Below are 144179 nucleotides of genomic sequence, written 5' to 3' on the forward strand. Positions count from 1 at the left end.
TGCAGAATTTAGTCGTATCATCCAAAAACTATTGTGGTTTGTTTTAGGCAGGGTTTAATTGATTTTTAAAAACTATCCAACACCATCTGTAAATGGTAGTCTTAGTTCAATAAAAACAAATTTGTATGACTAACCAAGTTTAATGTGCACTATTTATGGCGGATCTTAACAACCTACCTCCACCCTTTGCTACTGGTATAAATACAGAAATGGCTTGGAGTGGCGGTGTCTCTAAATTGTTCACCTAATTAGTGGACACAGATAAAGAAAATCAGATGTCCGTTTATCCCAAATACAACTGGTTTTAATTAATCCGGGTGATTGGCGATCTACTGTATTTACAATAAATTAAATTAATTAAAAAATCAATTCTTTGTCTAAATTTTACAATACTAACTACAATCTAAGTGTTATTATCAAAATTGTCATCTCCCGACAGATCGTCAGAATTAGGCAAACTTACGTCTGAAGTAATTTCATTACAATTATTTTTCTCTCCTAATTTTAAATCATTAGTATTATCATCAACAATTACCCGATTACTTTCATCGGTAATTTCTAAATCACTATTACAAACCCCTCCTCTACCCTCGAAAGATGTTTTTGCGACTGCCGTGAGCGTTGCGGCCATACTTTTCCCCGTTTCGTGCACCATGCTGTAAAAGTGCGAATCGGGATTCTGGAGTAGCAAGTACGGCTCATTGTATTCCATCACCGATCCTTTGTCCATTACGAGGACGTGGTGCGAGTCCATGATCGTGTTGAGGCGATGGGCTACCGTCAGCACGGTGCAGTGGAAGAATTTCTCGCGGATCGTTTTCTGAATGAAGAAATCAGTTCTGAAAAAGAGCAAAGGTTTTTAGTGAAACTGTAAAACATCATCTTGTCCGAATTCCGTGGACAATAGACCTGACTTCTGCCACCTGTCACATGTGTTTCTCAATTTATCAATATGGTGTAGCCCAGGGGTAGACAACCTTTTTATACCTACCGCCCACTTTTGCATCTCTGTTAGTAGTAAATTTTTCTAACCGCCCACCGGTTCCACAGTAATGGTGATTTATAAAGTAGGGAAGTAACTTTACTTTATATAATTTATAAATCAGAGTTACAGCAAGTTAAAGCATATAACAATAATTACTTACCACTTTTTGCAATTGATTGTGAAATGCGATAAGAGGAAATTAGTCCATCTTCGATCACTGCATGATTTTGAATTTTTTTATATATGTCCTGAAAATCTGGGACGAGGCTCTTTTGTTTGCGGTCGCACTATAGTGCCATTTAGTTTCACTTACGTAACATGAACTAAACTTATACGAGGCTGATACAAATAGTATATTTTCTGAAATTTAAATTGTCACAGGGAATTTTATGAAAACACAATGAAAATATTTTTAAAACCCTTGCCGCTCACCATGAAAGCTGGAACGCCCACTAATGGTCGGTAGGGACCAAGTTGACTACCCCTGGTGTTGCCAGTCACTAAACGGCAGATTTCTATTATCTAACGTCAAACAAGGCTCAACCTCTTCATTACTTAACTATAGTTAATTCAAATGCTTTCCACTTACTGAGGGTCCACATTAGCCGTGGCTTCATCCAGAACGAGGATCCGGTTGTTCCTGAGGATGGCTCTTGCCAAGCAGATGAGCTGCCGCTGGCCCAAGCTGAAGTTTGACCCGCCTTCTGTTACCTTGTGCTCCAGGGTTGATATTGAGTCTTTTAACTCCACCTGATAATAAAAAGATAACAACTAGGTCACGTGGGCTTGCTCATGGTTAATTCTTACCCTTTTTAATCTCAATCATATAACTGAATGTAAGTACAATAGGACCTTGATATAATGGACTAAAACAGGTGAGAGGGTGTCCGTTAAAGGCGAAAGTCCGTTATATAAAAACACAAACAAAATTCTGTTTATTCGTCTTCGGATGATATATCTAGACTCACCCGTTGTAAAGCGACATTAATGTTCAATGAAGACGCGCTTGCTCTCGGTAATCCTCCTTTGAAAAGAGAATCAAGTTTTGTTTTTACTTTTGAAGTCTGCTGTTTTTTATAATCAACTCTAAAATTACGAAAATGCGTGTAATATAATTAAATTTCATTATCCGACGAATAGTCAATAAATGTTATTAGATCGCCGAGATGCGATCTTATCACTGATAACTTTAACTGTTTTTGGACGTGTTGTTTCTTCTTTCTCGCTATCTTCACTTCCATCCTGATTTTCACTTTCTGTCATAATATGATACCCAGAATCACACCCTGAAGCGAGCCCCCAGGTCAGCATCTTTCGTTGGCCCCTCTACCTATCACTAAGATTAAAGGCAGTATGGTGCTCTATAGTAACTTTTTCCAAATGCTGTTTGAGGTATTTAGTATATTTTTTAGCAATTTTTAATATTTTTTCATACATACACTTGAATCATTGAATTGTCAAGTATCAACACACATCAAAAATTGTATCGCATAACTACATGTTTTAAAACCATAATCAACATTAATTAACATTTAAAGTAAATTAGCGCCTTTTTTACTATTACGGTCAATTTGTGATGTGTGCTTATCTCACTTATCTGGTTGACCCACCACGCTGGGCCGTTCTGAGCCTGGGCACCCAGGCCAGGATCATCTTCATTTACTTCTAACCATTGTAAAGTTATTGAATAGATTAATAAATTCATCTACTCACTTAGAATAAACAAATTCAACTGCTGTGCAGCTATGTGAATTAGCGGCCTTCATTGCAAACGTCAGTGCTATGTTCATTCTACGAGTAAGACGGCATTATAACTCGAATTCGAGTGCGAGAGGTATGACAAGATTATCATTCACAGAACATTGTTTACAAGCGGTGACACTTGGATTTAAACATGTATAACATTAACAGGATGGTTTTAACAATTTCACCAGAATTATATCCGAAGTCCGTTATATCGAGGTTCTAATAACTGTACACTCTTTTTACATGTTTACAACTCAATTCCTGTGAGCCAATGGTGCGATTGATCAAAATCCATTCCTCATTGGACATGCTTGATCTAATTCTAAGCTATGACATGTATATTAACATTATGACAGATTAATATATTATATCGCACCCCCGCAACTAAACTGCCACAATCCAAAAAACGTCAAACAGAGAAAATCAGCTTTGAAGTTTTTACCTTTTGCATTTTTTACAATGTTTTTATTAGGTCGTATTCTAATTTGTCCGCTGGTTGTTGATCCAGTACAAATCTTGCAATCGATTTTTAATTAACTACCCGACTAGCTAGACATTTTAAACTTTTATCAGAACCAGATGCCAATGCATTTTTTTAATACTTTTAGCCATCTTTAAGCAGAATTGAATTCATTTTCAGTTAATTCTGTTTTGTATGAAAAGTTATTTCGGAAGAAATCCGTAATCCAATCCACTATTATTGGTTGCTAGGGGTCTGGGGCCTAGCAACTAAATTATTAATATATATGTGCATTACTATGGAAATCAATATGAAATGTCAAAATGACATTTCAGTATTATTTCTATCAAGTAAAAATTTTTTTAATCGTTAAAGCTAGTCAAGTCAAGTTTATATGATTCAACAGAAAATTTAAAAACGTTGTATATAAAAAGTTCTTTTTATCTTGTAACTATGTACTCTGTTTTTTAAATATATTTAGATATTGAATGAATTTTTGACTTGAATTTGATGACTTAGAGATATGAAATTTTCGGTACAATATACTATGAACGATAGACAATGAAACATAGTAATTAACTCAAAACACGTAATTTTGGACTTGTGGCGGTTTAGTTGCGGATGTACGATATATCAAAATCCATTCTTTGAATCGCTAATTCATAATTCTTAATTAATAGGTATTGGTTGAGCTTTTCAAGTGGACTGTAATTATTTTAAGGGAAGATGAGGAGGTCGGATCTAGGGGTGGGGGCGATGGAATAGAGTGCCAGACACTGACTTTTGTGATGATGTATGGTGGCTCTGTGATCTGGTTTCAACTTTCGCTCGCGCGGTATTGTTGTTTTGGGTCACCCGGTTCGTATACTCCCGCACTTTGTGACACAGTTTTATGGATTATATGTGAGGGTGTATGAATGATGATGATAGATTCTGAATGAGTCTGTATCTATTGAGTCAATCACTTAAGCAACGGAAAGTTATTAGAAGCCCGCTATCGAGATGCAACTGAATGTCCTTTGTAACACCGTCTCTCATTACCCGTAATTCCTTATTGATTGTCTGGTGACAATAACACCGGGTATAAGGAGGTGGGTGAGGAGATAAGGAGTGGAATGGGAACATAAATGGCCCAACCAGGTATTATCAGTAAACCAAAAATCTTTTTGTCATCATGATGATTGGAGCATTACCCTTGTTCAGTTAATTAATACTCCAGTAGTTACTAACTACTTATTTTTTATCACCTAAGAGCTTCTAAATAGCACGGCAGTGAAGGTATCTTCAAATGTGATAAATTAACTTACAGCTTCCAGAGCATTCCACAAAGCGGAGTCTTCGTATTTCCCCAACGGGTCCAAATTGTACCTCATGCTGGCCGAGAACAGGACCGGGTCTTGCGGAATGATCGAAATGTTCGATCGTACGTCCTGTAAACATTATGGAAACAACCAAAAAGATATTATTTCAATTGTATATAATATTATCAAATTAATACTATCGACTGAGGGTACTTAATGGAATTTTAATATAAATTGATTTAAGTTTTATACTACTTATTTCATTTGAAGCAGTAAAGAAGTCAGTATAAAAAATATAATACAGTCGAGCTCGGTTATTACGATCACGGATATAGTAAGATCTCGGATGTAACGAGTAAACATTCCGTGGCATTTTAGTTTATGATTTTCTCCATACATTTATTCACTTTTATAACAAGCTCCTTATCGGATATACCGAGCTAAAATACCGTCAAAAATTTTCTTAAAACTGTTAATGTGACGATTGTTTAAAAACAATTTGACCCTGCAATAAAATCCGACCGGACATGATGCCGCCGGGTTCGGATTACGTTTATGACACTAGTTAAGTATCAAAGTACCTACCTAATTGGTGTTTTTGTCGAGAAGATTGATAAAGCATCCACGCATTTGGTTGAAAAAAAAATCCAAGGTTTGTGAAGTAAGTAGGTACTGATACTGCTTAAACCATGGCATCCTCAGTGGATCCAAGGCCATGAGGCCTGAATCATCGTTGGGCGGATTCATGCAGACATGATCAGATCGACTACGATACAGAAGTTTCTAGCCCGTAAGCAATATCGTTATTTGTAAAAATATGTCAAATCATGCATCGAATCAATATGGCGTCACCTGCGCAGTCGAATCTAATTTTGGGGTGCGCAGTGACAGATGGTTCAGCCAGCACGCGCCGACGCATGCGCAAGAGACAGCCCGGTCGCTTCGAGCGAGATTGCGAGGGAGATTGGTTCGTTGATTTTCTCTCGCCTCGCGTCGGCCGCTCAGAACCGACGCACCACCGTGAATTATTTAATTTTTTTAAATATCATGCTTTAGACGCTGTATTGGTTACTGTAAATATATTCCGAAAATAAAAAAGCCCTGTTTCCGCCGTAAATCCGCGTTGTCTAAACTAAATCTAAAAAATTAAGTAGGTACACCGTGACATCTGTTTGAATAATTATGAAATACTAAGCTAATAAACTATTTCTTTTATTTAACTAATAAGACACAAGATTTGAGTATGTAACATTCTATACCTATATTGAATATACATAATTCTACAAAATGATTTTTTCTAGTGTATATGCATGAGATTTTTTTTAAATTATGTGTATACACACACACACACACACAGGGTGACCGTACCTGTAATGCTACATCCTTGGTCTCAACTCCATCGATAGTCAGCGATCCATCTACTTTGGTTAGTCTGAAGAGTGCTGAGATGAGAGAAGATTTACCAGCGCCCGTTCGTCCCACAATACCAATCTGAGAACACATCAAAAAACATTATCGTATCTACTTAATAACACAGTAACATGTTTACGTTATTTTTATTGCTCCAAAATAATACAAATATAACTCGGAGCAATTCCATAAACAAATCGGTTATCTACAATACTTTTGATACACCCCTGTTACAGGCGGGCTTCTCCCGGTGTAAAATAATCATTTAGTAGTCATAAGTCGAAACGTAACCCTGACCTCTAGAAACGGCTTCATAAAACATCTAATCTGATTCCTTGCTCAACTACGTAATTTTTCTTATTCATAAGTAAAGGCCTTCGTCCGATGTGTGAAAATCACATATTGGGCGGAGGTGTAATTAAGATAAATTTAATTTAATTTAAAAAGTATAAATGATGATGGATGAAAGAGATAATTTTAAGATTAAATATAAGTACTTATTCAAATATAATAAATTTTGCCGCGCTTGCCGGCAACGTTCAAATTTCCACGCGCCTGCGCCGGGGTGGTCCTCGTGATTCGTGATTCGAGCATCACGCGATAAAATTTGGCCAATCACGAGAGTCCTTTTTGCTGGAGGCGTGGGTATGCGAAATTTGAAAAAGAGAAAAGAGTTAGTGAGCGTCTCTTTTCCAACATGTACGGACCTGCGAAACTTATTGTTAAAACAAAATATGTAAACGTGTAAAGAAAATGTAAAATATAAGAAGATTACCAAGTTACGCACGAGACAGACGTGGTTTCATTTAATTTCTCCTTAATTTAAAAAATATCTTTTTTTTGTGAATCCGGGGTTCGATGGACACCTGAGCTAGCCGCTGGAACCCCGGGTATCTCACTTTCCACAGTGTGTACTTTTTTCTTCTTTCATTGACGTTTGAGGCTAGTTGCAGAGGCCGTTATCAAGAGATATGCATTATGATGAAGTGTAGTGTAGGTGGATGAATACAAACGTTGCTTTAGGAATGCCAACATGAATCCGATTAGCTAGAGCAAACATTGCTCAGAGTAATGTGTCAATCGTTACGACCAGAGATACTATGGTGAGAGATACGGTGTCGAGTTTACCAACTGAAGCATACATCATGCGCTTGAAAAAGCATTTAAAATGTCATAACAGAAATAACGTATATCGCTGCGATTACATTATGATCACGTCACAGTGACAAATTTAGTCTATGGTTTTGTCATTCCAGAGAATCTTTTGAATGATCGCTATCTCTATAAATTCAATAATGGAAAGTGCCAACTCTAATTTATTAGTATTTTGAATTATTATTCATTATTCATGGAAATTTCAATTAAAATTGCTCGCGATACTGCATCCATAGATAATATTTTGAACAGAACCTAACCAGCAGACCATAGATAATAGACGTAAGCACAAGGCATAGATAATAATTTTATAGAAAATTTGAAGTGAAAACCACTATAAACAAAGAACGCGCAATTTTGATGTGAGTAGTGTGTAGGCCTGCAGAATGTAGAAAGAAACATTCACCGACTAATGCGATTCATGATGTAGCGCGATACGCGTGAGAAGACCTCATTGGAGTTCTGGCGATTTCTGTCAATGTTCGTTTAAAGGTTCAGAATGCGCTACGAGATGGGAGCATCAGTTTGATAACATTTTAAATACTCAGATAAACACATCTTTTTCTCGTAGCGGTAGCTTACTGTGACAGCGTGTGACAGCATATAACGTGATGATAATGTATTCGAGCCTTAAGCCTCTTTCTACTTATAGACCAAATTCTTTGGTTGAAATACTTTTTCAAGTTTTTGAACCTCATGCGCATCACTGGTTAGTTATTTGTATTCAATATTCTATTACAAATTGTATAGCTCACCTTCCATCCACTTTTGACACTGAAGCAGAGATCCTTGAGCACAGGAGGTTCGTCCGGCGAATATGAGAGGCTGACATTTGTGAATTGTACGGAGCCTTTCGATGGCCATTGTGAAGGCGTGGCAATTGCTAGAAACAACAATAATTACATTAGGCAATTTAATTCGATGTAATTGGAAAGTATTAAAGGAAAAGAAACTGGAAAATAGTTTGTAAGCAGTGGTGGGCGAACTAACATCATACAAGTGTAGTGCGCTGCTTGAATTTCCTTAAAACATCACTCAATATTATCACTCACTTATATTTTTGATTACAAGATTGGTCAGTAGATCACAGTGCAGGCACGTCACTTGCATGCCTTTACCATGACATTTATAATTGACCAGCCAATATCCGAGGAAGCTACTCACTTCTTTTATGCAGACGACTTAGTAATTGAAGCTCTTTTGATAAAATCGAGAAAAGATTAAGCTGTGCATTAGGAACACTGGATGAATATAATACTTTCAATGCACTGCGGCCCAACCCTCACCCAAAACTGTAGTTAGTAGTTCCTTTCAACTTAACAACAGACTTGTGAGAAAGGAAATGAATGTTGCAGTAGCGAAGGGTGGAGGTAGGCTGTTAAGACCCGCCATAAATAGTGCACATTAAACTTTGTTAGTCATACGTTTTTGTTTTTATTGAACTTAAGACTACATTTTACAGATGGTATTGGTTAGTTTTTAAAAATTAATTAAAACCTGCCTTAACCAAACCATAATAGTTTTTGTATATTTTGGGCGATACGAAAAAATTGTGCACACTTTTTCATTCATACTTATTAGTTTTCGTTGTATTAAGAATCCATCGTCGCGTAAATTTTTCATTGCATCTTTCTGTTTATTCGTTGAGTATTTTTTTTTCTGAAAAGGATGCAATGAACCAAATAAGTTTAGGAATCTCTGCTCTAATGCAAGCTTTTTAAGGTTTTTGATGTGGACATTGTATGGTCAAGATAGTAATAAGAATTTCTTCCAGCCTACCTCCTTTCTCTAGTCCTTCTTCTTTGGGCAAGGTGGTATACTGTAGGACTCTCTCCACGTTTGTCATCTGCGAGATAACCTCAGCGACCTGGCGCACTCCAAACTGAAGCATTCCCATTAGTATGAGCGTTTGAGACACGGCCAGGCCTACGTCGCCTGAATATACTGTGCCTATAAAACAATAAAATTTATTTATTTACACGAATCGAACATTACACATAATTATTTAGATTTATTAGGAAAAACATTAGATTCATTTAGGTACTTTAAATGTTTTTCTTAAAGTTTAAATATTGAAATATTGTAAAATATAATATTTATAACAATGTGTCGTAAGACCCTATGTATATTGTTAGTCATAAAGAAAAATTGTTGTCTTGTGGTGGCAGACAGACCATATACCTCGTTTACCCGTGCATGGATTTACTGCTGACGGTATCTATTATCGTGTCCATAACAAGAAAATGCACGTGTAAACACATAGTATCGTGCAAGTTGCAAGATTGCATGCATAGATCAAAAAAATTCAGAAACTTCTGAATTTTCACGTTACAGTTGGACTTTTAGTAAAGTTACGGCGCCTTAGGCACTGGATCATGAGAGCAGCGATAACGTGTAGTCTTTTACTGTGATAGCTATTTACCTTCTTTAGCGCAGATAAATGAAAAGCAGACGCAGGCCAGGAACAGAATGCAGACCATGTCCAGCCAGAATCCAAGGGTACCACTGTTGGCTAAGTATTGATACCATGCCACCGTGTGAGTGTCCTGTTGTAAAAACAAATATTTATCAATGAACAAGTTATGAATGACAGTTAAAAAAATGTATACCTATTGATACCAGATGAAAATCTCCCACAGGAGACTACCTCAAAGGGCGGACCGAACCATCATATTTCCCAAAATACCACAGCCTACGTCCAGTCTTCGCGGTGATCGCAACCCTCGGCCGAGCGGAACCCGTCTCCTTGAAATTCAAATTCGTCAAACTCCCGCCAAAACAGACGCGGTCTATCAAAAACGGCCGCTCGCGCCGCCACTAGTCAATCCGTCGCAGTGCTGCCAACCGTACTATAATTATAGTATTTGTACTATAATTTTGGTCCGCGTACTATGTACGATATAAAATAGGTATAGTACGCCCAAAATACTATAATTTTGAAAATCGTACTATAATTTTATATAAAAGTACTATAATTCTGCATTTGCCATTTCGCAATCGAGTGGTCTTCGAAAATTTGGAAATCTGCGGCCCGCGGCGAAATATTTTTCCCAAAAAAAAACAAGCCGACCACGAAAAATCGGGAACCTGCGGCCCGCGACGAAATATTTTTCCTAAAAAAAACAAGCCGACTATGAAAAATCGGGAAAATTTTCATTTTCAACAGATGACAACGCGTACTATATTTTATCTCCAAATACTATAATTTTGGAGGCTCTGTACTATAATTCCTCTTTCAAAATATGGCAACACTGACGCCGCCTGTCAGTTGAACGCGCGCAAAAAGCTCTCTCTTACATCAACCGCCGAACCAACAGCATCGACCGCAAAATCTCTTCTCGCCTTCGCTCGCCTCGGACGCGAAGCCAAGCCAGCATTCCGGACAGCCCGCCAAAAAGACCACATCTGACATCGGCAGATCGCCACGCCGCAAGCACTGACTCGCCTCGGATGCCAAGCATCAATCAGCAGCCCAGCCGCGACACCACGTTGCAGCCCGCCAATTACCAACCGACCGCCATGACAATAACATGTAACGACCAATAAACCAGCCTTGTCAAAATACCCCGTGCGTTTCTGTCCCCCACCCCCGCTTTGAACTTGACGTTATCACGGCCTGCTATCTCTGCTTCACACGCGGAAGGCCGGTGATAAGTGATCGCCCCTCAACGTGGGGCTTGTGGGCAGAATTGTGTCCACCGGAGCCAGCATCGACCCTGAGATACGCCAGCAGAGTGAGTACAACTGTGAACTTCCTCAAACAGTGACATTTGCGAGTACTCACTCTACCGGGGGAGAAACACACGGCCGGTATTTAAAACGTCAAATTGACCTTGTTTCGCGCGTGCAATCGCGACATCGAGACACGCGGCGATGCGTTTCTCGCAGCGGAAATGACGCACGAGATCGCGCGGAACGTACTCCCGCGAGTTCATTCGATGTAGAAAGCATAGCCAGACAATGCTGGGGGCCGCGCAAAAGCCGCGTGGTCTCGAACCCTGGACATCAGCACCCCAGTGACGCCTGACAGCCAGCATAGCAAGACAATGCTGGGGGCCGCGCAAAAGCCGCGTGGTCCCTAACACTGGACATCAGCGCCCGACAACAGCATCATCGACATCGGCTCCATCCCAAGACGTGACGCCGCCATCGATCAACAGCACAGCAATGTTCCTCCGACCAGCTGCATCAACCGTCGACCCTGGCCTCCGGAAGGATACATCCGATGCCGCGACCACCGGCGTCTCGACATCACACCTCAACCATCAACAGCACAGCAACGTTCCTCCGACCAGCTGCATCAACCGTCGACCCTGGCCTCCGGAAGGATACATCCGATGCTGCGACCACCGGCGTCTCGACATCACACCTCAAACATCAACAGCACAGCAACGTTCCTCCGACCAGCTGCATCAACCGTCGACCCTGGCCTCCGGTAGGATACATCCGATGCCGCGACCACCGGCGTCTCGACATCACACCTCAAACATCAACAGCACAGCGATGTTCCTCCGACCAGCTGCATCAACCGTCGACCCTGGCCTCCGGTAGGATACATCCGATGCCGCGACCACCTGCGTCTCGACATCACACCTCACACATCAACAGCACAGCAATGTTCCTCCGACCAGCTGCATCATCCGTCGACCCTGGCCCACGGAAGGATACATCACACTCGCCTGACTAACACGAAGCAAACCACGACACCTATGGCCAAACTGCTTCGACTCCTTGGACGTGCGAGAAGATGACACTCAGAACTCAAGGTCCCACTTCCAACGCCAAACCCCATCACCAGACGTCCATTCTTGGAGCCGGCGCCATCACGGAGTGTCCCGGCACGACGCCTGGCGCATCCGTGAAAACCTCACGAGGAAGCTGAGATTGGTGCCCTGGTCTCTAGTCACACAACCGCGGTGACTAGTAGGCGCAACAGGTCCCACCTCACTCTTCGACGGCCCAAGGATGCGACGAGCTGGCCGATCCGAGGGAACCACCATGTGGAAGTGGAGCCGCACAGAGGTGAACTGGCCCCCAAGGACAAGCGACGGTAGGCTGATGGAAAAGACGACGGTTCGGTCGTTTCCCGGAGAGGTCGTTTGATACCAGATGAAAGTCTCCCACAGGAGACTACCTCAAAGGGCGGACCGAACCATCATATTTCCCAAAATACCACAGCTTCACACGCGGAAGGCCGGTGATACTATTATCTAAACTTTGCAATTGGTATTAAGAGCCGAAACGAATTATCTCTCATACAAGTATACGCACCCACAGAAATAGCGAAAGAAGAAGAAATTGGTATTTTTTATACAAATGTAAACAAAGCTATTAACCAAGTATATAAAACTTTTATAATAATGGGCAACCTAAATGCAAAAATAGGCCAACCCAGACAAGACAAATACTTAGCTACGAAATCCAACGGGTATGGAGAAAGAAACCAGAGAGGCCAGAGATTAACACTTTGGAGGAGGCCTTCACCCGAAGAGGGGTTCTTACAAACCAAACAAACTAATTACATACCATTGTTCAATTTATAAACATTATCTAACAGTATTATATACAAAAATATAAAAAAAAATAATAATAATTAATATCATATAGACTAGAAAATAAGTAGATAATACAACCATAGATAGATATATATACATAATAGATATATTCATAGGTTATATATATATATTCATTAGATATAGTCATTTAACTGTCATTTACTTTTGTTTGTAAGAAATAAAAAGACTTTTTTATTTTATTTTTATTTATTAAGAGCCGACATTACCTGTCAAGGTAAAAAATTAAGAATTTGAAGTATCTTAGATGGTTAGTCCGAATGATCTATTGACAGGATGCATAGTATGTCAGATTAATAAGATAGAAATGTAAAAATCATCCCTTTGGACCAGGATTTTGAAGCAGGGTACTATTGGGGGTGTAGTTGTTCTGTCGAGACAACAACCCCGCTAATATAATATTATGTCCAGACTGGTTGCGTTTAATTGTGGAAATATGATATTTCAACAATTATTCAACGAATAAGACACAAGATTTGAGAATGTAATTCTATATCGACTGTGTATAGGAAAAAGGGTGTAACCCACACAGATCAAATTTTACAGGAGAAGCAAAAAACGTTTTTTGAGTGATTTTGGTTCAATATTAATAAAAAAAAAAATAGGGACAGACATTGGGTACATGATGATTGATGATTTGATGTAAAATCTTTTCGATCTACTAATAATTAAAAGAAGTTATTACAGAAAAAAACATTAAAATTGAGGGTAAATGCTCTTTTCCTTAAAGTAAAACTTAATTAAAGCTCAATTAAAACCTGAATTTAGATAATAAATCGGCATTTGTGGCTTACTTCCTTTTTACAGAACGTGTATTTAGTTGTATACATTGTTAATATCTAATAAAAGCACTATTAGAAAAATCGAGGGTTACGCCCTTTTTCCTAAACACAGTCGATATATTGAATATACATAATTTGATAACATCTCATTCATATACACATTAGAAAGTTGATAGCTAACATAACGCAATTCGATAAACATTTCATGTGTAACAACTAGGGATTGCAATACCGAATGAAAATGTCAATACCGGTTTTTCGATATTTCTTATTGAATACCGGTATTTCTTAAACATTGAAAAAAACAGAAGTAGTATAGTAGGATAGAATCAATAAATATAGCTATTAAAATCTTTTAAAAATATTATTTTATAGCAAAAACCTACATACCTACATTTATTATGTTGACATTTAAAAATATGTATTGATCATAATTGTAGAACTAGTGATTTTTTACAAATAATTTGAATATATTGATAATTTTAACTAAAGCCCTCAAAAGTTCATCAAGTGCAAATAAGTCCCCGCCGCAGACTTTACTCCCTACTTTAATTATAGTTTGTCAATTTATGGCTACGGCCGTATGTTGTAGCTTAACCACTGGGGAATGACAAAAGAAATGGCGTATTTCAAAAAAATACTACCTTATTCTTAGGTCAATAATTATTATAAAGCAATCATTATTCATAAGATGTTTATCACACTTGAATGGTCAAAGACATAGCTTATAATAAATATCTTTAGAATCATCTTCAAATGTGTTAATCTTGCCGATTTTTTGAATAATAAAATGCCTAATTCTTGTCAAATTTGGGATCACAGAGATTATCAATATAATTTGTTATCGTGAATATTTTACAAAAATTATCTCGTAATAAATTATACTAATGGTTTTATAAATGCGTTTAAAAATTAATAAATGTAAAAAATCTTAACACCACTGCACAGTTTTGTACCGAAATATGACTATATTCTAAAACATTAGAGCGAGAGGTTTAAAAGAATACTATTTTATGTAACAAAAATACTTTATGCAGTCATCAAATGTTTAAAATAACTATAAAGGATAATAAGGCTTCAAAATTATATAAATAGATTATCTACAACGCTTAAGGAGTGTCCAGGATCATGGTTTGAAAATACAATAAAAACTCAATTTTGACCTACGACGAGCACGTGGGCCGATAACTTCAATAATTCATTTTCAAAAACGTAAACGAGTGTGCTTTCTTAATACCGAAAATTCCGGTATTTTGGATTTTTAAAACCGGTATTTCAGTATTGATAAATCCTGGAATACCAGTTTTGAAATACCGGTACTGCAATCCCTAGTAACAACTACTAGTTTAAATCGTCGTAGTTAAGTAAGATGCTCGTAGCTTCATTGGAAAAGCATACTGGCGCGAATCCAGCACATACCGGTTCAAGTCCCTTCGGGTGTCATACTTTTTTCTACAAAATGATCTTTTCTAGTGTGTATATTGATACCAGATGAAGGTCTCCCACCTTAAAGAGAATGAAGAGAATGACCGAACAATCGACTGTCCCAGAACCCACAGCCGGCATGTTTGATGGTTTATATTTTGTATAATTCACAATTACATTTCTGGTGAATATTACACAGCAGTAGCAAAGGGTGGAGGTTGGCTGTTAAGATCCGCCATAAAAAGTGCACATTATACTTTGTTAGTCATAATATCTATTTGTTTTTATTGAACTAAGACTACGATTTATGGATGGTATTGATTAGTTTTTAAAAATCAATTTAACCCTGCCTAACCAAACCATAATAGTTTTGGTATACTTTAGTTAGACGATATGACAAAATTGTGCATACTTTTTCATTCATACTTATTTGTTTTCGTTGGATTAGGAATACATATTACACATATTGTTGTTCATTTTTTTAAATTCATTAAGGTGATACATCAGTGAAATGGAAAATAATTTTCAACTGTAGGCGCGACGAAATTTTGGACTCGCTGCCATTCGGAGAGAGAACGTCGAGCTGGAAACACGTCAATTTGTTTCGTGATGGCGACGGGTGTATTAATTCTTAAATCGTGTAAAGATAACTAAAAACGTTACCCATTTACTTTAAAAAGAAAATATGTCAATGAATATATTATTATTGTTACTGATAGAACAATAAACAGAACATTAAATGGACACATGTTGGATTTATATGACGAATTATATTTCGTTTGACATGCGTCATTTGCACCCGCGACCCGCAATCAGCGCATCGAATAGCCACGATCTTTTTAGACCGTGCCTCAACTGAGGTATAGCCTTAAGCCCTGCCTAACCATACCATAAAACCATATTCTAAAAATACAGTCCAAATTTTTAATATTAGAGAATTATGGAAAATATGATAAGTCAGGTAATAAATTATGTTATCAATATATTTACCTGTCGAGAATCAAACTCTTTGATGAGGCGAGTCTGCGAATGCGTTGCTCGGATTGTAGTGATGCCACTCAACGCAGCTGTCACATGAGAGAATACCGGACTTCGATCTGAATAAAACAATCATGTTTAAATATTGACATGTTTCTTAACACCAAGGACTAATATCATAACTAGGCTTACCAAACGTCTATAAATTCGGATCGTTAATTTTTACGTAACATATTGTGTTGTGCATATCTTAGCCCAGTCGCACATTGAAAATCGTCTTGATTGAGATATGGTCATAAATCAAAACTGGGTGCAACATGGAACATTCTAATGTGCGCATAGGCGATGGAATGTCAGGACAGTGACATCGTCGGAGTGCGTCATTGCAGGATTATACACGTCAATGGCGAAGGATGTTAAGATCCAACATAAATAGAGCACACTAAACTTTATCAGTGAAACGTATTTGTTTTCACTAAACTAAGACTACAATGTGTGTATAGTGTTTGTTAGTGTTTAAAATTCAATTAAACCCTGCCTAATCCAAGCCATAGTAGATAATAGTCAAAAAATATTCATTTATCTATAAAATATCTAAAATTATGCCATTAAACCATTCATAATTTTGAAATTTAAAAAAAGGATGTCAAGTTATACACATTTATATTTTTATAAAAATCGATGTTTGTTAAAATGAATATATAAAATAATAAAACCATGAATGAAGTCAAAAATCTCTTAAGGTCAGCATAGAAAACTTAAACTAAATTTAAATAATAAATATGACTATAAAATATATGTAATTATAAGATGGGATCCTGTGACAAATTCACATTTTATAACAGTTTTTACAATTTAAGTTTATCTTTGACTTAAAATAAAAAATATTTGTCTTTTTAATGTTTTCACATACATATTTATTAATTAATACAGTTTAAATTACAAATTATCAACAAATGTCTCAAATTGCAAGCTTCGTATTTTTCCGCTAGGTGCCTCTGGTAGGTAAAGACATCACCTTAAAACCTAAGAATTTATTTATGTTACAAATTTTAATATTGTATGCCAAATAAGATGTTTAGTGTGCACTATTCGTGACGAATCTTAACAGCCTACCTCCACTTTATTTTACAATTTTTAATATTGTATGCCAAATAAGATGTTTAGTGTGCACTATTTATGTCTACCTATCAGCCTACCTCCACCCCTCGCCACTGATACCGTGCGCTGCATGTTGAGTGAAATTTGTTGCATGCAAAATCAGCTGTTATTTTTAAACTACAAGGTTACAATCATGGCCCCCACAAAGGGGGGGCTGACAGGGCTCTAGCCTGGAGTCCCGGGATCTTTGACGGGTTCCCTACCTATCGCTATAGATAGAGGCAGTGTGACACTCTACAGTAGCGTTTTCCAAATAGTGTACATACACTGATACCCTGCGCTGCATGTTGGGTGAAATTTGTTGAATGCAAAATCAACTGTTATTTTTAAACTACAAGGTTACAATCATGGCCCCTACTAAGGGGGAGCTGACAGGGCTCTAGCCTGGCGTGGCGAATCGACCAGATAAATGATTTAAACACTCATCACAAATTCTCACGAATAGTGATATATTCAATAATGTTATTGTTTAAAATTATGTGGTTGTACGATAGAATTTTAATTGTGTATCGATACTCGACAACTCCATAATTCAAATAGATGTATTATAATATAAAAAAAACACTAAAAATATATACATTAATTTTACCGGGTACACTATTTGGAAAACGCTACTGTAGAGTGTCACACTGCCTCTATCTATAGCGATAGGTAGGGACCCGTCAAAGATCCCGGGACCCCAGGCTAGAGTCCTGTCAGCCCCCCCTTTTTGGGGGCCATGACTGGACCTCGTGAAAGATAGGGGCCGTTGGTAAAGATTTTTGTTGCCGAAAACATAACATAACAACGCCAACAAAATCACATTGACCTATTCGACGTTTTGCAATTGAGATGAGTTTAGATGTGCGAGCTGGCTTAGTGTCAGCGGCAAGTTGTGAATATAAGGATTATTTGCTAATAGCAAAGATGACTTACACACACTCTCCAATCGTTTGACGTCTTGAGCAGTGTTTAGATAGAATGAGAGCGCGAAGTAAAAGATAACCATAATGACAGCGATGGGCACGAGAAGCATCGGATTGCTGACAGCCACCAGACCGATGATACTGAAGAATACCAGCCATATCTGCAGCACCTCGATCCACGCCTTTGGAAGCATTTCGTCGACAGTTCCCATGTCTTTCGAGAAGCGGTTCAGGATCCTACCTGATAAACAAAACAAATGTGATTTACAAAAGGTTTTTGTGATTTAAAAATGTAATTGTTTGTACCAATAAATTTTTTCTCATGAATGCTTCATGGATGTAAAAAAAATGGTCTGTGGCACAATTTACCTTCATGTTGTGGGTGTCTTACAGATCTCCAGGCAGAGTGTAAAGCTTAAGCTACCATCTAAGTTTGTTTTAATACCCTAAAACTAGGTTACTTTGTAAAAACTAGTATTAAGTATGTCTATCAAATCAATCTCAAACCAATTGCTATCGGCATATTCTGTGGTCAGTGAACTCGGTTGAGCAAACCGCCTCAACTATGACATGCACCCACAGGTCATTCGTCCCAAACCAACTTGGTGTTTCCTTTGTCTCAGATCACTATAAAAGCCAAGGGGAGGAAAGATCAAATAACAAGTATTAACGCCGTTCTAACTTACAGTCGCATCCACGATCTCAGGATTGGTTATTTTCTCGCAACACATCTACGTAATTATTAATTGTAAAATTCATTAATCTCATTGTACGAGCCTGTATTAACGATTGTATCTTTTTGTGGTTAAGGGAATAAAACTGGGTCTACTTTATCATGCACAAATCCTCATTGGAACCTACCTACCCCATCTCACACATCCCTTACCTCAATGTTATTAACCACTTCCCAGTTATATTTTGGTGAGAAATAGTGTCTAAAAATTGTCAGATATTAAACAATTTATTAAAAATTTTATTTTTACGTTTGTTTTACTTTTTTTCACATTAAATTAACACTTTTTTACAATATTTAAAATTTTATGAAAAATGTCAAATTTTTTGAATGTTTTTCTACATTTTATCACAACAGGTAGGTTTATGTTTTAAATTTTACGGAAATACTTACTTTTTGGTATGGTAAATTTTTAAAAATTCAATACACAACCCTACATCACAATCTCGTCTCCTTCCGTATTCGTTTGTCGTTTTCATTCATATGTGAGCAGCATACTCTGCACGTCTAGTAGGTCTTTCTTTATTCGCCGTAGATGGTATTGGTTGGTAACTAAAATGAAGCTAATAAGTATAAATAATATATACTTATTTTTTACTAACTTACTTCTAAAATGTGCTCAAAAATAACAAAAGTAACTAAATCCAAATTATAATAACATGCGACATACTGATACACCCCTGTTACAGGCGGGCTTCTCCCGGTGTAAAATAATCATTTAGTAGCTCAAGTCGAAACGTAACCCTGACCTCTAGAAACGGCTTCATAAAACATCTAATCTGATTCCTTGCTCAACCACGTAAGTATTTTTTATTTATAAGTAAGGGCCTTCGTCCGGTGTGTGAAAATGACATATTGGGCGGAGGTGTAATTAAGATAAATTTAATTTAATTTAAAAAGTATAAATGATGATGGATGAAAGAGATAATTTTAAGACTAAATATAAGTATTTAAATATAATAAATTTTGCCGCGCTTGTCGGCAACGTCCAAATTTCGACGCGCCTGCGCCAGGGTCAGGCTCGTGATTCGCCGAATCAAAGATCACGCGATAAAATTTGGCCAATCACGAGAGTCCTTTTTGCTGGAATGGCGTGGGTACGCGAAGTTTGAAAAAGAAAAAAGTAATTAGGAAGCGTCCCCTTTCCGATAGGATAGGACCTGCGAAATTTATTGTTAAAACAAAATATGTAAACGTTTAAAGAAAATGTAAAATATAAGAAGACCACGTTACGAGCACGAAAGACCGTGTTTTATTTACACTCCAACCGTTTGAATTTCTTTTTTTTTGTGAATCCGGGGTTCGATGGACACCTGAGCTAGCCGCTGGAACCCCGGGGATCTCAATACCTAACACAAAAATAACCATGAATGAACAATGAAGTCATTGACTAATCAGGCCCGCTCTGCCCGGCAGTAAATAAAGCTTTTATGATGTCATATGGCTCATATATCACTCAAAACCAGTCAAAACAAATAATAAACTGTGTGACAAGTTGAAATACGATCTTCCCTCGTGATAAACATTCCTGTCAAGTTGATAAAAAAAACGCCCGACTGAGACTCGGGCTAGTCAGTGTGCGAACTAAACGCGTGCCCGAGTCACACTCGGGATAAACAGTGAAGTGGTTTTAAAAGAAAATAAATAATTGTTGTTGTATGTAGTATTGTGTCTGGAAATTTGTACGTATGCAGTTTGCCGTATCACACTTCACCGTGAAATGTTGCATTGGAAATATATCGTCGAATATTAAAGACCGTCCAACCTCTTTGGGTCGTATAGTACTGAGATAAAATTCATGTCTAAATAAAACATAGTTCTTGTCGGTTTACAGGAAGCCAGCGGCAAACAAATTTTGAAAATAGCCGATGATTATTTGTTAGGTTAGGTTAGGTTTTCATTCTTGAATTCATGAATTTTGCCAAAATCAGCTATGAAAATTGAATTAATGTTCATATTGAATCTAATAAAATTGGAAACCATATTGTATACGGTTATCTCTTTCAACCGTGCCACGGTGAAATGCTTTTGTGAAAGCAGCAATTATTAGGGTTAAAATATTTTTTTTATTGTTTTGTAATCCTTTTTAGGCATACTTGTGCAATTTCAAGTTTATTGTTCGATTAAATCGCTTCCAATATTCAAAAGAACAAATGAAAGTCTATGATAATTTTATAAATGTCAAATATTGAACTCTGTGCAGTAATTAAATTCCTCACAAAACAGGAAAAAATTGTGAAAACCATCCAAAATGAAATGAAATTGGTTTATGGCACTATAAACCATGATTTACAATTGGTCATGATTATTTAAAAAAGGTAGAGAGTCATTAGAAGTTGATGACCATTGTCGAAGGAAATGGTATTAAAAATCAAAGATGCCCTTATGGAAAATGGTTGGCTAAAACTTATCGAAATCGCAGAAAGGTTCAATCTATTCAAAACAATTTCCAGAACTATACATGAAAATATTGGGATGTCAAAGGTAAGCGCAAGAGTATTATGTCTGGAAATTTGTACGTATGCAGTTTGCCGTATCACACTTCACCGTGAAATGTTGCATTGGAAATATATCGTCGAATATTAAAGACCGTCCAACCTCTTTGGGTCGTATAGTACTGAGATAAAATTCATGTCTAAATAAAACACAGTTCTTGTCGGTTTACAGGAAGCCAGCGGCAAACAAATTTTGAAAATAGCTGATATACTGGATTATTTGTTAGGTTAGGTTAGGATCTAATAAAATTGGAACATTATTGTCGGCAATGCTGCACGAACAATGCGTAATTTTTTCATGGTCGTATACTATACGGCCATCTATTTCCGATAAGAAAGCTAACGGCGAACTGTGCTACGGTGCAATGTAATACGTGCAATTGACATGTAACCACGTAATATAAGTATTTTGATGGAAATAAAACAATTTTGGTTTGACATAAACATTGTTAGATCATCTCGAAGCAGTACAAATGCGATTTCGTAAGCACGTCAATTTTAAAGCTTACCGTTATGATTTATCTAATTCTATTTCGACCATTGCAACTTTTATGGTACCATCTTTGGAAAGTCGACGTTCTATATCTGATCAATATTTTCTTTTTAAAATTATCAATGGTTTTGATGACTTGCCAAACCTACTCGAAAGGGTGGGTTTCCATTGTCCATCAAGATTTATGCGAAACCAAACTTTGTACCATGTCAGTCGTAGCGGTTCTAATTATGCACAAAACTCTTTTATTCGGGGCTCTTGTTGAAATTATAATATGTATTTCTCCACCGTTGATCCTTTTAATAATTATTCACCTGTTTCATTTAAACATGTAATCAATATGTAACTGTTTGTTTCCTTAATCGCTTAATCAATAAAATAAAAAAATAAAATAAAATAAAGTCCTACCAGAAGCGTTGACATCAAAGAATCTCATCGGAGTCCTCAAAAGATTATGAAACATGTTGTCGTGGAGACCCTTTGATGATTTGATGCAGACGATAACGAAAATGAACGCCCTCGCCGTGATGAAGACGACGCAACATATTATCACTAAGGTGTAGATATACAGATACTCCGCAGTGGTCAGTGCGCCGATATTATCCCAAATGCTGAACTCGTGAGTCGAGTTTAAAGTGAGGTTATGTTGACTCATGGGCTGGATGTTTTCGATTGAGTTTGACGTGTTAAGGTTGACCATCGTGGACTGGCTCATCTGGAGTTGTTCTTCTGGTTGGTAGCCCTGTAGAGAGATCGCTTGGTTGTCTTGCCGGCTCTGTTGGTTCGACCTGAAATGTAATTAATGTTTACAATATTAAAAGATAGATTTAAGTGTCTCGGTGATTTTGTATAGTATTTTTGCCTTTTGTTATTAACCTTTTGACTTATATGATACCTAATCCATAGATTGAAACCGCATGTGGTTTTGATCCGTATGCCATACTAAACTTCTTTCTGGTCATGGAAATATATTAAATATACACCCGATCCTCTTTTTGCACGGGGGATATGTTCCAAAGACTACCGTGCAAAACAAAACCGTGTAAAAAAAGATGAGGTGCCCATACAAAAATGGTAGATAGGTTCCATCACTTAAAATCAACTCAAAATACGAAATTCTTGAACTCAAAAATATATCGAATTTATTTATTATGTATACATAAAAATATTCATACATAAAAATACATAGTTTTCGATTTAAATTAAATTTAGCGTAGAGAAATATATTCATTCAGTGTCGTTACTTGACAATAAACGTGCCAGTTTACTGCTGTTTTTTGCTGGCGAAAAATCACTCATCGCTGGAAATATTTAATGACGCTTACGCCGAAGCACACGGCGCGTCTCTCGTATCAAACCCGAAGTGACTGACTAGTAACGCCATGTATGTACGTATGTATGTCTAGGCGGTATCCGGTAACAACATATGTATGCACCAGTGGCGTGCGGTCCATTGAAACACAATTTTTTGATAAAATATGTACATTCATACGTATTTTTACTCTTTTTCAGTGCTCGAAATGTAAAAATTTACGAACCGGAGCGCTCGATAATTTTACGAAAATAATACCTAACATTATTATCTAATTGTATTCTATTTAAAAAAAATAAGTGTGCTAGATTTTTTATTATATGGCATACATTGCTCAGACGGTCAAATTAATATTTTCACGAGACGGAGCGATAATATTGGGGACGTTACGAACCGGAACAGCGCTCCGGTGCGTTCCGATCCATTTCAAGCCCTGCTCTTTTTAGATTTTTTTAAACCGTGTTAAAGCAAAAAAATCAGTATAAATAAAAAATAATCGGTACTTATTTAAACCGTGCTATTTCGGAACTGTGCAAAAAGAGGATCGGGTGTAATATTTAACCATTTAATACACAAATGATATTAATGAAATTACCAATAAGTGACCCAGTAGTCGGAGCCAGTAGCTGTGAGCTGTCCGAAGATCATAGCGACGATCATGAGAGCAAAGAGCCAGTTGTTTCTAGCGGCCGCCCAGTAGCGCCAGTAGTCAATCGCTGCCACGCGGCCAGTGCCAGACTCCTCGAGTTCTTCCACCTGGCATCCTCTGGCGTTGATGTCCAGATGCTCATGTTTTGACTCCTTGCCTCCAATGGTGCCGGGCGAGTTGGACTGAAATCGAGGTGTATTTAGATATTTGTATAAAGCACCCAGTAAATACAAGTCATGTCAGGTGTCATAATTTTTTTCTCATATATCTGAGGTGTTTTCAAATCTATCTTATCTTCCTTTATCTACTGCTCGTAAGCAGTGTATTAGCGCCTGTACACTTGCATGGATGTACTGCCACTGATAGTGTGTATTTTAAACTATCACGATAATAATCTTTTATTTGTAAAAGTCCTGACTATCTCCACAATCTCATTCTTCAAGCGTAAGAGAAACGCAATGTCATTGTATGGTGCTGTTTGACAGGTAGTGAAAATTGGTAAATGTCAAAAATATTCACCACTATCGCTCTACTGTGCAGGCGCAGAAGTTTTACAAGCCCAATTCGGGCTTAGGATCATAGGGGCCTATCTACAATAACACGGTTTTGAGATAAACGCAAATAAAGATTTTACTACTATGAGATTCATTAAATAAATTACACTTTATTCAACTATATCTTATAAACGGATATAATATAAAAGACATAGACCTATGTGTCACAAATAAATGGGGCTAATAAAAGGGGCTAACTCAAAATATGCATTTTTGTAGTTAGCCCCCTGTGATCCTAAAGCATAGTTACTGTCGTGTGAAAATTCAGAAGCTTCTGAATTTTTTTGATACATGCCATGCATGCAATCTTGCAACTTGCACGATATTATGTTTTTCCTAATAATATTTTTATTATTTCCCGAGACGGAGCGGTAGTCTAAAGAATTTTATGAATTGCAGCTGTGTTCCAGTCCGTGTCCGGAAAACTTGTACATATGCAGTTCGCCGTATCATACTTCACTGTGAAATATATGGCCGTATATTAAAGACCGTCCAACCTCTTTGGGTCGTAGAGCACTGACATAAAATTCATTTCTAATTAAAACACGGTTCTTGTCGGTTTACACTTTCCAGGAAGCCAGCAGCGAACAAATTTTTAAAATAGTCGATATACTGGAATATTAAATTTCTTAGTTTAGGTTAGGTTTTCATTCTTCAATTCATGAATTTTGCTAAAATCAGCTATAAAAATTGAATCAACGTTCATATTGAATCTAATATAATTGGAGACCGCATAGTAAACGGTCATCTCTTTTCGATAAGAAAGCTCACGGCGAACTGTGCTACGTTGAAATGCTTTACGTACAATGTACATGTAACTAAATACAATACGTCATATCATGCGACGGTGATGGTAATGGGTCTACGCCTCTGTTTAAAGCGCGGGATTCACATCTTCGCTTTTCCTCACCCCTGTGGAAGACTGTGAACCAAGTGATACAACGAGGTCACGTAGGTTTAAACTTTACAGGAAGCTAGCAGCAAACAAATTTTGAAAATAGCTGATATACTGGATTATTTCTAAGGTTAGGTTAGGTTTTCATTCTTGAATTCATGAATTTTGTCAAAATCAGCTATGATATTTGAATTAATGTTCATAATATTGAATCTAATAAAATTGGAGACTGTATAGTATACGGTTATCTCTTTCCGATAAGAAAATTCACGGTTAACTGTGCCTCAGTGAAATGTTTGTGTGAAAGTAGCAAGTATTGAGGTTTTTTTTATTTTATTATTATGTAATCTTTTTTAGGTATACTTGTGCAATTTCAAATTGATTGTTCCATTAAATTGCTTCCAATATTCAAAAGAACAAAATAAATGAAAGTCTATGATAATTTTAAAAATGTCAAATATTGAGCTCTGTGCAGTACATAATTTCCTCACAAAACAGGGAAAAGGTGTGGAAACCATCCAAAATGAAGTAAAATATGTTTATGGTACTCTTTGTTGTGGTAAAACCATGATTTACATATCGTTACGTTTATTTAAACAAGGTAGAGAGTCATTAGAAGATGATGACCATTGTGGAAGGAAATGGTATTAAAAATCAAAGATGCCCTTATGGAAAATGATTGGTTAAAACTAATCGAAATCGCAGAAAGGTTCAATCTATTCAAAACAATTTCCAGAACTATACACGAAACTATTGGGATGTCAAAGGTAAGCGCAAGATGTGTGCCACGAATGCTTATGTCACATCAAAAAAGTTACCATGTGGTATGTTCTAAGCAGTTTTTAAAGCTATCTGGCGTCAATCAAGAGGAACTTATCAACAAAATTTTACGGGAGATAAAACGTGGGTTCATTATTATGACCCTAAAACAGGAGTCCATGCAGTGGCATAAAAAGGGTGGAATATGAATTTAAATGCGCCTGTTAATTACCTACGTGGTCGCAGCCATGATTTATTTTGGATCGGAACTGTTTCCTCGTGTCAAGCCTATCAGGCATCAATAGCGAGGGGTGCATGACTAGTCAATGCGCTCCCCAAAGACGTAGACATTTTCGGTGACTGCTATGTATTTTGTATTCAAAATTTTATTTTTCTGTAAAAAATTGTATGTTTTTTTTTTAAATTATATGTACATTCTGTTGTCACAAGAGAGAAGTGAGGGTAATATTTGTTATAATGTAAATCTCATGTTTTGAAATGTCTTGAATTTAGATTTGTTATGTCCACAGTGTTATGTTTTCTTAAATAAATAAATAAATATAACATAGGTACTCACTCTGATGGATGCAGACCGCAGGATCAGTTGCTTTTTGCGTGCTTGATTCTCTTCTTCTTTAGCGTCGCCTTGGAAAGAGGCGAGGAGCTCTGTGAATTCAGTTCCTGAATCAGCCAGCTCTCTGTATGTGCCAACATTGTTTATGATTCCCTGGAAATGGTATAAAACTGATGACTATATGATACGATAAATTGGTTTTGATCCGATATTCTATTTCCAGTATTGTGCGTTTTGAGATAATCGAATTTGAAATAGATATAACGAAACACCTTACCACAGAACAGATAATAAATATAATTCTGATATTCTATATTCAATATGCTACATTTGATGCAGGGTTTTGAATGTGTGAGTGTCCTACGAAAATGAAACACGCGTTATGCATGTACAATAGTGTGTGTAATACACCAATATTAAATGAGTGTCAATGCATAAACCGAGAGCAGTCGTCAGTATTCGACGTATGACGTATTCTTGACATGTGTTTAAGTTTATCCCGGATTCTTCCTTAATCGAGATCGGTTACCTGCTACTCCTTACCTGTTAGGTATTTCAGTTATCCCATTATTTCCCTGTTCCCTGAACCTTACATATTAGGCAGACAAAAAATTGCGACCCTTTTTACGCTGATTTTTTTTGAAGCCAACTTCGCCACTTACTTTCAATACTGTGGATTCATACTCTTTTTAATAGTTCTTCTATTAACATGTTCGATACCTCCGTTCAGACACTCAAGCACTACAATAAATGTTTTTATTCTTGTATTTATTTATTCAACTTCATTTCCAAACAGACTCCTTCTATCATAATTATATAGGTGCGAGGTTGTCGTCAAATGAAATTGCAATGTGAAGTCACTTGTAGCTAACTTAATCAGTAGACCAGAGGTCCTTTTTTGCTTCAGTTTTATACACTTAGGCTCCATCTCTATAGAAGAAGGTTTGAACACATTTGAAAGGTACAATATTTAATGATGGTTAATTAATATATCCTGGGGTTACTTGCTATTCCCTCCACCGCCCGCTATGTCTCCACACCCATTGTGCAGGCGTATATCGTGTCATTAACACGTTAAGCGCCCTTGTATGATGATAGTGTCCCAGGAGCAAATTCCCAAGACCTTGGTTGGCGGAGTACTAGAGTATGCGTGATTTATACTTCGATATAATGTATTACGGTAAATTCTCAATGAGAAAAGACCTTGTCGCTCGCCGTAAAATGAAGCAAACTTTTTAAAGGTTGAGAAATTTCCCCTCGTAGATACAAGGCCGACCGGTCCATCTGAGGGTCAGACCGACTTGAGAAGATCATCCCTTTCAACCGATATATGGGGACACTCCCAGAAGACGTGATCGGCATCTTGCAATTTGCCATATAAGCAAGTCGGAGATTCTATTAGGCCAAGCTGATAGAGCTTGGATGGGAAACTGTTGTTTCACTGCGGATCGAACTCTCATGAGTTCTTTCCCTTTTATTTATAGTATTTATACCGTTTGAGATTAATTGACGGATAAATATAACTGAAGAATAACATCCACCAAATCTTATTACCGACATACACCTTCCACTGGACCACGTGAAGGATCGGGGCCCGTTGGTAAGGATTTCCATTTCCGAACACAACAATGTAATGTTATTATGCTTTGTTTCATTATACAGACAGAAACTATAATTTTTCTGGCTATTTTCTGTCGTGATCTCCAAATATGGACACTTTATCAGTTAAAATTAAACACACAGTGACATCTGTTTGAATAATTATGAAATGCTAAGCCACATACCATCGGTATTACAGCGATTTTAGTAAAGCTTCGCTCTATATTCAACGTGTGTCGTTAAAAATCTGCGGCCTGTTGGATACTGCCATAGTAATATCGTGAGGCATAGAAAAGGTAGTTACATCTTTGAGTAGTATTATCCGGTCGGCATCTTTGAGATAGTGCAGCTGGTGAGTGACAAGGATGCGGGTCTTTCTTCGGAGGTATGTAAGGATGCACTGCTCGAAGAGGTGTCGCCCAACGTGGGTGTCCACCGCGGACAATGGGTCGTCCAGCAGGTAGATGTCAGCCTGCAAAATTAAAGTTTTGCTTGTTATTCGCCATAATTTTCTGGGCTACCAATGGTGTTATTAGAAGAATTTTATTCAAATGGTGGTGTCTTTATGAGAGTGAAGTAATGAATGTAACATTCTAATTATTGAACATACATAATTTTGAAAACACTTCTGGGAAAATATATTATAACCAATAGAAAAAAAATTTTTGAAAAAGTAAGACACTCCACCCCGCAGGATCGAACCTGCATCTCTCGGGTATCGTGCCCATGCACATAGTCCGCTATGCTAAAGGAATCATACTTAAATATGACAAAGTTTAACTATTGGCTTTTTAATACTCACTGAAGTGCTTTCCAAAGAAAACAAATAAGTATGACTGACAAAGTTTTATGTGTACTATTTATATCAAATTTTGACAGTCTACCTCCACCCCTCGCCACTGGCAGAGAGCTTACTGCGCAACGGTAAGGGAAAATTACAACTCACATCGTCTCTTTAGGGTTAAGACAATTTCCAAAGACGACCCATTAACCACAGTAGAATGTATTAGTATGTACAACAAATTAACCAAAGGAAAAGTAATTTCTTACCTCCTTATAGATAGCTCTGGCTAAATTAATTCTAGCCCTCTGACCTCCCGATAGCGAGACTCCTCGCTCGTCCACTATTGTCTGGTCTCCATAAGGAAACTGCTTAAAGTCTGCCTCCAAAGCGCACACCTTTACCACCTGAAACATGGTAACTAAATTAAAATACTGTAGAACCTCGATATGGCGAACTAATGCAGGTGAGGCGTGTCTCTTGAAGCTGAAAGTACGTTATATAAAAACACAAACAAAATCCTGTTTATTCGTCTTCGAATGATATATTCAGACACATCCGTTGTGGAGTGATGTTAATGTTCGATGTCGACGTGCTTGCTTTTGGTAATCCTGTTTCAAATTTTAAGTCTGCTGTTTTTTTTCAACTCTCTAAAATTATGAAAATGCGTGCAATAGTTGAATTTCATAATCTGACGAATAGCCAATAAATGTTATTAGATTGTCGAGATGTGATCTTCTCACCGATCACTCTGTTTTTGGGCATGTTGTTTCTTCTTCCTCGCTATCACCACTTCCATCTTCATTTTCCAAGAACATAACTTCATCTGCTATTTCACTTTCAGTCATTCAGTCAAGCTAAGATCGCCTTGATGGTGGCTGACCTCCGCTAAGGGATGGCACAATAAGAAGAAAAATCCATTTTGATGTGTTATGGTAAACAATTCTCCAAGCGCATACCTGTTTGTATCTCTCAGCGTCAAACGGTTGTTGAAACAGAATGTTGTTTCTGACGGTTGCAACGAAAAGCCATGGCTCCTGGCTGGCGTACGAGATCCTTCCGTTGATGTTCATCTTACCACTCCTCAGAGGCAGTTCCTTCAGCAGAAGTTGCAGGAAAGAGCTCTGTAACAAAATAAATATGAACATACATAATTTGAAAACATCTCATGTATATACCCATTAGATAGATAAAATCTTTTTAGAAAAGAATTCAACACCCGACGAGACTTGAACATGTAACCGGTAGATTTACAGCAGTGTGCTTTTCCAATTAAGCTACGGACATTTTAACTAGTAGTTCATACATGAAATGCTTATCAAATTGCGTTACAATGCTATCAGTTTTTGTGTTAGCAATCTTAGCCACTTGTTCAACCTATTAGATGAATACTCTTGACTCCAACCACAAATTAAAAACAATATATGTACTTGCCAGACCGAGGATTCGAGCCTGGGCCCCACGAAATTATAAGCCGACGCTTAAGCCATCATCAGCCTTGACACAAGGAACTAAAAAAACAATCATTGTCTGTGTGCAGTCTATGAAAAATAAGATCATATTCACCTTTCCAGCTCCAACAGGTCCTATAATAGCACACATTTCTCCCTTGGGAAGCAGAAGAGAGATCTGTGAAAGGGTCGGAGTCTCGGGGCTCCATGAGGCCAACACATTCTCTAAGATGACACTGGAGTTTGTCTCCACGCAGCCCAGTGACGAGCCGTTGCTTTTTTCTAGTGGACTAGCTTCAAATCCTGAAATTAAATGAAATATTTTTAATATATCTGTAAACTATTGTAAAATGCTATTACTGGGTTAAAAAGTTGCACTTTTTATCGGTGGATTAAGTGTTTGAATTTAGCTGGCTTATATTCCTTGTTTTTCAAATCCCGTAGACATGTTTTACGGTTGCCACATTGTTTTTATCAACTACAGTACACTCTCAGTAATCCGCCGCTCGATTATCCGAAAACTACTATAATCCACCGTTATTTTTACTAGTTGAAAGCACAAAATCAAGCTCTATAATTTGCCAGTGTTCGATTGTCAAATTCAATAGTCCACCGTGTACAAGTATACAACGCAGATGAGACGGGTTTATTTTGGAAACTTCTCCTTCGTAAAACGTACGTTCATCGCGAAGAAAGTAATGTACCAAGGAGGAAAATGCCCAAGCACCGGCATCACAGTTATGCCATGCTCCAATGTAACCGGTGTAATGCGTGAGTCAGCTCAAGAGAACAAACAGGCATGTGTTGCCGCATCGAGTTATACAATGTGATTCAAAAGTTAACTTAAAACATGTCTGTTTGACCTTCTTATGGTAAATCTGATACGGCTTGAGCGAACGTCACGTCTATATCATCTATCCTGAACTTATCATCATCATTCATCAACCTCTTATAATATCATCCATCCAAAAGTGTATCGTGAACACCGAACCAGTTTCAATGCGTGCCAGCCCTTTCATCATCAAAGGTCAGTGTCTGGCATTCTCATGTAAACCCCTTCCCTAGATCCATAATCCACCATTACCTTCAAATTATACAGTCCACTGCTAAAAGTGCCACCAAAACCTATATATATAATTGAATTGTATTGATCAGTTATCATTGAGTTCAGCTCAGTCTAGTATCTAGTTTGCTTAGTTCAGTGCATGAGCCTTGCTTTAACTGCTGAAAACGGATACACTGTATTCAGTATCGCAGAGGCTTATTCTGCATATTCAAGTGTGATAATAATAGATATTTACTAGAAAAAATCTTTATTACAAACTCTCACCTAAATTACCGATGCCCTTTCCATTCGTTATGCCATTTTGCATGTTAATAACTAGGTGGTGCGCAGTTGGTGGTGGCAGACTCTCCCGTTCTTCCATCAGAAGGAACTCCTGGATGCGGCGTATGGAGACCAGGCACTCGGCACCCATCGACACAGCGTTTGGGTATTGGAAAGCCAGCGTTTCCTGCAGGCGGTTATAAAATTGCGCCAAGGAGAATACCTGGAAATAATGGCATTTAATTAATCATATTTTCGCTCTTAAGCAGGGTGGAAGTTGTATTAACATGTGCATTTACCGAGGAATGATTGTTTGCTATTCGCTCAAGTCATTTGTCAGAAAACTTTTGACACAGAAGAGCGTAATGTGAGTAGCACAGTGATTTAGATTTTTTTAAAACTTTACAGGTATAATTTAACACGAGGAGTTGTTAGCTTGAAAGCATGGCCCCCATACCCTGAAACGGGCCCCCAGGCTAGAATGTATGGCGGGCCCCCTACGTATCGCTAAGGGTAAAGGCAGTGTAACGCGCTGCAGTAGCTTTTTCCAAATGGTGTATGCGGTAAAATTAGGGTGTATTTTTAGCGATATTTTGTATTACTAATATGTAGGTACATCTATTTGAATATGTATTTGAATTATGGAGTTGTTAAGTATTTATATTGTTAATATCATCGAGTGAAAATAGCGTCGCAGGTGACTTTTTTTTACTATTAGAGCAAACTGTGTTTATCTCACTTATCTGGTCGACTCGTTACGCCGGGCCCTTCCTGAGCCCGGGCCCCCAGGCTAGAGCCCTATCAGCCCTCCCTTGTGGGGGCCATGCTTGAAAGATTATTCGCAGATCTATGGGAGACTTAATACTCACTGAAGAAGCAGCTATGGGGTTACCCATCAGGGTGTAAGCCAGTAGGGTGATGTAGAGCGACACCCTCTCGGTGAATACCATGAAGCTCATGTAGACTCCTCGGATGTAGGAAGCGCCCTTGACCACCGACAGCTCGTTCACACGAGCCATGGCCACGACCTTCTCAAATGGCTGCTCCCATGCGTACATCTTGATGACCTGCCGCAAAGACATTGGGTTATTTGTAAAATTTTGAGTATGCGTTGCATACAAAACAACAAATAGGCATTGATACATCCCTGTTACAGGCGGGCTTCTCCCGGTGTAAAATAGGAATTCAGTAATTATAAGCCGAAATGTAACCCTAACCTCTAGAAACCACTTCATAAAACATCTAATCTGATTCCTTACTCAACTACGTAAATATTTTTATTCATAGGTAAAGGCCTTCGTCCGGTGTGTGAAAATCACATACTGGGCGGAGGTGTAATTAAAGTAAATTTTAAAGTATAAATGATGATGGATGAAAGAGATAATTTTAAGACTAAATAAAATATAAAATTCAAATGTTGTAAATTTTGCCGCGCATTGCGCAACGGTAAAATCTTCGCGCGCCGGCGCCAGGGTCAGGCTCGTGATTCGCCGAATTCAAAGATCATCCGATCAGATTTGGCTAATCACGAGGGCTCTTGGTAAGTCGGCGTGGGCTCGGAGGAATTTCAAAAAAAGGGAACCACGACTACAACTGTAAAAGCCAAAATATAAATTTGTGAAACTAAAAATTAAAAATATGAGAAGACCACGTTACGAGCACGAAAGACCTTGTTTTATTTCTATTCCAATCGTTTAATTTTTTTTTTGTGAATCCGGGGTTCGATCGACACCTGAGCCCTGGATATCTCAGTATCCTAATATCTTAAGCTGGATACTCATTAGCGAGCTGTAACTGTAACCGTTCTAGTTCATCTATTCTATACAAAAGACTGCTATCGGCGGTTACCGAGGGCAGTTTATGATATGTTTGTATTAAGGTATTATAATTGTTATAATAAGTTAGCCATCTAGACAATCAAACCTCTCTGTCTATCTCAAGACAGATGCTGGTAAAACATAGCACTTATTGTAACAATTACAACTAACTTATTGTAAAAATTATAATATGATAAACTGCCCTCGGTAACCACCGATAGCAGTCTTGTGTATAGAATAGATGCGCTGATTCTGTAACCAACTCTAGACGTGAAATAATTATTTATTAGGCTCACGAACTAATTATTTGGTGTCCATACTGGTTACTGTATTTACAACGGTCACAGTTACGGCTCCCTAATGAGTACCCGGCATTAGATACTGGACATGCCATCATTCATGCTCAAACTGAATTATAATTATTGTCATTGGCTTGATAATCCGGTGTGGATCTTGGCCGCCTCGTGAAGAAGATTCTTAATAGTATTTTTTTAATGTTAAAAGTTAAATGGATGTTAGTGACTTGCTCAACCAATTAGGCATATGCTCTGATTCGAAACACCATGGGAATTTTCTGAACTCTGGATTCGAACCCGAGACCCACGACTTCATATTAAGCAGAAACATAATATCGTCACTGTTCTGGCAGAAGACACTAATTCGAAAAAATGACGTATTCAGTTAGTTATACCAAAATGTTCCTTATTTCAAACATTACCGTCTGGAAACCTTCTTAATAAATAAACAGTCTTTATTTTAAAGTCATCCATTTTAAGATTACTTAATAAACTCACATGATAGACCATTTCAAACATTTTAACAACTTCAAAGTCAAATTACTCAAAACTAGTATTCTCCAGTTAGCAGTGATGTCCCGTGGGGGTAGGCAGATTGAGCGTCGCTTGGGGGCGGCAATTACTCGAAGGGCGGCAAATCGAGGAGAATCTTTTGGTAAAGATGAGAAAGCAATACCTCGTATGCCACATGACACTTTTTGTGGATGAGATGAAAAAAATATCTATATTCTCTATGATTCCATCAAATTTATCACGTATTTTTCGTATTCTACTATTAATCTTAATAGTGATATAGGTACAAAAAATTAAGAATTTTTATGCCTTGATGGTGACTAGAGAGAGTTTTTTTTATCACGTGTTTTGTGGCATACAAGGTATTGTTTTCTCATGAGCGATATATAGAAATAGCTACCTAAACTGAGTAGGTACTTAATAATGAAAATATCTTTCATTTAAAAAAATCAGCTCACTGGTTGGAAACAAAATGCATTAATTAACGTAAAACGTTTAACAGGGATGTATTTTTTTTTGTCGGGTTCGTGATGTCTAGTTTACTTCCGATTCCCTTCGACGTCCTTGGTGACCAGAAACGACACGAACACGGATGATAAAAAATATTTTATATAAAAATGGGCGGCATTATGGCGCTGCCCAGGGGCGGCATTTTGTCTAGGGACGTCACTGCCAGTTAGTGTGTTCTGCCAGAACAGAGACTTTAGAGAATCGAGTATTAATTGTTTTACCTGGATCCCAGTAATAATTTCGCTCATCAGTCTGACTCTCTCGTCCGTTCTGGTGGCAATCTTCAGTCGGAGCTTCGATGTCAAAGAACTGAGGTAACCTGAAAGGTAATATTAGGGTTGAACCAAGACGAGTGCACTAGTAACCTATAAGTTAAGTATTGCCTATTTTATTTACTTTTGGTGAATATAATTACAATCTTTAGTATCTCATCCCAAAAAAAAATGTTTAGATAAAATTAGAAGGGAGAATGACATTAATATGGACGAAGCATCTGGAAAAAAAATGACACTCACTTTTTTGTCGGGTCTGCCGAATGGCATAATCTGTTCTAACGCCATTACAATAAAGGTGATATTGCTATAAATTCCCGATGCTTTTTGTCAGGTCTGCCGAATGGTTCGGTTCGAACGGGTTCGCTCAAATAAACATTGACACTAGAAACACTGTTCTAACGCCATTACAATAAAGGTCATATTGCGATAAATTCATGATATCGCGTAATGGAAATTGCGTGACGTCTACCTATACATGTGCGAATGTCGCTATGCGTGAATTTACTTGCTAGCTACTGTATTGAGGGCGTTGTCCATTAATAATGTCATTGGGAGGGGGTTACTATTTTAAAAAAAGCGACCCTGTACTGTTTAATTTAGCACTCTCGATTATTTAAAGCCTATATTCTTAAGAAAAATAAATTTAAATTGCATATTTAAGTAGGTACTTAGGTACATATTTAAATAATCACTTATATTCTATAAAAATATTTTAATTTTCCAACGAAATCTGTCGTATATGTAGGAATGTATGTATTAGAAATAAATACAGAATACAGCACCATCTGTTAAAGGTTTAAAAAACTATGCCACAGCGCGCCATCTGCCTTTAACGTATTTATCGCATTATTCGCCGGGAATGTTAATGTTTTTTTTGTTTGGAGTTTATGTCACGTGACCTTAGCGTGTCTATCGCAATGTATGCAAAACGATAGACTTTGATGAGTAAGCCTAAAAGCTTTGCGTATAATAATACTATTGTCTATGACTGCAGCTTTGTCAACAGTAATAAACAATTTTAAAAAAATATTTCTATGGCATTCAATCACATATACTTACATAAATACAGATTGTTTTTAAAAATTAAAAATAATTTTTGATGCGTATAAATGTTTAGGAAAATACATAATTTAAACTCATCGCTCAAGTTTATATAGTCAGTGAGCTATTAAATTTAATTAATTTAGTGTGTTGTTGTCACTAGTGTGTGCCTATTCATTAGTAGTAATATCGTATTATCTTCTTATTTGCCGTATACCTGACAAGTATGCTCTTTTTCTCAGATGTCCACAGCCTACCTCTTTCCGAAAGTCATTAATCGCAACTGCTCTATAGCTATACCTCCATTTTATATTTTAAAATATCTCATATTTAAAAAAATATATGTTTTTATGGTACCTATCAATCTATTTCTTTAAAATTAATTATATCATCCATGGTAATGGTTGATTTACTTACTTTGGACCGGTAGCGTCTGCAGAATGAGGCAAATCACTCCGATAATGGACGCCATCTGAACCTGGCTGTATATGAGGTAGGTCATGACGACGATTTGGAAGGGCATGATCCAGAGAATGTGTGGAAACAGGAGGACCTGGTCAAAGCGGTTCACGTCGTTCGACATCATGTTGACCAGCTGACCAGCTGTCGTTTCTCCCAGGGAACTGTGACTCAGCCGAAGAAGCTGGAAATTGAGAAATCAGTGAATTAAATAATAGATTTATTAAACTTGCATTTACGTGGTAGAATTCCATTATAATTGTTTTAAAGCAAAGTTATTTTTGACAATTCTGCTTTATCTGAGTCATTTATGTAGGACTCTAAATGGACCGGAGCGCAATGGAACACAGTTCCGGTTCGTAAATTATTATAAAGCAAATAAATTCACAGATTTTTAAATATGATTCATTTACTTTTTATAATATAGACAAAATTAGATAAATATGTCAATATTTTCGAAAAATTATCGAGCGCTCCGGTTCGTAAAATTTTCCAGTTCGAGCACTGCTTATGTTGACAATAAACTTATCTTCAGAAGTGTCGACAATGACATATAGTTACAGTTAAAGTCAACCGTTTCGAAGATGGATTTATAGCCAGAAACAATGACTAAGATAACGTAGAATTAACAACAATTAAATTGACTTTAAGATACCTAGTATAATTTTGTATCATTTGAGAATGTCCCCAATTGAATCGAACGAAACCGGTTATAATCATTATTAAATTATGTGAAATAAATAGTACACGTGAGTGTTTTAATTAATAATCTCGAAGCCGGGAGATATGAGTATCTTCGGTTCCATTTTTTGGCAACTTGAGTAGCACTGAATGATTATAATATTCAGTGACGTCCCATGGGCGTAGGCAGATTGAGCGTCGCTTGGGGGCGGCAGTTACCCGAAGGGCGGCAAATCGAGGAGAATCATTATTTATATATATAAATAACTACATTAACTTAGTAATAACGGAAATATCTTTCCATTGAAAAGTTCGTGGTCAATATCAATAACACGTGCAGATTTGCAAATAATATTTAAGTTATTATGTATAGGTAGGTTAATACTTACATAATTTAAAATTTAACCAAATATGTTTGCTAGTTACTCACGAGTTTTGGAAGTTGTCAGGCGTATTTTTAAATGTAGGTACCTATCTGAAATCATTGTCTATTGAAGCAGATATGGCATTTAAATTAGATTTAGTGGTATATACTTATCATGTTAGTAATGTATCCATAAAACACATTTCTTAGATATTGGAGTCATGAAAGGATGATAAAAGTACTGTAAGTATAAAAAAATGTGGCGGCATTTTGGCACTGCCTAGGGGCGGCATTTTGTCTAAGTACGTCGCTGGTAATATTAATTTTGACGCCGCTCATCAAATGTTTTCGAAACACTGCCGCGTCGTTGTGATTAATTATGACCATTCTATTCGACGGTGAGAAATCCAAAATGTGCCCATTCCAGTGACATCCCGCGGGGGTAGACAGATTGAGCGTCGCTTGGTGGCGGCAGTTACTCGATAATTTAGAAATAGCTAAAACTATTTTCTTTACCTGTGGGTCTATTCTATACTTATCGAACACTAAATTGATAAATAGTATCAAACTTAGGGTAGGTTTGTATCAAAATATTAGCACTTATTGTAACAATTACACGAAGCCGGTTTTTATTGTTGCAATAAGTGCGATATTTTAACAGCAGCAAGATAGGTGTTGTTAAAATATAGCACTTATTGTAACAATAAAAACCGGCTTCGTGTAATTGTTACAATAAGTGCTAATATTTTGATACAAACCTACCCTAAGTTTGATAATATTTTTCACTTTATCACTTTAGCGGTCGATAAGCATAGAATAGACCCACTGTTGTACAATAATAGTAGGTAGGTATAGTAAAAATGATGTAAAAATAATAAATCTGTAAGACTGTTTTTTACTATTTGAGCAAATTTATGGTGTGTGTTTATCGCACTTAACTGGTCGACTTACCACGCCGACGCCCTCTTAAGCCCGAGCCCACAGGCTAAAGCCCAGGCAGACCATCCCCCACTGTAGGGGCCATGGCTCGCAATAACACGTACCCTTAGTCATAACGGGTGTTTTTTTAGAGGTATAGAACTTTAAGCTGGCAGCACTTTTTTAATTGGCGGCCATTTTGTCAGCTGTTAAGTGATTTATGTTTAGTTTGGTTTGGCATTTCAACATGAATAGACTGACGCCTGAACAACGCTTCCAAATTGTGAAAAATTATTTTAAAACAAGATTGCCGTTGATCCCGATTTTCATAAGCAAATTTTGTTTAGCGATGAAGCTCACTTTTGGTTGAATGGATACGTCAATAAACAAAACTGCCGTATTTGGAGTGATGATAATCCTCAGGTGTATGTTGAGACACCGTTACATCCAGAAAAATTGACTGTTTGGTGTGCTTTATGGGCTGGTGGAATAATTGGTCCGTACTTCTTTAAAAACGATGCTGGCCAGAACGTTACAGTCAATGGTGACCGCTATAGAGCCATGATTACTGACTTTTTCGTTCATCAATTGAACAACCATAATGTGCAGGAGCTGTGGTTTCAACAAGTCGGCGCAACATGTCACACAGCTCGTGCCACAATTGATTTATTGAAGGAAACGTTTGGTAACCGCATAGTTTCACGTTTCGGACCCGTGAATTGGCCTCCAAGATCGTGCGATTTAACGCCGCTTGACTATTTTCTGTGGGGATATGTGAAGTCGCTAGTCTACGCCGATAAGCCCGAAACGATTGACCACTTGGAGGACAACATTCGCCGCGTTATTGCCGATATACGGCCACAAATGTTGGAAAAAGTCATCGAAAATTGGACCTCCAGATTAGACTACGTCCGAGCCAGCCGTGGCGGTCATATGCCAGAAGTCATATTTAAATTATAATGCCAGAAGAGCATCTTTCGAATAAAGTAAATTTTATGTCAATATAAAAAGTCATCTTTGTTTTATTCCATTTCAAAGTTCTATACCTCTAAAAAAAACACCCTTTACCTGCAAGCCAGATGTTTATCGATATACTCAAATTGGCGGGGTGTTTGGGTATGGGGAATGTATCTGGAAAATTGCGGTACATTATAGATTTAAGCGATGAGAAGATAAGTACCTAGTAGGCAGGGTAAATGTGGAGATATAATGGTTATTTTTCCAAAATGGACCCCCCCACACTATTTTTCTGTCTTTACGCGAGTGATGGGTAATGATACCCTTTATTCGCATACTTTGTCTACTCAATATGTCGATGGATATAAATGTTTCACCTTTCTGTAAAGCAAGGAACAGCAGGAAACCCTCATCCACATGCCCCTCTGCAACTGCCTGAGGGAGACGTTGTGCTGGATCATTCCTCCGACGAAGGCCACCATCATCAGGGCGAGGGCATACTCCGTCGCGTATCCTGTGCGGGTGCTCTGCACGAATTCTGACACCAGCCACGACAGGAGAATTGGCTGGAGAGGTCTGCAACATATAACATTAATTAATTGAACTGGTTAATTTGGACCCAATACCCAATTGCTCGGGCAAAAGTTTTGTAAATTCTACATTCCAACTGTTAAATTTCAGCTCCCTAACTCGGACGAAAACTAATGGTTCAATCTGTGGATTTGGTGTTGGTGGGTGAAAACATTTGTTTGACTACCATCTGTACTATGTATTCTTAATTCAACGAAACAAATAATTAGTATAGATACATCTAATTATTAAACATTGAAAAACACTTTTGAGAAAATATATTATAACCAATAGAAAAAATCTTTTTGAAAAAAGTAAGACACCTGGCAGGATTGAACCTGCGTCTCCTGTGTTTACGTCCCGTCCGCATATTGTCCACTATGCTACTAGGCGATATACTAATTACGACAAAGTTTAACTATTGGCCTTATAACCTCATCAGCGCTCTTCCAAATCAATCTACTATTATTGGCAATCGGTTTTTGTTTATTAAATCAAAGTAGGTACCTACTACTTCAATTACTAACCGACGTCACTGATCTCTCCAATGTTCAATAATTTGAATGGTACATTCTTAGGGCGATACTTAAGTGAAACGGCAAATAATTTTCAACTATAGGCGCGACGAAATTTTGGACCGAACGAACGTCGAGGTGTGAATACGTCAATTGGTTTTGTGATGACGACGGGGGTATTAATTCTTAAATCGTGTAAAGATGACTAAAAACGTTACCAATTTACTTTTAAAAGAAAACATGTCAGTGAATATATTATTATTGTTACTAATAGAACAATAAACAGAACATTAAATGGATACATGTTGGATTTATATGACAAATTATATTTCGTTCGGCATGCGTCATTTGCACCCGCGACCCGCAATCCGCGCATCGCCTAGCCACGATATTTTTAGACCATGCCTCAACTGAGGTATAGCCTTAAATCTTGAGAATTATTCGTTGAATGAAAGAAAAAGTTAATTAAAAATATAAGTATTTACTTGAAAAGGTGTGCACTGTTTTTGTTGGATCGCCCATAGCATACCTGAACTATTATGGTTTGATAAACCATTTTTTTTTATTCAACGAATAAGACACAAGATTTGAGAATGTAACATTCATTCTATATACTGAATATACCACAGAACAGATAATAAATAGAATTCTGATTGACAATATTCAATACACAACATTTGATGCAGGGTTTTGAATGTGTGAGTGTCCTACGAAAATGAATGCACGTGCAATAGTGTCTGTAATACACCAATATTAAATAAGCGTCAATGTATAAACCGAGAGCAGTTGGTCAGTATTCGACGTATGGCGTATTCTTGACACGTGTTTACGTTTATCCCGGGTTATTCCTTACTCGAGATCGGCTACCTGCTACTCCTTACCACAATGTAACATTCCATAGTATATATTGAACATACATAACTTGAAAACACCTCAGATATATGGTTACATGTCAATTGTACGTAAAACATTTCACCGTAGTACAGTTTGCCGTGAGCTTTCTTATCGGAAAGAGATGATATACCTACCTACTATACGGTCTCCAATTATATTATATTCCATATATGAACATTAATTGAATTTTCATAGCTGATTTTGGCAAAATTCAAGAATGAAAACCTAACGTAACCTAACAAATAATCCAGTATATTGGCTATTTCCAAAAATTGTTTGCTGCTGGCTTCCCGTAAAGTGTAAACCGACAAGAACCGTGTATTACATGAATTTTATGTCAGTACTGTACGACTCAAAGAGGTTGGACGGTCTTTAATATACGGCCATATACTTCAGATACAATATTTCACCGTGAAGTATGATACGGCGAACTGCATACGTACAAGTTTCCGGACACGATTGTATTTACAATAAAGTCAGTGACGTCCCGTGGGGATAGGCAGATTGAGCGTCGCTTGGGGGCGGCAAATCAAGGAGAAATATCTACCTAAACTTAGTAATAACGAAAATATCTTTCCATTAAAAATTCAGCTTACTGGTTGGAAACATAATGTATTAATTAGCATAAAAGGTTTAACAGGATTGTAATTGTTTGTTGGGTTCGCGATGTCTAGTTTACTTCCGTTGCCCTTCGGCGTCCTTGGTGACCAGAAACGACACAAGCAGATTTGCGAATAATTACAGTTTATATTTTGTTAGTAATGTATCCATACAACACATTACTTAGATATTGGAGTCATGAAAGGATGATAAAAAATACTTTATAAAGATTGAGGCGACATTTTGGCGCTGCTCAGGGGGGTATTCTGTCTAGGAACGTCACTGAATAAAGTACAAACATGTCTAATACGAAAAAATGTTGATTGTAATAGAAAAATCATTTATTGTGCATAATAATTAATGTCATTTGGCAACGAAAATAGTTTTTTCTGTCTATTCAATAGTGTCAGTCAAAAACTAAAGTTCATTGCATTTTTTAAAGACAGTTTTTATGCGATAATAAATAATTTAGTATGTGAATTTAGTCAATGATGTGTATTGATATATCCAGTGGTGAAGGGTGGAGGTAGGCTGTTAAGATCCGACATAAATAGGGCACCTGGCTAGCACCCTGGCTTTTTACATGTTTTGAGTAAGTAAAATTCTTTTTTTTCGTTGTGAACTTCGGCTGCCTAATTCAGTAATTCATTCAAATGTACTTACTTGCAAACAAGGTTCTGGATGAAAAGGAGCACTCCATCGATGATGTATCCCATGATGAAGGTATTCACAAGTGCCCTCCATAGTGCGGGAGGCCTTTTCTTTAATCTACTTCTTTCTATCTCTTGGAACCAGCTCCTGGAAATAAAAAAAAGTTACCAATTTTAATGAAAAGTCTACGATGCAAAATCAGTTCATTGGGAAGTGGTGAGTTTCAGTATAGCGTGTACATTTAACGCATGCGTAGAAACAGCACCATCTTTAGATTAATAAAGCCTGAGCATAACTTTTTGCACAAGCAACGAGCGGTCCACTTTTCAGCTGTCAACATCAGATCCCAGATTGCTTGACATATTGATTCGTCCTTTCTCGTTTCAAATTAAATTATAAGAAATTCTCAAATCAAATATATTAACTATCAGTATTATTTATAAATAATATACATTCCTGTTATTCATCAGCTGTCAAAGTCAGACTAGTCATTTACACAAAAACCAGTGGTAATATCTATTTCCAAAAATTATGTAGCATTGATCTATCTATGCATTACATTTGTAGAAGGTGTGTTAATGCTAGTGTATTATTTATCATGTAACTCATCTATCCAAATCAAACCATTCCCTGTGTGAACACGACAGACGCAATGACAGGTCATCCGTAGACAACAACGGGAGGGGCGGAAAAAGTAGGATCAGTCGTTGTGAATGTATCGGCTTTCTACTTGAGTCAGCAATGGTAGAACGCATCCGTATATTTTATAGGATTATTCATTCGCGCAGTGCGCATATACCAAACTTGCATACCTAATGTTATATACTCGTAGCACAGTTTAATCAGGCTGATATAATTATCCAAAATTAGTAATTAATTAGTTTACCTTATTAAAATACTTTATTCAAATTGAAATTTATTTATTTTTACATACAGTGAACATTACATATTATAAATGTAAGACGTTCACAACATGACATTTAAGAAAACAAATAAATATTATTAAAACAGTATAAAGAAGAACGAAATATATGCAGTATCACAAAATCAGTATAAAAGTAAATAGGTACAAAAATTATAAAGCATGATAGCACACCGAATGAGCTAAGTGGGCCCTATTAATTTAAGAATTTATAAAACAACGCCCACCTGTAGGTACTATCCTCATTCTCACGTAGGTGGAATATATCAACATCCGAAGCGATTTGGTTGAACAGAGTTATTGCCCTCTCAATTAGCATCACAAATGGAAGGTTAGTTCTGCACCTTGGGAGAACAATCAGGGACACGCAAGTCAGTAAGTACCACCAATAATGGCAGAGTTCTCATTTACGCAACGTATAAGTTGAAAAAAATACGTGGCCAAATATTGATATATTCTAGCATTTAAACTACAGTGTGTAAGCATATCTAAGAGAAAGTCAGTTGAACGCAGTTGAACGGCACTCACCTGCTTTATCAGTCAAGCGATGACCGATTTTAGCCACATGGTTTTAATTAATTATTATCATAGGATGGTCAATAATATAACATCAGTACCCAAAGTTTCAATGCCCCTAAAGCCACCTATGTGTACCCATAACTATAATAATTATTCAATCTTGAATAAATAATATAATATTATTGTATTTTGGTTGTGGGATCCTATAAAACTATGCTGGCAACATTATACAATCCAATAGAATTGCATAATAGTACAATTAATAGCGGTGACATGTATTATTATTGTTTGTAATTCAGAAGTCAATCAATGCTCCAAATATCGAAATAGGTTCGCGTCGATGTGGAAATAGTAAGGCCCGTTTCAGACGGGACACCGGTGTCGCGCTCTTATATAATATGGAGGCTATTGTATTCGAATAAAAGGGCCTTTGTATTATGTTTATGAACGCCCCGAGCTAATGAGTCAAAGCGTGTCCGGTACACTTTTCCGTCGGCCGCTACATTTTCAAGCCGCCGATACACATGTTTTTAGGACCGCAGCCAGTTTTATGTTCTAATCACTTTTTTCTTCTCACATCTAAACTCGTCTGTATTATGAAGACCGTCCACGTACCTAGCGACAGTCGCACGTAATCTTCGAAACGTATAGATATTCGGATGCGGCGATCGGCGAACCGGTATAGGAATGACCGATTCGTAGGTGTTTGTATGCGTCCAGGGCGTCTTCGACTCTCAGCCCGAGAAGCTTCCAACTTGTCTATTGCAGCTGCAGATGTTTTTTTCAAACTTAACAGTCGCATTCGATCAATCTGCGGAGCTCCATTTGGCAACGTGTGTTTTGTGAGTAACGATGACGTCACATCTACGTATTCGCCACGTTGCAGGCAAGACGAGTTTTGATGTGAGAGCCGGCTAAGAGTACTGATAAATTCGCCCCTGTAACATAGATTTCGTGAAGAAAAGATTTTTTTAATCCACCGCATTTCTACATTTCAGATAGGGACACATCGATATTTTGGGAACGGGACAACTGGACGCCAGGACAATCGAACGCCGCACTGTCGTAGACACGTAAACAGAACGTAGATGATGAATTTTAATCAGTTTCTATCTACTACTTAGTAGTTTCAATTCATTTTACTCTTAACACGATGTTTTTTTTATTGCGGATTGAGAATTGCCATGCCTGAGGCTTTATATAAAAATAAAAAAACTCGTTTTTAGTTAAAACTTAAACATATGAACGATGAAATCATTATTTACGTGTGCATATTTAAATTCTCACTAACTATTAAATCATAATATAATAATTTAAATATAAATAATAATATTAACTATTTTTTTTTTAAATACGTATTAGTACCTAACGTCTATTTATTTTCGAATTGCGTGGCGTCCAGTTGTCCCGTCGCCAAATCGTCCTAGACCCGATATTTTAAAATAGGTTATGAGCGGCATTTTGCCTAGGGACGTGTCTGTCTGTGTTGTGAGCATACTCAGAAGAAAACGTGTGGGAAATTCTATATTTCCCCTTACCTACTATATATATTTTACCTATCTTACATATTTATATGTAACTAAAGATCACGTACGTAATGTAGTAAAACAGCATAAAATATTACCGGATAATAATAACTACTAACATAATCATTTAGTACAGGGGTTCAGAAACTTTTTCGTCTAAGAGACAATTCTGAAATCAAAAATAATTGGCGGGCCGCCATTTCTTTTGTAAGTATTTTCTGTTTTTAAAAAACATTAAGCAAAAAAATAAAAATAAATATTTCACTGTGTTAACTTATATTTTTAAGCAACATATATTACCTAATATTAATTTTTTCACCATGTGATTTATACAATAATTGTTTGTTTGAAACTAAATACTGCAATCTAGGCTCAAAATTTGTGGTGTGAATACGCAAAACAGATGCGAATGGTTTTCTGTTAATTTTGATCTTCTTCTTCTTCGTAATATGCCATCTCCTAGCGGTAGTCGGCCACCATCAAGGCGATCTTATATTTGTCGTCTGCTACCCGGAACAGTTCAGTGGAACTGCACTTGTAACAATCACCCAATCACGAGGGTTCTTAAGCCACAAAATGCGGCGTCGTCCTCTGCTACGCTTACCATTGATCTTTCCATGAATGCAAGTTGGGGAATTCTGTACTTGTGTCCTTTTGCACTTTCGTACTTTGATACGTTTTTGTACTTTGTTTTGTACTTTGACACTTTGTATTTTGATCTTAAGTTTGATCAATTAATGCTCATCGTAGAAAATGTTTTTTCACAAATATAGGTACTTCCAAATAAACAAGCCATTTGATGAGCATGTTTAACTTTATTTTGATAGGTCAGAGGTCGGCAGCTTGTCAAGTGAGAAGAGCCAAATTATCAAGGAAGCAGGATGACAAAGAGCCGCATATATGTAATATACGTATGTATATGGATATGGACTTCAAGAAAGTTCAAGATTTTTTTATTAAAAAAAGTAATTAGAACGGCGTCCATGCATCGCTTTTGATAGCTTTACTATATCTGGCAAAAAGCTACTTATTTCTAATTGAATACATGATTGTAAATTTTTATCCGTTATTCTGCTTCTAAGTTTATTTTTTATATGGTTCTTAGATGAGAATATTTGTTCGCATATATATTATGTAGAGCCAAAGATTGTGAAAATACCAATAGCAAGTTTTTTTTAACACGTCTTATGTTTCAGGCAAACTATTCCATGTATCAAATATTATTGTTTCTATTATAGGCAGTGTTTTTATAGCTGTCAACTTGTGCTGAAAAATCAAATTGGATTTCTCTCTTTCGAGTTCTTCCAAGCGGCTGGTCAGATCTGTGAATTTGTTGCTCCACAGTAGAGGTGAGTTGGAAATACTGTCACCGGTTTTTGTACTCAAGTTTCGGATGAAACTACCCATACTAAGTATTTGTGGGCCAATAAACTTATTCCAAATGCGTGTCGCTGTTCTGTGCACTCGCCAGTTGGTAGACTTTCAACACTATTGACACTAAATGTGCACGAACGAAATAGCACTTGAATATAGGTATAGGATATAGGTTCGAATGTATGAATAATAATAGGTCATCAATTTTGTGTCGCAGCACAGTGGTGAGATGATGCATAGACTTGTTATATACCGCTCAAAACATGTTTAAAATAGTAGTTAATACTGGTAGTAAGTATACTTAGTTTTCAAAATCGACCATTTTTTTTTCGTTTTCCCATCTCTACTCCACAGTGCTTTTTAAATCTATTAACTGCATATGGAGTGAACATGCATCTGTGTGAGCGGTGTCGGCTCATAAGTTATAAGGCTGCTTGACATGATTGTCTGAAGAGCCGCAAACGTATATGCAAAGAGCCGCTTCTGCCGACCCCTGGGATAGGTGAACCACCTCAAGTGAAAGTACTTTGTAGAATTCAATTAAATTCTTACCACAATAAGATGCTTTTGCTTCCACGTTCTCTAATTATTCAAACTTGCTTATTCGCCCCAGCGCTTGAAATGGAAAAGTTCACGAACCGGAGCGCTCGACAATTTTCTGAAGATATTACATAGTTATCAAATTGTATGTGTACCTACTTGATAAAAATAAATGTGTTACATTTTCTATGACATGGCCTATCTAGCTCAGACGGTCAATATATTTTTTCCACGAGACGGACCGATAATTTTATCGATGTCACGAACCGGAACGGCGCTCTGGTGCGTTCCGGTCCATTTCGAGCCCTGCAGCGCCCGAGTTACATGAAAAGGGATCTTGAAAAATATTAAAATGAATACAGATTTAACATAAATCTCGCGGGACACATCAAAAAGTCACGCGGGACACACTTTGTGAACCCCTGATTTAGTATATTTATATTTTCATTGCGCACGTAAAATGATAAACGTGATTTTAAAAATGCATTTCAACTCTTGTCTTGTCGTCAAAATAGTTGTAATAATAATTTATATTATATTATTTACCATTTAACGGCATTTTATGAACACTTCAAACAACGGTATTTTGTTTTAATTATTCTGTGTGATAAATAAATTTTTCTATTAATACGGAAGTCAATGTTAATAAATGATTAATGTACCTATCAGTGGCGAAGGGTGGAGGTAGGCTGTTAAGACCGACATAAATAGTACACACTAAACTTTATCAGTCAAACTTATTTGTTTTCAAATTTATTTATTTTACATCTTCTTCCACGGCGCTACATGCTGGGGTGGGATTTGGCCTCCTCCATAACCGCTCTTCACTCACTCCGGTCTCTCGCCACAATTCTCCAGTTACCGGGTCTTCCTATATGAAGCCAGTCCTCTTCTACGGCGTCAGCCCATCTCCTTCTTGGGCGGCCTCTGGGTCTCTTCCGTTGGGGTAGCCACTTCGTCATGATCCTTGGCGCTCTAACTTCAGGCATTCTCTCCACATGTCCCGCCCATCGTAGTCTTTGGGACTTACAGTATCTTTTTTTTTTTAATTTTTACATAGGTACCGTAAACATTACAAATTATAAATTTAAAACGTTCACAACATGACATTTAAAAACAAAGAAACAGTGTAAAAAAGAAATAAATATATACAGTATCACAAAAACAGTACCTATGAAAAGTAAAGTAATAGGTACAAAAATTATAAAAAAGTATAAATTATAAAGCATGGGAGCACACCGAATGAGCTAAGTGGACCCTATTTTAAATATTTATAAAACTACCTCCACCTATTATACGCATCCTCACGCAGGTGGAATATATCAACAACCGAAGCGATTTGGTTGAACAGAGTTATTGCCCTCCCAATTGGCACCATCAATGGAAAATTAGTACTGCTCCTCGATAGAACAAACAACTTTTCGTTGGACTAGACTACAATATTGTGTAGATAGTGTTAATTAGTTTTTCAATTCAATTAAACCCTACGTTAAATCAAATTAGTTATTATCGACTATCGGTTTTTGTGCATTTAATCAAGGAATATTAATTACCTTAATTACTAACCGATGCCAAATATTTAGTTATAATGTCTACACTTGCTAACAATCTTTAATAAACCATTTCTTTTATTTAATGAATAATTCACAAGATTTTGAGAATGTAACATTCCATATAATATATTGAACATATACAACTTGAAACAATTTGATAAGCATTTCATGTAGGACCTACTAGTTTAAATTGTCGCAATTAGATAGCACGCTCGTAGCATAATTGGTTAATGCACAGTTGCGCGATACCAGTGGTTATACGGGTTCAAGTCCCGACGAGCATCGTATTTTTTTAATACGATTTTTTCTATATAGTAAATATCAGAGGTGTTTTCAAGTTATGTATGTTCAATATATTGGAATGTTACATTCTCAAAATCTTGTGAATTATTCGTTGAATAAAAGAAACGGTTTATTATAATATATTAAATTCTAATGGATTCAAGTCTTATACTATTCCATTTGAGTTGTTTTTGGTGACCCGGGTTTCGCCTCTCGGCATCTTCAGGCGCTGTGTATACTCACCAGAAGGTAAACACACACTGACAACGAACACTTCTAACTCCAACTTATATAATGAATCAATACAATATATCAGGTATTCTCCATTACCTACCTATTAAGTCAAGGGTCACAATGAAAAATATAACAATTACAAGACTTAAATCCATGGCCCCCACATCCTGAAGCGGGCCCCCAGGACAAAATTTTTGGCGGCCCGTTTAAAGGCAGTCTGACGGTCTACACTCTACACCTACAGTAACATACGAGGACAAATAAAATTCGTGTATTTTTAGCGATTTTTTTAACACATCGAATTATGGAGTTGTCTATTATTACCAGACAACAACCAAAAATACCATTGCACAACCTTATATTTTAAAATTGTAATAACCCTGAAATATAATAGCGCCGCAGGCGACTTTTTACCAGAAAAGCAAGATATAGAGATGTGTGTTTATCTAATTTATCTGGTCGACCCGCTATGCCGGGTCCTCCTTGAGCCCGGGCCCCTAGGCTAGAGCCCTGTCAGCCCCCCCTTGTGGGGGCCATGCTTAAATTGATTAGAATTTAAATTCAAATTCCATCAAGTACCTTCGGTTGATGGTATTAATATAATATATATGTAGATATATTCTATTGCAGGGTTTCCCAAACTTGTTCTGTAATGGAACACTTCACAAACCCGGAAATTTTAACGGAACACTTAGTTTATTTCGTAGCTTATTTATTAGCGCAGCTAACCGTTCTGCCAATTTTGGCAACTACTGTCGTTAAACTGACAAGTCTTGTCAGCCGGTCAGTTAAAAACAATATACCCCATCTTTTTCATGCGCACGGTGTCAGAAAATATAGTCCTCCGTCTGTACCTAGATCATGGCCCCCACATGCCGAAGCGAACCCCCAGGCTGGGGTGTTTGGCGGGCCCCCTGCTTATCGATAAGGTTAAAGGGAAAGTGACGATCTACAGTTGCATATTCCAAATGGTGTTCGAGGTAAAATTAATGGTATTTTTAGCGATTTTTTGTATTTTTAATACACCTACTTTTATGTTGATATGCACAATTATGGACATGTCAAATATCGACAATAATCAAACATTGTAAGTATGGTAATATTATTAAATCTAAGTACCTACCCACGCTTGAAGTGAATACATTTGTTTACTATTAGTATATGTTTGTGATGTGTGTTTATCTCACTTGGCTGGTCGATCTCTCACGCTGGGCCCCCAGGCTAGAGGCCTGTCAGCCCCTCCCCCCACTTGTGGGAGCCATGACCTATCTAGATACTTAACGTCATAAACATCAGTGGAGATTGACCATCACTCGCCTTTCAATATGAAGTAGATTCTTTAATTATTTTAGTTTTACTTATACTTAGTTGGAGATCTTTAAATGTGTTGCAGTGTATAAAACCTTTCCAAATGGCCGCGGAACACCTATTCAGGTTCGGCAACCCTTGTTCCCAAAGTTTGGGGAACCCTGTTCTATTGTATCGATATCTTTAAAAATAAAAAGAAAACATTAAAACTATTATTATTTTACTAAAAATATCTTTCTGCTAGAATGAGGACGATATTATGACAACAAATTTTGTTTAACGTATGCGCATTTTATTACAGTTTATTTTTGATTTTTTAAAAATGTATTTACATATCAACCTACTTATTGATTATTTAAAATGTAAATTGTCTGTCAAATATAATATTAAATAGCAGGTTTTGTCTTTTGTCACGAGACGATGAGTGAATGACATAAATAATAATATTACGTTCTTCTGAAGGTAGTCCGCTATTTTGTTTTTTGATAATGGCAACATTTCTCATTGAAAACAGAAATTTACTGTCTGATTTACAATACAGGACAGCAAAACATGTCTTCGCAAAATGTTGGAGACTTAATTTAACTTTTAATTTATACCTAAAATTGTGTACCTAGATATTTTATAGATAAACGAATATTTTTTTATTATTATCTACTATGGCTTGAATTAGGCAGTGTTTAATTTAATTTTAAATACTTACCCACAAACACTGTCTACACCAGTGGTTCTTAACCTGGATTCGATCGAACCCCAGGGGTTCGGTGAGTCAGTCTCAGGGGTTCGGCGGAGGTCAAGACACACACCCGACTCGAACAGCCGTTCACGTTTAGTGTTGAGACAACAGATGTCAATGATAAATACCACGATGAAATCATTGAAATTCAGCAGAGCCAGGTTCAACAGCAACTCTTCAGAACAACAACGCTCTCAACGTTTTGGTGTCAACAAATGGTAACGTACTCTGTTATCGTTAAGAAAGCTATGGAGATTTTCATACCGTTTGTTACAACATATCTTTGCGAGCAATCCTTTTCCAGGATGCTGGACATAAAAACGAAGAAAAGGACCAGACTGTTGCGAAAATGACATGAGAGTGGCACTTGCTAAGGTGAAGCCGCGCATTTCTGAACTGGTCTCTGAAAGGCAACAGCAGAAGTCACACTGATTTGCAGTAAATATTCATTATTATGTTTTTGTTTTTGTGTGAAAATCATATTTTAATGGTTTTGTTCATTGAACACAGTAATTGATGTTGATGCACGGTTCATTTTGTGCACCAGTAAAATATATACTTATGTTTTGAATTTGAAAAAATCATATTTTATTTTTCCAATTAAGAAGGGTTCGGTGAATGCGCATATGAAACTGGTGGGGCTCAGTACCTCCAACAAGGTTAAGAACCACTGATCTACACATTGTAGACAATGAAAATAAATACGTTTGACTGACAAATTTTAGTTCTTTCCGGATATAAAATGGCGATTGGAGATAACCATGTGGACTCCTGACCATCACACCAGTCAATTTTTGACTGGCCAAGGTGGGTTCGCTTAAAAGTTCTTTGATCTTGGACTTGTTACCCGACCAACATATTATCCATGTGGCGGAGAAAAATAGGAAGAGTTGCTCGAGATGTTCAACCAGCTGTTGGGTCCACCGGGCCGTCCGACCTGGTCGCCACAACGCATTTTAAAAAATGCGGCGTCCTACTGCGGACGTGAAGATCTCTTCACATATTTTTTGCTGTCCGTATGATTAGCTTCGTTTTTTATTATATTTATTAAATTTCTTTTTTTGTTAATTTCCTTGTGCCTATTCTCTCCACGGCACTTTGCATTTGAGTAAAATTAGTAAATTCAGTCAAAGCTCACTTGAGAGCGTGGCGACCTCAGTCTCGGGTAACTGCTCCTGGGACATTACCAGGCATAAATAACTGTATAGATGCTTCACATCAAACGTAGTGCCACGCGATCGCTTGATTAAGATTGAGTGTGGTGGGGGGCGGGTTTGGTTTGGAGGTCGTGTTTGTGTTGACAAAGTTTAGTGTGCACTATTTAAGTAGGATCTTAACAATCTACTTCTCCACCCTTCGCCACTGAGTATAATACAATATAAAAAAATATTAAAATGAAAAATATTGTTCATCCCTCTTCAAAATCGAAATAAAATAACACTATATTATAACTGCATGTATAACATTTTTACTTTTTCACGACGCTATATGGCGCGATTGACCAAAATCAACCAAAACAGATAATAAATATGATTCCAATAGGCTATATTCAACATGTCTCAAAATGTCTCAAAGACAAAAGTGATGAGGAACTGTTTTTCGGACCCTGCGATTATCTGTATTAATGGCACCCAACTCGAGCAAGTCAGCAGCTACGTCTATCTCGGACAGCAGGTGCCCATAGACGGAAGCATGCACGATGAAATTGCTCGAAGAACAAAGCTGGGATGGAGTGCTTTCGGACGTCTGAATAGTATCTTCAAGAGTGACCTACTATAATGTCTTAAGCGTAGGGTGTTCAATCAATGTGTGCTACCCGTGCTCACGTATGGCTGCGAGACGTGACCCTCAACACGAGAAATGTCGAAAGGCTAAGAGTCGCACAGCAAGGCATGGAGAGGTGTATGTTGGGCATCACGCGAAAGGACTGTAAGAGAAACGAATGGGTTAGGAAGCAGACAGGAGTACGCGATGTAATAGACGTTGCCAAACAGCTGAAATAGAGATGGGTGGGGCACATTGCTCGTCGAAAGGACAGCCGCTGGACAAATGCCGTCATCCAGTGGTACCCAAGGGGCACGAAATGGCCACAGGGTCGCCCTAAAAGCCGCTGGATTGACGAACTGGTTAAGTTCGGCGGAAATAAATGACACAGGACCGAGAGAGTTGGGATGAGCTTAGGAAGGCTTTCATCCAGCAGTGGATTGACCCCGGCTGATGATGATGATGATGATATTCAACACGCTACATTTTTATGCAGGGTTTTGAATGTGTATCGTCCTACCAAAATGAAACACCCATTATGCACGTGCAATTGTGTGACGTGTAATACACAGATATTAAATGAGCGTGAATGCAAGAAGTTGTCAGTATTCGACGTATGACGTATTCTTGATACGTGTTTAAATTTATCCGGGATTCTTCCTTACTCGAGATCGGTTACCTGCTTCTCCTTACCCGTAAGGTATCACAGTTCCCATTATTACTGAGTTCCCTGTCCAAAATCCATCGACGCGTTAGACATGCTTGATCTAGTTATAGCAGATAAGGTTTCCTTCAAAACCTTGAAAAAACCTTCCGAAAGGGCAATGAACGTGACATATTTCATTACAATAATCAGGTAGAAAAAAATCAATTAGCAACCTACAGGTCGAACTGAAACATAAATCCTTGTACGCTTGGAAGATTGCATTGAATGTGAGGTATCTTAAAAATTAATTAACAATTGGTAACTGCGACAGATTAATTATTGGTAAGTACTGGCAACGACTTTTATTCAAATTGATCTAACGGTAATTTATTTTGTCGCCCCAAAAGCAAAAGGACACATGTGCAATTTTGACGGTTTTGAGTTACGAGGGTGGGTCAATAAGTCCTTAGAAAAGCCGACAGGTGGCGCGACTAGTACTGTAAGCGGTTTGTTTTCATGCAGCGGCACTATCGATTCAGTATGCTGCGAAGTTTCAATCAGATTGGTCGGGTTGTTGTGTGTTTCTCGTACATTTAAAAAAAAAATTTGCTTGTGGAAAATGGAGAAAATTTAGTTTAGAGCTGTTATTAAACATTTTAATATAAAAGGGTTAACAGCAAAGGAAATAAAAAATGAGTTGGATTTAGTTCACGGCATATCTGCTCCTTCACTTGCAACTATTTATAACTGGTTAAATGAATTTAAACGTGGTCGTACATCAACAAAGGATGAACCACGCTCAGGACGTCCTGTAGAGGTGACTACACCAGAAATGATCAATAAAATCCACGATATGGTGTTAAGTGACCGAAGATTAAAGTTGAGTGAGATAATTGAGGTTACAGGGATCTCAAAAGGTAGCGTCATTTCTATTTTACATGACAAATTGGGCATGAAAAATATTTCTGCAAGATGGGTGCCGCGTTTGCTCACAGTCGACAATAAACGCAATAGGGTGGTGGCCTCTAAAGCCCTGTTGTCGCTCATGCAACGCAATCCGGATGAATTTTTTCGTCGCTTTGTGACTGTAGATGAAACATGGATACACCACTATACTCCCGAGACGAAAGAACAGTCAAAGCAGTGGATTGCGAAGACAAACCATGTCCAAAGAAGGCGAAAACCGTAAAATCAGCTGGTAAGGTTATGGCTACTGTATTTTGGGATGCACGTGAAATTATTTTCGTTGACTATTTGGAAAAAGGAAAAACAATAACAGGGGATTATTATGCATCTTTATTGGACCAGCTAAAAAACGAAATTGAAGAAAAACGGCCTCATTTAAACAGGAAAGAAATCCTCTTTCATCAGGACAATGCCCGTGTTCACACATGTTTACGATCAATGGCTAAAATTGAAGAATTGAAGTTCGAATTGGTCGACCACCCACCGTATTCGCCAGATTTAGCCCCCAGTGACTTTTTCCTTTTCCCAAACTTAAAAAAATGGCTAAGTGGACAACGTTTTTTTTCAAATGAAGAAGTCATCGATCGGATAAATGCTTATTTTGAGGACCTTCCGAAAACTTATTTTTCTGACGGTTTAAAAAAAATTGAGAAACGTCTAACCAAGTGTATTGAGCTCCAAGGAGATTATGTTGAGAAATAAAAAAAAATACAAAAATAAAAACTGTTTTAATGCTTTTTTCTAAGGAATTATTGACCCACCCTCGTATGAATGCAGTTTTCTTCGTAATTTTATTCTCTACATTATGGGCAACACGGCATTTGTGAAGCAAAATCCACGAATTCACAATTGAGCAAAGAAAATAAAGGTTACTTGAAGCGCTTAGTTTCAAAAGCCCCTAAAACGATTTTAGGTAGTTTTGAGAAAAATAAAAAAAAAACATATCTATTAAACCTGTGAACTTTATGTATTTATTTTTTAATTAGTTACATTCTGAAGAGTATTTTCGCTTTCCATTTTAGGGGTATTTGAAAAGCACAGCCAACCATTTTAGCGGGTTTTGAAATTTACCCTAATTTTTTATCATACGTGTTGACGGTTTTTGGCGTTTTTTTAAGTTCAATTTTTGGCCATCATATAGGTAACAAAAATATCCATCTAAATACACATCTAACTCAAAAATTTTCAAAAACCGTTTTAGGGGCTTTTGAAACTAGGCGCTTCACGTGTGTATTTGTAAACTGATCTTCATTTAATGTATAGGAAAAAGGTAACATGTACTTACACGATTTTAGGAACTATGTGCAATGTTTACAAAAATAATGTAGGAAAAGGGTAACAAGTGTAATTTATTTAAAAGCGAGTAAGGGCCTTTGTACAAAAAAAATAATTTCGTTGCAGAAAAAGGCCACTTGTGAAATTTGTGAAAAATTTAAAAACTTGTTGGCAGCGGAAAAAGAGGTCCAAATAAATATTTTGGAAGATCACAATAAGCGTAAAGTGGACGCTCGCAAATCAAAAGATGAAGATAAAGCTATTCATAACTGCATATAGGAAAAAGGTAACATGTGACTTAAAACCTCTTAAAATTCAAAAATTGACAAATTATAAAAAAAATAAAAATTGCATTTCAATCTTGAGTAATTAGGTCATACGTGTTCCAAATTTCTTTTCAAAATATTAAGTAATAACCTCTTCACGATTTTTTTCACTCCAAAAACGTTTTTCTAAAAAAACTCAATTTATGCACAAGTGCCCTTTTGCTTTTGGGGCGACGATTTATAGACACACAAATCATCAAATTTAAATATGAACGTATTATAGATTTGTAGATCATGCTGTAGTATATTAGTATATATGCGGTATTAAATTTTTTGTTTAACACGGTACTTCAGTGAAACGGCAAATAATTTTCAACTATAGGTGCGACGAAATTTTGGACTCGCTGGAAATCGGGGAGCGAACGTCGAGCTGTGAACACGTAAATTTGTTTCGTGATGGCGACGGGGGTATTAATTCTTAAATCGTGTAAAGATGACTAAAAAACGTTACCCATTTACGTGAAAAAGAAAACATGTCAATGAATATATTATTATTGTTACTAATAGAACAATAAACAGAACATTAAATGGACGCATGTTGGATTTATATGACAAATTATATTTCGTTCGGCACGCGTCATTTGCACAATCCGTGCATCGCCTAGCCACGATCTTTTTAGACCATGCCTCAACTGAGGTATAGCCTTTTAGTTCGAAGCAGGCATGAGAGTGGATCAATTGTTTGGGCACCGCATCAGTTGAAGTATGGCCTTATGGTTGAGAGGGTTCAGAAGAAATTCTTGAGACTCCTTTACATGAGGTTGTAAGGATACTGTCCGTGGCTTTATCCAACTGACTTTCTCTTAGGTGTGCTTACATACCGCAGTCTGCAATTTAGAAGAGATCTTTATTTAGCTACGTATTTTTTTCGACTATACGAGGTATAAGTGAGAACATTCTGGGAAGTGTTGACCTGTCCCCCCCTGACATGGCCCCCACAAGGGGGGGCTTACAAGGCTCTAGCCTGGGGGCCCGGACTCAGGAGGTGCCCGGCGTGGTGACTCGACCAGATAAGTGAGATAAACATACATCACAAATTTGCTCTCATAGAAAAAAAAGTCGCTATTTTCCTTCAATAATATTATTTTTTTTTAATTATGTGCTTGTACGATACAATTTTTAATTGTGTATCGACACTCGACAACTCCACAATTCAAATGAATGTAAATTTTAAAAGATACATAAAAAAACTAAATATACACAATAATTTTACCGCGTACACCATTTGGAAAACGCTACTGTAGAGTATCACAGTGCCTTCGTCCTTAGCGATAGGTAGGGGGGCACGCCTAAAATCCTAGCCTGGGGGCCATGGTCCCCGATAACTATATTAGAAATAGAGAGCACCAGTTGTTTATTCTCCCAAGGTGCAAAACCAACCTGCCACTGGTAATGTCAAATTATTTTCGACCATGTCCGATCCTCATAGGATCATATGGGCCGCCACAGAGTGGAGGTTTGTGTTTGCAGATATTGTTTTTACGAGAAATTGATGTCTTTCACTTGCTCAACCTATTAGGTCCATACATAAATTGAAAAACAATATGTGTACTTGTCAGACCCAGGATTCGAACCTGAGACCCAAGACGCAACAGGCCAACGCTTAAGCCGTGTTAATTGGGAGGGCGATAACCATGTTCAACCAATTTTTATATTTTCATTTTTATCGCTTTTTTTACTTCTTTATGATAATTTTTCATTTCATGTTACTTAGATAGATACTTCGCTCTTGGTACTCGTAGAATAAGTAAATTTACTTGCAATTTTATTTTCACAAAATCTAGCATTTTTTTCTCGGAATTTTATTTATTAAAAGTCATTCACTGCGGATCTTGGTTGTTACGAGGAAGATGGGACCGACTGAATTTGATCGTTATAAACATTACTCGTTATATAAGAGAATAAGTATTTTTAAATGAGCAGTCACAAAAGTTGCAATTTAAACAAAATTACACAATTAGAATTTTCCCCCGAAACAAGCATGGCATTCATAAACTACAAATGATGTTGTTTATTGTAATGAATGCTGGTAGGTACCTACTGACTTCAGCTTAGATTCTTTACATGAAATTTCAACCATATTCGTGGATACTTTTTCAATATTGTCGGCAAAAACACCAATTAGGTACTTAGACACATAACTAGTGCCATAAACGTAAAACGATCCCGGCGGCATCGGTCTACGGTCGGATTTCATTGCTTAGGGTCGAAAATGTTTAAACGACCCGACACATTAACAGTTTTAAGAAAATTTTTGACGATATTTTTGCTCAGTATATCCGATAAGTAGCTCGTTATAAAAGTGAATAGATGTATGGAGAAAATTATAAACTAAAATGTCAACGAATGTTTCCTCATTGCATCCGAGATCTCGCTTTGTCCGTGATCGTAATAATCGAGTTCGACTGTATTTAATTACCACATTTAATTAACATACTAATAGTATCTAATGGTCAACTAATGGCAACGCACCAGTTGCGTTGGACGCACAGAATGAGTCTGTTCAGTGTGTAAACCCAAAAATCTATTACCATAACAATCAACGGTGAAAGTCTAGAACACTATAACAATATTGTACTATAACAATAGCCGGGAAGTTAGTTAAAAATCGATTGCAAGATTTGTACTGGACAAACAACCACCGGACAAACAAGAATACGAGCTAATAAAAACGTTGTAATAAATATTGTATATTTTAAAATTCACAATGACGATTATTATTAGATGTATTTAAAACAAAACAAAAAATGTTTTCAGTGTGCAACGATTATTTATACTATTTTTATAGTATCAATAAAAACTAATACTTATATATTATACTATTAAAATACTTATATTTATACTGTGAATAAAAATAATAGTGAATTAAATTTGTCCAAAGTCTCATTTTGACGTATCAATGCCTATTATAGATTCAATAAAATTAATAATGCTTGCGTATTTATCAATATTTTTTACGCATAACTTAATGTTGTAAATAATATTCATCCACCAAGGTGATGATTTTTTAATGTGTTATGTTATTATTATTAAAACTAGTTCCAAAGTATTATTGAACATTATGCCTATAACCAATGACATATTAAATTAAATGGACAACTCACTTCATACCGGCGCGCACGAGAAATTGTGCATGAAAGTCATTCACAGATGTATAGGTAGATGTCACGTGACCATATGACGTATCCATTTCCATTATGCGATACAAGCTTCGAGAGTTTATAGTAATATAACCTTTATTGTAATGACGTATTAGTGTCATGACTCATTGCGTTAGAAACAGATTCTCGGTTACTTACGACTTCTCGGAAATTAGACGCAAGTGAGCCCAGGCGACTGTCCAATGGTTTCTGTCATTCAATTGCATTGAATAAACATTATCTTAAAATGGCATTTTATAAATAATAAATAATACTAACACATGAAAAGTGATATCCCATCTTTCTTGGAGTGTTTAGTAGATTTTTTTACAATTTTTAACTAGGCACATTGGCATTTTGTAACACAATAATAACGGTGGAGTCGAAACCTGACAGTCAGAAATTTTGTATGGGCAGACCCAGCGGTGTCACCAGACCGCTTGCAAGCAGAATGTTCATTTGAACGTAGGATACCGATATTAAAATATGAATTTCGCCATCCGGCAGACCCGACACAAAGTGAGTGTCATTTTATTTTCTAGATGCTTCGTCCGTATTAATGTCATTGCCTATAACCTATAATACATTCATATCCGATCTCAGACTCGAGATATAACATAATGCGTAGATACAACAAGACTCAGAAGGCATCTAAAGCAGAATGCAGGAACTCGCCGAAGTAAGCAACAAAGTAGGCTTGAAAATAAATGTAACAAAGACGAAAGTCATGTACAACTGCTTTGCCGGCTAAAAAAAGATCCTCATCAATGACACTCAGCTCGAACAGGTGAAAAGCTACATCTATCTGGGGCAGCAATGTGTCTATAGATCAGTGGTTCTTAACCTGGGTTCGGTGAGTCAGTCTCAGGGGTTCGGCGGAGGTCAAGACACACACCCGACTCATATGATTCATGATGATACCCCCCGCTTGGCCTGGCTTGGCTGCAGGTGATCACGCAACATATCTTTGCGACCAATCATTTTCGAGGATGCTGGACATAAAAACAAAGAAAAGGAACAGACTTTGTTGCGAAAATGACATGAGAGTGACACTTGCCAAGGTGAAGCCGCGCATTTCTGAACTGGTCTCTGAAAGGCAACATCAGAAGTCACACTGATTTGCAGTAAATATTCATTATTATGTTTTTGTGATGGTTTTGTTCTTTGAACACAGTGATGTTGATGCAAGGTTCATTTTGTGCACCAGTAAAATATATAGGTACCTATGTTTTGAATTTGAAAAAAAAATAAGAAAGATTCGGTGAATGCGCATAGGAAACTGGTGGGGGTCAGTACCTCCAACAAGATTAAGAACCACTTCTATGTATATATGGTGGATGTATACTTGATGAAAATTTTCGTAGAGTAACGCTAGGCTGGAGCGCTTTTGGCCGCCTGAATAATGTCTTCAAAAGTGACCTTCCACTGTGCCTAGAGCGCAAAGTGTTCAACCAGTGTGTACTTCCCGTAATAAAATATGCGTGTGAAACATGGACCCTAAGTAAAAGAGAGATCCAAAAACTTAGAGTTGCACAACGCGGTATGGAGAGGTGCATGCTGGGCATAACGCGAATGGACAAAAAGAGGAATGAGTGGATAAGGAAGCAGACAAGGGTTTGCGATGTGATAGAGTTCATTAAAAGCCTCAAATGGCTGGACACATTGCTAGAAGAAGAGACAATCGTTGGACGAATTTAGTCATCCAGTGGTATCCAAGAAGTACAAAACGTCCGCAAGGTAGACCTAGAGGCCGCTGGATCGATGAAATGATAAAGTTCTGCGGAAGTACGTGGCAACGCAATGCACAGGACCGAGAGAAGTGGAAGCAGCTTGAAGAGCCCTTCTTCCAGCAGTATATAGATTCAGGCTGATGGTGATGATGATAACCCGGTGGCGAAGGGTGGAGATACGATGTTAAGATCTGAATGAATGAATCTACCAAGGGCCGGCACACTTATATGTTTTTTCTAGACATCAAATGACGATTGGAGATAACCAAATATTTGACTCCTTACCATCACACCAGTCAATTTGTGACTGGCCAGGGTGAGTTTGCTGGCAAGCTCTTTGAGCTTGGACTTGCAAGCCGTCCGACATGTCCATGCGAAGGGGTAAGACAGGATGCCAACCACATCCTCTGGGAATGTCTGAGTATGTGCTCCGAACGGGAGGAGATGCTCAGGTCGGCGCAACCAGCTGTTGGGCCCATTGGGCCGTCCGACTTTGTCGCTACTAAGGCCAATTATCTTACATTTAAAAAAATTGCGTTGTCTAACTGCGGGCGTGCAGATCTCTTCACATAATTTTTGCTATCCGTATGATTAGCTTCATTTTCTTTTTTATATATACCTTAAATTCATTTCCTTTTTCATAATTTCCACTTGCTTTTCTCTCCCTGGCACCTTGCATTAGAGTAAATTCTTTAAACTCAGTCAGAGCTCATCTTGAGCGTAGCAACCTCAGTCTTGGGTATTTTCTCACAGGACATTCCCAGGCAAAATTGAAATAGATGCTTCACATCGCCACTGTAGGGTCCCGTGATACGCTCTATTAAGACCGAGTGTGGTACGGGGCGGATTTTGGTTTGGAGGGATTAACTTCAATGTTAAGATCCGACATAAATAGTGCTCACTAAGCTTATATATCTTAGATATCCTTGAGAGGACAGTTTTGAGAAGAGTCTTTGGGGCTGTTCAAGAAGGTGGCATTTGGAAGTCAAGGTATAATGAGAAGCTGTACACACTTTATGGGGGCGAAAAGATCACGTGGCATATGAAAATGCAGAGACTGCGCTGGATCGGCCACGTGCATAGTACCGGCGAGGCGAGCTATGTACACAACCCCCGATGGCAAGAGAAGAGATGTACGGTCGAAATTGAGATGGCTGGACTGTGCCACGGGAGATTTAAGAATGCTCGGCTAGAAGACCAATTAGAGAATGTCGGCGCTGGATCGTCCAGGATGGAGGAAGTTTTTGAAGGATTCCAAGACCCACCAAGGGTTGTAGTGCCATAAATGATGATGAAGCTTTGTCAGTCAAACGTATTTGTTTTCATTGAACCAATACTATAATGTGTAGATAGTGTTTGTTAGTTTTTAAAATTCAATTAAACCTAATCCAAGCCATAGTAGATAATAGTCATAATAGGGATGCAAAATGTATTTTGTTTTTAAAATTCTATTTTATTGTTTAATTTGTATTTTTCTTGAATTATTGTTGTTTTTCTTGTTTTATTAGTTTTGGTTTGTTTTTTTGTCCACTAATTTGATTTACCTGTACTTTTTATTCTAGATGCCATGCCTAGAACATATTATTTTATGTGAAAAAATATATTATAACAATTATAAAAAATCTTTTTGAAAAAAGTAAAGGAATCGAACCTGCATCTCTCGGGTATCGCGCCCACGCACATAGACCACTATACGAACGGAGTCATACTTAATTGGGACAATTTTTAACTAATGGCTTTTAATACTCACTGAAGCACTTTCCAAATTGAGCTACTATTGGCAATCGGCTTTTGTATTTTAAATCAAAGTAATTAGAATGTTACATTATTTAATCTTGTAAATTATTAGTTGAATAGAAAAATAGTTAAGGCTATACCTCAGTTGAGGCATGGTCTAAAAAGATCGTGGCTAGGCGATGCGCGGATTGCGGGTCGCGGGTACAAATGACACATGCCGACCGAAATATAATTTGTCATATAAATCCAACATGCGTCCATTTAATGTTCTGTGTATTGTTCTATTAGTAACAATAAATATATATACACATTGACATGTTTTCTTTTTAAAGTAAATGGGTAACGTTTTTAATCATCTTTACACGATTTAAGGGCGGACGTGCTCAGCGTGGGTCAAAATGGAGCTTTTTTCTATTTTCAAAGCATGATCCTGGACATACCTTAAACGTTGTAGATAATCTATTTATATAATTTTGAAGCCTTATTATCCGTTATATTTATTTTAAACATTTGATGACTGCGTAAACTATTTTTATTACATAAAATAGTATTCTTTTAAACCTCTCGCTCTAATGTTGTAGAATATAGTCATATTTCAGTACATAAATGTGCAGTGGTGTTAAGATTTTTTATATTCTCCTTTTTTATAAACTCCTCATTTTATAAACTCCATTTTGACCTACGTTGAGCATGTCCCCCTTAAGAATTAATACCCCCGTCGCCATCACGAAACAAAATGAAGTATTGACACCTCGACGTTCGCTCTCAGACTGCCAGCGAGTCCAAAATTTCGTCGCGCCTATAGTTGAAAATTATTTGCCGTTTCACTGAAGTATCGCCTTAATTTAATATTTGTTATGTGCTCGATGTATCTTTTCTTTTAAAATAAATAAGTTGTTTGGGGGGTAAATACGAAAGTCAGTGGCACCTACTAGAATTTGTTAAGCCCTCTCCGGCCGCTTAAAAAATCAATGAAAAAGTTTTGAATATTTTTTAATTTCAAAATTGACCCCTTCATACGATTGGTCTGTGTGCGCGTCTGTTTTGAATTCTGAATAATATTATAAAGTAAATGTTTTAATTTTTGACAACATCGCATTTAAAACGTGTTTTCAGATATTAAAATTAGTAGCTACATGAGAAAACAATACAGTCGTCGATATTACGTTTTTGTTAACAAGAAATACTAGAGATTATGTAAACACAGCTAATGTGACGTTACTGTCTTTTTAAAACGTGACCAAAGCAAGAAATGGAACCAAAATCGAACCTTGAGAACTCCATAAAAATTTTGGAACCGGAACCCTTGATTTCTAATCTTGATAACCTCGAACCAAAAACTGAGCCCTTGTTATCACTAGTGTATCAATGGAGAATGGTGGAGGGAAAGTTGTTAAGGTTCTACATAAATAGTGCACATTTGTCAGACGTATTTATTTGTTTTCATTGAACTAAGAATACAATTTGCAGATTGTGCCGCCTAGTTTTCAAAATAACTAAAAGTAACGAAGGGTGGAGGTAGGCTGCTAAGATTCGATATAAATAGTGCACAACCTTTTCAGTCATACTTATTTGTTTTCATTCAAATAAGAATACAATTTGCAGATGGTGCTGGTTTGTTTATAAATTCAATTAAGCCCCGCCTAAACCAAACCATAATGGTTCAGCGCTATTGGCGATCCGACGTAAATAATGCACACGTTTTCGGTCATACTAATTATTTGTTTTCGTTGAATTAAGAATACATATTATTGATGGTGTTAATTGGTTTTTTAGAAGTCTTTAAAACCTGCCTAAAGCCGCGTTGACACGGTCCAAGTACGATCCATGTACACTTGGACCGAGTGCCATCCAAGTGCACTCATATTAGACATCTTCATACTAATTATTCCTATCCAAGATACTTGGACCGCGTCCTACTCATCCAAGTTAACTTGGATAGGAATAATTAGTATGAAGCTGTCACTTGGATGGCACTCGATCCAAGTGTACTTGGATCGTACTTGGACCGTGTCAACGGGGGCTTAAACCAAATCATAATCGATAAAAATATTATTCAATCTATAAAATATCTAAAATTAGTATGGTTTCATGGCATACATGTAGATATTTTATAAATAAACGAATATTTTCATACTACTTATTTACTATTGCTTATATAAGGCAGGGTTTAATTGAATTTTAAAAACTAACAAACACTATCTATACATTGTAGCTTAGTAAACTGAAAACAAATACGTTAGACTGTCAAAGTTTAGTGTGCACTATATATGCCGGATCTTCACAGCCTACCTCCACCCTTCGCCACTGGTTGATATTTTATTATATTATATTGATTGGCCCATAATCCTATGTGCATCTGGGCCGCGTCAAAAATGGCGATACTTCAGTGAAACGTCAAATAATTTTCAACTATAGGCGCGACGAAATTTTGGACTCGCTGGCAGTCTGAGAGCGAACGTCGTGGTGTCAATACGTCAATTTGTTACGTGATGGCGACTGACTAAAAACGTTACCCATTTACTTTCAAAAGAAAACATGTCAATGAATATATTATTATTGTTACTAATAGAACATAGTTCCCACCACCACCCGTCATATATGCACAGCCGTGGATATCCACGGCCGCTTTCTATGACGCTTTAAACGTGTCTGAAAGAAGTGATTTTAAGTGCTCATTCCGTCCCGAGACGGAGTCGCACGGGACTGATGCTGCAACCATGCACCGTAGTGCTTAAAGAAGAAAGTGAAGAAAGAAAATGTTTGTTTTTGGACTGGCTCTGCTGTCCGCTGACGTTAAGCGCTTTGTGTACCCGCATACTGAGTGTCACGAATTGAAATGGATGAGTCTACAGAAGAGTCGGGACTATCCCGCTCCCTATACGACGCTGCAAATTTCTCAAATGCCGGCCAATTGCCAATTGGCCTCGGTTGCTACCAGATCTCCATGACCAATTGGGCCCGTGTGAGGACGGACCCTGGCAAACAGCTCCGCTCGTTCGAATTCCATAAGCGGGCAATCCCAGAGGATGTGTTCAACATCTTGGTGGTCATGCCCGCAGGTACAACCCAGCCCATCTACTATCAAGCCAAACTCGTAGAGTCTGGCGGCGAAGTTGCCATGGCCGGTGAGGAACTGGCTAATCCAGTGCGAAGGTTGGAGTCTTCTAGTTTGGTGCCTGCAGAATACGTCTGGAAAAAAACGGTAAGTGTGCCGCCCCTTGGGGGAGGCGGTCCACCTCGCCTGCCCTGTCTTGTACACAATGTCACTTACAGTCTTCCTGTAAGGAACGTCCTCGGATCTCTGCTGCGGTGTCAGATGGACACCGGCGAGTATTGTGCTGATCCCGAGATAACGAGAGTTAAGGAGTTTACTCGGGAATGCCAAATGCTGGAGGCGTAACCGGCAATTCCCATGAAAATTGCGCCGTATGCAACCTTAAGGGCTCTAGGCTTAAGTCCCCAATTGCTGCCCGCCATTCGGGCCATTCTCTGATAGGCCGAATTGGCCTTAGAGACGGCCGTCTTGGCGTGGTGAACGAAAGACAGCTTGTCATCAAGAATTACTCCCAGATACGTAACCCTTTCGGAGAAACGCACTGAGGTCTGGCCAAAACGAACCGTGGGCGGCCGTCGAGTTATGTTGACCCGAGAACTACCCCTGAGGAGGACAGCTTCCGTCTTGCTCGGGGCAAAGGTCAGCTTGTTCAGCAACCCCCAATTAAGGATTCTGCCCAAGGCGTCCGTGGCTGCACGCTCAAGTGCCGGTCGGCTCGTCGCTCCAACAAGCAGGAGCAATAAACAGAACATTACATGGACGCAAGTTGGATTTATATGACAAATTATATTTCATTTGACATGCGTCATTTGCACCCGCGACCCGCAATCCGCGCATCGTCTAGCCACGATCTTTTTATACCATGCCTCAACTGAGGTATAGCCTTAAATTTGCTTTTACGAGAGATTGATATTAGACATTGTTAAGCCTATAAGATCCAAACACACATTGAAAAACAAGATGTGAATTTTTGCCAAACCAGTGACCCATGACATTATAAGCCTGACGCGTGGCCGCTCGGCAATAGTCGGCCAATAATATATTATATTATGGCAGTAGTGTGGTAATAGAAGTGAATTAATAACAAAACAAATAATTAATGCAGGTAGAAAGTTTGGACTTGGCTTAATTAAATGTTTTATTACGTTACCTACCTACAGTTTGTGAAGTGTAAATGCTAAGATGTCAAATTAATGCATTTAACCATTGCTGACTCAAGTAGAAAGCCGATACATTCACAATGAATGGTCCTACTTTTTCCGCTCTTCCCGTTGTAATCAGTGACGTCCCTAGACAAAATTACTAGACAACGCCCCATTTTTTTTATACCGTATTTTACCGGATGATATCCTACACCAATATCTAAGAAATGTGTTGTATCGATACATTACTAACAAAATACCACTAAATCTACCATTTAAATGCCATCTCTGCTTCAATAGACAAATATTGCGAGTCCACAGTTTCAGATAGGTACATTTTAAATACATGTACAACTTCCAAAACTCGCGAGTGATAAATTTTAAATTAGGTAAGTATGTACTTACCTATAAATCAAATGTAATTCGCAAATATGGGCATGTCATTGCTGATCACCAAGGATGCGACGTCCAAGGACAATGGAAGTAAACTAGACATCGCGAACCCGATAAAAAATACAGTCCTGTTAAACCTTTTATAGTAATTAATACACTTTGTTTCCAACCAGTGAGCTGATTTTTTTAATGGAAAGATATTGCCGTTATTACTAAGTTTATATGGCTATTTATATACATACCTAATGATTCTCCTCGATTTGCCGCCCTTCGGGTAACTGCCGCCCCCAAGCGACGCTCAATCTGCCTACCCCCACGGGACGTTACTGGTTGTAATGTATGAACTGTCATTGCCTGTCGTTGTTCTATAGAGTGCTCATACTGACGCGTCTGTCGTGTTCACACAGGGAATGGTTTGATTTGAATATATAAGTTACATGATAAATAATACACTAGCATTAACACACCTTCTAAAATGTCATGCATATATCAATGCTACATATTTTTTGGAAATCGATATTGCCACCGGTTTTTGTGTGAAGGACTAGTCTGACTTTGACAGTGCTGATGAATACCTAACAGGAATGTATATTATTTATTAATAACACTGATAGTTAATATACTTTATTTGAGATTTTTTTATAATTCAATTTGAAACGAGAAAGGGCGAATCAATATGTCAAGCAATCTGGGATCTGATTTTGACAGCTGAACAGTGGACCACTCGTTGCTTGTACAAAAAGATATGCTCAGGCTTTATTAATCTAAAGATGGCGGTGATTTAACATGTTTTACATAACTCCCTCGTTATCCATTTAACTAATACAAATTGCAATTGTCCAGATTGTAATTTTATCATTACCAGTAAAATATATTACCAAAATATGTCAAAGTGTCTAAAACCGGTTTATGGTATACAAAGGAAACAAAGCTATCGTAGCTTAGAGAAAGTTTGTAGGTCAAGTTCCCTCGTTTTAGGGATTTCAATATCGAAAGAATATAATATCAATATTTCGGTATTTCTTATTAAATAGCGGTATTCGTCAAAACACATTATAGAAAAAAAGAACCCATCAATAAATATCTATTTAAACCATTGGTACAGTTCGGTTATGAGGAATACAGCGGAAAACACAATTTGAAAATACCCGATATACTGAATTATTTGTTAGTGTGTGTTAGTTTAGGTTAGGTTAAGTATATCGGCTATTTTGAAAATGTGTTTGCCGCTGTATTCCTCATAACCGAACTGTACCAATGTTTTAAATAGACATTTATTGATAGGTTTTTCTTTTTTTCTAAAAAACCAAAACATTATTTTATAGCAACCTAAAATACTTACCTACATTTATTATGTTGACATTTGTAAATAAGTATAGATCATAATATTTTAGAACTGCTAATGTTTACAAATACTATAAGTCCGGTTACAGAAAAATCTCGCTGAAATTCAATGTTTGTTGGATTTACTATCAATGTTGGATCAATAGTCATAGAATAAAATTGGAAATATTTGCTACGAATGTTTTCTTTTTCGAATTATAATTCATCACGACAATCTGTAAGTATATTTGAGGATTTTTTTAAAAACATTACTTATTTAACTTTTGGTTTCAGTTAATATATTTGTGTTTTGGCAGCATACAACTTGTAAACCAAATTTAAAATACAATATAGTAAGTAGTAAGAAATGAAAAAATAACATCAAATTCATTTCTCAAAAACATATACGTCTATGCTTTCTTAATACCGGTATTTCAGATTTTTTAAACCGATATTTCGGAAACAATAAATAATTTAATACCGGTTTTGCAATCCCTACATTGTTTAATAAAATTGTGTGTCTAAAAGTGCTGCGCACAGAGACATTGAATAAAAACGATTTTCTAAACCAGCGCATCTATTCTATACACGAGGCGGCTATTTAGGGTAGTTTATCATAATTATGTATAGAGGCGGTTAATTGTTACAATAAGTTAACCGTCTGAACTGTCAAAAAGTGGTATGTTTTAACAGTATGTGCCTACCTCTCTTGGCTGTGTTAATTTGTAGAGCGAGACAGAATATGTCAATTTTACATATTGAGATGCAAGATCCGACTGTTTTGAAATATGATTACGTCACGGCCGCCGTCTTAATTTATAGTTTCCCGTAGCTGTCAGATATCAAGTGGTTAGTAGCAGCTAGTAAGTAGTAACATAATGTTTGTTTTACTGCAATTACATTTTGTGCTACAATCGCAATGACATGACTAATAAAATTGTAGGTTATGTTGACATGTCTGATGTGTCAATGCAAAATTCTTGGGTTCAGGAATCAAGAGTATCCGTTTGGGTCCGACATGTCTACTAACCTAAATTTCCGCCGTATTACGAATTTACCAATGTTATTATTGTAGATAGCAGGCTGTCGAAAACGTATGGAATGCCTTCCGTGTTAATTTTGACCAATGAAAATCAGAAACGTGCTAAAGTGATAAGTGTTAACGGCCCACGTGCCCAACGTAGGTCAAAATGGAGGTTTTATGCTATTTTCAAAGCATGATCCTGGACATTCCTTAAACGTTGTAGATAATCTATTTACATAATTTTGAAGCCTTATTATCATTTATATTTATTTTAATCATTTGATGACTGCATAAAGTATTTTTATTACATAAAATAGTATTCTTTTATACATCTCGATTTAATGTTTTAGAATATAGTCATATTTCAGTACATTTATGGGCAGTGGTGTTAACATTTTTTAGATTTATTAATTTTCAAACGCATTTATAAAACCATTAGTTAAATAAATTAATGCCTATAGTGAAATATTTACCATAAAAAAATATATTTTATAATCTCTGTGATCCAAAATTTGACAAGAAATAGGCATGTTACTATTCACAGAATGGGCAAGATTAACACATTTGAAGATAATTCTAAAGATATTGATTATAAGCTATGTCTTTGACCATTCAAATGTGATAAAACATCCTACGAATAATGATTGTTTTATAATAATTATTAACCTAAGAATAAGATAGTATTTTTTTGAAATACGCCATTCCATACGTTCAAACACGGCCATGCCAGTATCACACCCAGTATCCGTCGCAAACACCTGTTTTCGAAGCTCAGTATACGGTTGAACTCTGAACCTTCGTGAGGTGGCATGATTCGATACCTTAAAGCAGCACCGTCAGAATATAAGCATCAAATAGGCGGAATTTGGTTTTGACTGAGTACAATCGTGAGTTCCAGACACTCCGCATCAAGTTGAATGTTGCTCCAGCCATTCCCATTCAGATAGCAAGCTCTCTGCAAAGATATAGAGACTGAAAACAGTGGAAGGAGCTAGGGGTGACATAAAACGGTTACTATCAAAAAATGAATACCTCACAGGACAAATCGACAAGATTGTTGACAAGTGGCGCACACAAAGAATATATATTTTTAATTGTTACTCAACAGGAAAATAATATATTACAATCGTTGACGTCAAAGTGACAGTCATAATATTATGAAAGAAAAATAAATATTCTGACAAAAACAAGATTTAATAAACAAAGTCTCAAGGTGTCTTCACCTACAACTTATTCGAGACAAAGATGTGTATTTTTGGATGAAGTTTGTTTGTATAAAGGACACAGAGTACCTACAGTTGAAGTTCAAATTTGCCTCAAATGAATTTTATTTGTCCCAGTCAGAATTTATATTAATTTTTAATTTCACTAGCGAATTCGTTCGCGTAATATACGGATGTAAAAACTCGTAACTAAATAAAACTAAATAAATAAATGTTGTATCGGAAATATATGGCCGTATATTAAAGACCGTCCAACCTCTTTGGGTCGTGTAATAGTACTGACATAAAATTCACGTCTAAGTAAAACACGGTTCTTGTCGGTTTACACTTACAGGAAGCCAGTAGCAAACAAATTTTGAAAATAGCCGATATACTGGATTATTTGTTACGTTAGGTTAAGTTCTCATTTTCGAATTCATGAATTTTGCCAAAATCAGCTATGAAAATTGAATCAATGTTCATATTTAATGTAATATAATGGGAGACCGTATAGTATACAGTCCCACGATGGCTGCGCGGTTTACGCGTCGGCCTATAGTGTCATGGGTCCCAGGTTCGAATCCTGGGTCTGGCTAGTACACATATTCTATTTAAATTTGAGTATGAATCACAGTATGAAACTAATTAATAGGTTGAGGAAGTGGCTGGACATCCATTTCTCGTAAAAAAAATCTGTTGATACAATCCTCCACTCTGTGGAGGCCCATTATGATCTTATTATTATCCATATTGATCCATTATTATCTTATCTTATGATCCGACATGGTCGAAAAAAGAATAGTATACGATCATCTCGCTCCGATAAGAAAGCTCATGGCGAACTTTGCCACGGAGAAATGCTTTACGTACAGTTTACATGTACATAACCGTAAAAACTAGATATAATAAAGAAATTGACTGATTTAATTTGATTGTAATTGATCCACCTATATAGACAACGGTTTGATCACACTTCACCACTCGTCCGCTGCTATCTGATAACTATTTACCAACTTTACTAGTGATGGATTATTGCAAATGCGTCACCATTGATCTTATTGGAATCATAGATACTAAATAATAAATATGTAGGTACAGTAAAACCTTGATATAACGGACTTCCGATACTACTAAACGAAACTATAACAAAAATGGTGTTGCCTTCGCCAACTTCTGGAGCGACACATCGTAACTATTGAAGACCCGACACGACGAAGAAGAATTAAGCTCTGCCTCATCCAAACCATAATATTATTGGTATATTTTGGGCGATACGACAAAATTATGCACATTTTGTCATTCATTTCATTAATTAAGAATACATATTACCTATAATGTTGGTTCATTTTTTAAATTCATTAAGCCCTGCCCAAGCCAAACTAAAATAGATAAAAAATATTATTCTATCCATAAAATATTCAAAGTTATGTATGATTTAATCAGTGACGTCCCGTTGGGGTAGGCAGACTGAGCGTCGCTTGGGGGCGGCAGTTACTCGAAAGGCGGCAAATCGAGGAGAATCAATAAATATATATAGGAATAGGTACCTAAACTTAGTAATAACGGAAATATCTTTCCATTAAAAAAATCAGCTCACTGGTTGGAAACAAAATGTACCTATTGATACCGAGAAGAATGGGTGGGGGACTCATATGTATGCTGGCAGCGTTCTTCACGAGTATCACCTTGATTGAGGGTTGTGTGGACATCAGGACATATAATTCAAGATAAAACACGTCTTTGATTTGACAATTTCCCTGCGCAGGGACGTTTAATTACATTAACTTTCCAGACATTGGTTGGATTACATCATTAATTACACTTAAAGGAGTCTTAGATTTAGCTATGGCACAGTCACTATGTGGGAGCACGTGTTTGAACACATTGGCCAAACGGGCGCGAAAACGTTTTATCGAGGACGCGACACATGGTTTGCTTTATTGGACTCGCGGTTTGCTTTAAGGGCAACTGTATAGATTATTATTCACACGACAACGATAAAGGGTGTCACTTTTTCTAAGATATGATAACTTTTGATTGATTATTTTTAACGCGAGGATCCTAACTGAAACACGCGTTAAAGGTATCCGCCGCGCCGAGGCCGGGCGGAGGAAATGTTTTTGTCAGCTTCACTGCCGGATTGGAACTGACCCTGACTTTCAAAAAATATCGAAAAAAAATTAACGGCGAGGGGTACTCGATATCCCAGGGGTGCGGGCGGGTTGTTTGTCACAGCTTTGAACTGTAAATTTTTGGGCGCGCATCGGCCGGAGAGGCCCTTCTTAGAAGTTATCGGTTGAGCCGGATACTATCCCGCACGGCAGAAGAACCAAACTTTCGGTCGGGGTCCTCCTGACTTTGATTAAATTGCGGATTTGGAATTTGAAACTGTCGTGCCGGGTTCTTTTCTTTTTTGTCTGGTAACACTATCAATTAGCATAAACGGTTTAACAGGACTTTCGTCGGGTTCACGATGTCTAGTTTACTTCCGTTGTCTTTGGTCATCACTCCTCGATGGCCAGCAATGACAGGTGCAGATTTGCGAATTATATTTGAATTATAGGTAGGTACATACTTAGGTAAGTACCTAATTAATTTATCCAAATATTTTTGCCAGTCATTCGCGAGTTTTGAAAGTTGTCAGGTGTATTTTTAAATGTATCTGAAACCGTGGACTCGCAATATTGTATATTAAAGTGGAGATGACATTTAAATTAAATTTTGTGTTACTTATATATTTTGTTAATAATGTATTTCTTAGATATTGAAGTCATGAAAGGATAATAAAAATACTGTATAATGGGGTGGCATTTCGACGCTGCCTAGGGGCGGCATTTTATCTAGGGACGTCACTGGATTTAATTGCATATTTTGTGATATTATATAGATTTTTAGACTATTATCTATTATGGCTTGGTTTACACAGGGCTTAATTGAATTTTATAAACTTACCAGCACCATCTGCGAATTGTACCTATTCTTAGTTCAATGAAAACAAATACGTATGACTGACAAAGTTTAGTGTGCACTATTTATTGCGGATCTTAACAGCCTACCTCCCCGTTAGCCTCTGGTGTAGACATATTTTAATGTCTGCACTCTGCAGGTGTCACCTTTCTACAAATTTGCATTCTTTGTTAAATAATACCCAAATAAATATTCTTCACAACGACTTTCTAGTCCGGTTCAACAATAGTCAGTTTCCGAATAGACTTTCGAAATATTGATACTATAAGGCAATCTGCTCACGTGAATACTCAAAAAAGACGAGACTTAGGGCTTGCGCAGACAGAGTGCGGTCAGGCGGTCTGCGTTCCGCATTCGGAGTTCGGCGTTCTTTGTACTGTATGGACTTCATACTGTATGGGTACACAGCCGGCGGTCAGACCGCGCCGGTCAATTGGAACGCTAGAGTTCTGGAGTTCTATGCCCGGAATTACAAAGAACGCCGTACCTCCCGTCCAGTCCCGTCATAGGAATTTGAGCAGTCACACAACATAGAGCGAAACCACACGGGGGAGTGAGTACGCAACAGCGGTGCTTTCTCACTTCCACTCGCAGTCGGAATATAGCAGTCTCGCATTATGCAGCGCTTGTGTCAGTACAACGTTTGTAAACAAATGGAACGCTTATTGTTGACCGCCACCTGTCTGCTGTCCCTGAACGTTAGCGGTCAACGGTCGGTTGAACGCAGAACTCCGACCGCTCTCTGTCTGCGCAAGCCCTGAAACTCCAGTATCTAGCTAATGTATTTCAATGGCAGCTCGCTGCAGTGACGTCCCTAGACAAAATGCCGCCCCTAAGCAGCGTCAAAATGCCGCCCCATTTTTTTTATCATCCTTTCATTACTCCAATATCTAAGAAATGTGTTGTATGAAGCATGGCTCCCGCATCCTGAAGCGGGCCCCCAGGCTAGGATCTTTGGCAGCCCCCCTACCTATCGCTAAGGATAAAGGCAGTGTGACGCTCTACAGTAATGTTTTCCAAATGGTGTACGCGTTAAAATTGATGTGTATATTTAGTGTTTTTTTGTATATTTTAATACACCCATTTGAATTATGGAGTTTTTAAGTATCGCTACACAATTTTAAATTGTATCGTATAACCACATAATTTTAAATATTAATATTATTGAAGAAAATAGCGCCGCAGGCGAATTTTTTGCTATTAGAGCGAATTTGAGATATGTGTTTATTTCACTTATCGAGCCCGGGACCCAGGCTAGAGCTCTGTCAGCCCCCTCTTGTGGAGGGCATGGTATGGATGGATACATTATTAACAAAATATATACCTACCACTAAGCTGAATCATAAAAAATTAAACTTAGATATTAATAAATAAATTATCAAATAAATATAATATTAGTTAAACACTTACCCAAATCACCAGAGTCTGAGATGCCATTTGGTTGTTATGTCTGACACATTTGGTCTGTACCATTTAGTTATACCTACGCAGACGTAATATTTTTACACCATTTTTTCTATGCCATTATTGTACCCTACAATATGTAAACACAATAATTTTCCTCGTTATTTTTTTAATATAAACCTATTTTTAATCATAAATATACTATTAATTAATAGTCTCAACACTCAACCGTTGATGATTGAAATAAAATACCCAAATCCACACTACTATCAGCACAAAATATGTTTACAAAAAATGACTTAAAAGAAGGTATTGTTATTCACAGCACGATAAATACGATATAATCTAGATAGGTACCTACTAGTGTACATTTTTATTACAATTAGCTGGTACTTAATATAGTATGCACGAATACTAATTGATTATGACAAATGTCAATGGATTAATAATCATTATGAATATCTATTTTGCAATAGACATCCAGCAACTTTTAAATCTCGGGAGTGACTAGCAAAAATATTTGGATAAATTAAAAAATACGGAAGTATGTACCTACCTATAAATCTCTACCATAATGTTCCTTGTTTCGTCACCAACGTTGAAATCTATATAGGTAGGTAATATTATTTTGTTTTAATACCTACCTACGTCGCTTGTTCGGCGCCAGCTATGGCGCGACGGCTTTTGCGCGTATACCTACATATTATCACTGTTATGAAAGGAACTCATTAATCTGAGCAAATGACATTATATTATTATATTATGACTGATTTATTATGGGTTTTTGGTGTTTTACATTTATCATTTATAATGTGTCTACGTAGCAAGAGTAATAAAAATATTTTTTATTGGCATTTGTATACGAAACCGAGCAGTCAAAAATAAAACAAAAATTCTTCGCTAAGCGTGGTGACATCATACTAAAATATAGTAAGTACTGGATAAAAAAAACATCCGGAAAAAAACATCTCCAACGCTCTGGTTATAATATAACTAATATAGGTAGCTATTTCTATATAATACCAAATAGTTCTACTCGATTTGCCGCCCTTCGAGTATCTGCCGCCCCAAGCGACGCTCAATCTGCCTACCCCCACGGGACGTCACTGGCTCGCTGGCGGTAAGACTGGAATATCATAGTTTCAAAACGTCCGCGACCGAAACCGAAGAGACGCGACATGTTAGTCTCCCAGTCTCTCCGTTTCCAATCACCCATAAAACAGTGGTACCAATATTAGTAGATTCTATGAAAAATCATATTTTCTTACCAAAACTAGTAGCACTGAACTGAACTAAACAAGCAAAAACAAGTCAAGACGTCAACAAGTGGGCGAACCGATTTTTAATTTAAAATATGTTTCAGATGTTAAGAAAATACTCCTGCCTGTATAATTACAGGTTGCCAGAATATTCCCGTAAAGCGTCAATTACATTGAGCTACTTTACGAGCTGTTTGTTGGCGAATTTAATAGCGGGCGATTCAGCTACTGCGATTATGATGTGACACACAAAACTTTCCATTCGCTGAGATCCCACAAGCCAGCGACTATTTTGACAGAACGTAGTTCGTTTTTTTACCGGGAGGTTGCTACTGCGCAGACGCAGTAGGCGCACACGCCGGCGTGTAGCGTGTAAAGTTGACCGGCTTTTAACTTTTCTCGGTAGAGTGTTTACAATCTGCTTGTTAGCTTGTTCGATGATTACACTGGGCGACTTTACAGGCAGATTGTAAAATCGCCAACAAACAGCTCGTAAAGTAGCTCAATGTAATTGACGCTTAAAGATATTACGGAAAAAGCTAAAATGGAATGGGTTTGACAATCATTAGGTTTCAGTAGCGCCGTGTGCAAGGCATCACTCACTGGCCAGTTTATGAGTTCCATCACCAACCAGTTCGTCAGATTTTAGTTTCTACATGAGCGGTTGGCCTAAACGCCCTAAACATACAAACAATATAAAACTTTTCTATAAAGTAGATTTTTGGGTAATTAGCAATACGAAGGAATTTATTCTGTCAGCTGACGACATACAACTGTTGTATGTATATTTTATATATTTAATGACACCGTTCTATTGGGAAAATACGAGAATTTAAATTAGATAATGACGTAAATGAAAGGCAGATGTTTTGCATATATATTGTTGTTGTGAAATATAATAACAACAATATTTAATGTTGTAAAATAAAAATATTAACTAACATCTGCAACGTTTTTCAGTGCAGTATTCCCCGTTACTACACATATTATGCGCACGAGGGTGTTGTTTCGGGTACGATGTTCCCCGAAGAACGAAAATAATACAACGGAACATAAGTTTTTTTTAACCGTCTGCAAATTGTATTCTTAGTTCAATGAAAACAAATAAGTATGACTGACAAAGTTTAGTTTAGTGTGCACTATTTATGTCGAATTTTAACAGCCTACCTTCACCCCTCGCCACTACCCCCTACCATGGCCCCCACATCCTGAAGCGGGCCATCCTACCTATCCTAAGTGTGAGGCCTCAGTGCCAGCGTTCGGCGCAGCGTTGAGCGTTTTGCGCAAATCAAACGTATAACCGTATAAATGTATAACCAAAAAAAGACATTGTCTACGAACATTTTCACACACGGTTATACGTTTGAGTTGCCACTCAGGACGTACAAGGGACGTACACTCGGGTAAAGGCAGTGTGACGCGCTACATTAGGGTTTTCCATGATGTACGCGGTAAAATTAATGTGCATTTTTAGCGATTTTTTGTATTTACCTATCCATTTACATCCATTTGAATTATGGAGTTGTCGAGTATCGGCACACAGTTAAAAATTGCATCGTACTATCAAATATTTTAATTATTAATAATTATTGAAGCAAAATTACGCCACAGGCGGCTTTTTTAATGTTAAAGCAAATTTGTGGTCTGTGTTTATCTCACGTAAATACGTAAACCCTTAGACTATAGATACATCCGTAAACCCATCGTGTAAGGCTGGACCACCCCCATCTTTAGACAGGACTCGAAATGGACCGGAACGCACCGGAGCGCTGTTCCGGTTCGTAAAATCCCCAAAATTATTGCTCCGTCTCGTGGGCATATTAAATTGACAGTGAGCTAGATTTGCCATTTAATAAAAAAATCTAAAAGTTTGTCCACACTGATAACCTTATTAAATTTCACGATAATTATCAAAATTTGTTTGACCAAAAATTATTTTAATGGAAATATAATGAGGTTGCCAGCAACTTGTTGCCAATTTGGACACGGCATAACACACGTATGTTTATAAAATACACAAGCAATTAGATAACTATGATAACATTTTCATAAAATATTGAGCGCTCCGGTTCGTAAAATATTCCATTTCGAGCGCTGTCTTTAGATTAATAAAGCCTGAGCATAACTTTTTGCACAAGCACCGAGTGGTTCACTGTTCAGCTGTCAAAATCAGATCCCAGATTGCTTGACATATTGATTCGCCCTTTCTCGTTTCAAATTGAATTATAAAAAATTCTCAAATAAAATATATTAACCATCAGTATTATTTATAAATAATATACATTCCTGTTATTCATCAGCTGTCAAAGTCAGACTAGTACTTCACACAAAAACCGGTGATAATATCGATTTCCAAAAAATAAGTAGCATTGATCTATGCATTACATTTGTAGAAGGTGTATTAATGATAGTGTATTATTTATCATTTAACTCATCTATCCAAATCAAACCATTCCCTATGTCAAGACAGCTGGAAATATGGATTTGTAATAACCATTAACGCCAAGGTCTTCAACATACGTTAAAATAATCTGAAACTAAGAATACTCAAACAAATGAACACGACATACGCGTCAGTATGAGCACTCTATAGAACAATGACAGGTCTCCCATATACAACGGGAGGGGCGGAAAGGTAGGACCAGTCGTGAATGTATCGGCTTTCTCTTCAGTCGATAATGGCTGAACGCATTAAATTTAACTAAGAAATCATTGTGGTTAACTTTAACTGTTAATCCTTGGCATAAGGCCATTACAAATTACATTGAAGCAGGTACTAAATTAAAACAAGTATTTTTTTAATCATTATCGGGGACCGGTTTCGGTAGTTGACCAATCAAAATCTATTGAAAAAAATAATTGGAAAGGTCAAATGTTGGCAGTATTTTGATCAGGTGTGGCGTATTTAAAAATTCTTGACCTATCTACATAAATTAATAATACAAAAACTATTTCCGCTTCGAGATATGAGGGGTATAAAGGTGAGTGTACACAGCGCCTGAAGATGCCGAAAGGCGAAACCCGGGTCGCAAAAAACGACTCAAATGGAAGAGTACAAAACTTAAATCCATTAGAATTTAAATATTTACACAGTTATCGTTGACAAGTTATGTATATTTTTGTAACTAAATAATATAAGAATGTGCTACCAATATTATCTAATAAGCAGTTAAATTGATTGTCTCTTGTTTTATATAATATTTTTACCACGAAATAATTGGAAGTGGGTTGTTTTCTAGCTAGGAAAGACTGTACCCAACTAGATAATATAGAATAAACTTTTTAAAGAATAATTGTTATTTTCAATAGAATCTGAAATATCTGTATAACATGCCGTAAAGTTTGTAATATTTGAAGACATTCAGCGTCGATTTTTTACGCAAATGACGCGACCGATTCGTCAGAAAATTTAAAATCTCCAAACCGTCTATAAAAAATGCGTAGATATTTATCACAAATTGGTGATTTTACTTTTTAGTACTATCGATTAAACGCTTGACTATCATTCGACAATGTTAAAATCAGCGACGTCACGTGAGAATAGGCAGATCATGCGTTGCTAAGAGACAGCACATAATTATGAAGGGAGCAATTGCAAATATTATATACCTACATTTTCTATAGTACTAGATTTTATTTTATTCTATCTTAGGGGGCCTCAAAACTAGACAGTGCGTCTGGCCTCGACGTCAATAAACGCGCCACTGCCTCTACCAAATCTCTCTCCAATGTATTGGTATATTGTGACTATTTTATTAGTCTGTTTTAATTACCGGGATCTAGTATAATTTTACAAATGCTGAATTCCACCGCAGAATACCGCAAACTGCCGCAGGATATCACGTTTTTTGCGGCAACTTTATGATGCCTCAATAAACACTATAAACTTACACTTTATTATAATGTATGTATATTATTAGCATAATTCTTGACTTACTTTTCAAGTTTATCTCCCAAGCTCTGCGATCTGTCTGATTTGGAGACGGTCCCCAAGTCCTCGATTACTAAGTCATTGTTGTATCCCTTGCAGAATAGGGGAAGGGTCCAGAGGAAGAACCACCTGGACAGGAAGTTCACATTTTTCGAAATGCAACAGTCACTTTTTTTGGCCGTTTTGTCACTTTGTATGTCAGTCATTTTATTGTCGGGATTAGTGTCTTTACATCGCTCCATACTACGCGAGGTTCCGATTTATACTAAAGAATTCGAATACATTTTTCAGAAGCGCGCCAAAAGCTTATCAATCGAATACAGTATTGCCATTATTAAAAATCAATGACAAACAAAACGATTATAACATTATTATTAATATTCTGTGCATACTTGAACAGAAAATAAAACCATAAATAGATTATAGATAGATAGGTATCTACTAAAAATATTTATAGGAACCTACTATAGGTTCGTTTCTTTCAACATGAACGAAACAAATCAAATTAAACCATAGACAATATACATACAAATTGTAGTTGACCGGAAATGGTTTGAGATTTGACGTTTGGTTCAGTGTATCATTGAAAATCAAACCGTTCTCGGACCATCAGAAATGGTTTGACATGAAACGTCAAGCCAATTCGGACGATCCATAGACTAATGGCAATCTGTCAAAGTGTTGATAAGCATTATTCGGCATTTATATATCGTGAGGTGTTCATATTAATATGTTAGATATTTACACCATAGGAGTTCACTTGAATTATATGTATTATAGATTAATAGTCAATACCTATTATTTATAAGTAACCATACGCGAACAAGACGCCGCTTTTGGTGTTATTATCTCAAAATCCAGCACTATTTTCTATGCAAGTTCGATTTAATATCATTACTATAATTATTATGTCAGACAAAGAATTTATTTTCATTTTATTTATATTTTGTAACGGAGATTCTAAACTACAAACTGTGTTAAATCAACCCGGAATGATCTTTATATTACCTAACGAATTTAATATGTTCGATTGTCGTCTAAGTCACAATATCATACTGTCGACATGAACAAGTGGTCAATAATTATGAAAAGCTCTAATCAAAAGTAATTTTTAAAAACTCGTCATAACTATAAATCTTATAAATTAACTAAATGGCTACCTATTTATGAAGTATTCTTTATATTTTGTATATTTAAAATGAATGAATACGACAGTTTGTTAAATTTGTATTATTGTAGACCACGATAGGAGGTTTTTTTTTTTTTTTTTTTTTTTTAGAATTATTAATAACCATATCCTTGCTTTTTCGTACAAGGTGGTTGTTAGTAATTTTGAACAATCACAAACACCCAGGCTTTGAAAAAAACACATAAATGTTTTTGTCATGACCGGGAATCGAACCCAGGAACTCTCGGGTGGACACGATAGGAGGTTAGAATTTCATAACAAGTTGACGTTTCAAATATGTTTCTGTTTTAGAGACTAATATATTATGAATTAATTTTAAGTACTGGCAACACTAATTAGTTGTCAGAAAAGCGTTTCCGTGGACATTCTACCAAACGGTTCCAAATCAAATAAATCCAACGATGCCATTTGATTCGTTCAGTTCAGGTTCAATGATACGAACTTTATGTATTATAAACAGAAAGTGAAAGACCGTGCATGATTGTGTAACTAATTTGAGCCCTCCTGAATAAAAAAAATATACCATACCTACTCATACTAACTCATTCGCTGCTGACTAGATAATGATTTTTAAATTACCACCTTTAAAATGCACGTTAATTACATCGATCGGCCGCCTGGTCATTACGCGCCAGGTGCGTCTTCAGCGTCTTAATTAATATTTTGGTCTATTTTTTTATTCAATGAATTGCTTCAGAAATGTAACAGACTACAAGTTAATTTCGTCGTAATTAGATAGGACGCACACTGAATTAGTAAAGCACATTTTAAATATTTTTCTAGTAGTTGTATTATAGGCAGCGCTCGAAATGGAAAAAATTATGAACCGGAGCGCTCGATAATTTTACGAAAATATTAACATACTTATCTAATTTTACGCGTATTTTATAAAAGGAGTGTGTAAGAATCTTTTGTTATATTTCCGATCTAGCGCAGACGGTCAAATTATTTTTCCAAAAGACGGAGCGAAAATTTTGGAGATCTTATGAACCGGAACGGCGCTCCGGTGCGTTCTGGTCCATTTCGAGCCCTGATTATAGGTATCTATATGTTGTAGAGATGTTTTCAAATTATTAATTTCAAAAATAATTTATTAATGAGGACGAAAATGGTTATAATTGATAAGAGATTGGACTCCTCCCCCAGAGGTAGCACACAAATGTCAGTGTGTACTCGTTTTGTGAGAGAAAGTTCTACTTCTCTGAAATTAGGTACACTTTGCTGCAAATGGGCCATACTTGGACATAAAAACGCCCCACTGAGTATTTTTTTTTATCAACACAAGCACAACCAATTTATGATAAACGTATTTTCATTATAAAAAGTTCCCGCAATAAAAACTTTATTAGGATTCAGGGTAAGAAAAAATAATGCAAATGGATGTAAGTATTTTATTTTTAATAACACAAAAAACACAATAATATTACGAAAAATTATACACAAATCAGTTAATAGCAAATGGTTAAATATTGGAATAAGAAATATGGTCTTGTTTTTACATATTGTTCTATATAAAATAACATAGATTGTTTAGATAAAACGGTTAAATAAAAAACACAAATAATTACAGTTAATTACAAACAAAAAAAAAATTATATTACCTACCTATTTACACATGTGTATTTTGAAAATATTTTATGAAATAAAAATATAACATGGGTTCGTTTTTGACATATTGTATATAAAATTACTTGTTTATACAAACTTATTAGAGACAAAATACAGGTAGGTATGTTGAAAATTTGATTATATAGTTAATTACAAGGGGGAAGGTGTTCCATGTCAGCTATTTTCTGGTATTTTCAGAGGTTAAGCCTGAATAGTACGTAAGATTTGTAGAAAAACTATTTATATCATTATGAAGCTTATTCATCGTCAAATATTTATGTAAAACATTTGATAACTACATAAAGTATTTTTATGACGTAAAATAATATTCTTTGAAACCGTGAAACGTGATAATTGAGAACGAAGCCATATTTTTGTGACATTAATAGGCTGTGATGATGACAAATTTTTCCCTTAATTATTATCTCAAACGATTTATTATAGATAGTTGTAATGTTATAAAACATAATGTAGTAAAATATATTCAGTATAATTATAATATTTGCAGTTTCTATTGGTTCTAAATCTAATGGAAGCGAGTGGACATTTTGTTATTTAAATATGCTACAATTATAGACATACGAAATAATATAAAGCTACGTATCAGAAGGTTTATCATTAATCATTGAATAAATGATGAAATATCTTGTTAGTTATAAATTTATAATACTAAATAGAGACCTTTTTAAAACAACTGTTTCCACGAAATATTCGACCATCTTGATATCCGCCAGACCCACCTGCGAATTGGTGTATGATGTATGGAATCTTTAGCTGGTATTATTTTAACTTTATATGACCAAAAAAATACGCCAACACACAAGTAGTGTACAAAAATATGTTTATAAAAGTGAATGCTACAAATTGAACACAAAAATAGGCGAAACAAACACAAATTCGAACATATTATTCAAAAGGAAAACATATTTTGACATTTGAGGACAAAACAAAAAAAAATCTGAAGAAATTTGTATTTGCGTCAATTCTACGTTATGTCATACTAAATCATACATTATAATTTTTAACACTGTTGCAATCTATTTTGCCTAATATTGCAACATAGCAATCAGTTTTCTGTCCCTTTCTATAACTATCTCCCTCTACATTCAAAATAATTATGATTGTAGTAGGTATGTATTTTATAAATTGTGATAGATTTTATTTTATTTCAGTGACATATTATATCGGGTCGTCCAGTATTGCCATATCTACTAAAATATTATTGAATTGATATTTTAGTAAATAAGAGAATGAAGTTTTTCACCATTTGTATCTACTATTAGTTTTACTATTTTTATTTAATAAATAATACACATGAGGTTTTACGAATTTCACATTTGTTATTAAACATACTTACATAATTTGGAACACCCCAAACACATCGCGAAGTAAAAATATCTATATTTTTTACTTGGCCAAAATTATGAATCAACATAGGTTAGGTACCTACTGATGTTTATATTACAGAAAATTTAACTTTTACTAAATTATGAATTTGCGAGATTATAATAATACAGATGATTTTAAAGAATACTTTCATCAAATAACATAATAATGGATGCCTGTACTTACATAATATTTTCCAATGTAATTTTTTTTTAAAAAACTAACTTTAATTTCGAAAGTTTAGCCTGGCAATACTATGAACGTCATTTATTTCAGCGGGAATGCGAAATTTTCATCCTCGGTTTTTGACATAGGTACCTAACAATATTATCACAATTATTTATATCGATTGTACTTACAAAAAATGCCACGAACTCACTATCCGATGGCTGGAAGTTCCAAAAAAAGACGTAGGAGAAAAGATGGAAATATTAATACATTAAAAACACAAAGGTTTGAAATTATTATTTTATAATTTGACATAATTATACATAGTTGAAAAAACCACATTTCACAGAAAATTTTGGTTCACAATATTTATTTATCTTGCAAAAGGAAGTTTTGCGTATTACTTATTAATACACACAATTAAGTATAATGATCATTTGTACTTATATTATTTTTATATTATGTTTGTGCCATGTCTTATTCGAAATTAGTGTGTCTGTGACAAAAATTATAATCTGGTACAATAATTAATAGCAGCTATACATTTTGTTTTCTGTTAACTATCTACTAAACTAATATTTTTGAATGTATTATAGTATTGATATATTGCCGAAGACTATGCCTGAGCATGGAAATCCTCAAAGCATACTACCTGAACCAGAATTTCATCCCACATTTGAACACGAACACGAAGAATTTATTATAGAAAATGAAATTGAAGATTCAAGCCCTAAATTCCGTGTAGAAGGCCGTAGAATTATAGACTTTTCATATTTTTTCCAACAACTTCAATTAATTAGCCACCATGATTCTCCATTTAATTGTAATTTATCACATTTAGAAATTTTTGGGGAAAATCGGGATAACTTTAGTAGTACATTTTTTATTCAATGTAAACTTTGTGGTAAAAAATTAAAATTATATACCACTGAAATGAACAAAAACAAAATGAATCTGTGTGACGCATTTGTATCCAGTATAATCAGTATCGGCAGTGGATTTTCAAATCTGGAAGAAATGTGTTCAGCAATTGACGTACCATCGATTACAGCAAGAACATACAGAAAGAGTCAACAGAAGGTGTACGAGTGGTTTGAAGAAACCAAAAATAAGAGTATGGAAAACGCTGCGAAAGAAGAGCGACAACTTGCAATCGAAAATGGTGACGTCGATTCTTCTGGTATTCCCATGATATCAGTTGTTGCAGACGGCTGTTGGTCGAAACGTTCATACAGATGCAATTATTCCGCAGCATCTGGCGCTGCCACGATCATTGGTCAAAGAACCGGAAAGATTTTGTACATGTCAGTGAAAAATAAATATTGCGATTTGTGCGCCAAAGCTAAAAATAAAAATATCCCTGCTCAACAACATAAATGCTTTTTAAATTATACCGGTCCGTCAGGTGGAATGGAATCTACAGCAATATTAGAAGGCTTTAAAGAATCTATTAATACACATGGATTGATTTATTCAAAATTGATTGCTGATGGAGATTCCAGCACATACAAAAAAATTCTTGATTGTCACCCTTATCCGAATGTAACTGTCGAGAAAGTTGAATGTAAAAACCATTTAATTAGAAATTATTGTGGCAAAATAGAGGCATTAACCAAAGACACAAGATATCCCTTGAATGTAAGAAAAATCATTGCGTCAAGAAAAAGACGTCTGCGGAAAGCCGTCATAGGTGCAATCAAGTATAGAAAACTACAAGATAGTACTTTCGAAGAAAAGGTTATCGCTCTGAAAAAAGATTTATTTAATGGACCGCACCATGTTTTTGGAGACCATACTTCTTGTCTACCATATTTTTGTACAAATGAACCAAATACAGAGGACATGCTTGATGTAAATTATGTACCAGCATTAAAAGAATGCAGTCTATTTTCTCAATTAATGATATATAATTCTCGTTTGGTGCTAAATTCAAAAAGTTTAATTTATAATTTTTCTACTAATATTTCAGAATCTTTTAATAACATGATTGCAAAATTTGTAGGCGGCAAGAGAATTAACTACTCTCAAAGACAATCGTACATGGGACGATGTGCAGCGGCGGTAATCGCATTTAATACAAATAAGTTACATTGCACAATTCAAAAACAAGTTTATAAAAATAGCCCAAAAGCCTTCATAAATCGCTTAGAATCAAGAAGGTTGAAAATAAATAAAAAAAAAATAGGAAAATCTTGGCGAAAACCAATACATACTGTTCCTTTATCTAATCCAGATTATGGAGAGAGTTGCCAAAAACCTGATATGGACAAAAATCAATATCAATTGTTAAAAGAAACTTTTTTGAAAAAACTCAAACTGACAAACTATGAGAGGAGGGATATAGAAAGACGCACCACCGTATTACAATCTGAATGTGCAGAATGGCTAGAAAGGCGACGAAACCTTCTTACTGCCTCTGTTTTTGGTAAGGTGTGTAAGCGGCGAGAAAATACAAAATTTGGGCCTTTGGTAAAACGTTTATTATATAGCCAATCATTAGCCAACGTGAAAGCGGTAAAATATGGTAAAGAAAATGAATCAATAGCTTTACAACAGCTTAGTGTACAAGAACGGATTAAGATTGAGAGATGTGGATTGTTTATCGATGATGTGTATGATTTTATCGGTGCAACGCCAGATGGCATCAGCGATGATGATACAATTATTGAAATAAAATGTCCTTTCTCAGCTGCTGGAATAAGTGCAGATGAAGCTATTGTACAGAAAAAAATTAAATTTTGGAAAGTAGATAAAGACAGGAATATGGTAATAGATAAAAATCACGATTGGTACTTCCAGATTCAGGGGCAGCTTCATATTACTAAGAAAGATGTCTGTTTATTTGGAGTTTGGACGGGACATAATTTTCCTGTTAAAATAGAATTAATCAAAAAAGACGAGACATTTTGGATTGAAAAGATTGAAAAAAAGATATATCACTTTTATATGAATTGTCTACTGCCAGAAATAGTAGATCCCAGAACCAGTAGATCTATGAATATTAGAGAACCAGAAAGGCTGAATTTCTAAATTTTTATTTTAAATTTTATTATGCTTAATATATTTTCAACAAGTCTATATTACATCACTATTTTATAGTTCATCAAGATATATCTAATTTACTAATATAGTTTACTGTTACAAGACACCCAGAACGAGTGTAATTTTATGAAATTCAAAATAATATGTATACTTACATCTAAATAATGATACCTGCAGATCTTGCTGGCGATTCCACTGTGCCATATTTTGTATAAGCATTCGTCTCTGCAGCCGTGAGTTTTGGTTCCGTGTAAAAAGTACATTTTGTTCTCAAGGTCAAAAACCAAATTGGTTGTGCCAATGGCTTATAACCATTCCTCATAAATGATTATAACTGATATCACCTCATAACTGATCAGTGCCACGCACGAGTTAACTCGCGGGATCTTTTAAACGTCATAACTTCTGAATGAACTGTTTGTGTATATTTTCTTAACAATATTTATCATTTTAGTGTGAAAATATTCACGTTAAACATGTTGATTTGGTAAATTTTCACAAATATTTATCATTCTATTCTTATTTCATATTTTTTAAGGGATTCATTTTATTCCAAAAATAACTGACCTACAAGTACCCACCTGGTAAAAATTGAATTTGGATTGGATGGAATTTCCTAGTAGATTTTCCAACTAAACAACATGACGCTTTCTATATATTATTTACTGTTAGTTTTGAAATTATTGTATTTGAAATAAATAATGTATCAATAATACACATAGAAATCAATAGATATATAAAATAGATATCACAGTTTAAAAATCAGAAAGATCAATGCATATTACCATTGTTTATGTTACAATATAAAACAACATTTATCATTGAACGTAGGTACCAAGAAAAATAGACTTCATTAAAATGTGTCAATATAGTATATACCCGATATAATTATATAAATTATTATATTGTTAATTACTCTGTGGGGTCCATATATACTGCTTCAATTGTAATTTAATTTTACAGTATAATTATTTATGTTAAGTACTTGATTTACTTATTATATGTACAAATGTAATATACTTACCTACTTATTAGGATATATCTTGGTGAATTTTAAAATAAGAGGAAATTAAATGGAGGTCATCGTGTCTAACTAGATGTCTAACTAGACGTTGTTAAGTCTTATATAAATATTTATACATTATTAAATTGTTTTTCTGTTTTTTATTGATGTAAAGACATGGCATGTATTCAAAGTAATAACAAATTAGCTGTGTACTATTTATTTAACTTATATTAAAACCCCAAGATTGATTTCGTCTTACGACATATTTTATTCTTCTAAGTTTTACTATGACATTGTAATATGAACCATGGATATAGTATAGTACTTAAAAAAATCAAAACTGGTAATATATTATTTCAATATTTAATTGTCAATTTTCATTTGATGTCAGCATTTAATTACTGGTATAACACATAATTATTAACTGATATCTACAACTTCAGATGGACAAATTAATTGATATATCATATTATCAGTTTTCATTTCCTTTCAACAATGTATTCATTCTAGCAGCTATTTTAAATATCTTACTAGTTTTTATGTCATGGCACCTTACAAAGGCTCCGAGCAACCGTATACTGAGCTTCGAGAACAGATGTTTACGACGGATACTGGGTGTGCGGTAATTTTAGAAGTAACGGGAGATAAAAGAACGCACCAAATAGCCTCGCATCACGTTGAGAGTGAATACGCAACTTTGTACCTGGCCCGGCCACGTGCTGCGAGTGCCTGAAGAGAATCCCAATCTGGTTTGCCTGTTCTTCAAGCCAACCGGATTCCGGCGTCCTGGATGGCCGCTAAATACTATCTATATAGCATATCTGGCGGAGTTACGGGCTGCTAGTATGACCTGGAACGATGCAAAAAAACTAGAGTGACAGAGATTCTTGGAGGCGCCGCATTGTATCCATATGCTGCAACTAAGATGCAGATATAGCCGAAGAGAAGAATTAATATACAGCATCTAGAAAACTTAAAGTCTTTGAAATGGTGTTAGAAAGACAATGTTTCTAATATCAAAGTGATATTGAGGATGAAAAAGAAAAGACTTGGAGAGTAAGCTCTACCAAATGACATACCTGATATGATACAAGTAACTGATATGCAAAATTATATTATATTTTATAATATTATGAATCAATTTAGCAACTTTTATATCATTATCGATAATAAATTTAGTGCAAAAATGTAATTATAAAATTGTTTTATTTTTTAAATATGTATGCGAGATAGATATAGCTATAGGTTACAAACATTAGTCACTTTATATTTACCTTTTGTAATTGTACTATTAAATCTATAAAATGGGTATATATGCTTGATGGTCTACGTCATAAATAATATTATATGAATCACGCCATGTTCGAATCATACGCCGAAAGTCGGATTTATTTCATTATTAATTAAAAGATTTATTTCATTCCATCTTATTCATATGAAACCGTCGGCAAGCAAAGATCTCGGTAGACATTTTCTCCATCTGCAAAAAACATAACATATGAACTGTTAATAGTGTGATTTTTAATCTTTTATAGTGTGCGACTGTTTGAAGAATGGTAATTAAAACGGATTAGTGATAATACAAAGCATCAAAAAAGATTGATTAACTAAAATAAAGTAATCAGGTAGGTAACATGTTTAATAACAACTAGAACGCCTTAGATTATATCAAACAAATAAATATGAAATCACAGGCATTCTCGCAATAACCTCCAAACTAACCACGCAACTAACCTCAAAAAAAGTAGTCGGAATTATGAAACATTGAAAGTATGTGTAGACTAAGAAAACAATAAATTAACACTTGAATAATATATGCAAAACACACAGAATACTACTACAGTAATAAATAACATAATATTGTACTTACAGATAGTGTTTCTTATTCCTGATATAAAACACAATTCCTTCGTTAGGTATCTTGCAATTTGCTATCAACATAATCTGACAGCAGAGAGTTTTTTCTATTAGTCTATGGCCAAAAATACGGATTTACTTGGCCGGCTAAAAAAAAGATTTTAATATAGCAAGAACATTTTGAATATGCGACAAATAAATAAAAGTATATATAATATAGTTGTTAAAAAAATCTGTGTACATTATAAAATATATTTAATATTATAAATACATATATTTTTTAAATTCATGTTATAATTTGTAAACGACGAAGCACGTCAGCTAATACGCATAGTAAATGTTTAAACTTTGGTAATCAAATTCGAATGTGACAGAAAGAGAAAGAAAAACTTTTTAATCATATTAGCATGCGTAAAAGAGATGTAACATAATATCACTTTCACTTTAAAAATCATACCTAGTATTCAATGTCATAGTTCAACTTTAAATGAAAAAACAGAAACTCTAGGTAAGCATGTGTGCCCTTAACTCACTTTTTTAACTCTCATTTAACTTTAACACTCATTTAACGTCACTTTCCGAGAAATGCTTCCCACACAGTAATGAATATTTAGATGGCACCCAGCTCCCCGCCCGACTGCATCAATCCACAATTTCCGAAGAACTTCATTTTTCGGAAATCTGAAATAATTTAATTTATACCTATAACATTATAAAATTGCTACATATACTCCATTACATACCTCATATAAATACAATTTTTGTTTGGTATTCTTAAAAATATATTTAACTCTGAAATGAAATATAAAATCTATGTAAATAATGAATGTCATTAACTAGCACTAACAGTTTTTACTTTGAAAAAGACATCGTATATTTTGGGTTCAAAATAATATTATGCATACGGCCCTGGATTTTTCGCAATAAACAACCATTATTTGACGTTTGATGTAAAAGTTTTGAATTGTTATTGTAAAAGATCTTTTAGGAAAAACTATCAATGTATAAATAATTAATAGTATGCATATTGTTCCGAAATGCTGTTACCCATTTGTATTCTTCCATTAATAAACATTTTTTTACCGAATAATAACGTGTAATACGTATATGTAAATCGAGAGAATAACAATATCATATCCGCCATGTTGTTTTACCACACGAACTTGAAGAAGCTCCAGAATACCAACATTACCAACACCAACTGTCTTTCTCCGATTCGTATTTTTTAGTACAAATGATAGCGTGTTCCCTCTCCAGTCTTTCAATCTCTTTGTTTATATCGTTTAAGTGGTGGTAATAATATGACCCTTTTCTATACCTACTTTAATAAGAATTGTATGACTGGTGTGAACTGTTTCTAGGCCCCATTTAAATTTTACTGTCGGAATCGATTGCGTCATCTGCGTGAAAAAAATGCCGTCGTGTTTAGCCATTGTATACATTCAAATTATTAACTTTGGTTGGTAGGTTGGTTTTATAATGTTTATTTTAATAAATTTATTAGGTAAATAATATTGCTAGTGGTAAAAACGTATTTAATAATATGTTTATTATTACTGCCATCTATGAGAAAATAGCAGCAACAATTAGTGTGTAATATATTTTTCTTGTATAGCAATACAAATTATTTCAACATAATATACACAGGTGCCGTCAAAGAAATTTAAATTTAGTTTTAAAACTTTTTATATGGCGTAGATTCCCATACAAAAATTAAAGAAATATAAAAACAGTTTTTCAGGACGTAGGTATATTAATGCATGAATAAATACAAGTGAATACCTATATATAATATATCCCATTATTGTTTGTGTCTACCTACAATGACATAATATTAATCTGAGAATATAATTTTATTAAAATTTTTGTTTGTTCATAATAATAGGCGAAACAAGAGAAGCGAGCGCTAGCATAGTTATTTTTTTTTTAAATATAGATTCCGAAATATTTTTGGTTTAATTCTGTTTACCGGTACAGAGGCGATTTTCATGTGAGATTTCGGCAAAATTCATGAATTGTTCAAGAATGATAAACTTACGGTAACCAGACAAAACAGAACGTGACAAAACAGAACAGTGACAAAACAGAACATGACAAAACAGAACATGACCAAACAGAACAGTGACAAAACAGTACAGCCAGGGGAAAAATAAAACATAAATTTTTGTGGAAACTATGTATTAATTAAACACATATAAAACGTAACTTTATAAACGAAATATATACTTATACATATTTAATATATATTTTTTTCAATTTTTAGTAAAATCATCAACTGTTTATTATTATTAGGTATATATATATATATATATATATACATTTTTTTACAAACCGTTATTTTGAAAATAATGTATTCTTTAATAAGTTTTTATAGAGTATCCGGTTACCAAATAAGCCAGTCACCATTTACCACGGCTTTTAAGTTCTTAATTCGGTTTATGACTTATTAACAGACATCCTAGAATACAAAAGCCGCCGAACTGTTTGCAAAAGAAAATAAATACATGGATGATATGAATTTTCAATCTTGGCATGCCATGTACACAGCTGATAAAACATGTTGGGTGCTTTATCAAATGTTCCGTCACCATAAATGAACATGAAAAAACAGAACATGACAAAACAGAACAGTGACAAAACAGAACATTACAAAACAGAACATGACAAAACAGAAAATGACAAAACAGAACATGACAAACAGAAAATGACAAAACAGAACATGACAAAACAGAACAGCCAGGGGAAAAATGAAACATTATTTTTTGTGGAATCTATTTAGGTTAGGTTAGGTTTGGTCATTATTTCATTGTACCTAGTCACCCAATCATTTTGAACCATAGACTATAGATACATATAGACGCCACCCGTTGCATTGCTAAATGAAGCTACGTGCCGTGCGTTTGGTTTGTGGGCGAGCGAACGCATTCGCCTATAAATGTTCGAGACCATAGACCATTTCGCTAGTGCTCGTCCAAAGTGCTCGCACTAGACGCTCAGAATTCAAATATAATTTTCTGTTTTTTACGTTATATAGTATTTTTAAGCGGTCAAAATGCAACCAATTAGGTAAATATATCCATAATTTAAGTTATTTTAAAGAAACACTAGGTCACTGATATTAAAATAAATAATAATATACAAATAAATTGTCACGAACATGTATCAACTTACCTATGAAACGTAATACCGTCTTCTTGCTTATCAGTACGGCTACCATATTTTAATACAACATGCAGAACCACCTTTCCTACTTAATTAACTAAAAATATTTACCACTGACTTTATGTTTAACACAAAAAATAGCAAATTTAGCAACACGAACAACACGCTACGTGAAGCGATTCAGCACGATTTACCGGCGATATTTTTGGAGACCAACTTAAAAATATGTAGACCTCTTATCTTACTCTAGCGCGTTTCGCAGGGATTATAAGGGTGCCGAATACTTTCTCACTCGCACTCATGCATCGTTTTTGTTCAGGCCTTGTTTTGAACATATTATATTGATTAAGATGAGATATCCTAGGCTTGCCGTCAAAGTCCCGTTTATTTGAGGCTTTCTAGCGATTAGGAATGCAAAAATTATGTATATAATTTGATTTATTATGGCGTATTGAAAATCTGTGGTATTAAAAATTTATCATCATAATAGAGATAGGACAATTTCAATATTAAATTTATATTTTTCGTGAAAGGTCATACTTATATTTATCGTTGTTCTGTTTCGTCGCTGTTCTGTTTTGTCATGGAACCGCTTATTTATCTGTTTTGTGGTCCTTGCACTTTGATAAAACACACATTGAATAAAACAACATGTTGTGGGATTGAATCAGTGAGTAGTGACCCATGATAAAACTACTCTACCGTATATAACTGAACTATGCATTATTATTATAAATAAAAGGAAAAATCTAGCAGCGCTCAATCTAGAGATATTATTGTTGTTTTTTTTTCTCTCTCGACGTTCTTTTGGTTCTGCGGTGGACGCCATTTGACGTACAAATCGTTGTCCTAGCTCGCTCGCTATTGGCCAGTAGTACAATTACCCCCTCCACTCCGCGCGGTTCACTATCGTTAACAAAGATTTTTGAAATCTCAACATTTTCAACCGTTTTATTTCGCAGGGGACGCCACAGTAGTTGGACGCGCGCCGGGACACCGAAGCAGTGAGTATCAAAATTAGCAAAGAAACATCCATTTATGAAACTGAACTTGTGTGCAGTGACAGTGTATAATATATTTATCGTGAATTATATGACAAGATGGCGTATCGACTCGACGTTTGTGCCGCTTCAATCTCGTTCGCTGGGTGCGGGCCTAGTGCATGTTCCTCATAATCATGACTAGATCCACACTCATCCAAGGAGTTGAATATTCGTCAAAGAAGACGTCAAGGAATAACCAGAAACTCGTCATAAAAAGTGTCGTAATTTAATTCACCAGCCGATACATTGTACAATAATGACTGTAATTTTATAACAATTTACGACCATTGGCAATTTCTTGGAAGTGACCACCGGTAGTGCAACGTCTCGAATCGGAGATTTGGCAACACTGCATCTTTTTCTTGCCGGCCGACGGCAGATGGTCATATTTGAAAGACAAGCTATAATATAACTTCGCATAATATAAAAACCGTATTATATTGCGTATAATAAAGCCATAAACCGTGTTTTAAAACGTTATTATCATCACTGTATAGTGTTTTTAATTTCACAAACGTTTTTTTTATTCTTACAGTACATTCCATTAAAAAAGGCGCCAAGATGTTCTAAATTCAAATTTTATTCCTGTTTTGTTTTTTTGGGATGCAATGCTTATTAATTAATGTTGCTATACGTTGGTAAAATCGTTCCAAATGCAGTGTTTTTTTGATACATATGCCAGCGGTTTTTTTAATAAAAAAAATGCTCAACATGCGTTTTTTCTTCGGTAATCAAGGTGTGCTGTGAGGCATAGTCGCTTACCTACACCGGTGTTCTCAGTACAAAGCGGCTCACAAAGAAAACGAGCGAGCACGCTTGAGGTATCTCGTTTTGAATGTATTTACGTTTACCTTTCATAGGTGTACGATCGTGGGAAAGGAATGCTTTGAGTTTAAATCGCACATCCTAAATAATTACTTCGCGCGCATTCGTTTTTGTTTAGGCATCGTTGATTTTTTTTAAACCGTGAATACAATTCACAACAAACAATATTTTTTACAATAATTATGCGTATTAAAATCGCATTTATTTCTTGCAAAATTCTGTTGGCAATGCATACATACTTTAATGCGGCTAGGTAGATACATATTCGCCAGTCTTTTGTTAATACTATTATTAATTATGCTAGTAACTACCCACGCGTTGTAAAAAAATATAATACGATACCACATAAAGTATAAACAGACGTTTCATGTTACTTATTTTTATTTGTATCGTCAGAATAATCATTGTCATTTTAATTTGAGTAGCATGAACAAACCACGTGATAATATCGTTTTAAAACTTATTTTTACAGTTCTATAATAGGTTTTTCAACGGAAATACTATGTAGCAGAATTCCCAAGCCATTAGAGCTTGTATAATAAAACTTTTCAATAGGTACGGACTTGTGGCCGGGTGAACAGGTAAATTTTACGTTGCCTACCTGTACCCGGTACCGTGTCTAGGCTTGGTGAATGCCGGTGCCCGGTTGCTGATATTTTGACGAACCGCCGCGGTTAAAACATATTACATATTAGGTAGGTATTTATGTTTTGTTCATTGCTGTACCATTTCGAGCAATTGTTGTTTTGTAAGATTGGAGAACGTGATCTAATGATTTCTGACGAATGACCTTTAATTATGTTATTGTGTAGATTTTTACATTGTTGCATGCCGAAGCTTGAACCAGTAGTAGGAATACACTTCCGCGATCAAAGATATACCTATTTGACGAAGGGTTTTATAAGCAGTAACACTAATATACATGAGGGTACTTATAATTAATATTAAAACATCAATAATTATTAAACAAGTGTGGAAGTACTTCGTCAGCTGAATGCAGATCTATTCTAACTCACATATATGAAATATTTTGCAGAAGAGTTTTTTGAAACAGCCTACTTCAGTTATTTATTATTTATATGGACAAGTGTAAGCACCGTTTTTTTCATCAATAATCCTACTAAAATATGATGCATCCATTTATCCATAAAGATAATAAATAATTTCAGTAAGTTGTTTCAAAAAACAGTCTCCTCAAAAATTTCAAATGTACCTAGGTATGTTAGAATAGTTCTGCATTCAGCTGACGACTTATATTGTTACATGGTGGATTAATAAAGTTCTATAATATAAACAATTCAATGTTATTGTTAGTAAATAGGTACATAATAACGAAAAATCATTATCATATCATCGAAAAATAAGTTTGGTGAGGTTATCATTCTTGAAATTCATTAATTTTGCCAAAATCGGGTATGACAATTAGCGCGGTTTCCGCCTGGCTTACCCATAACCGACTTGTACCGAAAAATCAAATTATATAAGTATTTTGTAATTAATATTACCGAATTTAATGCTAGAATTAGGTGGGTAGTTATTTACTTATCTCTGGCCAAACAATTGGTAAACAAAAATACGTTCAATATACCTACCTACTTTATATTTTTATACTTATCATCTATTATTTATACTTAATCATAAAATTTTGAATTGTTGCAATGCAATATTCTATTTAATATTTTAAACGATAACGTTGTATTAACAATAATAATGGGCACCTAACTAGATATACTGTTTTATTATTGAGACAGCAATATTATAAAATGTCTTATTTTAAATTGATTACTAATTATTTTTATTTCAATAGAGTAAGTATGTCTATTAGATGTCGATTCTTCACTATTTTAGTAATAATAATAAAATATTTGTTATACTAACATAGACAAGTAAATAATATGATATTATTAAAATCGTCGTCAGCAGTACAACGTTGCAGTTTTTGAATGACGAGTGTGTCAAATACGAGTAATAAAACATCATTTCGCAATTTTAAATTGAATAGAAAATGTCTTCCACGTGTCGTCTTTAATTTATTATTTTGATGAAATGTACATTTAAAAAATTAGCAAGTTGATTGGTTCTACAGTTCAAAATAAAATTAATACTTGCCGTATCGTTAGAAATCATAGAAACATAGGTATAGATACAATGATACTTCCGTTGATCAGTAAGACGTTACAAGAAGAAACTAAACTAACTGCAGTAACTGAAAGCGTCCCCCAAAAAGGGGTCTAGTAGGTACCTAGCTATACGCAAAAACAAAATTGTTCAGGAGAGGAAAAAAACCCTTTATTCAATCATGCGGACTTTTTGGAGTATATCTGTGATAATAAAATTATGTTCATGAAAACACTCTTTATCATTGACAAAATTTTTTTTTTTTTATTTTGGATAATAAAAATAATCATATACCTACCTAGATCCACGATAAGCATTTTAGTGTTGCTAATATCTCAAAAAGTATCGCAGTTAAAATAATAAAACTTTCCAATATCGTGAGCAATGCTGTACCTATATAGAACCGTTTTAGTCAATAAAATCACTTTTTGACATGATAATATATTGTACAACTGCTAAATTTTAACAGAATTTCGTAATAAGTACCTACCTAGGTATGATATTATAATATTATATTAAACTTGTTTTTGATAATTCCACAAATAACGCCATTAATAATTATTCTAAAGACACCATTACCTATAATGAAGTTTTACCACGTAAACGCCAGTTATTATACGTTATAATAAATAATATTATTCTAGTATCGGGCGCAAATCATTACTGTTCCAGTCTGGAATTTGCATTGTGCAGTGTGGCGACACCGCTTTCTCGTTTCGCGCCCACCTGCCTGTCATTTTTTGGCGGGAACCACTTCTTTTACCTTCGTCGGAATTCGCTCGCTCGAATAGGGTTGCTACCTGCCCCGTTTTTTTCGTGTTAACATTTCCAATGAAACTCGGCTGAATGCGGATTCTAGGAACCACTGACCAGCCATGGTTTATTTTTTTTTGTTCACATTAGTAAACATTCAAATTTTACAGGATAGAAGTAAGAAAATCACAGGTAAACAGAAAAAATCAGTATGTGTACTTATTTATGCGCGCTAGAAGTTATACTTCTTTGGCGTAACAAAACAAAATAAGCCGTTACCTGAGTCTATTAATAATTACAGACAGTGGATTAGGTTGATGAAAACGTACGCGATTCATCTATGTCTCATATAGCACATGATAATAATTATTGTATTGGACCAAAACTCATCTTTGCCATAGAGCGGTTATAATCGATTCAAAAGTGCCCATGATGAATTAATAAAAAATCAAATTTTAATATATTTTTTGAATTATTTACCAACTCAGCATTCACAAAATTTATTTATATATAATTTTACTTATAAATAATACTTACATAAATATAGCCTCACATCTTGATACACAATCTTCACAATGAAAAATAAATATACTTGCACTCCAATATAAATAAAGTTTTATGAATATAAATTAACATATATCTAAATTTTTTTTTGACCATGTCCGATCCTAATAGGGTCATATGGGGCCTCCACAGAGTGGAGGTTTGTATTAACAGATTTTATTTTTACGAGAAATGGATGTCAGCCACTTGCTCAACCTATTAGGTCCATACTCTGACTCATACACAAATTGAAAAACAATATGTGTACTTGCCAGACCCAGGATTTGAACCTGGGACCCTCGACACCATAGACCGGCGCTTAAACCACGCGGCCATTGTGGGTGTAATTATTTTTTATGACACAATATTGGTTATGTTTACAACATGTGCTGTTTACTTGGTTGTATTGAACGACTAGTACCCCTGAGACCGAAATGAATATAATGATAATAATAAATTGTGTTGCATCGGCAAGCGCAACTTCCGCCACACGCCAAAAATACACTCTGATCTGTTTTCCCAAACGCGCCAAAAGAAGTATAACTTCAAAAAAACTAGAGCTATATTCAATATTCTATTCTAAGTATGCTAGGTGTGCATTTTGTACACCGATCTGATTAATATATATAATAAGATATAAATGCAAAGCCAATCGGCATAGGGATACGCCAAGTTTTGTGGGTGACTTCACGGCGATCAGGCCATAAAATGTGTGTACACAATACAAAGCCACCGACATGTCCTTAATTAATATTACTAATATGTCGTTTGGATGACATTCTTTAATGCATAATAGTATGATACAAACGTAGCTGTAGAATATATATCAATTCTTTACCACGCGCTTATGTAATTTTATGCAAGGAACACAAAACGAATGGGAACTGTCTTACCTTGCTCACTACGGTTACATATTGTAAATTGTACGTAAAACCTTCTATCGTGGCACAGTTCGCCGTGAGCTTTCTATCGGAAAGAGATGACTGTATACTATACGGTCTCCAATTTTATTAGATTCGATATGAATATTAATTCAATTTTCATAGCTGCTTTTGGCAAAATGCATGAATTCAAGAATGAAAACCTAACCTAACTCAATCTAACCTAACAAACAATCCAGTATATCGGCTATTTTCAAAATAGGTTTGCTGCTGGCTTCCTGTAAAATGTAAACCGACAAGAACCGTATTTTATTTGCAGCGCTCGAAATGGAAAAGTTTACGAACCGGAGGGCTCGACAGTTTTCTGAAGATATTTACATATTTATCAAATTTTATGTGTATTTCATAAAAATGAGTGTGTTCGAATTTCTATTAAGTAAATGGCATATCTAGCTCAGATGGCCAATTTTTTTTCCACGAGACGGAGCGATAATTTTACCGATTTAACGAACAGGAACGGCGCTCCGGTCCATTTCGAGCCCTGTATTACACATGAATTTTATGTCAGTACTACACGACCCAAAGAGGTTGGACGGTCTTTAACATACGGCCATATATTTCCGATACAACATTTCACGGCGAACTGCATATGTACAAGTTTCCGGATACGACTCTCTACTGGGTGTGATATCTTGAATGTGGAAAAATATGGGATTAACTTAAACACGTGGTAAATAATCTGTTTTTTTTAATAGTCACTCTGTATCATAATAATATGCATTAGGTACAGTTTGTTACAGATGTAACGCGCTTTAAATATTTGGGGACAGTCAGTGCGCTTTGTTCTACTTGGGTTTTATGAACTGATCATCATTAAGTAAGTACCCAGTTTTAAAATTCTGTTCTATGGCGATGGCTTTTACATTTCTATCTTATTAATCTGTTTATCCCATATTTCTCCACGCTCGAGATTAAAACCTTGTACAGTCTCACCCATAAACCAACCCTAATACCATTATTATTGTGTTTCTTGGTTTTGTCATTGTAGAAACATGTAAACGCTAATGCCAGGGAACTCATACATAATGGGAACTGAAATACATAACGGGTAAAGAGTAGCAGGTAACCGATCTCGAGTAAGGAATAACCCGGGATAAACCTAACACGTGTCAAGCATACGTCATACGTCGAATACTGACAACTGTTCTCGGTTTATGCATTGACGCTCATTTAATATTGGTGTATTACACGCTATTGCACGTGCATAACGCGTGTTTCATTTTCGTAAGACACTCACACATTCAAAACCCTGCATCAAAATGTAGTGTACCTATTGAATATTGCCTGTCGGAATTCTATTTATTATCTGTTCTGTCGCTAATGCCTTCTCCAGGCCAAGATAAGTACATACGAAATATGTCCGCATTCAAAATGAAATTATGCAATGGTTTGTAAACTTTGTTTGTACAATCATTTGTTTAAATCTCAACGTCTTGCAACCATTGTTGTCAAATAAAATGTTGTTTGGTCACTCTATCGTGAAAATATGCATGATTTAATAATAACAATATTCCACAAGACCACACGTCGCTACTTCCGATGAAACGGTATCTATAAATTTTCCAGCAAAACTTGCTACACTTGGTTATACGCCTACGTATTGTTTTACATTCGCGGTAGACAACAAAAAACATGGGACATTTGTATAAAAACACGTTTCAAACGACTTTACCTACAGACGTATAAACTTTTCTAAAGAATGAATAGGGGAGCCGCTGTCGATAACCACCCAATCAAATCTCGCAACTGGACAGAATCTGACATTCGAATGACATTTTATTATGTACCTATGTTAGATAGTTAAATCCTAACAGCCTACCTCCACTCTTCGCCACTGATATACATACTACTTGCCTATCTAGGGTTTTTAATAACACTCCAATAAAATTTCTAACTCAGACCTTTTTTGTATGATTTTTACCACGTTTTTCTTAGCCCGTATTCTTGTTTGTCCGGTGGTTGTTTATTCAGTACAAACCTTGCAATCGATTTTCAACTAACTTCCCGACTAGCTAGACATTTGAAACTTTTAGAATATATCAGAACACGACACCAATGCATTATTTTAATACTTTTAGCCATCTTTAAGTAGAATTGAATTCATTTTGAGTTAATTCTGTTTTGTATGAAACGTTATTTCGAAAGAAATCCGTAATCCAATCCACTTGTATTTGTTGCTAAGGAGGTGGTCATAGCAACTAAATTATTAATATATACGTGCGTTACTATGGAACTCAAAATGACATTTCAGTATTCTATATTTGTTTGTTTGTTGCAAAGTAGCAAAAAATGATTTGTTGGCAATTGCCTTATTTGTCCTAAATTATTAATACATAGAATTGTCAAGTTTATATGATTCAACAGACAATTTAAAAACGTGGTATAGGTATAAAAAGTTCTTTTTATCTTGTAATTATTTTGTTTGAAAATAGTATTTGTCAAACATAGCCGTATTTTTATTAAAAATTATGATCTATTTACCTACCTATACTTATTTGCAAATATCTTTTAACCGTATCCACAATAAAACAAGTTTATTTATTTATTATTTTATGTGATTATATGTGATTGAGAATTAATAATTATATAAATATGTGTTGGAAGATATTTGTTTAATTGATTCAGCACATTAGCTACTATCTGTTTTTTTGTTGTTATCTATTATTAGTTGATAAGAAAACTGTTTTAAACGCTCAGAAATCGATAAGACAACATATATATAAACCGACGATTAAAAGTATTAATTTATTTATAAATACAGTCGAACTTGGTTATTACGATCACGGAAATAGCGAGATCTTGGATGTAATGGGGAAACATTCGTTGACATTTTAGTTTATGATTTTCTCTATACATTTATTCACTTTTATTACGAGCTGCTTCTCGGGTATACCGAGCAAAACTGTTAATGTGTCGATCGTTTAAAAACAAAATTTTCGACCCTAAGCAATAAAATCCGACCGGGCAGTTAACTAGACGGATGCCGCCGGGATCGGATTACGTTAACCCAATGTCTTCTTTTCTTCTTCCGCCCCCCCATAAGTTGGGCTAACAGAAGAAATGCGAGAACTTCTCGACAAACAGAACAAAACAGGACAAAACAGAACATGACAAATCAGAACAGCCAGGGGAAAAATGAAACATTAATTTTTGTGGAATCTATTAAGGTTAGGTTAGGTAATTATTTCGTTGTACTTAGACACCCAATCATTTTGAACATATCGTCACTGTTCTGGCAGAAAACACTAATTCGAAAAAATGACATATTGAGTTAGTTATACCAAAATGTTTCTTATTTCAAACTGTACCGTCTGGAAACCTTCTTAATAAATAAAGTCTTTATTTTAAATTCATTCTTTTTACGATTACTTAATAAACTCACATGATAGACCATTTTTCAAACATTTTAACAACTTCAAAGTCGAATTACTCAAAACTAGTATTCTCCAGTTAGTGTGTTCTGCCAGAACAGAGACGATATTATATTGATTAAGATGAGATATCCTAAGCTTGCCGGCAAAGTCCCGTTTATTTGAGGCTTTCTAGCGATTAGGAATGCAGAAATTAGGTATATAATTTGACTTATTATGGCGTATTGAAAATCTGTGCTATTAAAAATCTATCAACATAATAGAGATAGGACAAGTTCAATATTTAATTTATATTTTTCCTGAAAGGTTGGTTATATTTATCGTTGTTCTGTTTTGTCATGGAACCGATTTAAAATAGCATCAGTAGGCAATAGGCATCACAACACGACACATAGATGTGCACGCTAGCAATAACGTCAGAGATCATCACAACACGACATGTAAGTCTAGTATGAATCCGGCTTTACCCGTTAGATATTTCAGTTCCCATTATTTCTGAGTTCCCTGTCGACAGTAGATTTAAGGCCATGCATTAGTTGAGGCACGGTCTAAAAAGATCGTTGCTAGGCGATGCGCGGACTGCGGGTCGCGGGTGCAAATGACACCTGTCAAACGAAATATTATTTTTCATATAAATCCAACATACGTTCATTTTATGTTCTGTTTATTGTTCTATTAGTAACAATAATAATATATTCATTGACATGTTTTCTTTTTAAAGTAAATAGGTAACGTTTTTAGTCATCTTTACACGATTTTAGAATTAATTGACCCGTCGCCATCACGCAGCAAAGTGACGTGCTTCTGGCTCGAGATTCTCTCAGTGAATGGCAGCGAGTCCAAAATTTCGTCGCGCCTACAGTTGGAAATTATTTGGCGTTTCACTGATGCGTCACCTTAACGATCGATCGGGCGATCTGGGTAGGGTTGATGAACGGCTTGAGAGTCTGACCAGACAGTGTAATTTGAGCTTTACTGTGTTCCCATATTATATTAATTATTATTCATGCAAGGAGAACTTTAATTTGAAATAAATATTATTTAGTTTTACTCTATAGTCACATGGAGAACCATTTTTGGTTAACGAGATTTTAATTGCAGGTGCATGAATTTAATAACATATTATTATGCATTCAATTTTCTAACGCTATTTCCGGCACGGTAATTTCTAACCTAGGGCTGGATTTTAACTTGTTTTAATTTCAAAGATAATACATAATATTTAATAATATGTACATTATTTCATAATACCTAACTACTCGTAATTTGGAACTTGGAACATTCACTTTCCACCGTATGACTGACAAAGCTTAATGTGCACTATTTATGTCGGATCTTAACAGCCTACATCCACCCTTCGCCACTGTAATCGGTGATGATGTCAATTTTAATATCACACAATTATACGCGGTCAGAACGGACAGTCAAATCCACAGTTTTTTGTACATGGAGTGGCGTTGATCCGTGCAATATTTCCACGTTGTTTTGCGCTTGCTCCGAACGCTCCGATCCGTGAAATACCTCGAGAAGAAGAAGAGGTGTTTTGCGGTAAACGGAACATTTTGTTTTGTTTTTTTTTGCTCAGTCAATCGGAAAAAAACCCGATCGTGGAGGTACGCAACACCACCTGCCGTGGAAGATATGAACTAAATAAATTAAATGAATCATTTTTCTCAGGTAGGTATTTACAAAAACGTGCCATTTCTCAATTTCTGTGCGGGCCCACCGTTGCCAATTAAGGCTGCAGACCAGTGTTGCCATCTTTTCAAAGTGGAATTATAGTACAGAGCCTCCAAAATTATAGTATTTGGCAGTGACGTCCCGTGGGGGTAGGCAGATTGAGCGTCGCTTGGGGGCGGCAGTTACTCGAAGGGTGGCAAATCGAGCAGAATCATTTGGAATATATAGAAATAGGTATCTAAATTTAGTAATAGGTAACGAAAATATCTTTCCATTAAAAAAATCAGCTCACTGGTTTTATCGGGTTCGCGATATCTAATTTACTTCCGTTGCCCTTCGAGGTCCTTGATGACCAGAAAGGATACGTGCAGATTTGCAAATAATTAGTCTGATATTTTGGTAGTAATGTATCCATATAACACATATCTTAGATATTGGACTCATGAAAGGATGATAAAAATACTGTATAAAGATTGAGGCGGCATTTTGGCGCTGGCTAGGGGCGGCATTTTATCTAGGGACGTCACTTGTATTTGGGGAAAAAATATAGTACGCGTTGTCATCTGTTGAAAATGTATAGTTTTTTTCCTTTCTCAGAAAAAAAACGGAGAATTTGAGAAACTCTGAGACCTCTTTTGATTTAGGTACCTACCTATTCCGACCAAAAATGCTTAGCGAAGAATTCAAGAAATATCATTTTAAATCAAGTCAAGGGATTTTTTCATGTTCTCTAAATCTTCCTATATTGCGAAATTATAGTAGGTACTTTGCACCAATTCGTCGAACGGAAATATCGAAATTTTAGTAAGTACTTTTTACATATTTTTTTCCGATATTCAAAATTATAGTATTTTGGGCGTACTATACCTGTTTTATATCATACATAGTACGCGGACCAAAATTATAGTACAAATACTATAATTATAGTACGATTGGCAACACTGCTGCAGACACATGGCGTTGCAGTGAACGTGTGTCGACGCAGGTCTTATTTGATTTTAATTTCATCCGATTAGAATCACCGATTGGATAAAAGAAATCTAATTGGTGATTCTAATCGGATGAAATTGGAATCAAATAAGACCTGCGTCGACGCACGTTCACTGCAATGCCGTGTGTCTGCAGCCGTAGCGTTTTCTTGCCAAATCTAGCATTTTTAATATCTAACAATCAACATCGAGCTTAATTCGCATCTGGCGTATGGTGTTAGATCTAGCATTTTTCGACACAGCAAACAGCTTAAACCTTCTCATAATAAAGCTAGTATATTCACGCGCACAAGGTTACATGTAAATTGTACTTAAAACATTTCACCGTGGCATAGTTCCCCGTGAGCTTTCTATCGGAAAGAGATGACCGTATACTATTTATAGGTCTCCAATTTTATTAGATTATTATGAACCCGTACAATATGGTACGTTGTTATTTTCTATGGCATGGAAATATGGACGCTAAACCAAGAGACGTCACGGAGACTTGAAGCTTTCGAGATGTGGCTGTATAGACGCATCCTCAAAATTCCTTGGACTGCACGGGTGACAAATGTTGAAGTTCTCAATCGAATGGAGAAGAACCGAGAAGTTCTGCGTAATATCAAAACCAGGAAACTACAGTACCTCGGCCACATTATGAGAGGACAAAAGTACAGCATTCCCCAACTTGTCATTGAAGGAAAGATCAATGGTAAGCGTAGCAGAGGACGGCGCCGTATTTCGTGGCTTAAGAACCTCCGTGATTGGTACGAGTGCAGCTCCACTGAACTGTTTCGGGTAGCTGACGACAAATCTAAGATCGCCTTGATGGTGGCCGATCTCCGCTAGGGGATGGCACAATAACAAGAAGATGAACATGAATTCAATGTTTATAGCTGATTTTGGCAAAATTGAATTTAAGAATGAAAACGTGTCATAACCTAACCTAACAAATAATCCAGTATATCGGCTATTTTCAAAATTTATTTACTGATGGCTTCCTGTAAAGTGTAAACCGACTAGAACCGTGTTTTTTAAGACATGAATTTTATGTCAGTAGAGTATCCTCCGCGCAACTTTGCAATTTTACCTATACAGTGCCAAGATTTATTGTAATACGCACTGCGTATTAGTGTATTAGTAAATGCCAGGCGCCTGATCATTTTATCAAGTAATTCAAAAAAATCTATTCCGAATGGCAATTTTAAGGTTACGTGGAATAGTCAGTAGTTAAGGTTGGATAGTCTTTAATATACGGCCATATATTTCCGATACAACATCGGTGGAGTGTTATACGGCGAACTGCATACGTACAAGTTTCCGGACACGATTTCCTAACGTATCTGTCATATTATTATGTTTGTAAAATTACAGTTGGCAACACAATGGTAAGAGTTATTGAGAAACAAACCGGTAATTTCCGGAATGCAGCCGGAAATGGAAAAGGTTAGACGTATTATGATCGTGTGGGGGGCGCCGAAAGATATTGTGGAAACGCTGGTCTACATTATGATTTATTGAGCAGGTAAACCAAACTATGGCGTTCGCAGTCAGTCCCTACTCACTGTGTCCGACGGAAAACAACTAATCACCAGAAGAGTTCAAGGGCACGATTATCTACGCCGAGCGGTGGTCAACTATTCATTTTTACGCATGCCGGCCGAGCAGTGGCGCATTATCAGCACCTCGAAGGGTTTCATGTAAATTGTACGTAAAACATTTCACTGTGGCACAGTTCGCCGTGAGGTTTCTTATCGGAAAGGACGGAAAGCGATGACCGTATACTAATACGGTATCTAATTTTATTAGATTCAATAGTATGAACATTAATTCAATTTTCATAGTTGATTTTGGCAAAATTTATGAATTCAAGAATGAAAACCTAACCTAACAAATAATCCAGTATATCGTCTATTTTCAAAATTTGCTTGCTGCCGGCTTCCTGTAAAGTGGAAACCGACAAGAACCGTGTTTTATTTAGACATGAATTTTATGTCAGTACTTTACGACCCAAAGAGGAATATACGGCCATATATTTCCGATACAACATTTCACGGTGAAGTGTGAAACGGCGAAATGCACACCTACAAGTTTCCGGACACGATTGAAACGACGAAACTGACAAGATCATCATCATCAGGGGCGCGACAACCCGGTGTGGGTCTCAGTCTCCTCCAACAGCTCCCTCCACCTGTATTTATCCAGTGTGGCCGCTTTCCAATTCGGTACCCCCAGAATACGGTAGTCACTGGCAGCTCCATCCAACCAGCGAATCTGTGGCATGCCACTTCTTCCACGCCTTATTGGATTGCTGGACATCACTCTCTTTGCCGGTTCATTGTCATTCATACGGTGCACATGACCTAGCCATCACAGTCTCCCAATCTTCATTGATTGAACTGCGCTGCAATATTCGTACAGCCCGTAGAGCTCAGCATTATATCTTCTCCTCCAATTGGTGCCGTCCCTGATCGGTCCATATAAACGGCGGAGAAATTTTCAGACTATAGTACTATACAACCCAAAGAGGTTAGACGGTATTTAATATACGGCCATAAATTTCCGATACAACATTTCACGGTGAAGTGTGATACGGCGAACTATATACGTACTGAATATCATTATTATCTCTATCTTGCTGTAATTCGCCTTAAGCGTATCTTCTTCATTCCAGGATATCGGTATCAGTGCAGACCAGCATATAACTAGTTAGGTATAGGCATACGTGTTTAGTAGTTGTTTTTAAACATCGAAATTCACCATCCCAACATGAACATTTCGTAACAGTAGTGACAACATTATTGATAGACAAAAAATCAAAGCATTCCTTTCGAAGACCATCAATAACCAGCACTACTATCGTAACTCGCAAGTCACTGCCGCGGCCTGACGATAGCTATCCTTCCGTATAAGGGCTCAGACACGCAGCACTGCAGCTGCAGTACGGCGACGCAAGTCGTACAATGTATCCTAATTGAATTTCAAATTTGATTATTTTATTCAACTGTGTATCTGGGTCCTAAGCCGAATGCCGGTAAACTAGTGACAACCAGTGACGTCCCGTGGGGGTAGGCAGATTGAGCCTCGCTTGGGGGCGGCAGTTACTCGAAGGTACGGAAAATCGAGGAGAATCATTTCGTATATATAAAAATAGCTACCTAAACTTAGTAATAACGAAAATATCTTTCCATTAAAAAATTCAGCTCACTGATTGGGTTCAAACCAATGACATATTAAATGGACGACTCACTTCATACCCGGCGCGCATGAGAAATTGTGCATGAAAGTCATTCACAGATGTATAGGTAGATGTCACGTGACCATTGACGTATCCGTTTCCATTATGCGATACAAGCTTCGAGAATTTATAGTAATATAACCTTTATTGTAATGGCGTATTAGTGTCATGACTCATTGCGTTAGAAACAGATTCTCGGTTACTTACGACTTCTCGGAGATTAGACGCAAGTGAGCTCAGCGAATCACAGGCGACTGACTGTCCAATGGTTCCTGTCATTCAATTGCATTGAATAAACATTCATCAATATCTTAAAATGGCACTTTATAAATAATAAATAATACTAACACATGCAAAGTGATATCCCATCTTTCTTGGAGTGTTAAGTAGATTTTTTTACAATTTTTAACTAGGCACATTGGCATTTTGTAACACAATAATAACGGTGGAGTCGAAACCTGACAGTCAGAAATTTTGTATGGGCAGACCCAGCGGTGTCGCCAGACCGCTTGCAAGCAGAATGTTCATTTGAGCGTAGGATACCGATATTAAAATATGAATTTCGCCATCCGGCAGACCCGACACAAAGTGAGTGTCATTTTATTTTCTAGATGCTTCGTCCATATTAATGTCATTGGTTCAAACATTGGGTTAAGTAACATAAAAGGTTTAACAGGACTGTAATTTTTTTGTCAAGTTCGCGATGTCTAGTTTACTTCCGTTGCCTTTAGATGTCCATAGTGACCAGTAACGACACGTGCACAGATACTGTATAAAAAAATAGGGCGACATTTTGGCGCTGCCCAGAGGCGACATTTTGTTTAGGGGCGTCACTGGATACAACTAGTGAATCCAATCCCGAGCCAAAATTCTGATCCCGGGATTTCGGGATTACAATTTGACAATCCCGGGATCCCGGGACTGGTCCCGGGATTGACATTTTTTCCATTGTTAAGGGGGGACATGCTCGTCGAAGGTCAAAATTGAGTTTTTATTGTATTTTCAAACCATGATCCTGGACACTCCTTAAACGTTGTAGATAATCTATTTATATAATTTTGAAGCCTTATTATCCTTTATAGTTATTTTAAACATTTGATGACTGCATAAAGTATTTTTGTTACATAAAATAGTATTCTTTTAAACCTCTCGCTCTAATGTTTTAGAATATAGTCATATTTCGGTACATAACTGTGCAGTGGTATTAATATTTTTTAGATTTATTAATTTTTAAACGCATTTATGAAACCATTAGTATAATTTATTACGAGATAATTTTTGTAAAATATCCACGATAAAAAATTATATTGATAATCTCTGTGATCCCAAATTTGACAAGAATTAGGCATTTTATTATTCAAAAAATAGACAAGATTAACACATTTGAAGATGATTCTAAAGATACTTATTATAAGCTATGTCTTTGAGCATTCAAGTGTGATAAACATCTTATGAATAATGATTGCTTTATAATAATTATTGACCTAAGAATAAGGTAGTGTTTTTTGGAAATACGCCATTTCTTTTGTCATTCCCCAGTGGTTAAGCTACAACATACGGCCGTAGCCATAAATTGACAAACTATAATTGAAGTAGGGAGTAAAATGATATTGACGCGCGTGTTTGAACATGTACCGTTTAAAAAAAAATAAAAAAAAATTCGGTTAGGTACAACAAGGTAAACACGCGCGTTAACATAATTTTACTCCCTACTTTAATTATAGTTTGTCAATTTATGGCTACGGCCGTATGTTGTAGCTTAACCACTAGGGAATGACAAAAGAAATGGCGTATTTCAAAAAAACACTACCTTATTCTTAGGTAAATAATTATTATAAAGCAATCATTATTCATAAGATGTTTATCACACTTGAATGCTCAAAGACATAGCTTATAATAAGTATCTTTAGAATCATCTTCAAATGTGTTAATCTTGCCGATTTTTTGAATAATAAAATGCCTAATTCTTGTCAAATTTGGGATCACAGAGATTATCAATATAATTTTTTATCGTGAATATTTCACAAAAATTATCTCGTATTAAATTATACTAATGGTTTCACAAATGCGTTTAAAAATTAATAAACGTAAAAAATCCTAACACCACTGCACAGTTATGTACCGAAATATGACTATATTCTAAAACATTAGAGCGAGAGGTTTAAATGAATACTATTTTATGTAACAAAAATACTTTATGCAGTCATCAAATGTTTAAAATAACTATAAAGGATAATAAGGCTTCAAAATTATATAAATAGATTATCTACAACGTTTAAGGAGTGTCCAGGATCATGGTTTGAAAATACAATAAAAACTCAATTTTGACCTTCGACGAGCATGTCCCCCCCGGTCAAAAATAAATCTAGTATAATTTACACTATTTAAGACATTTATTGTTAATATTGTATACGTTCAATCTTGGAAATACACAAGTTTAATGAAGTAAATAATATTGTAATATAAATAATAATGTGAATTTAATATGAGATTGCTGTTTCTGATAGTAAAGACATAATGAATGGATTAGCGAGATTTAAAATAGTAAAGCAAATAATCATGGCGTACTTATGGCCTTTCCGCATCATAAATCTAATTTTTCGACCATGTCCGATCCTAATAGGATCATATGGGCCTCCACAGAGTAGAGGTTTGTATTAACAGATTTTGTTTTTTTTTTACGAGAAATGGATGTCAGCCACTTGCTCAACCTGCAAAATCTAATTAGTCAGCCAAATATGGAACTGCCGTAAAACGTATGATATCATGGTGGAATTACTTTGTTAAAAGTGCGAAGCATTGTTTTTTTCCAATCTTTTTCATTTTTATTATTTCATGTGAAAAAATAAAATGAATCCGCAACCTACACATGGGTATTAATCAAACTTCATTCAAACTCAGTTTATTTCTAATGTAGTTATTTTTTATTAAAAGTATTTTTTTCTGTTTTATTTTCGCTTTTATTTTATTCTCCATAAAAATTGATAAAAAAATCAATCCCGAAATCCCGGGATTATGTTTATCAATCCCGGGATTCATAGGTATCGAAAATAGCTCGGGATCCCTAGATACAACGCTTTCTGGAGTAAACCAATAATATGCAATTATGCAACAAGTTAATTCTGCCATAAATGAGCCCGTCACCCCGGGTTGTCTTCAACTGCTCTTTGAAACGGAGACTCGGTTGCTGACTGATTTGTTGTAAATTTAACCCTTTCGTTGGCCGGCAAATACAACAATTTGAATAATATATTATTATTCATATGGAATTTCATTAAAAACCGGAAATTATGTTACCAGTTAGGTTCATATTGAAATTCGTGGACAGGCGAGCGGCCATAGACCTGTAAAATAGAAAGATTTGAAATATCGTCACTACTGAATTGAATATTAGTGTAGCATTCAGGAACCATTAATTTTTTGACTTTCAGACGTCCGAACGTGATTTTTTTTAGTGAGGGTTGCACAAAATATCGTCGAAAATCCGTTTTAGTCGAAATCGACCATTCAATGTAAAATGATTTTTTGTATCTAAATGGACCAGAACCATCCTTTTCTTTAAATTGCTTTGTAATGAAAACAGCATTCATATGTTGTAAAAACAACAATTTCAATACCTCCATGTATTTAAATATAGGATAATGAAATTTGTTTTTCGTCTCCTGAACATTTGACATTTGGTCTATTCAACAAATCAATCTACAGCGACGATATGTTGCAATGTTTTGTCATGATCTGTTTTGTCATGGAACCCATGGCCCCCACAAAGAGGGGGGGACTGACAGGGCTCTAGCCTGGGGGCCCGGGCTAAGAAGGCCCCGGCGTGGCGAGTCGACCAAATAAGTGATATAAATACACATCAAAAATTCTCTCTAATAGTAAAAAAAAAAGAATAATGTTGTTATTTTAAATTATTTGTTTGTACGATACAATTTTTATTTGTGTATCGATACTCGACAATTCTATATTTCAAATGGATGTAAGTATTACAATATAAAAAAAACACTAAAAATATACCAGTTACTTAATTTTACCGCGTAGGTTACACCATTTGGAAAACGCTACTGTGGAGCGTCACACTGCCTTTATTCTTAGCGATAGGTAGGGGGGCCCGCCAAAGATCCTAGCCTGGGGGCCCGCTTCAGGATTTGGGGGCGATGATGGCACCACACAATTTTTCAGTCACACTTATTTGTTTTCGTTGAATTAAGAATGTTGATTTCAATGTTATTCGGTCATCGGTTTACGATACAATATCGCTCACGGTGAAGTCTTATACGGTCAACAGAATACGTACATGTTTCCGGACACGTTATTGAGGAAATATCGGTGTGTCTTACACAATTTCACTGTTAAAATGGTTCCATGACAAGACAGAACAGTTTTTCGATATTTCCTCAATAACGTGTCCGGAAATATGTACGTATTCTGTTGACAGTATAATACTTCACTGTGAGTAATATTGTATCGTAAACCGATGCAGTGGCGTTCCTAGACAAAATGCCGCCTCTGGGTAACGCCAAAATAACGCTCCACTTTTTATACAGTATTTTTTATCATCCGTGCACATGTCCTTTCTGGTCACCACAGACGTCGAAGGGCAACGGAAGTAAACTAGACATCGCGTACCCGACAAAATAAAAATACAGCCCTGTTGAACCTTTTATGTTAATTGATACGTCATTTTGTTTCCAACCAGTGAGCTGATTTTTTTTATGGAAATATGTTTTCGTTATTAGGTAAGTACTAGGTTTAGTTAGATATTTAAACGAAACGATTCTCCTCGATTTGCCGCCCTTCGAGTAACTGCCGCCTCCAAGCGACGCTCAATCTGCCTACCCCTACGAAACGTCACTGAACCGATGACCGAATAACATTGAAATCAACATTCTTAATTCAACGAAAACAAATAAGTATGACTGAAAAATCGTGCACTATTTCTGTCGGATCGCCCATAACATACCTAAACTATAACGGTTTGGTTTAGACAGGGTTCAATTGAATTTTAAAAACTAACCAGGACCATCTGAAAATATGAAAACAAATGATAAGTATGACTGTCCATATTATTTAGTGTGCACTATTTATGTCGATCTTAAAAGCCTACCTCCACCTCTCGCCACTGACTTATGTCGTTGGTCAGTGGTGCAGTTTACCGTGAGATGTCGTATAGTCATGGGGCCCACATCGTGAAGCGGGCCCACAGGCTAGGATCTTTGGCGGGCCCCCCACCCTATCGCTAAGGATAAAGGCAGTGTGACGCTCAACAGTAGCGTTTCCCAAATGGTGTACGCGGTAAAATTAATGTGCTTACCTATTTGGTGTTTTATTGTATATTTTAATACATCCATTTGAATTATGGAGATGTCGGTTATTGATACACAATTAAAAATTGTGTCGTACAACCACATAATTTAAAATAATAATATAATTGAAGGAAAATATAGACTTTTTTTTACTATTAAAGCAAATTTGTGATATGTGTTATACTTATCTGGTCGACTCACCTCGCCGGGCCCCTTCTGAACCCGGGCCCCCAGGCTAGAGCCCTGTCAGCCCCTCACCTTGTGGGGGCCATGCGTATAGTATTGAGATTAAATGCATGTCTAAATAAAATACGTCATAAAAACCACTGGAAAGACAAGTGAAAGACAGAAGAAAATAAGTACATAGGTAAGTAAATAATAAATACATGCATATCGTATGTATACTTATATTTTTATAAAATTTTGAATGATTCAAAAGTAGGTTAGCATGTAGGTACTCGCAAGTAGGTATCAAATCTCACCTTCTCAAAATCGGCAAAATTTTGCCTATTTCATGAAAAATGCAAGCCCGTTGCCTTATTCATTAATTAGGCAAAATATCTGCCGAGTGTGTGAATTCGGCAGTAATTTTTCTGCCTAGTTCATGCATTGGGCAAATTAGATAGTAGCGCTATTGTGGTGTTTTTTGCAACTAAACCAGTGTTGCCAACCGTACTATAATTATAGTATTTGTACTATAATTTTGGTCCGCGTACTATGTACGATATAAAACAGGTATAGTACGCCCAAAATACTATAATTTTGAATATCGTACTATAATTTAATATAAAAGTAATATAATTTCGCATTTGCCATGTCGCAATCGATTCGTCTTTGAAAATTTGGAAATCTGCGGCCCGCGGCGAAATATTTTTCCTAAAAAAAACGAGCCGACTATGAAAAACTGGGAACTTGCGGCCCGCGGTGAAGTATTTACACTTGCATTTCTACTAAATTCTCCGTTATTTTTTTTTCTGAGTTCACGAAACCTATACAGATGACAACGCGTACTATATTTTATTCCCAAATACTATAATTTTTGAGGCTCTCTACTATAATTCCACTTTCAAAATATGGCAACACTGAACTAAATGTGTCAAATGCTCAAGCATTGGTCAAAATAGATGGTCACGCTCCGGTGGTGTTTTTTGCAACTAATCAATCTAACCAAATGTGTCAAACGTCATTGATTATATAAAAATATACCAATCAATAACTACAATGACGTTCATATCCATTCACTATGCCCAAAAAAATCTAGGACTATAATATTATGATAACGAAAGAATTTTATTAAAAGGTATTTTCGCGATTTGATTCGTGCTTGGGTATCAATCGTTTAATGGTCGATTGTTTGTGATAGTATGATTTGATAGTTTGTTGACACTTGTTAGCTAACCTCAAATGGACATTCCGTTGAATTCAGAATTAAAAAACCTAATCTAACATAACCTAATAATAATTATATTATATTATGTCAAATTATAACTAATAAAACCATCCGTATTAATTTTACTTTTTCTACTGTCATGTTGACAGTTTAGGAATTATTCCATACCCTACCAAATTCACGCACTCGGCAGATAAATTACCTAATTCATGAATAATGCAAGCCCGTTGCTTTATTCATGAATTAGGTAAAATATTGCCGATTTCGTGTAATACGCAATTTCACACATTCGTTGTAACATATACAACAAATTAACGTTCACAGTGGGACATTGCTGTCGGCAAATATGCTTCACGAATAACGCGTCTTTTTTATATCATGCTATACGGCCATATTTTTCCGGTACCACAGCTTTGGGTAAACTGTGATACAACGAAATGGGTAGGTACACGTATGTTTACTGGAAGCCAGGCAGGAATAGCGGCAATTTTCATTGACGATTTTGACAAAATTCATGAATTCAAGAATGATAACCTAACCACCTAACCTTACAAATAATCCTATATATCGGCTATTTTCAAATTTTACTAAATCGACTAAATAGAGAAAGACCACGAAATGTAACGTGTTCGGAATGCAGTGTATTGGGATATAGCCTATCGGAATTGTATTTATTAATCTGTACTGTGCTTAAACTATAAGTAGTAATTTTAGCGATTGGTGGTTTACGCCATTTGGTCGGCGCACAAACGGCCTCGTATGCATTTTGGCGCCGGTCGATCCAATCCCCATACCAACTTACTTGCCTAAATAGTAAAACCAAACCAGTTTTTTTTAGTTTCGGCGCCGCCAAATTTGCATTTTCTTGTAACATTATCATGCTTGAACCATTATGTTATTAATAAACGTACCTACCTACAGTCATCGGTGATGAATTATGTTAGTAATACAATTGTAATGATTTCACGTGGGTACAGTGCATGGCCCTGGATTTTTGGCGAGCCCCCCTACCTATTGCTTAGGTCAGTGGTCGGCAAACTCATTGGTTAACAGATCCAAATATCAACAGTACAACGATTGAGATTTCTTTTGAGAGCCAAATTTCTTAAGCTTACTATATAGGTAGGTATACTGTTAACTTGATATCATTCTTAATAATGATCATATTTATTGATAACAATTAAATTGTAAGTAAATCATGACAATGACTGACAAACACTTAGGTAATGTGAACAATGGCCTTGCATCTCCTTGAAAAGTATGGGTAAGTCAGGTTTGTATGTTGTTTTTAATTTAAGGCACGATTCCAGGCTCTCATCAATATGACGACATCTCAATTTACTCTTGATAAGGTTCATGCTTGAAAAAGATTGTTCGCATGAATATGTAGAACCGGAAAGGAAAAGAACAACAAACGCTAGTTTTTCAACTGATAATATGAGCCAGGAATACTATTCCAGTGGGTCTATTCTATACTTATCGACCGTCTAAGTAATAAAGTGATAAATATTATCAAACTTAGGGTAGGTTTGTATCAAAATATTAGCACTTATTGTAACAATTACACGAAGTTGGTTTTTATTGTTGCAATAAGTGCTATATTTTAACAGCACCTATCTTGCTGCTGTTAAAATATGGCACTTATTGCAACAATAAAAACCAACTTCGTGTAATTGTTACAATAAGTGCTAATATTTTGATACAAACCTACCCTAAGTTTGATACTATTTATCACTTTAGTGTTCGATAAGTATAGAATAGACCCACAGGTATTTAAACACCATCGTCTTCCTTCTCCAGGTCTTTCAAAGCAGACTACTAAACTTGTGCTGTGAACCATGTTCACATTTGTTTTTCTCCAATATGTCCATATCAGCACAGAGACGTTCGAATTTAGAGCTCCATAAGCTTTATCTAAAATGGAGTTCATAATCTATATCACCAATTCCATAACTTTGCAAATTTCTTCTGGAAATGTCTGCACACAAAGCTCTTCTTGACTAATGATGCAATAGTAAGCAAGTATCTCGTGATTTTTTTTTCTTTCAAAATAGCAACAACCCTTTTTCTTACGCCGGTCATACTTTACGTCCCGTCTATTGAAATTGACACAATTTTATCGAGTGGAATAATTTATGATGTTTTTCCATACACTCAATTACAGCATTTGCAATATCCTCTCCATGTGTTTGACATTTGAGCGGCGATAATCCTACAAGTTCTTTAGTACCTATAGATGAAATAAATCGTACACAACGTGAAACTTGTGCTGTATCATTTATGTCACAAGACTCGTCAACTGCTATTGATAAAGCTGAAACCAATTTAAGATCTTCGACTTGCTGGTTGGTTATATTCGAAGACATTTTGACTGTTCTATCTCTCACTGTTTTAGCCCGTACGTGGTCATTTGTGGCAGAGCCACACCCAAGGGGCCAAAGAGCCACATGTGGCTCGCGAGCCGCGGTTTGCCGACTACTGGCTTAGGTTAAAGGCAGCGTGATGTTCTACAGTTGTGTTTTCCACAAGGTAAAATTAAGGGCGTCCTGTGTATTTTCAGCGATTGTTTTGTATTTTTAAATAAATCCACTTGATATATCGAATTTTCGGCACTTGGCATCATATTATGAAGCACTGATCTCGACCCCTATTTGTGGTAGCCAAGTAACAATCTAGATTATAACAATTATCAATCCTTCTATCACATTGAATTAGATCATACAACCACATATTTTAAAATGATATCGAGAAATAGCGCTTTTTTTGCTATTAGAGCAAGTTTTTGGTGTGTGTTTATCTCACTTAACTGGTCGATCCCCCTAATCCCAGGCCCCCAGGGTACAGTCCTGTCAGCCACTTCACTTGTGAGGGCCTTGGTACAGTGTGTCCCAGCCTCTACTATGCACCTACCTACTAAGTAGGGACATGTTTTCTGATCCCGTTCGCGCCCTCATGGCTGAAAAAAGTGACCACTTCTAAATGCAGCCATTTAATACGCAGGTCCACCTCAAAAGATGCAGAAACCTCAGAGAAAAATTCAATAATATCACCCCGCCCCTATAATCAAGTTTTATATAAATTGTATATTCGTAAAACATTTCATTATACCGAGATGAAAAAAATACGCGTTGTTCTTGGAGCATTGCAGACAATAATGTTCCAATTTTACCCAACCTAACCAAACCTAACTTAACCTAACCTAACCTAACCTATTTCTGTATTGATGTACTTAATAAAAAGAATCAAAATAATAACTGGTGACATGTAATGATGATTCATGCCTTTCAGATCCGTGACTGCAGTCATATAAGATAGGATAGTCCTATGCAACATTTCTTTTACCACGGGAAAAACTCGGCTATAAAATGCAGTTCTCAGTTCCCAATGAATACGACAACATATTCATCAGAATCACCACCGCCTTGCAGTGAGGTCACTAGACAAAATGCCGCCACATTTTTTATACAGTACTTTTTATCATCCTTCCATGACTCCAATATTATCTAAGATCTGTTAATACAAACCTTCCACTCTGTGGAGGCCCATATGATCCTGTTAGGATCGGACATGGTCTGCTTCAATAGACAATATTCCGAGTCTACGGTTTCAGTACATTTAAAAATACACCAGACAACTTCCAAAACTCACGAGTGAGCAAACATATTTGGATACATTTTAAATTAGGTATTGCACGTGTCATTGCTGTTCACCAAGAACAACAAAATAGCACGAAAGTCCAATGACAACGGAAGTAAAATAGACATCGCGAACCCGAAAAAAAAAATCCTGTTAAAACTTTTATAGTACGTAATTAATGTATTTTGTTTCCAACCAGTGAGCTGAATTTTTTAATGGAAATATATTTCCGTTATTACTAAGTTCAGGTAGCTTTCTGTGTACACCTAACAATTCTCTTCGATTTGCCGCCCTTTTCTGAAACTGCCGCCCTCAAGCGACGCTCAATCTGCCTACCCCCTCGGGATGTCACTGCCGCCTTCCGCTACAAAGAATTTTCCAGGGTTTTTGCAAGGCGGTTTCATAGGCCCTGGCCGAATTCAAATTAGCAAAAGGAATACTCGATGCGGGTAGAAGCATAGTTTTCAATAAGGCATATTTTCTCAGCCGGTACAATTTTCATTTGACTAGCATCAAGTAGAGTAGTTTGCGTGCCAAAGACCTTAAAGAAACCTCGATAGTAAATGCGAGATATCCATAAAGGCATTTAGAAAAAAAAACCTAACCTAACCTAACAAATGATCTATTATAATATCGGCTATTTTCAAAAAAAATTTTGCCGCTGGCTTCCTGAAAGCCGTGTTTTATTTAGACATTACTCTTATCTCAGTACTATACGACCCAAAGAGGTTGGTCGGTCTTTAATATACGGCAATATGTTTCGATACAACATGTCTATATTATATATAATTATTTCTATATAGTATATTTCGATACAAGATTCCGGAATCGGAATTTATCCAGCCCTTAACGCTGCTTGTATACGTTAATTTACTATCTGAGGTAGGTACAGCTCTAGGGCCGTATGTATGAGATTCCCAAATTCTTTATAAGCTATTTAACCGATTTTCCACCAAATAGCGTATAGCACTGTTGATTCAGATCAGATTGCTGACGTCACACGCCATTCAAAATGGCTGCGTCATCTGGCACTTTCAAATGTAATTTTAATAATGCATTCATTACAACAAACGTTTGCTTGAGGCCCTCGTTCATTTTGTAGATTCTGTAAAACATGTGCGAACTTTAAAAACAGTTCCTAGTCGTGCTGTTTACAAAATACGTATAGTTTTGATCTATAGTCTATAATCTAGATAGTAGGATGGTGGATAAATAGATAGTAGGATAACATGGATTTACGTAAGATTACGATAAAATATCTAAGCTAAACGACCAGATCATTACATTACATTCTAAACCAAATCCATTTTCATTTATGTCATTACTTATTCCGTTTTGACATTTCATAATAATATTATAAGTGGTTGAAGTGAAGTTAGTCATAATATAATTGTATGTATAATTGCCATCAAATGGAAATGTTTACCGGGAATACTTTATTCTTTCGTACAGTAGAATTATAAAATAAATGTGATAACATAACTGATAAATTATTTAAAGTTCATAATAATTATTCATGTATAATTATTAAATTTATACGGTACCGTTCGCACACTTTCAGATACATTTACAATTTCAAAATTTTAAATTAATGGTCGGGGAATGAAATTTTATAAGTTTGCCATTATTTTCACGCTATGACAAATTATGACGTCACGCACTCATGCATACAAATGGGTAGTATATAGCCTATAAAGTATTTGTGAATCTCATGCATACGACCCCTAGGGGGCGATGACTGATAGACTTCTACTTCTTCCGAGTCATAATATATATAACCAAAATCTTCATAGGCAATAGGTGTAGTGCTTCAAACAGAGCTTTTAATGAACACAATAGAGGTAGATATCGGGTTTCAAGTTTCAAAATCGGCTTCTTGCGCAACAGGCATTTCCAATAAGTGGATCGCACCGTAGGTTCATAAGAATTAAGTTCAGCGTTGCCAATTTTTTTTTTGCCAGATCCAATGACATTATTAATGGACAACGCACTCAGTACAGTAGCTAGCAAGTAAATTCGCCCAAAGCGACATTCGCACATGTATAGGTAGACGTCACGTGACAAAATTTCACAATTTCTATTATGCGATATCACGCATCGGGAATTTATAGCAATTTCACCTTTATTGTAATGGCGTTAGAACAGTGTTTCCAGTGTCAATGTTTATTTGTGCGAACGATATTGATATTAAATATGAATCATGCCATTCGGCAGACCCGACAGAAAGCATCGGGAATTTATAGCAATATCACCTTTATTGCAACGGCGTTAGAACAGATTATGCCATTCGGCAGACCCGAAAAAAAAGTGAGTGTCATTTTTCTTTCCAGATGATTCGTTCATATTAATGTCATTGGCCAGATCTATCATTTTTCGATTGACACCTAGCTTGCAAAAAACGCACCTGGCTCGTGGCCTTTTTACTAGCGTTTTTTGATGCCTACAAATATTAAATTTATTTATTTTCATGCGCATCAAATTTCTGACTGATACGCAAAAGCAAAGGTATTGACTTCGTTCATGATAGATACTTTGGCAATACTGAAAGAATATTATATCAATACCGGTATTTCGATATTTATTTTTTTGGATACCTGTTCTAGGTAACATCAGTATTCGTCAAAACTTATTATAGAATAAAGAAGTAGGTACCTATCAATAATTATAACTATTAAAATCTATTTAAAACACTATATTATAGCAACTTAAAATACCTACTTATATTTATTATGTTAACTTTTGTAAATACGTATTTTTATAATATAGATCATAATATTTTAGAACTGCTAATTTTTTTCTTCTTTTGCCATATCCGCCCCTTAACTGGAGCGTATGGACACCACGCGGCGCCTCCAAGAATCCCTGTCGCTCGCCAGTCTTCTTGCTTTATTCCAGGTCAAACCAGCATCTCGTAGGACGCCGGAATCCGGTCGGCTTGAAGAACAGGCAAGCCAGGTTGAAGTTCTCTTCCGGCATCCGCAGCACTTGGCCGAGCCAGGTCCAACGTCGCCTCTTCACTTTCAGCGTGATGAGAGGCTGCTTGGTGCGTTCTCTTATCTCCTCGTTGGTCCTAAACTCCTAAAGTCATACGACCGCACACCCAGTATTCGTCGCAAACATCTGTTTTCGAAGCTCAGTATACGGTTGCTCTGAGCCTTCGTACAAATACTATAAGTCCAGGTACATAAAAATCGATGTACTATCAATGTTGGATTAATTTTTTTTTCGACCATGTCCGATCCTGATAGGATCATATGGCCCTCCACAGAGTGGAGGTTTTGTATTAACAGATTTTATTTTTACGAGAAAATGGATGTCAGCCACTTGCTCAACCTATTAGGTCTATACTCTGACTTATACACAAATGGAAAAACAATATGTGTACTTGCCAGAACCAGGATTCGAACCTGGGACTCTCGACACTATAGACCGGCGCTCAAGCCACGCGGCCATCGTGGGTGTAATGTGTAATATAATAATATGTAATCGGTTGTTGGATCAATAGTTTATAGAATAATTGGAAATATTTTCTTTTTCGAAATATTTTAATTCATCGCGACAATTCTATATTTGAGGAATTTTGTTAAATATTATTTAACCTTTGTTGGTTTCTGTCAATAGGTATATTTGCGTTTTACCAGCATAAAACTTATACACTAAATTTAATATAAGTACAATATTATATTAGTAGGTAAGTAATGAATAAATAACATTAAAATCATTTTGAAAAACATTCAATTTCAATTTATTTTTTAACACATTGTGGACATCACAAATTATAAGTTTAAGACGTTCACAGCATGACATGAAACATTATTATAAAGAAAAAAAGTAATAAAAACGATAAAAATCAAAATATAAAAAGAAAACATAATATAAACAAACAAAAGCAGTGAAAATACAATTATACAACTATAGAAGTTCAAAGAAGTACTCCAAGCTTGTTAAAGGGACCCTATTTTAAGAATTTATAAAATAGCGCCCACCTTAATAAACTCTCACGCAAGTGGAATATATCAACAACCTACGCAATTTGGTTGAACATATTTATCACCCTCCGAATTGGCATTACCAGTGGCAGGTTGGTTCTGCATCTTGGGAGAATAAACAACTGATGCTCTCTATTTCTAAGATAGTTATCAGGGACACACAGGTCAACACTGCCCAGAATGGCAGAGTTCTCATTTATACCTCGTAGGTATAAGTTGAAAAAAATACGTAGATAAATAAAGATCTCTTCTAAATTGCAGACTACAGTATGTAAGCATACCTAATGCCAGCGCTCCATTGGCGAGCCAAAAGTCCGAGGACAATATATCGTCCGATTTCTCTATGCTCTGCTACTGATCAACGAACGAATAAAAAAGTCGAGCTGTCAAAAGTCAAAAGTTGCGATTATCGTAATGTCTTCCGATAATCCTTTAAGTTTGTGTTATTTATATGTAGACTTGCATAAAATAATATAGCAGTGAAAACATCACAAGTTATACGTTTTCTTTTATGAATTTCATAAATACAAATGGAAAAATAATTGGTAAATCTCTCATTTTCTAATATGTTAATTAACAAATTAATCAATGAAAATGTTTAAAACAATTACAGCTTTTTGGACGTCCGAATGATTGCGTATTAATGTCAAATCGAATTTGCATAGCGATCGACGGAGGAAGTCTGGCAACTCGGAGAGTAAAATATCAAACATGTTTGAAATCCAACGAGCCTGGTCTGCGGATTAAAAAGTCCGCAGATATGAGGTGCTCCACGCGAAAAAAATGTCCGAAGACTGTAAATCGTCTGACTTGCGTGCCAATGGAGCGCCGGCTTAAGAGAATGTCAGTTGGATAAAGCCACGGATAGTATCCATACAGCCTCATGTAAAGGAGTCTCAAGAATTTCTACTGAACCCTCTCCACCACGTATATGTGTATGCTTTCTTATTACCGAAAATACCGGAATTTTGGATTTTTAAAACCGGTATTTCGGTATCGATAAATCATTGAATACCGGTATTGCAATCCCTACCCACAATACAATAATTTTATGGTAGTTCTTGCCAGTTTTGATACTTAGAGCGGAATGCAGAAACATTTGTCATAACTAAAATTTCCTTAGCAGAAAACACTATGCAGAAACATTGTCCTTAGTTAAGATCATTTCTATTGAAAATAATACCATATTTAAAAATTCTCGTTAGGTAAATTATTTGATAATTGTTAAACGATGACAAAAATATGACAACTGCATTTTATAAATGCAATAACTATAAATACATATTAATATTAAATTATAATACTCTTATGTTTCCGTTATAAGTCATTATACGTGATTCCACAGGCACCGCAAGATATTTTTTTGACATGGTAACACTAGCGTTAAGCGTTATTCTTCACCTGGGATTTTGTATTTCTGCGGGTTGGCGTATAAAAGTAAAATAATATTCTACAAGTACATGCCAAAAGAATTAACACTATCAATATCCATATTGAGATACATTGTTAAATGAATTTGAGTGTATGGACTGTGTTATAGACATGCGAATTTATTTTGACAGCAGCTGTCAGTGGTAAATGGTAATACAGAAGGGGGCGTGTTCATAACAAAAGTAGTATATGGTTAAGGATTCCTTAACTCTATACTCAGGATTGTCTATAGTTAAGTCGTGCTTTTCGGCGACTTATCCTTAGGAACGAAATCTTAGATTGTGCATTCCGCTCTTAGATCACAATCCTCATGAAGTTGGACATGCCTGGTATACGTATGTTGTATTGTATGAGCACATCACCTGTGTCTACCTTTTATCTACCTGTCGGTGTCTGGAATTCCATCATATTTCAATCAAACCCGATGCCCTCAAACTTTCACGGACGCCACGTGACGCTATGGACACATTGAATATAATATCCACTTATAAACTAACATGCCGGAACGTTCTAGGGAACACAGAAATGATAATCTGTTCTGTGGTCTACCCAATACTGTGTACCATTAATATTATGAGGGTATATCTATATATATCAGGGGGGGCAAACTTTTTGAATAGAGGGCCAAATTCAAAAATTCAAAATGAGCGGCGGGCCGCAAGTAAAATACCATTTTTAGATAAACACTATTTATTATCACGAAAAATAAGCACTACAAAAAAAATAATGAGAAGAATGAAACTGTTCTACATTTTTTAACATTTTTAAATTCAGGTGTTAATTTTGTATTTGATATTCTCAAAACTGCTTGTAAATGGGCATCGGAGATATTTGAACGTAAAGAATTTTTATTGAGGTTCATGATCGAAAATGTTTGTTCACATATATAGGTTGATCAAAAAATAACAAACATTTTTCTTGCATAAGTTGGTCGAATTTGTCTGAATTAAGGGCATTGTAAAATTTGGAGATTTCTTCCCGACGATGTAATTCTATTAAATCAGTGTCACACTTCAGATCAATAATCTCAAGTTGTAGCTCTGTCGGTACACTATCAACATCTATTGAAAATGGATCGCGTACTATTGCTAAACAAATTTTAATCTGTGTCAATATATATATTTTTTTAATTATAAAAAACTTATTCGTAATCAGAAGTACAATTAATGATGGCGGGCCGCAAAAAAACACCCGGCGGGCCGCAGTTTGCCCCCCTCTGATCTATATAGTCTCCTCTGTAACTCCTTGTTGAAAATCAGTGGCGGATCTTAAAATTAATCCCAGTGACGTACTTAGGAAAAGACTTCATTAATTACAACGTTTTTATTAGCTCGTATTCATATTTGTCCGGTGGTTGTTTATCCAGTACAAATCTTGCAATCGATTTTTAACTATCTTCCCGACTAGCTAGACATTTGAAACTTTTAGAATATATCAGAACACGATGCCAATGCATTCTTTTAATACTTTTAGCCATTTTAAGTAGAATTGAATTCATTTCAGTTAATTCTGTTTTGTATGAAAAGTTATTTCGGAAGAAATCCGTAATCCAATCCACTATTATTGGTTGCTAAGGGGGTGGTCCTAACAACTAAATTATTAACATATACGCGTTACTATGGACATCAAAATGACATTTCAGTATTCTATATTTGTTTGTTTTTATTTACTTCATAATATCAAGTACAAGTTTGAGCATATTGAGCATAATAATTCAACAGAAAATTTAAAAACGTTGTATATAAAAAGTTCTTTTTTTATCTTGTAATTATTTTTAGCTTCAATTTGTCTGACAATTCGTACCTACCTACCTACTTTCCTATTTTATTATTTAATTTTTATCTTAATTCGACAAATACCTACAACAAAAATCTTTAAGTTGGCGTATCGATGCTAAGAATAATATGTAAACCTCGTACTTATAGCAAAAATAAATGTCCAAGTTTTCAGTAGGTTGAAAAAACTGTTTTATTCAAAATTTTCTTTAAAAACATGAGCACAGTTGTTTTATAAGACAATGATTTATTAATCAAGTGGGGCATTTTACACATTTTGGATTTGGTTGGGTTCTGGTTGATAAATTTTGCAGAATTTAGCATAGAAATGAGTTGCGAGTTTTCGTTATTTCAATGTAAGATTTTTATTGAGTTACGAGGTTTCAATGTTTATAATAAACACATAATCAAATAGTTATAATAGGTCTACACAATCTACTAAGAATTAGTGTATTTCCACGAAACATACTTCCAAACTGTGGTGGCTTTAGTTAGGTGGAGGTCTATGAATGGCGCTGACAAGTATGGAGGCACCCTAATGAAAAATTTCTCTGCGATAAACTACCATTATAATATTATTAATACAATGTGTTGTCAGGTTTCGTTACGCTTCGATTATGTTTTAATCTAATATGCTCTATCTATAGAACAGATTAATAAATTGAATTCCGATAGGCTATCCGCTATACCCTAATACAGTACATTTTGACGCAGAATTTTGACGAAAATTAACCAGACATTATAGAGGTGCAATAGTATGTTTTGCAAGTTTCAAATACACCAATATTGAATTATCTCTAGTGTATAAGCCGAGAGCAGTCTGTTGTCAGAACGAAATACAAGTGTATTCTTGACACATGTTTAAGTTTATCCCATATTCTTCCAAACTCGAGATCGGTTGACGGTTAATCCACACCCGTTAGGTATTTCAGTTCCCATTAATTCTGTGTTCTCTCTTCTCTCAGCGAATTCCATGAGACGCGTTCTCCCGGTATTGTTCGGTGACGTTGTGACGTTGTGTGAAGAGATCTGGTTAGCTTAGATAGAATAGTCACCCCTGGTGGTGGCGTCGAAGGGAGAAGGGATAGCCATTCCTACAAGCAAAACTCATCGCAAACTCCCGATATAAAATTATAATATTAATATAATAGGTATAAGAAAATACTTAAAATAAAAAAAAGATAAGTAGTTTAATAAAAAAAACTATATAAGTATGTACTTACTTACTTATTATATTTTCAAACACTACCCATGAAAAAAATAGTGGAAAATTGCAAAGCGTTAAGGCGCAGTTTCCTATGCAACATCTAACAGTGAACTGTGATCCTGGCAACTGAATACGTATAATTTTCCGGACAGTGCAATATAGGTAATTGCCAAGGCCTGAACAAAAAGCATTCAACACGCTTATATCTCCGCAGTATGCGTTAGAGTAAGATAGAATTTCTACGACTGAATTAAATATTTTTTGTATACGTCGCCGGTAAATATTTATTTAAATGATTACGTTTAATTAAAAACTGCGAGCACGTGTTCCTGAAATCTATTGTTTTTGCGTCAAGTATAAAGCTAGTGATAATTATTTTTAGTTAGTTTAGTAGAAAATATGTTTAACTATATTGTGTTTAAATTTGGTACCCGAACTGAGAAGCAACATGATGGTATAACAATAACGTTTCAAAGTTAAGTTAATAATAATAAAATTAAGGTTCTACTGTGCGTTACACGCAAGAAACATGGCTTCATTTTGCCGAACAATACCCACTCTCTTTATATTATTACTCTGAGGTAAATTACATAGAATAAAAGTCATATGGTCACCGTATTCATAACTCAGTCAATCAAATATGTCGCTTAATCCGCTTAATTAATAATTAATGATTATAGAAAACAGAATCCAAAATCAAAATGACAGAATATTTACCATAAATATTGGGAAACATCGATTTTTTAAACCATCGACAAGAAGTGGCGCGAATTTCGAACGGAAGTCGCCAGTGTTTGCCGGCCGAGATGACGTCATTTTGTTTTTTCTTCTTTTTTTTTTCTGACCATTCGGCTGTAACGATCAATGTTTTTGCGCCAATCTTACATCGATCACGAGATGGTTAATATTTTAACCCTTTCAACGTGCAATGCTTACGATAGGCAGGTGATTCAAGGTACGATTAGCTGGCGCGTTCCTGTGATATATCCGTGGCCATCTTTAATCCGTCCGATCAGTATTTTTTTTACAAAATTATCAATGGTTTTGTTAACTCGCCAAACCTACTCGAATGGGGTTACATGTAAGTTGTACGTATGCAGTTCATTGTGGGACACTTATTCGTGCGCCGCAGTACGTGAAACATGACGATACCACAGTTCAATAGGGGAACAACTCAAAATTTAAAGGTTTTGAGTCAAGAATGCCATTCGATGTAGAAAGGTCTTCTTTTTATAATTCAGCAAAAAAAATAGTCAAAGGTTTCTTCAATGTGTCATAAAATCAAACAAGCCTTACTAAGATTAATCAGTAATTTCGATATATAATCAAATGTATTGGCTAATTCCTTATTAAAATGTACAATTTCATTGTGCATTGATGAATTCCACTAAATTAAATATAAAAAACATACATTTTCATCGAAATCAAGGCTTTAAAATTAAAATGAGAATTACTGCAAAAAAATCAAACGCCATTATCTTGGAACAAGGTTTTATTTTCAATTTCAATTTATTTATTTATTTTACATATTATGGACATTACAAATTATAAGTTTAAGACGTTCACAACATGACATTTAGAAACAAAGAAATATTATTAAAACAGTTTTATGTACAGTATAAATGTGTAAATACAAAAAATATTAAGTATATGGGTACAAGGAAGTACACCGGATGAGTTAGACAGACACTATTTTAAGAATTTAAAAAACAACGTCCACCTAAATTCACCCTCACGTAAGTGGAATATATCAATATCCGAAGCGATTTCATTAAACATGGTTATTGCCCTCCCAATTGGCATTACTAATGGCAGGTTAGTTCTGCACCGTGGGAGAACAAACAACGGATGCCCTCGATTCCTAAGATAATTATCAGAGACACACAAGCCAACACCACCAAGAATGGCAGAGTTCAACTGAGGCCGTACTTCAACTGATGCGGGGCCCAAACGACAGACCCACTCTCAAGTCTGCTTTCTTTATCTTTATGAGTTGTTCCCCTATTAAACTAGGATATCGATGAGTTCGTATACCATTTTATTAAATGACGAGTAAGTTCTTCGTTGAACATTTCACCGTGGAATACATTTGTACGTATCTTACAAAATGCGGCGATAGTTTGCAAATAGTACTGTTCCAATTAGATTAACACTAACCTAACCTAACCTAGTAAAAACATCTCATAAAATTCGCCACATGTTGTAGCATACGTACAAATATACTCCACGGTGAAATGTTCAACGAAGAACTCGTCATTTGATTAAATGTTTCACGAACTCATGTTTCACGTACTAGTGTCCTGAGGTGAACTGTTTACGTACAAATTTCCGGATACGCTCGAACGGTTGGGTTTCCACTGTCCATCAACATTTACGCGAAACCAAGTTTTGTACCATGTTAGTCGTAGTGATTCAAATTATGCACAAAACTCCTTTATTCGGGCGCTCTTCTTTAAATTACAATATGTATTTCTCCACCGTTGATCCTTCCAATTATACACCTGTTTCGTTTAAACGCGCTATCTCCAAATTTTTTTATAATGGATATTAACCAAATTTAAATGTATGTACTTATGTATTATATATAATATAACTTTTTGTGTCTATAATTATTCCTCATTTTTCATATTATGTAATTTCGTTATATTTATGCTCTTCTTACTTTCTCACTTTTTATTCTTATTAGGCTCAACCATGGCCCCCACAAGGGGGGGGGCTGACAGGGCTCTAGCCTGGGGGCCGAGCTCAGGAGGGGCCCGGCGAGGCCAGTCGACCAGACAAGTGAGATAAACACACAACACAAATTTGCTTCAATAGTAAAAAAAGTAGCCTGCGGGGCTATTTTTCTTCAATAATTTTATTAGATAAAATTATATGGTTGTACGATAAAATTTTTAATTGTGTATCGATACTCGACAACTCCTTAATTCAAATGGATGTATTAAAATATACAACAAAAAGCACTAAAATATACACATTAATTTTACCGCGGACACCATTTGGAAAACGGTACCTACTGTAGAGTATCACACTGCCTTTATCCTTAGAGATAGGTAGGGGGGCCCGCCAAAGATCGTAGCATGGGGGCCCGGTTCAGGATGTGGGGGCCATGGGCTCAAATATATTATAATTTATACATGGAAACTTTGTTGGCTGCAATATAATTTCACTATTCTTTTTTAAACATATTTTTGTATTCAAAATGTAACTGTTGTTTCCTTAATGAATAAACAAATGAAAGATGATACATCCAATGAAAATGTCGTCTATCTTTATAATATCGACGAATGATTGAAGTGAGACAGTGAGTGCAAGCATAAAACTCGCCTTCGCTGAGTTTACTCTGTAAAATTGTATCTAGGTGTCTTCCTTAATTAACAACCCTTAAGCAACGAATTACCTGTCTGCCTTCATAGCAAATCAGTGCAATGTAACTTTTATGTCAAGTCTTCTACGTCACAGCACTGCATGCGTTGATACTGATTCCTCACGTGCTCTTTGCATGTTGACTTGACGTAGCAAAATCTCTGGCACTATTGGGAGGAATTAAAAGATTTCTTTTTTATTTCTTTTCTTCACAATACTTATACATTCGAAATAATGCTTTTAGTTTGCTTTTGTCAGTTTAGGCATTTTAATGTTAATAAAACTCCACGCGATATCGAACACATACTGAATTATGGGCGTGGGGAATTTAGTAGCTGAAGAAGTAAATTCGGGGACCATGGTGACGTAGAATTAATAAAAGATTAATAAATATTAATCCGATATGCTCTATACCAGGGGTGGCCACACTTTTCTTTTCTAGGATCGACTAGTTGAAAAAAATATTTATGGCAATCGACTGATATCACTTGTAATTATATCATGTGAGAACAATAAAAACCCATATTTTTTTTTATACTTAATTCAAATAAATGTATTTTGAAAACAGATGTTTTATACATATGAAAATAACGATATAGAAACATCGAATTAACGACAATAATATATTTAAATAATATTATTATGTCTTTCACTTCTAAAAAAATGAAGTAGGTACACATTACCTGTATCTAATTTCGATATAGTTACACAATTTACCCGTATATCGAATATTAGAAATTTTTCAGTAGCCAAGTAACATGCAACCCTTCGCCAGGAAGCATACTTAAAATAAATTATATTCAATATGGATTATCATTTAATTACATCAATAATCATATCACTTCAAATTGCATCGCACATGGATTTTAAAATTTAAATATCCCTTGGGGAAAATAGCGCCGCAGGCGACTTTTTTGCTATTCGAGCAAATTTGTGGTTTGTGTTGTGTTTACGTCGATTAGTTTTAACTAGTTTGAAGTATCTACACCATGGGTGGCCAACCCGTGGCCCGTGGAGCAGTGAGAAAATAAAAATAATATCAAATGCTGCCGCTAGATGTGCTAATTTCGCAAATTGAGATTAGATATTGGCTGAAGATTTTAAAAATCACCGTGTGCTTTTTGCTGCATTTGCAACGCCATTCTCCGTGGACGTGAATTTATTACCGAGAAATTTACAAATGGAACATTGCGAAAGGAGAAATTCCATCAGGTTGGTTTGGAAGAGTTTTACAAAACATATTTGGACAATGAGAAATATCCTGCATTTTACAAACATGCTTTAATGATGACTTCGCTATTTGGAAACACTTACACGTGTGAACAGCTTTTTAGTCGGATGAAGCATATCAAATCCCGAGTGAGAACACGAATTACTGATATGCATTTGGAAAACTATTTGCGTGTAGGAACAACCTCACTCGATATCGATATTGACGCACTTAGTTCTGCCACACAAAATCAAACCTCGATATTGACGCACTTAGTTCTGCCACACAAAATCAAACCTCGATATTGACGCACTTAGTTCTGCCACACAAAATCAAACCTCGATATTGACGCACTTAGTTCTGCCACACAAAATCAAACCTCGATATTGACGCACTTAGTTCTGCCACACAAAATCAAACCTCGATATTGACGCACTTAGTTCTGCCACACAAAATCAAACCTCGATATTGACGCACTTAGTTCTGCCACACAAAATCAAACCTCGATATTGACGCACTTAGTTCTGCCACACAAAATCAAACCTCGATATTGACGCACTTAGTTCTGCCACACAAAATCAAACCTCGATATTGACGCACTTAGTTCTGCCACACAAAATCAAACCTCGATATTGACGCACTTAGTTCTGCCACACAAAATCAAACCTCGATATTGACGCACTTAGTTCTGCCACACAAAATCAAACCTCGATATTGACGCACTTAGTTCTGCCACACAAAATCAAACCTCGATATTGACGCACTTAGTTCTGCCACACAAAATCAAACCTCGATATTGACGCACTTAGTTCTGCCACACAAAATCAAACCTCGATATTGACGCACTTAGTTCTGCCACACAAAATCAAACCTCGATATTGACGCACTTAGTTCTGCCACACAAAATCAAACCTCGATATTGACGCACTTAGTTCTGCCACACAAAATCAAACCTCGATATTGACGCACTTAGTTCTGCCACACAAAATCAAACCTCGATATTGACGCACTTAGTTCTGCCACACAAAATCAAACCTCGATATTGACGCACTTAGTTCTTAGCATCTTAGGCCACCCATGATCTACACTCAATATATTATTATGTCTGCGATCGACCAAAAATACCTTTGCGATCGACGCACTGGCCATCCCTGCTCTATACCGTAATTCACCACATCTTGATGCAGGGTTTTGAATGTGTGAGTGTCCTACGAAAATGAACCACACATTATAGACGTACAATAGTTTGTGTTGCAATCTTCAAACACACCAATATTAAATGAGCGTCAACGCATAAACCGAGAGCAGTTGTCAGAACTTAATACAAGCGTATTCTTGACACCTGTTTAAGTCTATCCCATATTATTCCATAATCGATAACGGTTGACTGTTACTCCACACCAGTTAGGTATTTCAGTTCACATTATTTCTGAGTTCCCTGGTACCGACATAGATTAGACATGTACCTACATACCATACGTCCCGATTTTTGAGGGAAGTACCGCTTTTTAAGAAGAAATGGATACCAGGAAACCTGGACTGGAATGAGGCTATAAAGAAAATGGGCCAAAGTATGTGGATAGATTTTCACCATAGGGCATCATTAGAAAAGGGGAAATGGAGTAAGTCTATTCTACCATCACCACGAGAGGTGCCCTGGTTTGCAGAGTCTGCTTTGACGAGGAATGAGCTTAAGTTAATACTGAGGCTAAGAACAGGACACACAATGGGCAAAAGACTTGATGTCCTCGTGGGAAGAACCGAATCGCAGCTCTGCGATGAATGTCATGTTTTAGAGGACATTGTACATATAGCACTACAATGCCCTAAATATGAACTTCACAGAATACAGCTGCGAATTGCGGATATCTATGAGAATGTCGACGAATTGAAGGGAGTCCTGGCGGTGGGTAAGTTGGAAGAGCTAGGCTAAATTGCAAAGTTATTGAACAGAATAGGAGTGAGGACCTGATCGATGGATCCCCTTCTAGAAGAGAAGAGGCGATATGACAGCGAGTCGCAGTCAAAGCCTCGGTAAAATCACAAAAAAAGAAGAAATTGATTGACCCGCGCTTTTTGATCCTAAATCCCGATTTCGTAAAATAATTATCTGACAGCGGTGGTACATAGCTTCACCTTTATTGTATGATAAGAATGATAACAAAAACTGATAGGGCTCAGTCATACTTTATTAAGTTGGTTAAAGATTGTAAATCTATGGCTCAACATAATTTTTAATCCAGTAGGTACTGATACCGCCTTTTTATCATTGCCGATTTAATGCAATATTATTATCGCTTATCGTAAAGGAAGAAATGACTATCTAGTAACTAGTTAGTAAGGTATATAAAATTTAAAACTTATATTGCATCTGTACCTATAATTAATAGATTATTTTTATTTATTTACGTAAGTAGGTACATTCTGGAGCTTAATCCTAGAATTGCATATGTCAAATATATACCAACTAATTGTTCAGTACAGACGGCTGTTTATTTCTCATCTACAATTAATATTATTAAGTTTTACAATACACATCATGAAAACCTGGTTTATGAAAGTATATAGGTATACATTAATATAGTGTATAAACATATAGTACATAACATATAGTATATAAATTATAATATGTATTTCTCCACCGTTGATCATTTTAATAATTCACCTGTATCATTTAAACGCGCTATCTCCAAAATTTTGTATAAATAGATGTATATATATTTTATGTTACTTTTTTTTGTAAGTATATAATTTAATTATTCATTATTCTTCCTCATTTTTCTCATGTTATTTTCTTATGTAATTTCTTTATATTTATGTTATTCTTACTCTCTATCTTGTTAGGCTTAACTATATTATAATGTATATATAGAAACTTTGCCGGTTGCAATAACTTTACATTATTATATTTTAAATTTTTGTAATCAATATGTAACTGTTTGTTTCCTTAATAAAAAACAGACAATTTGCTTTTTGGAAAATACTATAAAATGAGAAAAACTCGAAATTTGAATCGCTACGTCAATATATTAGGAATTTCTTGGTCTAAAATATGCCGATCCATTATTTTATGTACACTTTAAATATGCTCTTATTTCATTCATATTACATCGTTTGACATAGGTATTTCTTGCATTGAAAAAAGGAACACCTGACATATTATTCACTTTAGCACTAGGCCCCATATATAAATATGTACTTAGTATTTCTCTAAATTTTATATACAAAGTCATTCAGGCCAAACCCTTGCTTAGGGATAAATAAGTTTCTAATGGTGGAAAAAAATATAGTGACATACCTATACCTAGAGTTGGGTATTTCCCGAGAAAATCTCAATATCGAGATTCGGGATTTCCCGAAATGATATAATTTTGACTTCTCAAAATTCGGGATTTCCAGAAAAAAAAATCTCGAGAATTCTGGAGATATCGGGAAATTTAGAAAAAAACCTGTAAAATCCTAAAATCAGTGTAAAATTGGACAAATTGGTATTTTTTAATTTATGTACGAAGACAAACAAAATAGATGTAGGAAAACAAAAATAATTCAAAACATTACTTATTAAAATAGGATTTCAAAAAACACAGACTGTCAATCGCTGCGTCTGATAATCGCGTACGCTTTTGAGAGACAAAATTCCCTGATGTTGCAAAAATTGCGCTCATTTTGGGTCGACGTTTGCTTAATTGTGTTAAATGCCCCGACCAGTCTTTGATCGTTTTGTGTTTTCTGTGCACTTTTTTCATATAGAAAATCGATGTTTCAATTAATATTTGATAATAAAGAAATCCCGAATCCCGAGAAAAGATTCTCGAGATCCGGCATTTCCCGAAATGTTAAAAATTTCAATTCTCAAGATTCGGGATGGAAAATATCGAAAATTTCTCGAGAATTCCCGTCGGGAAATTCCCGAAACCCAACTCTACCTAAACATATAATAAAAGCAGGCGCTATGTGGCGCAGTCTATTTTGAAAAGAAATGTCCATAATATTTTTTAATTGGTTTTTAAGGCGGCAGGAGGGGGTGGAGTTAAGAAAATCTAGCAGGTCCACAGACTTCCACATTTACTCCGCCAACTACTTCTAGTTAGATTCAACCGCTTAATACTGCACTTTTTCAGACACATTCCCCATCCCCAGACAATCAGCATTCCGCAAAAGGTGCAGGTAGGCTGTTAAGATCCGACATAAATAGATCACACTAAACTTTCTCAGTTAAACGTATTATTTGTTTTCGTTGAACTAAGACTAGGGAATCCAATCCCGAGCCAAAATTCTGATCCCGGGATTTCGGGATTACAATTTGACAATCCCGGGATCCCAGGACTGGTCCCGGGATTGGCATTTTTTCCATTGTTAAATAAAATTTTTATATTTACAAATAACATTGATAAAATCGGTCAAAAATAAATCTAGTGTAATTTATACTATTTAAGACATTTATTGTTAATATTGTATACGTTCAATCTTAGAAATACACAAGTTTAATGGAGTAAATAATATTGTAATATAAATAATAATGTGAATTTAATATGAGATTGCTGTTTCTGATAGTAAAGACATAATTAATGGATTAGCGAGATTTAAAATAGTAAAGCAAATAATCATGGCGTACTTATGGCCTTTCCACATCATTTTCAATTTCAATTTCAATTTATTTTTTCATAAATCTAATTAGTCAGCCAAATATGAAACTGCCGTAAAACGTATGATATCATGGTAGAATTACTTTGTCTTTCTCATTTTTAATAATTTATGTGAAAAAATAAAATGAATCGGCAACCTACACATGGGTATAAATCAAACTTCATTCAAACTCAGTTTATTTCTAATGTAGTTATTTTTTATTAAAAGTATTTTTTCTGTTTTATTTTCGCTTTTATTTTATTTTCCATAAAAATTAATAAAAAAATCAATTCCGAAATCCCGGGATTATGTTTATCAATCCCGGGATTCATAGGTAACGAAAATAGCTCGGGATCCCGGGATTGGAATCCCTAACTAAGACTGCAATGTGCAGATAGTGTTGGTTAGTTTTTAAATTTTAATTAAGCCTAATCCATAACAGTCAAAAAATATTCGTTTATCTATAAAGTATCTAAAATTACGCCATTAAATCATACATAATACGGATATTTTATAGATAGAATAATATTTTTTTATCCATTATAGTTTGGCTTATCCAGCGCTTAATAAATTTTATAAAACTAACCAGTACCGTCTGTAAAATGTATTCTTAACTCAACGAAAACAAATAAATATGACTAAAAAGTTTGCGCTATTTTTGTCGGATCGCCCATAACATACCTAAATTATTATGGATTGGTTTAGGCAGGGTTTAATTGAATTTTAAAAACTAACCAGCACCATCCGCAAATTGTATTCTTAGTTCAATGAAAACAAATATATAGTATGGCTGACAAAGTTTAGTGTGTACTATTTATGGCGGATTTTAACAGCCTACTTCCACCCTTCGCCACTCGTAGGTATTATAATAAAAATGAATGAGTTGATAGTCATAGTATCTAAGAAGAAATTAAGACAAGCCTAGTATATTGCGCCAGAGCTAAGACGTTAGTAAGAAATAGCGAAATGATGTTTTATTGATGTCAATTGACGGGAATTATATGGTAACGATCGTAAACAAATCACCGCATGCAACAAAACTGGACATCTTCTCTCCTCGGCTCTCAATAGTCGCAAAGCCAGTAGGGATGGTAACATAATGTATACAAAATAGATAATATTATTATAATGTAGTGACAATCATTCGACAACCGCTGGATAAATGCTGTCATAACGTGAGATTACAATCGCAGATAATGATGTACCTACTGGTGAAACCGATGTGATCAACTTAATTTGAGTGGAATGATATATTATGTACTATATCGACTGAAGAACAAGTGACACTACTAGTGACAATAATATACGTCTCGTGACGGACTCGATGAGTTGAATGAGGATTCATAGATTCTCCTTCTTGTTTATATTAATGCAGTACATAGATTACAATAGATATTGTCGTAATTATCGATCAAAACAAACACTACTGATCTAGTTATGATTGAGGAAATGCTCACAATTATTATTAGGTACTCTAACGTTTTGTTTTAACAACAAAACCTACCTATTAATGTTTGCCATTTATTTATTAATGCTAAGTATGGAAATTATCCGTGGCTCTATCCGACTGACTTTTTCTTAGGTATGCTTACATACTGTAGCTCAAAATTTAGAAGGGATCTTTACTTAGCCACATATTTTTTCAGACTTATACGCGGCGTAATTGTGTGTCTCTGATAATTGCCTTAGGAATCGAGAGCATCTATTGTTTGTTCTCCCAATTTGCAGAACTAACCTACCATTAGTAATGCCAATTGGGAGGGCAATAACCAGGTTTAATGAAATCGCTTCGGATAATGATATATTCCACTTACGTGAGAGTGACTTTAGGTGGACGTTGTTTTATAAGTTTTTAAGATAGAGTCTATCAAAGTTCACTCTGTGTGCTTCCATCTACTTTTATTTTTATTATTTTATTTTATTTCTTCATTTATTACTTATTGTATTATTAACTCACATTTCTCTGAATTTTTATTTTTTTTAAATTTTTAACACTTATTTTATGTCATGTCGTGAACGCTTTAAATTTATAATTTGTTATGTTCATTATATGTAAAATAAATAAATTTGAATTTGAATGCTGAGAAGTATAATTGCCACGCCCACGATGGCCGCGCGGCTTAAGCGTCGACCCACAGCGTCGTGGGTCGCAGGTTCGAATCCTGGGTCTGGCGAATATACATATTGTTTTTCAATTTGTGTATGAGTCAGAGTATGTACTTTATAGGTTGAACAAGTGGCTGACATCCAATTCTCGTAAAACCAAAATCTGTTAATACAAAACCTCCACTCTATGGAGGCCCATATGATCTTATTAGAAGGAAAACAAGTATGATTGCTAGGTATATGCGTATTTTTATTGGTATTTGATTTTGATGCCTCCAATGGCATTACCTATTACTCCATTTTTGTAAATAACTGTATCATTTCAATTTCTATTCATCATTAAAAAATCCTCGTTTTTCAGAACTTTGGATGACAGCCCTGCGCAGTAATATCTCAAAACATCTCGCGATGGGTGGACCACGCATCACAGTAAGAAATAGACTACGATTCGAGGAGTGATTCCCGAGTCGATTTGATAACTCACCTAAATAGACTTTTATCATTTATGTCATCAAATAAATTTATTATTACACTAAATAGGCAGGCATACTACCCACCACGTAACGTTGCAATTTGGAATAAATTTATTTGAGTTATTTTGAATTATTTGATGAAATCAGCCAATCGAGCGCCTGGTATTTACAAATACCATAGAGGTATTAAATAAAAAGAGGTGCAAGGAATCGGCTTTCTCAGACAACTGAAAGAAGCAGGCCAACAATAGCCGACAACTTACGAGAAATATCAACGCGATAAAAAAAAAATGCTGGGCATCACAGAGGATATACTTGGGCCTCTTGACCATCATTATAACGTACCCATATAGGTGGAAGTTTTGTCGCAACTTGATTACCAGCCTGCCTCACCATACTTTTATAGGAACATGCCTGCTTCACCATATTTCCATATAACCTGCCGCCCCTAGACTAATACACTAATACGCAATGCGTATTACACACAAATCTTGTCACTTTGTACAATTGCAAAGTTACGTGGAGGATACTATACTCATGCGAAAATGTAATAGAAAAATGTATTTACAAAAAAAAACAACGTACATATTTCAACAATGCATAAGAATTACCGATTCAAGTCTGTTTACTGGAAGCCAAGCTGGAATAGCGACAACGTTGTATCGGAAATATATGGCCGTATACTAAAGACCGTCCAACTTCTTTGGGTCGTATAGTACTGATATAAAATAAATAAAACACAGTTGTCCGTATCCGGAAATTTGTACGTAAACAGTTCACCGCAGGACACTTATTCGTGCGCCGCAGTACGTGAACATGAGTTCGTGTAAAATTCATTGATTAATCAAATGACGAGTTCTTCGTTGAACATTTCACCGTGGAGTATATTTGTACGTATGCTACAACATGTGGAGATGTCTTTACTAGGTTAGGTTAGATTAGATTAGGTTAGGTTAGGTAAGGGTTAATCTAATTGGAACAGTACTATATGCAAACTATCGCCGCATTTTATAAGATACGTACAAATGTATTCCACGGTGAAATGTTCAATGAAGAACTCGTCATTTGATAAAATTTTATACGAACTCATGTTTCACGTACTGCGGCGCACGAATAAGTGTCCCACGATAAACTGCATACGTACAACTTACATGTAACGTTATTGTCGAATCACACTTTTCAGGAAGCCAGCAGAAAACTAATTTTGAAAATAGCCGATATACCTACTGCATTATTTGTTAGGTTAGGTTAGGTTTTCATTTGTAGAGGTTTACTCAATCTTACAACTGACGTATTATTGTCTATGCTCATGTATATAGTAAGTATAGACAATAATACGAACAGGAAACGACAGTCAATAAATCAGTTGCATTTTGGACTTTTCACGGTGTAGTCTAGAGGTGGGAAAACTGGTCGATTTTGAAGACTAAGTATACTTACTACCAGTATTAAAAAATACTTAGTATCGAAACTTGTTCCAAAATACTTACTAGTATTTGAAATATCGGCTATAATAGAATCGTTAAAAATACATCCGCTTTTCGAAAAGTCCCATTTTCGAGACAGGTACAGCTGGAACTATGGCACTAGTCACTCCTGTTTCAGTAGAAAATACTGAAGCATTAAAAGCACTGGTTTCATTTATCTGTAAAGCATTTTCATTTACAGGTGGAGCTATATTTTGCCTCGCAAATTCAATATGAATAGTTGGGTGCTTGCGCTGTAAAAGTTTCGTCACATTTGACATTGACTTGTATGAATTTTTTATTTTACAAACATTACAGATGGCATAATTTTTAACTATTTCTTTGGAACGATTCCACACGAAACTTAACCTTTTAGTAGCCATTTTTACACAAATTGTTTATTAAGTATAATATAATTATTATCCATTTATACAATTACGCATACAATTTGAATTCAGTTTATGTTTATAAGTTCCAATTATAACACTAAAAAATCGAGAAACTCGACGGGAGAAAAAAAGATAAACGCGTAGTCAGTTAGCGTTATCAGAACTCCGCTATTCCGGCTTGCGACTGACGTCAACTCAATGTAAATGTCATACTCAACTTAAACTAATTCCGTAGTATTATACTAAACATACGCGAGTCGCGAAGTCCGAGGCGATGATTTCATACGTAGCAAGACTACGAACTAGCTAGCGGACGGCGAGATCTCATACCATGCGTCAAACTCCTGGACTCGATAAAGTCTCATACTCAACTGAAACTAAAACTCTTAAAACTAAAACTAAGGCGAACTCAAATAGTATACTATAAAACGAACATGTGACCATTTCTGTCCTTCACTATACCAACTTTACAACAGAGGAGAAAGGGAGAACAATGACAGTTGAGTATAATATCACGGCTAGACATACGTGTATCATGATATCTCGCTCGCGCGCAGTTAATATCAATAGCGTTGAAAGTCAACCAGCATCACCGAATGACGAGTCACGGCGATGATATCATCGAATGCGTTCGAATTCGAACATCTAATACGTTTCAAGTTTCTTGAAACAAGTTTATTGGGCCACAAATATTTAGTATGGGTAGTTTCATCCGAAACTTAAGTACACAAACTGATGACAGTATTTCCAACTCACCTCTAGTGTAGTCAACTTTCAATCTCAAATCTAAATCATAATGTTAACCTTCAAACTCAACATAAAAACTAATATAATAATTCTGTATTAGTGCCGTGTGTATCCAAACTTATTATCTACAATACAAAACCAAGAAATACCCACCACCGTGTGTTATTCAACTGTGCCCCGAATATACCATGTCATGCATTACACACCAAGCAAACTTCCACGATACGAGCATTAACATCGGGGGATACCACAGAACAGATAATACATAGAATACCGATAGGCTAGATTGAATACGCTGCACGTTAAAGCAAGGTTTTTGAATGTGTGAGTGTCCTACGAAAATGAAGCACGCATAATGCACTTGCAATAGTGTGTGTAATACACCAACATTAAATGAGCGTAAATCAATGACATTAGTATGGACGAATCATCTGGGAAAAAAATGACACTCACTTTATTGTCGGGTCTGCCGAATGGCATAATCTGTTCTAACGCCATTACAATAAAGGTGATATTGCTATAAATTCCTGATGCTTTTTGTTGGGTCTGCCGAATGGTTCGGTTCGAACGGGTTCGCTCAAATGAACATTGACATTAGAAACACTGCTCTAACGCCATTACAATAAAGGTCATATTGCTATAAATTCCCGATGCGTGATATCGCTTAATGGAAACTACGTGACGTCTACTTATACATGCGAATGCGCGAATTTACTTGCTAGCTACTGTATTGAGTGCGAGTTTAGCGTGCACTATTTATTGCGGATCTTAACAGCCTACCTCCACCCTTCGCCACTGGTATACGGTCATCTGTTTCCGATAAGAAAGCTCACGGCGAACTGCGCAACGGTGAAATGTTTTACGTACAATTAAATGTAACCAATTCACCGATGCGCGTCCGGAATTCTCAGTTGAAACGGCTTGCACTGGCCACAGGGACGAATGAGGAGCGTGCTTGGAGGCCCGTAATTACGTCGAAGTGGTCAGCGCGGCGTCCATCACTTTGCCTCTCATCTCGTGTCGTCTCTCATTTCTGTTTCTGGATGCAAACGCAGCACGAGAATTCTGAAACAATTATTATTTACAGACGTTTTTATATGCAGGCCCGGCTGCAGGGATTCTGTGTTATTATTACTAATTACAAAAAATAGCTAAATTAAATAAATGTATGCAGGTAGGTATATAGAATCTATGATTTTATTTATTACGGAGATAATATTATTTATGCGCATACATAATATTATTGTTGACGGTATATCGATAAAATACCCTTGAGACCGACATGAATATAATCATAATAACACGCCAATATTTTT

At 35.9% G+C, this 144179-nt stretch overlaps 1 protein-coding gene across 1 annotated transcript; it reads right to left on the minus strand.

Annotated features, from left to right (window-relative positions):
* Positions 1–283: 283 nt before the first annotated feature.
* LOC147068910 (ATP-binding cassette sub-family C member 4-like) lies at positions 284–81112 on the minus strand. Its single transcript, XM_085951252.1, has 23 exons — positions 80852–81112; positions 42577–42711; positions 39712–39910; positions 36373–36598; positions 34861–34958; positions 32373–32570; positions 31507–31726; positions 30292–30479; positions 29685–29849; positions 28995–29132; positions 28249–28416; positions 26349–26498; positions 23510–23745; positions 22011–22390; positions 17892–18122; positions 15828–15934; positions 9480–9603; positions 8837–9007; positions 7813–7940; positions 5861–5983; positions 4499–4621; positions 1575–1735; positions 284–839 (listed from the first exon to the last, which is right to left on the minus strand). Exons 1-23 carry the CDS (start codon positions 81085–81087, stop codon positions 404–406), a joined length of 4341 nt encoding a protein of 1446 aa, XP_085807378.1. The 5' UTR covers positions 81088–81112; the 3' UTR covers positions 284–403.
* Between the last annotated feature and the right edge of the window lie 63067 nt (positions 81113–144179).

The sequence above is a fragment of the Rhyacophila brunnea genome, unplaced genomic scaffold (genome assembly GCF_057557595.1).
Source record: "Rhyacophila brunnea isolate RB1 unplaced genomic scaffold, BYU_Rbru_1.0 scaffold_24, whole genome shotgun sequence".
Taxonomy (NCBI): Eukaryota; Metazoa; Arthropoda; class Insecta; order Trichoptera; family Rhyacophilidae; genus Rhyacophila; species Rhyacophila brunnea.

What these genes read in the sequence shown, in the direction of transcription:
- LOC147068910 (XM_085951252.1), bottom strand. Translation starts at nt 81,087, where the DNA reads ATGGAGCGATGTAAAGACACTAATCCCGACAATAAAATGACTGACATA. An exon ending in ATCCAGAACCTTGTTTGCAA is followed by an intron (nt 39,911 to 42,576) that starts GTAAGTACATTT and finishes TATATGTTGCAG; the next exon opens with ACCTCTCCAGCCAATTCTCC. An exon ending in GGATAATACTACTCAAAGAT is followed by an intron (nt 26,499 to 28,248) that starts GTAACTACCTTT and finishes TACCATTTCCAG; the next exon opens with GGAATCATAAACAATGTTGG.